This window comes from Symphalangus syndactylus, chromosome 1 (assembly GCF_028878055.3).
Source record: "Symphalangus syndactylus isolate Jambi chromosome 1, NHGRI_mSymSyn1-v2.1_pri, whole genome shotgun sequence".
NCBI classification, from domain to species: domain Eukaryota; kingdom Metazoa; phylum Chordata; class Mammalia; order Primates; family Hylobatidae; genus Symphalangus; species Symphalangus syndactylus.
This window is the reverse complement of record NC_072423.2, coordinates 100,143,618-100,269,162: the sequence shown is the minus strand read 5'-3', so window position 1 is coordinate 100,269,162 and position 125,545 is coordinate 100,143,618. Positions and strand designations below refer to the sequence as shown.

Below are 125,545 nucleotides of genomic sequence, written 5' to 3'. Positions count from 1 at the left end.
ATCCAGCAATCTCACTGCTAGGTAGATGCTCCAAACAAGTGAAGTTAGTATATCAAAGAAATATCTGCACTTCCTCTGTTCATTGAAGCACTAGTCACAACAGCCAAGATAGAGAATTAACCTATGTCCATCAACAGATAAATGGATAAAGAAAATGTGCCATGTATACACAATGAAATACTATGCAGCAAGAAAAAAGAAGGACATCCTGTCATTTGTAACAACATGGATAAGCCTGGAGGACATTAAGTTAGGTGAAATGAGCCAGCCCAGAAAGCCAAATGCTACATGATCTCACTTGCATGCAAAGTCTAAAAAAGTTGAACCCACAGAAGTGGAGTGTAAAATGGTGGTTACCAGGAGCTGCAGAGGTGGTGAGGAGGTGGCTGGGGAAATGCTGGTCAAAGGTTCCAAAATTTCCGTTAGACAGGAGGAGTAACTTCCATGTATAATGTGGTGACTACCGTTAACAACAATATGTTGACAGGGCCTGGTGGCTCACGCCTGTAATCCCAGCATTTGGGGAGGCCGAGGTGGGCGGATCACCTGAGGTCAGGAGTTCAAGACCAGCCTGGCTAACATGGTGAAACCCCGTCTTGACTAAATAGACAAAATTAGCTGGACGTGGTGGCGGGCGCCTGTAATCCCAGCTATTCAGGACACTGAGGCAGGAGAATCGCTTGAACCCGGGAGGCAGAGGCTGCAATGAGCCAAGATCGCACCACTGCACTCCAGCCTGGGTGACAGAGTCAGACTCCCTCTCAAACAAATAAAAAACCCACAAAAACCAACAATATATTATATTCTTGAAAAATGCTGAGAGAGTAGATTTTAAGTCTTCTTATGACAAGAACAACTATGTGAGGTGTGCTTATGTCACTTAGCTTGATTTTGCCATTCCACAATTTATACATATTGTAGAAGATCATGGTGTATGTTGTAATATATTCAACTTTATCTGTCACTTTTTTTTTCTTTTTCTTTCTTTCTTTCTTTTTTTTTGAGACGGAGTTTCACTCTTGTTGCCCAGCTGGAATACAATGGCACGATCTCGGCTCACCACAACCTCCGCCTCCTGGGTTCAAGTGATTCTCCTGAGCCACTGTGCCTGGCCCTGTCACTTTTAAAGAATAAAGTAAAATAAGTAAAAATAGAATTACTGTATGATTCAGAGATTCTACTTTTGGGTATATGTCCACTAGACAGGAGGAGTAACTTCCATGTATAACATGGTGACTACCGTTAACAACAATATATTGACCGGGCGTGGTGGCTCATGCCTGTAATCCCAGCATTTAGGGAGGCGGAGGTGGGCGGATCACCTGAGGTCAGGAGTTCAAGACCAGCCTGGCCAACATGGTGAAACCCTGTCTTGACTAAAAAGACAAAATTAGCCAGGTGTGGTGGCGGGCGAGAAGAGAAAAGGGGGCCCCTCGCTGGCCTCCCCTGCCCCAGCATCTCCAGGGCAAGCACCACCTCTAGCCTTGTTCTCCCCTTAAGATGTCTCGGGGGTCCCTTCCAGCTCTGGTGCCCAGCCAGCACCCCCTGCATCTGTCCCTCCTCCTTTTGGGTATTATATACCCAAAAGACATGAAAACAGGTGCTCAAACAGATATTTATATACCCATGTCCATAGCAGCATTATTTATTTATTTATTATTCATTGTTTTCATTGCTGTTGTTCTTTTTTTAACTTTTATTTTAGGTTCGGGGATACATGTGCAGGTTTGTTATATAGATAAACTCATGTCATGGGGTTTGTTGTACAGGTTATTTTGTCACCCAGTACCCAAGAGTTATTTTTTCTGATCCTCTCTCTCCTCCCACCCTCCACTCTTAAGTAGGCCCCAGTGTATGTTGTTCCCCTCTCTGCGTCCATGTGTTCTCATTATTTAGCTCCCACTTATAAGTGAGAACATGTGATATTTGGTTTTCTGTTCCTACATTAGTTTACTAAGAATAATGGCCTCTACCTCCATCCATGTTCCTACAAAGGACATGATCTCCTTCTTTTTTATGGCTGCATAGTATTCCGTGGTGTTTATGTACCACATTTTCTTTATCTGGTCTACCATTGGTGGGCATTTAGGTTGATTCCATGTCTTTGCTATTGTGAACAGTGAGCAGTATTACTTATTTCCTTATTTTTTATTTTTTGAGGTGAAGTTTTGCTCTGTCACCCAGGCTGGAGTGCAATGGCGCAATCTCGGCTCACTGCAACCTCCGCCCCCTGGGTTCAATTGATTCTCATGCCTCACCCTCCAGAGTAGCTGGGATTACAGGCGCCCAACACCATGCCCGGCTAATTTTTGTATTTTTAGTCGAGACGGGGTTTCACCATGTTGGCCAGGCTGGTCTGAAACTCCTGACCTCAAGGCGATCCTCCTGTCTTGGTCTCTCAAAGTGCCAGGATGACAGGTGTGAGCCACCGCGCCTGGCCGCAGCATTACTTATAATAGCGAAAAGGTAGAAGGAAAAAAAACTGAGTATCCATGAACAGATGAATGGATAAACAAAATGTGGTCTATTCATACAAGAAAATACTAATTCAGCCAAAAAAGGGAAGGAAATTCTGGCACATGTAACAATATGAATATACCTTGAAGACATCTGAAGTCTTGACTCATTGTAGTTTTGATTTGTATTTCCTTACAATTTGTCAAAGACCTAAATATAAGAGCTAAAACTGTAAAGCCACTGACCGGGCTTTGGAATTCGGCGTCCCCCAGGACAGGCCCTCCCCATCCCTTCTCCAGTACCCCTGCCCGCCGGCCTAGCCTAAGACGTTTTCCTTGCTGCCTGGCCACTTCCTAGGGAGGGGAAGAGGTATCTTGACTTTCACCCCCGATCATGCACCCCAAGAGGGTCCAGGCTCCACCAGCCCTGCTCAGTGGAAGAGAAACAGGCGTTCCTCGCTGGCCTCCTCTTCCCCAGGCCCTCCAGGGCAAGCACCACCTCCAGCCTTGTTCTCTCCCCAAGATGTCTTAGGGGTCCCTTCCAGCTCTGGTGCCCAGCCAGCACCCCCTGCGTCTGTCCCTCCTCCTTCCCTCATTCCCACAATATTTTCTGAGCAGAGTAGGGGGCAGGGGCAGGTTGGGGAAAGGCCACAGTTGCTCCTGCACTCTCCTGTCCGGTCTGGGACTTGGAACCGAAGCCCAGGTGGCTTAGCCAGGCATAGCCCCTCAAATGGCGTGGCTCAGGGCAGGGGAGGGCCGGGGACTGAGACCAGGAAGGGGTGTCCTGCTGCACTAGGGTGGGAGGCACAGCTCTGGACACCCCCATGGTCAGCAAATATCACCACATGTCGTTTTCTTTCCAGGGTCCGCATACAAAACTCACCTGGGGAACCCTTCATTGATGGACCCAAAAACCATGTTCAGGGTTTTATTATTTTATTTATTTGTTTTCATAATATTGATTTTATTCTACAGTTGTCTTTAAACCGAAATGACACTATTTTCTTTGTGCCAATACCTGTACTTTCAGGAGAACGAGTGTATAGGCCCCCTTGAGAGAGAGGCCCTCCATGGTATGGTTTCGGTGAGGTTGCTTGGAAAAAACTCATGTCTGGACGATTCTTAAAGCACACCGACCCACCACGCCGCAGCTTTGGGCTCTAAGTGTAGATTATTGTCGTCACTGCCTGCTCCTCACTCTGTGTATTTGGTAGTGCACATATATCCTGGTTTCTCAGGATGTTCCCCAGGTTGCCAGCCTTCTCTGCAGGTGCGTCGGCAGGCGCAGTGGGCTGCGCTTTCCTCTGTGATCTTTCTCCAGGTCTTTCCAGGAACGGAGACGCAGCATCATCATCACAGGTGGTAAGCCCCATATCTTTGCCAGCAATTCCAGCAGAAACATTCAGTGTAGTTAAGTCCTGCCTTGCAGAAATGTCTCTCTTAAGGCATACAGACCACTTTAAGCAGCTCACTCCATAAATTTACACAAGTCTGTCAATGTGAGTAGGAGCTGATTGAGAATGGGCTTCAGTGGACATAGCTCTGTGGTCAAAATCCCAGATGGACAGATTTGGAAAATATGGGGTGGCTTGGCGGAGGGTGGTGGCTCACGTCTGTAATCCCAGCACTTTGGGAGGCCGAGGCTGGCGGATCACTTGCGCTCAGGAGTTCAAGACCAGCCTGGCCAACATGGTGAAACCCTGTCTCTACTAAAAATACAAAAATTAGCTGGGCGTGGTGGTGCGTGCCTATAATCCTAGCTACTGGGGAGGCTGAGGCATGAGAACCACTTGAATCTGAGAGGTGGAGGTTGCAGGGAGCCGAGATTGTGCCACTGCACTCTGGCCTGGGCAACAGAGTGAGACTCTGTCTCAAAAAAAAAAAAAAAAGAAAATATGGTGGCACCTGTTATCACAGCCAGCAATAAGCACCATAAGGTCTCCGGCCAGCCTGTTATGCTGGTTTCTGTCTTGCTTCCAATTAGAGATACAACAGGACACACAGGAAGGGTGTCAAACACACATCTGGAATCAAACGCTCCTGGCGCATGAAATCCATCGCAGTCTGGCATCTGCAGTAAGCCCTGCAGCTGAGATACCAACACGGTTGGCGGCATGGAGGATTTTCTTCTGATGAGCTGGAAGCTCTCACTGTGCCCTCTTCAATACAATCAGTGCCGCCTGGGCTTTCGATTTCAGGCCAGCTGATTTCCCCTGGACCTTGACAGCCTCTATGGCATATTCATTTGATGAATCCTGCCCCAGGAGCTCCAAAGAGTGACATCTGGAGCTCTCCAAATAGTGACAATGGCTACAATGAACCTTGTGGAACATTTGAAATGCTGGTCAGGTGCCCTCCCTTCCACCTCCTGCAAAGTTGCAAACCAAGGCCAGGTGATTACGGTTGTAAAGTGCTCCCTGAACACCTGTGTAGGCATCTCTTTGGGCATCAGCTCAATTATTCCCTTAGGATTATGCTCACCCTGGACACACTGGGGTCTGGACTCTGTTTTTTTCCTCTGGGATAGTTGCTTTCTCTTCCTTGTTGATTTAAAATAGTTCTTAGCAAGAGGCTGGGAGCCATGGCTTACACCTGTAATCCCAGCGCTTTGGGAGGCCAAGGCAGGAGGACCGCTTGAGACCAGGAGGTTATGAGCCTGGGCAACATAGTCAGACTCCTGTCTCTAAAAAACATGAGCTAGACGTGGTGGTGTGTGTCTGTAGTCCCAGCTATTCTGGAGGCTGAGGCAGGAGGATCGCTTGAGCCTGGGAGGTCGAGGCTGCAGTGAGCTTTGATCTGACTACTGCACTCCAGCCTGGGTGGCAGAGTGAGACCTTGTCTCAAAAATAAATTAAAAAATAAACAGTTCTAAGATAGACGGAGAATTCTGGAGGGGATTCCAGTCTTGCCCCTGGCGTGTGAAGGTGCTGGGGTGTAGGGGGAGGGCCTGCCTTGTGGTGAGCTGGAGCTGATGGGAGGCAGACCCCTGGGTAGGCTGCCTCTGGGCAGGACATCTGGGCAGGGCATCTGGCTGAGCACGTTTGCTCCGCATGGGCCTGGGGTGCAGGAGGCAAGATAGGGGTCCCGGGCAGGGTGTCTGCCCCGGCATCAAGATGCAGAAGGCCGTCACCCCCACGGCTTGTCATGTTTGCCCCATGGCGTGTGGCCTCCACATAGGGGCACTGGAGCCAGGCAAGGCCTCCCGCCCCATCCTCCAGGTTGTTCGGGGGGGTCTTGGGAGTCCTGGCTGTCTGAGGCGGACATAGGCTCCTCAGAGGAGCTGGAGGGCAGGACCCCCTGCCTCTCCCTCCACCCCAGCCACAGCCCCTCCTCTCCTGGGGCCTTGGGGGTCGAGATGGGGAGGTTGCAGAGGGAGGTGGTGACCCGAGGCCCCTTGCGTCCCCCTCTCCTGGGCGCTGCCTGGCTGCCCTCCATCACCCTTGTCCTCTGGTTGCTGTGAGAGGTGGGCTGCAGTCTCCCTCTGCTGTCACTTGAGGCCTGTAGTCAGGTGCCCCCACCCCTCCTTCAGGGGCACCCTGGGCAGGCCCACTCACTGGCCTTGGTGTCTGAGTACCAGGGGTGGTGGCCACAGTGGAACCGAAGCAAGGGCAGCAGGTCAGGTGGTCCATCCTGGGGGTCCCCTTCAGTGACTGGCAGCATTGGCCTCAGGGGCTGTACCAATGCCCCCAAGCAGCCTCTGAGGTGCCTGGAGCTCCTGTGGGCAGTGTCACTCTGTGTCCCCCTACTGGCTCATTGGGTGGTGATGGGACCCCAGCCTCCCAGCATTTGCTCCACAGGGCGGGCCGGCTGCCCATGGTTCTGTGAACTCTGCACCCTCCTCCCTCCTGGGCCCCTCCTCCCTCCCGGGCCCCTCCACCCAGCCCCACACGGCTCCACGCTGGCCTTGAGTCTTCCTGGGAAGCCCTCCTCTCGTTTCCAGAAGTCCCGCAAGAAAAGAGCACATATGTGTCTGTTTATTTAAAGGTGTGGAGCACAGACACATCCCCAGATGGGGGAGGAGGGGAGACAAGGACATGGGTACAAAAACTGGAAACAAAACCATCCGCTACAGCTACAGCTCAGATGGCACCGCCACGACATAGTTTAAGGCTCTGTATGTATATATATGTGTAGAGGCTCACACACACGCACACGCACACGCAGAGCGACACTGACACGGGGACTGAGGCCAGACGTGAAGGCTGACTGCAGTTTGCAGCCCACCTAAAATATTGCAATTATGTTTATTAAAAAAGTGTAAAATGGGAAGACTGTGCATCGGTCTGAGTAAAGTGGCGAACTTGAGCCTCCTTGGCCCGGGTGCGGGGCCAGCTAAGCCACACCCCTGCGCCCCCCACACCCCTGCATACACCTGCACCCACAACCACCTCCAGCTGTGTGTGCCCCCACCAGAGCGAGCGTCCAGGTGTGGGGGTGGGGTGGTTCCAGGACCTGCCTCTGTGGGGCTCCCATCCAAACAGCACATGGTGGAATAAAAAACCAAAATGCCCCCCCGACAGAGCAGCCCTAACCTGTCCCTGGCACCCACCAGTGGCCCCACCAGGGTGGCCCCGGCAATGTGGACAGGGTCTCCAGAAGGCAGGCCTATGCATCCGTGTGGGGGGGGACTCCTGGGCCACTCGGGGTTCGCTGGCTGCTCCTCCAAACCTGCCCACTCACTGCTGCTGGGGTGTGACTGTCCAGGGCCCAGGCAGGCCCTCCCACCCTAAATCCATCCATCCCTCATGGCAAGTGGAGGCTGGACAGGGGGTAACACGGCAAGATGGCTAGGAGTGTGTCGCACAGCAGAAGCTGCATTTGGCTTTAGCATTAAGGCCGGCGCTGGGCGGAAGGCCCTGCAGAGAGGCCAGTGCTCCCGAGAGGGGCCCAGCACACCTGGGCCCGCAGCGCCCTTGTGGCCCCGGGTCCCTCCTGCGCCTGGACTCCCCGTCACAGTGGCTGTGCTTGCCGGGCCTCTCTGCCTCCATGGAGCAGGCTTAAAGTGCTGGGTGCCTGGGAGGGAGGGCTCCGGGCTGGCCAGGAGCTCTGCCCCCAGGGCTCCTATTTGAGGATGTGGTTAATGAACAGCTGACATGCCAGGAACACGCAGAGCAGGAACCAGGATCGGGGGCTCTGCAGGAGGCCTGGGGTCGGTGCCTGTGCTGCCCGTGCCGTGGAGCTCAGCATGGCCGAGAGGTGCCTGCAAGGACAGGGGACAGGTCGTGGGGGCTGTGCGAATGCCAGCAATTCCCCTCGCACAGGCCAGGACGGTGCCCTGGGTGCTTGACCAGGTGCTGGACACAGGGCCGAGGTGGAGACGGGATGGCCCTCCAGGGACATCGGAGCGGGTGGGCTGGAAAGCTTGTTAGTGGGAGGGCCCCACAGCACCATGGCTATACTGGGATTCCCTGGGCACATCCAGGGCAGAGGAGGGTCAGGGACCGGGGAGTCAGCCTTTTACATCCTCCCTCCCACGCCTGTGGTTATGGCTGAGTCATGCCTCTGCCACCTTCATATGTTGGAGTCCTAACCCCCTCCACCTCAGATAAGACTGTATTTGGAGATGGGGTCCTTAAAGAGGTATTTATTTAAATTGAGACCATTAGGGTGGGCCCTGGTCCCATAGGACTGGTGTCCTTATATGAAGAGGAGATGAAGACACAACACAGTGAGAAGGTGGCGTCTGCCAGGCAGGAGAGAGGTCTCGGGATAAACCAGCCCTGCGGCACCGAGATCTCGGACTCCACCCTCCGGGACTGTGAGGGGGTAGACACTGCTGTCCGAGCCCCTTGCCGGCAATCCTCTGCTGTGGAGGCCTGGCCCTGAGCTGGAGTACTTTGCCATGGAGGACCTGGCCTCTGACGCGGTATCCAGTTTGCTGCAGAAGCTTCTGGCTGAGTTCTGGCCACCTGCCTGACAGCTGACCTGCTTCTGGGGAGCCAGGCCTCCCTGCTTCTCTGCCCACACAGCCTCACCAGGGAGCACCTTCTGGAAATGCTCACGCAGGGACAATGACAGTTCTCCAAGGCTCTTGAGCCTCACAGAGCCCGGGCCTGTGCCCTGGCTGCATTTCACCCTGGGGTACTGCTATCAAGCCCACTTTACAGAGTGAGCACCCTGGGGTACTGCTATCAATCAAGCCCACTTTACAGAGGGGAGGCTGAGGTGTGACAGCTAAGGTCCCACAGCCAGTGAGACCCTCAGCCTGGTCAGAGCCAGAAGCCTTGGACCCAAGATGGACCCTGTGCTCTGCTCCCCATCGGTGGGATCTGCTGACAGGAAGGGGCCAAGTGGCCCTGGTGGCCTGCACCTGCCAGCTCTCGGCCACTCCCATTTGCTCCTTCCCCAGCCATTCCTGAGAAGCCACTGTACGCAGGTGGGGGGCCACTACAGTGAGCCCAGACTGCCACTTTGCTCTGCACAACTCAGGGTCTCTCCTGGGGCTACCCCAGGCCATGCTGGGCTGGCACCTTCCTCTAGGCTTCAGGACATCTCCGGCTCAGTATCTGCCAGGCATGGCCAACTTGGCTGGTTGATCATCCCGCACCACCTGCCACTCCCACACCCTCTCTCCTGCCCTCAGTGGTTGTCTTCCTTTCATCACCCTGCAGGTCTTGTGGGTTTCAGCTCCAATGACAACCCCGGCCTCGGCCTCCTGGCCTGCCCACCTCCCGCCCTAGCTCTACCAGGTCTCTCGCACTCTCCGACCCAGAGTCCAGATGGACACCCTGAGTGTGGCCCACCTGTGCAGCTCTTGCTGGGCCTCTCGGATGGAGAGGATGGCCTCGTGCAGGGCCTGCAACCGCCGCGCCTCCTTCCTGCACCGAGGGCATGGGCTCTCACTGCCTGGGATGGCCCCGAGGGAGACACAGGAGGGGAAGGGAGAAGTGAGGATGAGCTGGGGCTGGCATGTGGGTCACAGGGTCATATCCAGCTTGGGCCTCCACCCCACCTCGTGGGAAACCTGCAGGGCCAAGCTGGAAACACAGAGATGAGGGAGGGGTGCTGAGGATGTTTCTGGAGGGAACCCCCAGGCTGGACCAGCCACTAACAGGCCTGGGAGGCAGAAGTGGCCAAGGCAAGGCCCATCCATTACAGAGGCAGGGACAAAGTCGGGGAGACACAGCTCCTGGTGACAGGAAAGGAGCAGAGGGCTGGGGCAGGATGCCACTGGACCTGCCCTTCCGGCCACTGGGAAGCCCCTGGCCTGGGCCCACTCCCTTTCTTCCCTGCCCCCACCTTCCCCCCGTCAGCCCTTGGGCTGCCTCCCAGACTCTGAGAGGGCAGAGCCTGCTGAGGGGCCCCTAAGGGCAGCAGAGGAGCTTTTGCTGGGAGGCTGCCCTACATCTGGGCAGGTGCTTCTCTGGCCTCCCCTCCAGCCAGGTCAGCATCTGAGGCGCCCACCTGACAGAGGCCTTGGGGCTGGGCCCAAGGGGGCTCACCAGGGACAAAGTCACCATCCTGCTCCTCATCTGAGAGCTCTGGGCAGGACTCAGGCGTGGATCCGCTGCTCTCCGTGGCCTGGCTGTGGCCGGAGGGCTGGTCGCTGGCCTTGCGAAGTTGCTGGTCTGGGCTAGACCTCTGCAGAGAAACGGAGCTGCTGCAGCTGAAAGCCACCCACGCCCCCTGCCCAGGCCCCAGGGACATGGTGGCATGCTCATGCCAGGACAGTGCTAGAGGCGGCAGCCAGCAGGGAGGGCAGCTGCTGGGCTGTGGAGCTGGCTGGAGGGGTCTGTCTCAGCCCTGGCACGGCCTGGAGTAGCCACGGTCCCTTTCGGCCTGTTTCCTTGTGGGTGAGACAGAGCTGCTGACCCCTCACAGTGAGCAAGGGCCTGCAAGGCGGTGCAGACATGCCTGCCCTGTGCTCACCTCGGGGTTGCATCCAATAAATGCAGAGGTGATGGCATAGGGGGCGGAGGGTGGTTCTGACCCCTGAGCCACGAGGACAGATGAAAGCCGAGGCCACTGTGGGAGCTGGTGGTTCCATAGGAACCCCAGATGGCTAGGGTTCCCCATGTCAAGGGGCATCTCCGGGGGGAACCCCCAGACTCAGCCAGCTGCTCACAACCCCAGGAGTGCAGGCAGGGCTCATCCATTCAGCCCTTACTTGAGCTCACAAGGAACCCAGGACAGGAACCGATGCTCAGGGGTGGGGAAAGAGCAGAACCTGGCTGTGGGACCACCACGTAACAACAGGCCTTCGGGGCCAGAGAGGTGCCAGGGATGCTCCGCACTAGGTGTGGTCAGCGATGGAGCAGGTGGGGTCAGAGCCAGGACAAGTGGGGTCAGAGGTGGGGCAGGTGGGTTTGGCCACAAGGTACTCCATGGGATGGTTTTTGAGGCATGGCGGGGCCCAGGCTGACTGCAGGGGCTGGGAGGTGGGAGGCTGCAGAGGGCACTGGGGGTGGACATCTGCTGGAGATCGGTGGGGAGAGGTTGAGGAGCGGGACTGCGAGGGGCTGGGGCCAAGGGAAGGCGGGAGCTAGCAGTCTGGCTTGAACCCGGGGGGATGGAAACTGTGCTGCAGACAGAGGGGGTGCATTTGTCTGCCTTCCTGAGGCTTCTTCCCTAGTCCCTTGGCAGGCAGAGCATGGGACATGCAGCCAAGGAGATATCGCCGCCCCCCGCTTGCTGGGGAAGTTAGGGCCATCAGGCAAGCATGGCCTCTCATTTGAGTCTGGCCTAGACGGCATCAGCTGGGGAACACGCCCCCATCCTGCCCGCTGCGGGTGAGCACTGGCCGCGCCCTGCAGGGTCTGCACACAGTAGGTGCATGGCTGGTGCGGTGCAGCTCAGCACACCTGGAACGGGGGCGTGTGGGTTTGGCGCCACCTGGTGGCCGCCCAAGGCACGGCACCAAGACACACCCAAGGCAGCTTCCTCGGGTTCCTCCTGGGAGCCTCCCTGCTGTCCTGCTTCCCCTTTCCAGACACAAGATCTGTGCAAGTGCTGGCTCCTCCTCCTCCTACCTGGAAAGGGCCCTGGGCTGCCCTGACCTTCTGTTTTCTGATCAGTGGAACGGGATAATGTGGCTGCTAACTTGGCAGAGGGAGAATTTGGGGGCAGTGGACAGAGACAGTAGACACAGGGTCCCACACACCAAGGTGCCCCTAGAACTGAGCATCCTGCAAATCCCGGTTTCCTGAGTCCCGTGCTGGGCAGAGAAGGAAAGAGGACGAGGGGGCTGGGGGATGAGGGTGTGAGGGCCTAAGCTTGTGTCCCAGGTCCACTGGGAGGAAAGGGCTAAGACTTAACAGAGTGAGGGGAAGGGAGGAGCGAGGTGAGGAGCAAGGGGTGGTGGTGGTGGCCACACGTGCAGCTAAGACCAGCCCTGGGTGGCGCCTGTGGGGTGCTGACCTCGTGCCTGGGCCCTGGGCTGCCCAGGAAGGTGGTCTGGCGGGCCACGGCCTCCTGCTGCAGGGTCCGCAAGATCCCGTCTTGCTCATACTGGGCGATGTCCTTCAGGGGGTCCCAGGGCCTGTGGCTGGAGGGTCCAGAGGGCGTCCATCAGCACAGGCGGTGGCCCTCAGGTGAGGGGGCTGTCCTGGCCCAGCCTTTAGCCCCCCAACTGTGGCCAGAGACCTCCAGGAGAATGACCACTGCTCACACCCCATGGGCAGGGCCTGCAGTAAGCACTGATGGTGGGGGGTGTCACTATCTGACCCTCCCCCACTGACTCCTCCAGGGGACAGGCTGAAGGTGAGGGGGAAGCCAGGAGCCCCTGGGCCCTTCTCAGCCCGTCTGCTAGGCCCAGCCCCACCCTGTGGCCCCCAGGGCTTTGCCGGCACTCACTCCTCGTATCGGTAGTGCCACTCCTGGGTGATGGGGTTCAGGTGGAACAGCTGTGGCTTCCAGGGCATGAGGCTCTCCTGCCGCTCGCGGGCCCGCCGCCGCTGTGCCTCCTCCAGCGCAAACTTCTCCTGTGTGGCCCTGTGCTGGTCGCCCTTGCTGATGGCCCTGGTGACGTGCTGCCAGAGCCTGTGGGCCAGCCACCCACCCTGAGCCAGTGGCCCGGGCAGCCTGACCCCTAGGCAGCTGGGAATCAGGGCCCCTTGGCACCAGAATGAAGGCACAGGGCAACCTCTGCTTGATTGCCTCCAATGATAGGGAGCTCACTACTTTGAAGGGAGCTTTTCTTTTGTCCATGAGATGGGTTTTTCCAACACTGAGCTCCCATCTCCCACCTGCAGGGACCTCCCTGTGCACCCGTTGGTCACCCGCTGGCAGTGATGCAGTGAGAGGACAGGGGAGCCTGCTCCTCTCCAGGCCACACCCCCTCCTTCCATCTGTCCTTTCCAGGACATGTGATCTGCCACCAGGGGTGCACCAGGCCTGCCCTCCCTGCCAGGGACATCCTGGGGCCATGCTCACAGCACTGTAGTCCTGCTGACCTGCCTGCCCAGCCACGTCAGGCTGTGGTCAGCAGGGTCCCTGGGCGCTGACAGGCCTCACCTCTCGGACTCCAGCTCCGTCTGCTCCTCCAGCGGCACTGTGTGCTGTCTCAGCCTCTGCCTGCGGACCTCCCCGCTCGGGGTCCAGAAAAGCTCAGTGCTTCCACTCCCTTCCTCCTTGATAAACACGTCCCTGTCCTGCCCCAGATGGCCAGCGGGGTCAGAGGCTGGCCTGGCGATGACCGCCCGGCCGTGCCTGCCCTGAGGGACGGCCCCTTACCCAGTGGCCACTGAGGCTCGCCAGGACTTCCTCTCCCGACGTGATCTTTCCCGAGATCTGGTTGATGCTGGTGCTACCCCCGAAGAAAGGCTGCAGGGCCACACCCAGAACAGAGCCCAGTGAGCGGGGGCTGGGGCCTTCAGAATCACATCCTCATGGGGGCATGGAACAGTTATTCTCTTGGGGTGCCTGGAAGCCCAGGAGGGACGGACCCAACACTCGCCACCGAGGCCTTCGGGACCCCCACACCTCCGCACAAGGATGCAGTGTCCCTGCCACAGAGACAGGGCCTAGGCTGGCTCTGCTGTGTGGCTGCAGGCAGCAGCCTCTCCTCTCTGGGCCCTGTCTGTGTTCCGGGATGTCAAGAGCTGCTCCCCTCATGTGCACTGCCTTGGGGAACCTTCCTTGGGGCCTGGGGAGAGTGTGAGGGGGATCCCCAAGGCCTCGTTCCTTCCCTGGCCTCTTCTCCCCCAGGCTACAGCCAGCGCTACCTTGAGTTTGAATTCCAGCTCGGCCTGGAAGTTGTTCTTCGCGCACTCGATGGTGACCTTCCCACCCAGCTCCATGGTCATTGTGCCATACAGGATTCCTGAAATGCAGCCAGTGTCAGGGTCCAGGCGGCCCCAGCCCTGCTGAGCCCCAGGCCCTGCTGAGTCCCGACCCGGCAGCACCGATCCCTGGGAGGCCTATGTCAGTCCCTGGGAGGGTGAGAAGGACAGGAGGCGCCGGGAGCAGAACCCCACAGGGAGAGGCTGGTGGGGGTGCGGAGCCCTGGAGGCGTGGAGCCTGGGAGGCACGCCTGGTCCCTCAGCGGCCATCTCCCCAACTAAGGGGGCTCTGTCCTCGCCAGGATCTTTGCTCATGCCAGGTGTCGCCTCCTGTTCCAGGCTCCCGGGAGGCCACCAGCCCTGTGAGACATGCATCGTGCTTCACTTGACTCTGCAGTTCCCGCTCCGGCGTCGGGCTCCTGAGGGCAGCCATCTTCTCGCTCACCGCTGCGTCCCAGGATGGCACCCAGAACACAGCAGACACCAGCATCCATGATGGCATCCCGTATGTTTAAAAAAAAATACATCTTTTTTTGTTTTGTTTTTTCAGTTAATGAAGGAAAGAACAACTCTTCCATGTCTGGCATATGGAGGTGTTAATCTAATTAAAGAAGCACCACCACCACTGCCATCAAAACCCAAACATTTGCACTCTAAAAACCACTTAGAAATGTGTGGCAAAATATGTCTCTTAAAAAAGAAGAAAAGAAACAACAAGCTACTTGTGGCAACAAAGGCTTGAAACATCCCCAAATCCCTCCAGAGGGGGCTGCGTGAGTGCACCCAGGCCCACGAGCACGATGGAAAGCTATGCGGCCTGGAAAGACAAAGGGGCATCTCTGTGCAGCTCTGGGGGGGTCTCCAGGCTCCAGGGAGAGGAAGAAGGCCCAGGAGGCGGAGGTTGCAGTGAGCCGAGATCACACCACTGCACTCTAGCCTGGGCAACAGAGTAAGACTCTGTCTCCAAAAAAAAAAAAAAAAAGAAAGAAAAACAAAGCAGGTCTGACCTCCAGACTGTGATCACTAAATATTATTTCCTAGTGAAAGGAACCTGGAGCTCCCTGGAGAAATGGTCGATTTCAGGTGTAATGTAGGAAATGTCCTAGGTGCACACGTGGTCCCGGCAGAAGGAAGGATGCCAGCAGAGCTACTGGGGTGTGCAGGGGGCCCCAGAGCCAACTATGGCCCCCATTGGCCAAAGATGGGGCAATTTCAGTATCAACAAAGTTAACAACTGAAAGGTTCTGAAATCACCAAATACGTTCCTATCAAATAATACGTGGCAATAACGACCTTCGCCAATCACCTTTGGAAGACAGCAGGGGAAACAAATCATTATTTTGAAAAGATAAAAAACCTGGGATTTATCCTAAAACAAACCAATCCTGTTGGGTAACTGCGTAGTAGACAAGGGGAAGTTTCTCTTTCGAGAAGCCTTCCGGTGATGAAGCGAAAGAGGATGGAATGTCACCATCTAGCAATGCCTGATACATGAACGGATCCAGGCATTGAGAATCAATGTCCGCAAATGTCACAAAGAACAACAGGCCCTGTGCACCCTGCTGTGGAAAGACACAAAACCCCCGATTAAGCGTCGTGTTGAAAAAAAATTGTGCTGAACGTGATCAGGCATCTAGAGATCAAATCAATTGGTGGTTTATAGGAAATCCCCAGGGCAGAGGAATGCAGCCGGGAAAATCCATGCTGGAGGGGACTAGGCGGAAATGACTAATACACTGCAAGGGAAAAACAGGAGGGAGGGACATCAAGGAGACGTAAACACAGGGCAGCCATGCACAGAGCATGGCCTGATGCAAAGAGCTAGCCAAACGGCCAGCTGTCACGTGTGTGGGGGATCAAGACACAGGCACGTGGCAGCTGGGGCTCTGAACCTAGACTGTAGACTTGATGACAACAAAGAGTTTGTTTGTTTGTGTTTGGTCTGATGATATTATTGTGGCTATGGTTAAGAAGGGAAATCCTGGCCGGGCGTGGGGGCTCACACCTGTAATCCCAGCACTTTGGGAGGCCGAGGTAGGCTGATCACTTGAGGTCAGGAGTTTGTGACCAGCCTGGCCAACATGGTGAAACCCTATCTCTACTAAAAATACAAAAATTAGCTAGGTGTGGTGGCGCATGCCTGTAATGCTAGCTACTCGGGAGGCTGAGGCAGGAGAATCGTTTGAACCCAGGAGGCAGAGGTTGCAGTGAGCTGAGATTGCACCATTGCACTCTAGCCTGGGCGACACAGCAAGACTCTGTCAAAAAAAAGAAAGAAAGAAAGAAAGAAGGGAAATCCTTATCTTTAGTGATATAAAATAAAATAAAATACACAAATGACATGACATGATATTTGGGATTTACTTCCAATTAATTCAAGGGAGAGCATGAAGGTGGGTGGCTTGCTATGCTGTGGGTACATGGGGTGTACTGTACTTTTATATATGTTTGAACTTTGCCATAATAAAAAGTTGAAAAAATATATGAAGCATGGATGAGTCAATGAGCATGCAAGAAAATATGGGAATTCCCCCGCAAGAAAAATAAAGACGGAGAAGACGGGAGGAGGAGAGGAAAGAGGGAGCAGATGGGAGGAGGAGAGGAAAGAGGGGGAAGATGGGAGGAGGAGAGGAAAGAGAGGCAAGATGGGAGGAGGAGGAGAGGAAAGAGGGGGAAGATGGGAGGAGAAGAGGAAAGGGGGAAGATGGGAGGAGGAGAGGAAAGAGGGGGAAGATGGGAGAAGGAGAAGAGGAAAGAGGGGGAAGATGGGAGGAGGAGGAGAGGAAAGAGGGGGAAGATGGGAGGAGGAGGAGAGGAAAGAGGGGGAAGATGGGAGGAGGAGGAGAGGAAAGAGGGGGAAGATGGGAGGAGGAGGAGAGGAAAGAGGGGGAAGATGGGAGGAGGAGGAGAGGAAAGAGGGGGAAGATGGGAGGAGGAGAGGAAAGGCGGAGAAGATGGGAGGAGGAGAGGAAAGAGGGAGAAGATGGGAGGAGAAGAGGAAAGAGGGGGGAGACAAGAGAAGGAGAAGAGGAAAGAGGGGGAAGATGGGAGGAGGAGAGGAAAGAGGGCGAAGACGGGAGGAGGAGAGGAAAGAGGGGGAAGATGGGAGGAGGAGAGGAAAGAGGGTGAAGACGGGAGAAGGAGAGGAAAGAGGGAGGAGATGAGAGAAGGAGAAGAGGAAAGAGGGGGAAGATGGGAGGAGGAGGAGAGGAAAGAGGGGGAAGACGGGAGGAGGAGAGGAAAGAGGGGGAAGACGGGAGGAGGAGAGGAAAGAGGGGGAAGATGGGAGAAGGAGAAGAGGAAAGACGGGGAAGATGGGAGGAGGAGGAGAGGAAAGAGGGGGAAGATGGGAGGAGGAGGAGAGGAAAGAGGGGGAAGACGGGAGGAGGAGGAGAGGGAAGAGGGGGAAGATGGGAGGAGGAGGAGAGGAAAGAGGGGGAAGACGGGAGGAGGAGAGGAAAGAGGGGGAAGACGGGAGGAGGAGGAGAGGAAAGAGGGGAAGAGAAAGAGGGGCATTTGTTGATCTGAGGTCTTGGTTTCTGAGGTTCCCGTGGGAAGTGGCAGACATGTCCTTGGGTCAGAGTAACCAGGAGAGATTTTTTCTGAGACATTTTCACTAAGCAGGCACTCTCACGTGGCTACACCCTCAACAAAAGGAATAGTCGCAGAAAGGCCGTTCATCCCAGAGGGTGAGTCAAGGAATCATTTGTATTGGGCCTGCGCTCCAGGGGTTAAAAAGAAACCCCATAACTCTCCATGAATGTGTAGGGTGAGTTTGGGATTCAAATCTATACTTCCTCTGTGTCCCAGAAACAACCTACTAAGAAAATGTGAGAGCCAACAAAACAATTTCCACCAACAAAACGAAAACAAGCAAACAAAAAACCAGCAAATTAGAATCCCAAGGTTTTACTAAATACAGCCATTCTTTGAAAAATTATTGAGCACCTTCAAGGGCAACACTATGGACAGTGAGGACACAGCAGCAAACAAAATAGAATATGAGGATGACCAGATAGAGATGATAAAACAACTATGTTTATTATAATGCTCAAAGGTTTATAAGAAAGGATTGCAAACATGACCAAGGAACAACGTACGAGTATAAAAAGAACAGGCAAGGCTGAGTGCAGTGGCTCACACCTGTAATCCCAGCACTCTGGGAGGCCGAGGCAGGCGGATCACCTGAGGTCAGGAGTTTGAGACCAACCTGGCCAACATGGTGAAACCCTGTCTCTACTAAAAATACAAAAATTTAGCAGGGCGTGGTGGCGAGCACCTGTAGTCCCAGCTACTCAGGAGGCTGAGGCAGAAGAATTGCTTGAACCCAGGTGGTAGAGGTTGCAGTGAGCTGAGATCATGCCATTGCACTCCAGCCTGGGCAACAAGAGTGAAACTCCAACTTCATCTCAAAACAAAAACAAAAACAAACAAACAAAAAAACCAGGCAGGTTTGAAATGAAACCAAGCAGAACTCCTTGGGAAACAATATATCAAAATGGAAAACTCAGTGGATGAGTTATAAATCAAGTTAATTAGAGTTAAAGATACATCTAAATAAATTATCTAGAATGCAAAGAGATAGGAGATATGATGGAAACATTAAGAGAGACAAAGCAAAGGAGGAGATGGTTTAAATTCCGTGTCAGGAATAATGGAGAAATCAGGAGTGAGGCACTTTAAAAAAACAATGGCTAAAAATTTCCAGACTTCATCAAAGCCACGAAACCTCAGGTTCAAAGAGTTCAAACAAACAAAAACCCTCAATCAGCAAAAATTAAAAAGAAATCCAGAGCTATCAAGCCATAAAAAGACATGAAGGATTTTTTTTTTTTTTTGGAGATGGAGTTTCGCTCTTGTTGCCCAGGCTGGAGTGCAATGACATGATCTTAGCTCACTGCATCCTTCACCTCCCGGGTTCAAGCAATTCTCCTGCCTCAGCCTCCCGAGTAGCTGGGATTACAGGCATGCACCACCACGCCTGGCTAATTTTGTATATTTATTAGAGACAGGTTTTCTCCATGTTGGTCAGGCTGGTCTTAGACTCCCGACCTCAGGTGATCCATTCGCCTTGACCTCCCAAAGTGCTGGGATTACAGATGTGAGCCACTGAGCCCAGCAAGGATTTTTTTTTTTTTTTTTTTGAGATGGGGCCTCACGCCAGCCCAGGCTGGCATGTACTGGTGCCATGATGGCTCCCCAAAGCCTCTGCCTCCTGAGCTCAGGTTATTCTCCCACTTCAACCTCCTAAGGCTGGGACCACAGGTGCACCACCATGCCTGGCTAATTTTTTGGTACTTTTCATAGAGAGAGGGTTTCGCCCTGTTGCCCAGGCTGGTCTTGAACTCTTGGGCTCAAGTGATCCCCCCACCTCTACCTCCCAAAGTGCAGGGATTTCTAGGCATGAGCCACCATGCCTAGTGGAGGAATCTCTAAGTGCATATTGCTAAGTGAAATACGGCAATCTGAAAAGGCTCCACACCATATGATTCCAACTACATGACATTCTGGAAAAAGCCAGGGCCTGGGGGGACTGAGAAATATGTGGCTCCATCTATTCATTTCTAATCATAAGAGATTTTTAGGGTGGTGCAACTATTCTGTGAGATATGGTAATGGCAGATACATTCCCTTCTGTATTTATCAAAACACACAGAATGAGCAACACAGGAGTGAAAGAGAAGGTGAACTGTGTACTCAGTAACAATGTATCAGTATTGGCTCATCGATGATACCAAATGTAGCGCCTCAGTGTGAGATGTTAATAACAGGGGAAACTTGTGTGTAGGGGACACACAGGAACTCTCTGTACTTCCTGCTCAATTTTTCTGTAAACACAACACTACTGTAAAAAAGAAAGTCTATTAATGAAAAAATAAAAAAGAAATCCAAACTTTGAAACACTATAGCAAGACTACAGGGCACCAAGGCAAGGAAAATATCTTCAAAGCAGCTACAGGGAAAAGCAGATTATGTAACAAATACTCTGACAGCTGATCATCCCCAACAGCAATGGAAGCCACAAGGCAAGCAAAATGCACATATTCAAAGGGCAGTAAAACAGCATCTGCATGGAATTACCCACCTTCAAAAGTCATAGGCGAGGCTGGGCGAGGTGGCTCATGCCTGTAATCCCAGCACTTTGGGAGGCCGAGGTGGGCGGATCACCTGAGGTCGGGAGTTCGAGACCAGCCTGACCAACATGGTGAAACCCTGTCTCTATTAAAAATACAAAATTAGCCAGGCGTGGTGGCGCATGCCTGTAATCCCAGCTACTTGGAGCCGAGATCGCACCATTGCACTCCAGCCTGGGCAACAAGAGTGAAACCGCATCTCAAAAAAAAAAAAAAAAAAATCATGGGCAAATGAAGGCAAAGTAAATATACCTTCAAGCAAATAACCAAAGGGTTTTAGCACCTAGCTGCTCTCATAGAGCCTGGCTCTGCCCTCGGGGTGGGTGGCTGAGCCTCTCACCTTTGCAGTGGGCGTAGGGCATGGTAAGGGTGTAATTCTCAGCTCGGTTCAGGAAGGTGAGCGTGGCTTTGCCGTCCAGCAGCGCCGACAGCGAGTTCCCTGCAGAGACAAGAGGCAGCAGGACCACTGAGTGTAGACAGCCCCTTCACACCTGAGGCCACCCCTAAGTCACAGGGTCTGAGCTCCTTCCAACAGCTGAGCACGCTCCTGGCACTTCCAGTGGTGTGACTATGCGTGAGTCACCTAACCTCTCTGGGCCTCAGATTCTGTAAAATCCCTGTCCAGTGTGCACAGGACATCTGTGCTGAGAAGTTATTTCACCTTTGACTTGTTAGCGGTTTATTGCAGTCACAAAACTGAAGATTCGCAGGGTGGAGGCTGCAAACTTTTTCAAACTCGACTGAGCCCTGCCCAGATTTTAAACATCCCTGTGGAGGCGGTGCGCCCCGCTCAGGGCCACGAGTCACAGACACTGCTGGTAAGGAGAGGACAGAGGTGGAAAAGGTGGGCTGAACCTGAGGGTCGCACCTGGGACCCCTTCCCAGACTTCCACACACCCAGCAGAGAGCCGAGCGCACAGAGGCAACAGGCGCACACCTGCTCATGGATGAAACTGATGAAAAAGGTACAACGGATGGGACGAAATGCAAACGGACACTTTCTGAGCACCCAAGTCTGCCAGGCCCCAGAGCAGTGCAGTCCAATGGGGCTGTCTGTGAAGACCAGAGCTTCCCTCCTGCCTGTCCCACTCCGGGGCCAACACTGAGCCTGTGTGATGTGGCAACAGAAGGACTGCAGTTTCAGTTTCATTTTTTTCTTTTTTTTTTTTTCTTTGAGACAGAGTCTCACCCTGTCACCCAGGCTGGAGTACAGTGGTACCACCTTGGCTCACTGCAACCTCCACCTCCCAGGTTCAAGCGATTCCCCTGCCTCAGCCTCCTGAGTAGCTGGGATTACAGGCACATGCCACCATGCCCGGCTAATTTTTGTATTTTGAGTAGAGACGGGGTTTCACCATGTTGGCCAGGCTGGTCTCAAACTCCTGACCTCAGGTGATCCACCCACCTCGGCCTCCCAAAGTGCTGGGATTACAGGCGTGAGCCACTGTGCCCAACCTTAAGTTTCATTTCATTTTAGCCAATTCAAATAGTCATGCAGTGTTCTGGGGCTGCTCAGCCCCAGTCCACACCTTTCCATGTAGGTGCCCTCTCTCAGTCCTCACAGCGTCCCTACAAAGGTGCCCACTCTCAGCTCAAGGGAGCTGCCTGCCAGCTTTGCTTGATGGCCGGGTCTGAGCACTTGATCACCACATGGTCTCTGACTGGGAGGGGTTGGGAGGGACAGGCACATGGCCCCCACCGAGATCTTGGTCCACTGGCTCCTGGAACCCCCTGCCACCATCGCATTTCCCTGAGGCCCCAGGGAGCGCCCGGGGTGACCCCCTCACCATAGAACCTGGACTTGGCTGTGATGCTGCCACTGATGCAGAAGCCGTCCTTTCTGTTGCTGACGTGGAAGGCAGACACGGGCGGGTGGTGGGACACCTGTGTGCGGGGAGGCGGCTCTGTAAACAGCCCCGGAAACAGGTAATCCCAGGAAGCGAGAGCCCAGCTTCCCCCAAAAAAACCCCTCCCTGTCCCTGACGCCACATCCCCTCCCCCGGTCCCAGGATTCGGGTAGGGGCCTTCCTGGCTCGCGCTTACAACGCCCAGGGCAGGTAGGCCTCAGCTGTGGGGCTTGGGAGCCCTGAGTTGCCCCAGAAGTCCCCCTTGGGAGATGGGACACACTGTCCTCTCCCTAGGGAGACACTGTCTGCTGTCACAGTCATGGTGGTGTCTGCACACTCTGCAAGAATCCCTGTTGGCAGCGGCTGGGTCCACAGCCCTTCTGGTGCGCAGGATGTGGGGCCCCCTGGAAGCAGGCCCTCGGGGTCACGCTTGCCCTGCCTGCTGCTAGGGCCCCGGCCCCACAGAGCCCCGGCCCCACAGAGCCCCGCACCCAGGCCGGGTGCAGCAGAGGTGCTCTTGCCTGCTCTGCTATGTAGAACGTGCGGCTGTCAGTCTGGGGGTGGAACCAGCAGCAGCGGAAGGTCTCCCCCAGGAGGGGGTTGTACGGCTTCTTGATTCCCTGCAGACAACAGAGACTTGTGTGAGGAACCAGGTGGGTAAGGGGCCCGCTGTGCAGAGCAGGTGAGGGATGTGGACTGAGGGGCAGTGTGGGTGGGCTACCCACTGCCTGCTGGCCTGGTTTGCTGCTAGCATCTGGGAACAACACCTCTCTTCTGCTTTGTGGGGACTATGCTTTGCCTGTGGTTTACATTCTTGGGGGACAGCCTCAGGAGAATCCTGTCCACTTCTTAGCTCGGAGAGGGGACACGAGACCCTGACCTTGTCACACTCTCCTTGGACCTTCGGTGTAACCTGCACACAGCCCGCTGAAAGCCACGGAAGGCACTGGGCAGTCAGGAGTCCTGCCTCCACCCTAAACCTGCTGTGCGACTCGGGCCATCCTTTCTCCTCTCTGAGCCTCAGTTTCCCCATCTGCACAATGAAGAAGTGGAACCAGGGTCGTGGTTTTCAAACTTGCTTCCCATGGAACCCCAGGGCTCTGTGGTGGGGTCAGGGGAGCTGCGGGCCTTCTCCCTCACTACAACCAGAGCAGCCCTGCTGTCACTGGAGTCCTGGGTTTGGGGTTCTAAAAGGGGGTTCCATGGCTAAAAATTTATGAAAACCATAGATCCCAAAGGTACCTTGAGGTTTAAGGTTTAAAGACCCTTTCTTTTGGCACCATCTGTAACACAGCCTGAGGCTGTTTACTTGGAGGGTGGGGAAGGGGTCCAGCTTGGGGCCTTGAGGGATGAGAACACCCTTGGGGGCCTGGCCTGAGCCATCCAGGGCCCCAACTGTGGGACGTGGGGCCCTGTCCCCCATCACCAAGGACCTGGGCTCTCTGTGGGGGTGACCAGGATCCTTCTAAGCCATGTGGGGTAGGGGGTGGCCCGGGGACTTGGAAAAGTGCCAAGGGACAAGGGCTGAGCGGACAGACTCCTGGGCCGCAGCCCCACCTTCCCTGGCTGGCAGGGGCTCACCTTGGGCTTCTTGTAGAAGCCAGACAGGTACCACCGCAGCACCAGCTTCATGCGGCTGTAGGCATCCTCCTCCACCGCAGCCCTGCCATGGGGTGGGAGAACGCTGACCCCAGCTCCGGGGGCCGTGGGCCACTCTCCCTTTCCCTGACCCCTCCCTCCTACCATCCCAACCCCTACCCACTCAGCTGGAAACAGGCCGCTTGGCCCAAGTGCTCTGGTCACCCCCAAGCAGGATAATTTTCTCCAGGGAAGTGGGTTCTTCTAATCAGAAAGTGCCAGGGCCGCTCCCATGCTGGGGCAGAGAGGACATTGCTGACCTGGGCTGCCAGGGTTTCCCTGTCTCCAGGAAGCCTCCCTGCCCATACTCTTGTTCCCACCTGCTCCCTCTGCCTGGCTCCTGAGCCTGCAGCCCCCTTCCTGCCTCTGTTGCGCCCTTCCAGTCTTTGCAGCCCCCTTCCAGCCTGTGCACCCCCTTCCAGGCTCTGCTGCCCCCCTTCCAGCCTCTGCAGCCCCTTTCCAGCCTCTGCAGCCCCCTTCCAGCCTCTGCAGCCCCCTTCCAGCCTCTGCAGCCCCCTCTGCAGCCCCCTTTCAGCCTCTGCAGCCCCTTCCTGCCTCTGCAGCCCTCTTCCAGCGTCTGCAACCCTCTTCCAGCTCTGCAGCCCCCTTCCAGCTGTGCAGCCCCCTTCCAGCCTGCACAGCCCACTTCCAGCCTGCACAGCCCACTTCCAGCCTGCACAGTCCACTTCCAGCCTCTGCAGCCCCTTTTCAGCCTGCACAGCCCCTTTCCTGCCTCTGTAGCCCTCTTCCTGCCTCTGCAGCCCCCTTCCTGCCTCTGCAGCCCATCCCATCCAGTTTGAGAGTGCAGGGCTCAGGGTGCATGGCAAGTGCTTGGGACTAACCCCCCTCTCACCACGATGGCTGGCTCCTCCCAGGCCCATCTTGGAGACAGGACCCCCTGGGAGGCTACAGCTGCAGGAACAGTGGGCTGAGATCAGCCAGGGGATTCTCTGGAAGCCCCCACAGGGCAGGCAGGGGCTGAGGGGGCTGCAGGGTCTCATGCAGATGCAGGACGAGGTGTGGGGTGCCCCTCCTGGCATGGCGCACACCTGGATAGCAGGTCTGCGTGGTAGTAGTAGTCAGAAAGCTTGTTCAGGAAGGAGCGCGGCTCCAGTACGAACGTGGGTAGCACCACGCGGGACAGGTCCATGCCTGGCCGTAGCTGCTTCAGCAGGGTCCACATCAGACTCTTATTCTCCTCTGATACTGTCTCCACCTGGGACGCCTCGCCCAGCTGCGGCAGACAGGCTACAGTCAGGCCCTGCCCGGAAGAGCCAGGAGGAAGGGGTGGCGGGACAGTGGCAGCTCTGGCTGGAGGAGGCTGTACCTGCCACCCCTTCGGGTGTAAGCCCCTGGCCTGGCCCCCGTGGCCTCATGAGGCCGACTCAGCCCCATCGGATGTGAACTCTTCCCAGTGCATCTCCACCCCACCCCTGGAGCACCAGCAGCCCAGGTCCAGGCCCGCTCCTGTCTCTGCTCCTGGCCCAGGGACCCCATGCCCTGCCCTCCTCAAAGCCCAGGGTGCAGCCTCCCAACACCTGCTGTTGAAACCGGTCTGTGCATCGTGGGACCCTGGGCCGAGGGAACAGAGAGACTGCAGCCCACCCTGTCTTCACAGCTGCCTGGGGAGGCAGGGATTTGGCCTGCTCTTCCATTTTTTAAAAAAGATTATTGTAACATTTCTTTTTCTGTTTTTGAACCACTTTATTGGGGTATGATTGTTATACAGAAGGCTTCAGATATTGAATGTGGACAACTGGGTGAGTTTGGAGGTGAGCCTGCGCCCGCGAAACCGACACGGGCACGTGAACTCACCCCTCACTTCCGAAGCCTGTGTGCCCCTCATGAAGGCCCCCTCATTTCCTCCTTTTCTGAGACATCTAACCCTCACCACAGCTCCCGAATACATTACTTGGGGTGGTGGGGCTCCCCTTACTCACTCCAGACTTGCACCTCACTGCAGCCCCAGGGTACGGGGACCCTGGTCCTCCGCCTCCACAGAGGGGACAAGTGACTTGCCCAAGGTCACACAGCTGCTATGTGGCAGAGGTGAGATCCGAACTCAGGGCTCTCTGCATTTTTAGCCCGAAGGCAGCTGCCCCAGGGAGGGGGCAAGATGGAGCGTGGCCTGTGAGTCCTGCGTCAGGATCTCATCCCCGCTGCTGGGACTCCTCAGGCAAACGGCTTCGCCTCTCTGTGCACGCATGGCCACGGACAGATCCTCGTGGCACTGGCCCAGTGGATAGTGTGCGTGGGCACCCAGGAGCCATGTCTGACCCCATGAGGGGTCACAGGGAGCCTAGTGCTGTAGCTTTGATTTCCAAGCCAGCTTTGGGGCTTGTAATCATGGGTAGCTTCGGCTGTCAGGAATCCTCCTGCTCTGTCCATGTGCTCCTGTCCCGTCCTCCTTAACCCTCTCCACCAGGCTTCTGCCCTCTTCTCTACTGAGACTGTCTTGCTGTAGGTCCCCACCACCCCTCACTGGTCCAGCAGCCATCCCCGCTTCTCATCCTGCCCCACCTCTCGGCCCAGCTGGCTCTGAGACACCTGGGCTCCTGGCTCCTCCCACCTCCCTGCCCCACCTCTGTGAAGCCTTATCTGTGCTCGGCCTCTGAAGGTTGGGTGCCCGGGCCCCTTGGCTGCCCGCTCCATGCCCTCTGCCTGGACCCCCAGGATCGCACCCGCAGCAGCCCGCCCTGCCTGGCTCACAGCAGCGTCGCTCATCACCATCTGGCTGAGATCTGCCCAATCCACCTTCCAAAATACCCTGAGTCTGCCCACTTCTCCCTTCTCCATCACAGCTGGGTCCAGGGTGTCCTCAGCTTTCTCCTAACAATGGGTCTTCCCTACGGGTGGCCCAGTGTCCACCCCCCGTCCCTCGCCTGTCCTGAGGCCCTTGCCTAACCCGCCAGTGGCTTCCCCAATACTCTCAGCCCGAGGCCCCCGGGGCCCTCGGTCCACTCCCCACAGGCCCATCCTAACCTTCCCATCCCCGCACGGAAGCCTGAGCTCTGTGGGAATAGCAGCCCACAGGGAGGCCATGGTGTTCCACTGAACACAAGGATGTCACAGACCACGGAGGAGCCCACTCTTTCCCCGTGCAGAGCAAGATGAACACGATGCTGTCCAAACAACAGCAAGGACCGAATTCCCCTTTCCTGCTGAAACCAGGACTACCCCTTGCCCTCAGTGACAGCCACGGCCTTGCTCTTGTCTCGCCTCCTGGATGAGAATGACAAGATCCCAGATCACAGAGCCCCCCGTTCCTGACAGCCCCCACTCCAGAGCGCAGCCCCCACCCCAGAGCCCGGCTTCCTCAGCCTGCACCTGTCACCCAGCGGAAGCTTAGATCCTGTGATTCCTTCTGGACTCCCCTTCCTGAGGTGCCCCACGGTGCCCAGGGCCACGTGAGTTCTCTCCAGCTGCGGGGAGTCAGCTGCCCTGGCTGTTCATCTGCAGGCATGCTCTGGGGACACTGCTGCCCGCCGCCTGCTGCCTCCCTTGAGCTCATGTGCTGGTGGTCCCTCTTCTTGGAATACCATCCTCCCTCCCGTCACTCACATCTTCAGAAAGAGCCCATGGCCCAGCTTGCCTCCCTCACCCGCTCCCCCACCTCCTCTTGTGTTTGTGGGTTTATCATCTGTGTTTCCTGCTGCCCATACACTGGGGGCCCAGAGCCCAGGTCTGTCTCATTCATGGCTCTCCCAGGGCCCCAGGGGAGCACCAGGTGTGCAGGTGCCTATGAGCATGGGACTCAGGTCCTGCACGCCCTACTCTGCGCTCCTCCAGGAGGTGGGGCCGCTCACCAGATGGGGTCAAGGGCCCCTCCTGAGTCTCCTGTTCTCCCATCAGTGCATTCCAGCCCAAGGAGGGAGTTGCCTGTTTGCAGCGAACCCCTGCCCCACCCCCGCATCTGCACCCCAGCCAACCCTCTTTGGAAGAGGGGAGGAGCCTGTTTACCTAAAAGACAGCTCCTGGACTCACTGCCAAGTGATGGGGACAAAAGCCACCTCCTGGGCCCTGCGTGCTCCCCCCAGGATGAGGCATGGCTACCCCTGCTTCCAGAACGAGGGGCCGAGGCCGGGGAGACACATGGGGCTCCTGGCTGGGGGGCTCTCACCTCCCCCAGCTCCTCCTGGACCTGCTCCACGTAGGTGGTCCCTCTCCGCGCCGGGGCCCCAGGGGTCTCTGACTGGTCGCTGCCACTCTCTGTCTTCCGGCTATGGTCCTGGGTCTCGGTATCTGACTCCTCAGGGTTTTCTCTCTCCGACTTGTCTGAGAATGCGTCGTTCTCCAGGGAAGACCCGTTCAGTCTGGAAGGTGGATGGTGCCAGTGGGTCCCTGTCACAGGTGAGACCCCAGCACACCCCTCCGGGCCGCCCACCCCTCTCTGCGCAGCACTTCACATACGTTCCTGCCTGTCGTCACCTCCACAACCCACATTTGACACGATCAGCCCTGTTTTATAGAGGAAGAAACTGAGGCTCCCAGGGCACACTGCAGCGAACAAGTCCCTGCCTGCACCCTGCAGCCCACCAGAGCAGAGGCTGGGGCCGTCCTCTTCCCTCTTCCTTGACTACAAGGAGACCCCGTGAATCAGCAACACCCCCTGTGCCCTCGCCCCACTCACGGGAACAGGTCTTGGTCTGCGTGGCTGGTGGCTGAGGCTGGCAGCCCACAGAGTGATGAGGGTGATGCGTCTGGCGAGGTCCCTGGCTCCCCGTCTCGGCCTGGCTTGCAGCTGCCCAGTCTCAGCAGGCTAGAGCAGCGCAGGGCCAGCTCCAGGGCGTCCAGCCAGCAGCGACCTACAGGGCACACGGGGGTGAGCAGGCCCCACCCCCACCTCTCTATATCCCCCATCCCTCAAGGAGCCACCAGGAGGCTCCCCCTCACTCTGACTCTTCAGGGACCCACCCTGGCCCTGCCCCAGCAGGGACATGCCCTCCCTTCCTGCCCCCACATCCAGCTGCAGATTGTGTGGGGGCAGACATCGGGAACCCCTGAGGATTGAGGACTTCCCGAGCAGGCAGACCCAGCCTGGGGACAGGTGTGCCAGGGGAGGCAGCCCTACAGAGGCGCCTGAGGATGCTCACAGCAAGTCCCCACGCACCTCCACCACCCACATTGCTGACGAGGGGCCGGCGTAAGTGACTCTTCCAGGTCACAAGCCCAGAACACTCGGAACCAGCCTCCCACCCTGACAGCCACCCACAGGTTTCTGCAGGTGGAGTCAGGCAGGAGGGTCCTCCCTCACTGGGAAGCACTGGTCAGGGTGCCAGGGGCTCTTGCCGGCCTGGAGTCCAGGGAGGAGGGTGGGGAAGGCTGAGGAGGGGCTTGCACACCAGGGAGGAGCCCTGCCTGAGGCTGCCCAGAGGCTCTGTGGGCAGTGGTGGAACAGGGGCCAGTCAACAGCTGGGCGCCTCTAAGCCCCACTCTGGGCCCTGTGCCCTGCTGCCTTTCTAAGCAGGGTGACAGCACCACCCAAGGGTCCTCCTGTGGGGTATGTGTCCACCTGAGTGACACCAATGTCCTGGTGTGATCTTTAACAGCGGCCCCCACACTCAGAAGAGCATCTTGTGGTGGCCTGTGACAGGTCACGCTATTAATAAGTGTTTTTTTTTGTTTTGTTTTGTTTTGTTTTGAGATGGGGTTTTGCTCTTGTTGCCCAGATTAGAGCACAATGGCGCGATCTCAGCTCACCACAACCTCTGCCTCCCAGGTTCAAGCAATTCTCCTGCCTCAGCCTCCTGAGTAGCTGGGATTACAGGCATGCACCACCACACCCAGCTAATTCTGTATTTTTAGTAGAGACAGGGTTTCCTCATGTTAGTCAGGCTGGTCTCAAACTCCCGACCTCAGGTGATCTGCCTGCCTCGGCCTCCCAAAGTGCTGGGATTACAGGCGTGAGCCACCACACCGGGTCAATAAGTGTGTTTTTTGTTTTTGTTTTTTTGTTGTTTTGAGATGGAGTCTCGCTCTGTCACCCAGTCTGGAGTGCAGTGGGGTGATCTCAGCTCGCTGCAACCTCTGGCTCCAGGGTTCAAGTGATTCTCCTGCCTCAGCCTCCCAAGTAGCTGGGATTACAGGTGCCTGCCTGTAATTTTTTTGTATTTTTAGTAGAGATGGGGTTTCACCATGTTGGCCAGGTTGGTCTCAACCTCTGGGCCTCAAGTGATCTGCCTCGGCCTCCCAAAGTGCTGGGATTACAAGTGTGAGCCACTATGCCTGGGCTATTAATAAGTGTTATTCAAAGAAAGGCTCCTGGGGTCACGCCAGGTGGGCGGATGGGGCTGAAGAGCATTGAAAGCGGTTCTGTGCCTCTCTGAGCCTCTGCCTTTTGGGGCTCCTGGAGACAGTGAGTTTCTCTCCCTCGCTTTGAGATTCATGAAATCCTGCTCTTCGTGGAGCATCCCAGGGTCCAGTGTAGGGAGGGGCCTGCCTAGACAGGGGCTCCTGGGTCTCCAGAGCTGCCCTTCTCGTTGGGTTGGGGGGATATCTGGGATCCTGCTGGTTCCATCGCAGGCTTGGTTGGTGCCAGAGCAGCCAAGCCTGGGCTGAACACCAGGGTTGGGGGAGGGATGGCAGTGGCTGGTGGTGGGGAGCTGGAGGGGTCACAACTGCCGAGTTGGCCCCAGGGCCTGAACACGTGTGCTTTGTAGCTACCACAAAGGACTAGACATCCTGAGTATTACGCATCCTTTGAAGCTCATTCCGAGACCTCCTCCTCCTCTTCCTGGAAGCCCGCCCTGATACCCACAGGGGATGCAGACACCCCTCCTCCCAAATGGTGGCCCCCACCCTATCAGGGGCTCAGCTCACGCCTCAGCCCAACCTGCCTTATCTGATGGTTGGTTATCCACCTCACCCGGGAGCACAGAGGCTGTGGGCCGCCCTGTCCATCCCAGGGCCTGCAAGGGACCTGGCACAGAGTGGGGGACTCAGGATGGTCCAGGAGGGAGCATGGATGTGGCATCTGACCACCAGGGGTGATGTGGCACCAATACTCCAACCTGAGAGGCACCAGAGCCCTGTGGTCAAGGCCAGGCTGCTTTAGGTCTGCACCACCGGTGGGATGGGAGCCCCTCACCCCACTGCTCTGGGAGGCATCACCCTGGGGTTAGAGGAGGTGGAGCAACCGCATTTACCCAGAGCAGCCACTGGAGGGCGCTGTGGGGGCAGGGCCCCAACCTCAGGTTAGAGGGAGGAACGGCCAAGAGGGAATCCCTCCAGGTGCAGGATCGTCACAGTCACAGCTGCCTGAGCGGCCACTCGGGGAACAGCAACAGCGTGCAATGCATTTGGGAGTCAGGGAAATTCGCATTCATGTCCAGGCTCTAGCACTTTCTTGCTGGCAGTTTGCCTGTGCCTCAGTTTCCCGATCTGTCTAATGTGGATGATAACAGTAGAACCTGTTGGTTCAATGGTGCCTGGTGTGAAAGGAAAATCGTGGGCCCCTCAAATCACTAAGCTAAAGGGAAAAATGCAAGCTGGAAACTGCTTAGGGCCAACTTGCCTCCCATTCTATTCGAACTCACCCCTCCGCTCACTGAGATAAGTGCATATCTGATTGTCTCCTTTGGAGAAGCTCATCAGAAACTCAAAGGAATGCAACCATTTGTCTCTTATCTACCTATGACCTGGAAGCCCCTACCCGCCTGAAGTTGTCCTGCCTTTCCAGACCAAACCAATGTTCGTCTTACATATGTTGGTTAATGTCTCATGTCTCCCTAAAACCAAACTGTGCTCTGATCACCTTGGACGTGTCGTCAGGACCTCCTGAGGCTGTGTCATGGGTGGGCATCCTCAACCTTGGCAAAATAAACTTTCTAAATTGAGACCTGTCTCAGATTTTCGGGGTTCACATTTCGGTAACCACTGAGGGATTCTCAGTGGAGATGCCCCTGACTTTTCACAAGTCTCCTGTTGGTGCTTGGTACCAGCTTGAGCTAACTCTATGGCTCAAACCACTAAGACAATTTGCTGAGGCCTGAAAGCACCTCCCCACCGCGCTGCCGCACCACCACCCCCATCCCGCCCCGCCGCAGAGAATCCCTGATCTCTCAAAATTTGGTCAGATCTAAAGTTTATTTTGCTTTACAACTTCTCTTTTTGGAGTTTTACTTGCTTCCGATACAAGGAAGACAAGTTTTCCCTGCTTCCATGACGATGGAAGGCAGGTAACTCCTTTATGGAGTTTGAGCTCGCTTCCAGCAGGAAAGATGAATTTTTTTTTTTTTTTCCCTGCTCCTAGGATGGTGGAGAGCAGTTTTCAGCCTGAGACCCATCCCTAGGGAAGTAACTGAATTGTGGTTTGTCTTGGCAAAAGTTAAGATTAACAACCAGCTGGTCTTAATTTCTCCTTACCATTAGAATGCTCAGTGATCACGTAAGTTGTGCGATTGTTTGTTTCGCTTAACTGTTTTTTTTTTGTATTTTTTTTTTTTTTTTTAGTAGAGACGGGGTTTCACCGTGGTCTTGATCTCCTGACCTCGTGATCCGCCTGCCTCGGCCTCCCAAAGTGCTGGGATTACAAGCGTGAGCCACCGCGCCCGGCCTTAACTGTTTTTTTGTTGTCGATTGTTTCTGTTTTTGTTGTTTTGGTCTTTTTCCCATTGACCTCTATCTGGCTTGATCAAATCCGAAGGAAGTTCCAAATTATGGGGAACAAGTCCTCTGAAGTGGCTAAATTCCCCTCCCCACCCCCCCACACAATGGTGGCGTGATGGGGGGAGAAAAACGGCCAGCAAAAGGAAAAAAAAAAAGGAAAGATTTTGATCTTGACTACTAAGGGGCTTTATTGACATAACAAGGCCACATTTTCACTAGCCAGGCCAAACTGAAAGAGTAATGACTGTACTTCTGTGTCCTCGTTGAAATTTCTCCTAGTTGAAATATGGAATGAGATTTAAAAAGATTTTTTCAAAGAAGCTCAATGGTTAAAAGTCAGCTTAATGAAAAGCTAACATCCAAGCTGTGTGTGTGTGTGCATATGTGTGTGTGTGTGCATATGTGTGTGTTTGTATTTAAGAGACCTTCATGTTTCTGTTTTTGTTTTTCTCCTAGGACCTTGTCTTTTTTTGAGCAGAAGGGTTTTTTCTTCTCAGTTGACTGAATTCTGTTTCTTGATTTACTTCTGCAGTCTCTCTTTTCTCTTGCACCCTCTGCCGCATGGGGGACCTAAAATAGTTTATAGTAGCCTGGGGTTCCTTAAAGAAAATGGAGAAGGTGCCAGACTCACTTTGGGGGAGAAACTTGTTTTCTCTTATGAAACCCCAAGAATGTAAACAGACAAGTTTGTCTCAGCTCTTAAACTGCTTACTTTTGTGTTGTGTAACCTGTTTTGTGTTTTTTTTTTTTTTGACTAGTTATTGCAACAGAGGTTACTCTTGGGCTTTTAAGGAAGAGTGTGGTTTAGACACTTAGAAATGTCTTTGTTTGAAAAAAATTTTTAAGTGCACTATAAAAGCATCATGTGGTCTAACCTCATAATAATTCTCCCTTTTTGGAGATCCAAGATTCAGTGTGGGCTCTTCCCAGAGCTCAGAGATCCAGTTAAATGACAGGTAGTCCCAACTAAATAAAATTGGTCTCCTTATGCAATCCTATGATAGATTTCTATAATTTTGTTTGATTTGGCATCCATCTTTACTCTGCCTTTAGCACACCACCAGACTTTTTCTCTCTGTATATTATGATGCAAATTTTGCTATTTGATTTTCACCTGAGTCGTTTCTCTTAATAAGCAAATTTAAGGCTATTTAGCTGCCAATTTCCTAGGATTGTGAAACAGGTTATCAAGAATCTGAAAGTCTAAGATAGGAAAAAAAGTTTTTATAAACCTATGAGATGTACTTCTATTGGTATGCCTAATATGTCTATGTATTTATGTGTTGTGTACACAATGTTTCACTACTGAAAATATATAAAAGGGCTCTAATTGATTGGCTTAAGAAAATAAATGCACTTGAATCAAATACTTGATGGGGAAAAAAGACAAGTCAAATGCTTTTTCAAGTTTATGTAACTGAAGTAAAATCTTTAATAAATAAGCTAGCTTTAAAATTATTGATAAAGTAATATTAGAAATGTCTTAAGAATTGCCAGCATATATTTTTGTTTGCATTTATTAATCAAGCAATTTCATACTTATCCCTGCCAAATACCATAAGGTGACAAAATTTGGCATAGGAGTTACAAAACTATAAACCTAGCCCAAGACAGAATGATCTTTGCTTGTGTAATCTTTAATAATGCCTGTAATCTCAGCATTTTGGGAGGCTGAGGTGGGTGGATCATGAAGTCAGGAGTTCAAGACCAGTCTGGCCAACATAGTGAAACCGCGTCTCTACTAAAAATACAAAAATTAGCCAGGTGTGGTGGCAAGTGTCTGTAAACCCAGCTACTTGTGAGGCTGAGGCAGGAGAATCGCTTGACCTGGGAGGCAGAGGTGACAGTGAGCCAAGATTGTGCCACTGCCCTCCAGCCTGGGAGACTAGAGCAAGACTCTGTCTCAAAAAAAAAAATTTATATTGGTTTAATAAAAATAGCTACATCTTAAATTTAGTAAGATTACCATAACTTCTAATCTGGTGGCTTTAGGTAGTCAGTCTAGTCCACAGGCAGTAAGGCTTATTTTGAGAAAGACTGTTATAGTCTTTGTTTCAGGTAAACTATAAACTAAGTTCCTCCCAAAGTTAGTTTGACCTATGCCCAGGAATGAACAAGGATAGCTTGGAGGTTAGAAGCAAGATGGAATCAGTTAGGTCAAATCTCTTTCACTGTCTCAGTTATAATTTTGCAATGGCGTTTCCATAATTTCAATAATGACAATTGCAGTTTTTATAAATAATCTAGGTAAATGATTAAAATAATTAGGTAAATGTAATAGGACAAATACTTGTAGACAAACTCATCATAATTTAGAATTTAAAGTTAGATTAAATAAGATGTTTCACTATTTGGATATTTTCCAATAAAAATATATTTGTAGGAAAATATATTTTCTAAAGAAAAGCATGTCCTTTTAAAAAAAGGTGAACAATTTTTGCCTAATTCAAAGCTTATTTAAAGGTCATGTATAAAACAAGGTAAAAGGAACCAGGAAATAAAAGAGTAAAAGAGATGTAAAGAAAGTTATAAAGAAGTTTTTTTTGGTGAGGGGTAAGAAAGCTTAAAGAGAAATAATTTCATATGAGAAAGAATCTTGTATGGTAAATTTAGTCCTAGAGTAAAATGACTGGTTGTTTAAGAAAGAGGGATGTTCAGGACAAACCAGAAAGTCCAAGCATGTCATGAATGGTCTACGGAAGTCACAATAAGAGGATCTATTAAAAAAAACAAAACCTTTTATATGATCAAGTTGTCTATGACTAAAGGGAAATTATCATGGTCTTTATAGAGATTGAGTTTGATGTAAAATAACAGTTATAGACTAAAGAATTGGTTAGAACAATGACATTTTATTTTTCTCTCTCTCTTTTTTTTTTTTTTAGACAGAGTCTCGATCTGTTGCCCAGGCTGGAGTGCAGTGGCGTGATCTTGGCTCACCGCAAGCTCCGCCTCCTGGGTTCACACCATTCTCCTGCCCCAGCCTCCCAAGTAGCTGGGAATACAGGTGCCCACCACTGCACCCGGCTAATTTTTTTTTGTATTTTTAGTAGAGACAGGGTTTCACTGTGTTAGCCAGGATGGTCTTGATCTCCTGACCTCGTGATCCTCCCGCCTTGGCCTCCCAAAGTGCTGGGATTACAGGTGTGAGCCACCGCGCTTGGCCAACATTTTCTTAAGGGGTTGATTTACTCTTAACCAATTATAAGAGATTTTAATTTTTTAATTTTAACCCAAAGTTCAATTTCATTGCATCTTGCCAGTTTCAGTTTTCTCTTCCCTTTAAAAGGAAAATATAGTAACACTTCCCTTCAACTCATTTTCAGCTCATATAAGTTTTGTTTTCCTCCTTAGGTTCTGTTTCTTTTTGTGTGTGTGGCCTGATGCTAACAATGTTTTCTTAAAGAAAATGTTTTCTTCTAACATAATATTCTATACACTGCAGAAGGTATTTTCTTTTGCCTTTTGGTAAGTGGTCTAACAGATTTTATGTTTTATCGAAATAATTCCTATGCCATTATTATGAAGTTTGATTTGCTTAGCAAAAACTGATATTAAAATTTTTTTTAATCAAGGTTATTACATCCTTATATCTTCTTGTATGTGCTTTTAAAGTCCTTGCGACATTGAGTTACAGGGATTTGACTCATGGGTCTAAAAAGAACACCAAGTGCTGCTAAATTTTAAACTTTGACAGCAATTAAAGCTTCATCTTCAGACCCAGTAGAAGATGGCAATCAAAATAAACCACATTCCTGAGACACAGAAATTAAATCTGTTCAACTCCTCAAGGCCCAGAGACTATCCCAGAAGAGACAGACATGTGAGATTGTAAGGGCTGACTTTGAGAGAGAAAGTAAGTTCAGTTTCTCTATAAATTAATCATTAATGTCAAAGGCACACTGATGCAAGACTAGCATATGGGCTCCTGTGTCAGATTAACAAGGTTTTCTTGAAACAGTAACTGACTCCTTAATAAAGGTTATAAAGGCTTATGGAAGTTATATCTTATGATCAAGATGAAAATTTTTTAGATTGTAATTTTGGAAACAATTTAATTGGCTTCATGATGTTATTAGGGCTTATTGTTTGGAAAACTAAGTCTCCTGTCTCAAAGAATGAAGGTTTTTGCCTTTTTTTTAATCCTTGAGTTTCACTTTGTTCAAATGAATGAGTTATTTTACAATGACTTGTAATATCAAGTGTTTTAAACCTTTATTATTTGACAAACTTTCCAAAATCAAATCATAAATTATGTCTTTTTCTAACCTAATCCTTTAAGATATTATTAATAGGTTCCCTAAAGTCCAAAAATGACATATTTGGCTTATTTGGTATAAAAATTATACAGGAAGCAGTGTCAAATATAAAATGGTGTTTGGTTTTCTTTGGGCTGTATTTGTATAAATATGTTATTGGTATGTGTTGCAAAATTATGGGAAACTCCTGTAATTCTGATATGACCTAATGTACATTATCAGTAATAATTATAATTGTTGTTAAATTATTTTGTGCCGCAGAGGTAACAAATTTCCTTGCCAATTGTGTCTTTGACTATGGCTGCCCTAAAACTTTTTGTCATCCACAGACAATTGTTGTCTTGTTTTGGTCCTCTTTAGAAGGTTGTTTTATAATCAGCTATGAAACTCTAACAAGTGGTCTTGAATGCTGGTTTCTGATAACTTTAGAGACTGTGACATCAGAATAGAGGAAAAACTTTCAGGGCTCATGGAGAGCTGAAATGTTTGATAAATATCAAGCAGAACAGGAATTAACTGCATGGACTAAACTAATAGAAGTGTGAAGTAATCACCAGGTGTGGTGGCTCATGCCTGTAATCCCAGCACTTTGGGAGGCTGAGGTGGGCGGATCACTTGAGGTCAGTAGTTCAAGACCAGCCTGGCCAACATGGTGAAACCCCATCTCTACTAAAAGTACAAAAATTAGTTGGGCATGGTGGCGGATGCCTGTAATCCCAGCTACTCGGGAGGCTGAGGCAGGAGAATTGCTTGAACCTGGGAGGTGGAGGTTGCAGTGAGCCAAGATGGCACCACTGCACTCCAGCCTCGGCAACAGAGTGAGACTCCATCACAAAAAAAAAAAAAAAAAAAAAAAAAAAAGAAGTGTGAAGTAATCTTTTTGACTTTTTGCTTAAAACATGGCGGATCCTTTGTGTTTTTCAGAGTCAAGAAAACTTTAAGCTATTTACAGCTTTTAACAATTGAGTAAAGTATACTCCTATGAACAAAATTTGGAGCATATTTGTTTCTCTCTACCTAATTTTCACAGAAGTTGAAAACTATCTGTGAGTATTCATAACTTATGACAATACAGTTATTTGCATAAGTGCAGTAAGAATCTGTTTTCATTTGTAACAGGACACAATTGGAGAAATTGGTTATTTTACCAAGGCTTTGCCTGGAATGATGTGCTTTCCTTTAAGGACTCAAGCTTGACTTATGGAGCCAATGAAAGCCCCTTGGAAAAACTGGCCTCATACCTCATCTACACAGTCCCTGTACAGGGTTCCTGACCTGTGGTAAGTAAAGAATGTCACTTTCTGACAGTTCCAGGAGCTCCAAATTTATCTTGGAACCTCAAGAACATAATAATTCACCCAACTTATAGGCATTTAATGGTACAAATCCATGACTGGGCTCAGCTTTGAAAAAGTCTTATCTGAGATTCCTTCTATGGAACAAAGTTCCATCAAAGACAATTTAAAAGCCTATGTAAAAAATAATTACTCTTGCTGCACTGTATACAAATAATTAGTCCAAGTATAATAAAGCAAACCAGTCCTACCATGATTCATCCTTAGTTAAAATGGGAAACTGGAGGGAAAAAATTATGTTTCAAAAACTATAGTACAGCTGTTGTTAGATTCTAGTCTTCCCTAATGTTTTTCAATTTTTGTTATTTTCTACACTTTGGATGAAATTCTAATTTTTGTTGGCTACAAGTCTTCAAAATGATGTTTTCAATTTTTTTCCTTCATTTTTTCCCATTTTTCCTAATTTGGAGTCACTGAAGACTAAGCTGTGCTTTCTTAAAGCCCTGCAAACTGAAGCTCGACAACTTAAACTTCAGAAGAAAATAACAGCAACCTACTTACATACATAAGCCACTTTCATACCTGCCTACTGATGTATGGACTTCAGAGTAATGTGGCCTATACCAATTTCCCAGGCTTGTTCTTTTGTTTGTTGTTGTTTTTCTCCCTTCCTCCCACTATTTTCTCTTCATAGGACATGAGACTTCACAACCTTCTAAAAATGAGCTTTCCTAATAGCTTGGGACCTACCTGTGTAGGAATAAACCATCCTAGCCATGAGAGATCAGGTGGAACCTGAGACCAGAGACTCATTTTCTTCTAAAATGCTTTCTCCAAAAGATTTTTAAAAAGGGGAGAAATGTGAAAGGAAAATATCTTGGGCTCCCAAAATCACGAAGCTAAACAGAAAAGTCAAGCTGGGCACTGCTAAGGGCCAACCTGCCCCCCCATTCTATTCAAAGTCACCCTCTGCTCACTCAGATAAATGCATATCTGATTGCCTCCTTTGGAGAGGCTCAGCAGAAACTCAAAGGAATGCAACCATTTGTCTCTGATCTACCTATGGCCTGGAAGCCCCCTCCCAGCTCTTCAATTGTCTCGCCTTTCCAGACCGAACCAATGTTCATCTTGCATGTGTTGATTGATGTCTCGTGTCTCCCTAAAATGTATAAAACCAAACTGTGCTCTGACCACCTTGGGCACATGTCATCAGAACCTCCTGAGGCTGTGACACAGACGCAGCCTCAACCTTGGCAAAATAAACTATTTTCTTTTTTTTTTTTTGAGATGGAGTCTCCCTCTGTCGCCCAGGCTGGAGTGCAGTGGTGTGATCTTGGCTCACTGCAACCTCTGCCTCCTGGGTTCAAGCGAGTCTCCTGCCTCAGCCTCCCGAATAGTTGGGATCACGGGCACCTACTACCATGCCCAGCTAATTTTGTATTTTTAGTAGAGACAGGGTTTCACCATGTTGATCAGGCTGGTCAGACTACTGACCTCAGGTGATCCACCTGCCTCAGCCTCCCAAAGTGCTGGGATTACAGGTATGAGCCACTGCACCCAGCCTGGCAAAATAAACTTTCTAAATTAACTGAGACCTGCCTCAGATGTTTGTGGTTCACACTGGCATGTGGTTGGAGCTCAGTAATTGTTATATGGGTGCTTTTATAAGGTCACTGGGTTCTCATAACCTTAGGGTGACGGTGGTTTTTTTTTTTTTAAGATGGACTTTTGCTCCTGTCACCCAGGCTGGAGTGCAATGGCATGATCTTGGATCGCTGCAACTTCTGCCTCCCGGGTTCAAGCAATCCTCCCATCTCAGTCTCCCGAGTAGCTGGGATTACAGGCACCTGCCACCACGCCTGGCTAATTTTTGTATTTTTTAGCAGAGTCGGGGTTTCACCATGTTGGCCAGGCTGGTCCTGAACTCCTGACCTCAAGTAATCTCTCCGCCTTGGCTTCCCAAAGTGCTGGGATTACAGGTGTGAGCCACCACGCCTGGCCTTTGACAGGTGGTATTTTAATGTCACATTTTACTCATGGGGAAACTGAGGCTAGGCATGGCTAGTGAGTGCAGGCCTGACTCCAAGCCGGGCTCATCCTGGCCAGACTTCAGGCTGTCCCCAGGCAGTAGAAGGGACTGAACTGGGGCCACCTGTACCTGGGCTACAACCTCAAAAGGGGGCCCACTTCAGGTGGGGGCACTGGGGAGATGTGCAAGCTGGCAGGGACTCACCATCTGACTCGGAGGCGGCCCTGAAGATCAGGTAGCTGCTGGGCAGGGGCTGTGTGATGGAGCCCACGCTCTCACCTTTGGGGCCCTGGAGAGAGAGAGATCTGGGTGTCACCCAAGGCAACACCCAGGGCCAACTGCACAGACACGTCAGGCAGAACCATGCGGACCCACACCCAGGACCACCTGGACACCCCCAGGGCCACAGGGCCACCAGGTGGGGCCAGACACCTGGCCAGGTAGACACTTGGCTGCGGAGAGGCGGGTAGGTGGGGGAGCTCTGTCCCCTTTCTTAGCCAGCAGCTCTGCCCTCAGCTTTCCAGCTCTGAGCCTCCCGACTTGGGGTGTCCAGAATCAGCAAAACCACATCCAGGATGCCCAGTGATGTTCGAATCCCAGAGAAACCATGAGTAGCTTTTTGGTGTAAATATTTCCCATGCACGACTGGGGTCATACTTGTATGAAAGAAACCTGAAAGAACCCTGATGTTTCTCTGAAATCCAAATGTAACCAGGTGTTCAGGGTTTATCTGGTTTCCCACCTGTTAGACCTGATATGGCAGCCCTGGGTTAGGAGGGGTGAGGGCTGGGCGCTGTTCCTCAGCCACCCCTGGGGAGCAGCCACTGTTGTCCCTCCTGGACAGCAGCTGGGTGAGGGGCTGGGGTGACCTTGGTGCCACCCTGCCACCTCCTTGCAGCCTGCTGTGTGCTTCATGTGGAGGACTAGTGACCATATCTGATCCCCTGGCCGCATGTGGGGCTCAGAGAAGGTGAGAGACCTGCCCAAGACCCCATTCAGCTGGCTGGCTCCACCCTCCACCAGGGCCCCAGGAATGAGCCCCTTGGCCCTATGGGGCCTCTGTCTTCAACCTTGCCCCTCTGCAGCACCTTCACGGCCCAGACGGACTGATCCAGTGGGTGGAAGAGCTTGAAGCAGAAGCCGTCCTTCTTGGAGGGCCGCTCGATGAGCTCGCAGCAGTGTAGCAGCACCGTGCCCACCCACTGGCCCACCTTGGGCGTCTTGTAGATGAGCAGCACCCCTGGCTTCAGCACGCACCACAGCTTGGTCCAGCTCTTCAGGGTGCCGCGGATCTGCAGGGAGGGTGCTGGCGTCAATGCCCGCCCTCCGGGGCCACCACCCCTGGGGCATCTTGATGGCTTGGCAGGGAGCCAGGCACAGACCAGGGTGGGCTGCCGAGGGGCCTTCTCTTCCCTCACTCCCCCACAACAGTTCGGAACTCACCCCTTCCTCGCCCCCACTCCCTGGGGTGGTGTCCTGTGTCCGTCGTGTGCCTGAGCAGGGGCCAAGCCGCAGCAAGCGGTGCCCCAGGACTCAGAGTGGAACTCAGGGCAGCGTCCTTGTTCAGTTTTTAAAAGGAGCCCATGTGTTATGGTGGATGCAAAGAAATACATGGCAGCAGGGACAGATTTACTTGTGAGGGTCACATGGGTCAAGTTCAAGGTCAAGGGCCTCAGAGAGGAACCAGCAATGAGTGGTGTGACTATTGTAACTGGCAGCTTTGTAAATTCTTTTTTTTTTTTTTGAGACAGAGTCTCTGTTGCCCAGGCTGGAGGTGCAGTGGCTCGATCTTGGCTCACTGCAACCTCCGCCTCCCAGGTTCAAGCGATTCTCATGCCTCAGCCGCCTGAGTAGCTGGAATTACAGGCGCCCGCCACCATGCCCAGCTAATTTTTGTATTTTTAGTAGAGACAGAGTTTGGCCATTTTGGACAGGCTGGTCTCAAACTCCTGACCTCAGGTGATCCACCCACCTAGGCCTCCCAAAGTGTTGGGATTACAGGCATGAGCCACTGCGCCCAGTCCAGCAGCTCTGTAAATTCTGAAAGTAGTTGTCACTTCTTTTCTCATCCTAAATACTCACTTTTGCACCTAACTTTTGATTCATAATTTTGGTATGTGGGTAGAAGGAGCCCACACGGGCCAGGGCTCTGCAGACACCAGGGCTGGGCACACTTATCTGGTATGAGTTGCCCAGCAGCCTTGGAGTTGGGCAGTTTTACCTCCACTGTGCACAAGGGGAAACGGAGGCTCAGAGGCGAGTGAATGGCCACGGTCTCCATGAGGCCTGAACACAGGACACCTGGCCCTGATGTGGGGTCCTCTCCCGGAAGCCGCAGCGATGCCTCCCTCCCCAGCGCCCTCCGCCCACTGACCAGGCCCCACCTTATTTGGAAATGAGGTCTCTGCAGACATAATCAGGTGAAGATGGGGCTACACTGGAGTAAGGTGGCCCTAATTCCTTCCACCAGTGTCCTTATAAAAAGGGGGAGAGACAGGTGGATAAGGAAAGACCTCATGAGGACACAGCAGAGGCTGCAGTGATACGGCTGGATGCAGGGAAGTGAATTTCCGTCGTTTCAGGCCACCTGGTTTGTGGCCCTTTGTTATGGCAGCAGCACGCTGACCCGTGTCCTGGGTGGCCAGAGGCCGGGCATCACCTACCTTCAGGCTGTCGGCCATGATGACCACGCTGGGGTCTGTCAGAGCGCTGAGCAGCTGCCGTGTGGCGCGCTTCTTCTCCTGCCGGTAGTTCTCCTTCTGCGCCTGGGCCCGGGGCACCCGCGGTGGGTCATGGCAGAAGGTGCTGAGCTGCCCCAGCTCCTCCCATCGTCCAGCCCAGGGGTGGGTCCAGGGGCAGGGGCAGGAGAGGAAGTAGGGGGCATGGAAGCGACCAGGTGCGGTTTGTCCCCCTCCTTTTGACAGGCGGGGAGGGTGACCTCCCTGGCTCAGGTGGTCGTTGGTCTGACAATGACACGGCTGCACCCTCCCCAAGCCCGGGCTCACCTTGAGAGTCTCCTTCTTGGTCACCCTGGCGGTGGGGGACACACATTCCTTGTCTGACCCGTTGCACAGCCTGTACTCTGCCTACAAGAGAGAGGTGGGTATGGGGGACAGGGCACAGGGGCCGGCCCAGGGCTAGGAGCCCAGGTTGGCCTGATGCCAAGGATATGAGGGGCAGAGGTCAGAGAAGGGCGCTCCACTCGTTTCCCACCTGGCACCCTCCATCCCCCCCACCAGCACTTCCAGGGCTGCCATGGGGAGATGGAAGAAAAAGGATGGCTGACGAGAGCCCCTCCACTGGGCACACGCCAGTGACAGGAGGGGACCCATCCTCCCCCCGGGCATATGCTGGGATGGGGCAGGGCGGTCGGGAAGGAGGGAAATGTGAGGACATCAGGGTTCAGGGCTGACTTCTCACGGGTCTGACTGAGCCCTGAGGGACAGCCCTCTTTGAGGGGACACTGGGAGGCCGCTGAGGAAGGCAGTCAGGGTGCCAGAGGGTGGAGTTCGCAGAAAAGGAGCTCGATGGCGGCCACAAGATGGTGGCAACAAGCACTCAGCCTGGGTCTCTGGGGACCAGCCCTGCATCCACCCAAAAGAACAGCTTCCCTGCCTTGTCTTCCCCACATGGTACCCAGCATGGCTGCTCCTTGGCCATTGCATGTGCCCAGCTCTGGGCAGGGCCAATGTACTGGTGGGGGGTGTGCAGTGGGGGTACCCACCCCATCCCCTGGGAGCCGTGGGCAGAGGTCACTGTCCAGGCCTGAACCTGAGCCCAGCACGTGGCTGACTGCACGGGCCCAGGGCGGCAGTCCCAGTATCTTGGAGGCAGAAGGGGGCCACGGTTTTTCTACAGATGGGGAACCTGAGGCAGGGTAGGGGGCGAGTTGGGACACAGAACCAGGTCTAAAGCCTGCAGGCTGGGGACAGCAAGCTATGACCCGAATCCTGCCTGCTGCCTCCTTCCGCGTGGTCTGCAAGCTAAGAACAGCTTCCACAGTTTTAATCAGTTGAAAAAAAATCACAAGAATAATTTGTGAGATGTGAAAATTATATGAAATTCAAATGAGGAGTCCATAAATAAGGTTTTCTTGGCACACGGCCAGGCGATCCGGCAGGCGTTGTCTGTAGCTGTTCTCGCGCTTGGATAGCTGCGCTGAGTACCTGGAACGGAGCCTGCGCCACGGCGGGGCCTAAATGCCGTCTGGCCTTTTCCAGAGAAAGCGTGCCCGCCCTGCCCTGCTCTGGCTGGGCGTGTGTGGGTGCTTTCTAGCGGAGCCTCCAGGGCGAGGAAATCCTCCCTCAGGTCTCCTCCTGGCTAGAAGCCCTGGGCGCTGGGGACTGCCCCCACCCCAATCATGATGGTGCTAAGTACAGAGCTAAAGCTTTGTCTGCTGGGGCACCAGGTCCTGTTCGGGTGCTGCCTGTATTCATCCCCATCATTCTCCAGCCATGCATGAGGTGGGGCCGGTTATTGTCCCTATTTTATTTCTGTGCCTGGGAAATCAAGGCACAGAGAGGTGAAGAGCTAGTAAGGGGCAGGGCATGGAACCGTTCCACCGACTGGAGGTCCTGACAGCACTGGGCACCAGGCGTGGCCTTAGGCACTGAGGTTAGAAAGTAAAGATGCCAGTGTCCTGCTCTTTCAGGGAGAGACAGACCAGCCACCAGCACGCAGAGGCAGGAGGAGCCAGGGGTCAGGTGAGTGCTGCGGTTCTGCAGTTCTGTGCATGGATGTAAGCACATTAGATCCCACAGCTCAGATTATCGTTGTTATTATCAGCATTGTGCAGAGGAAGAGCCTATGCACAGAGAGGTTCAGAAACCTGCCCAAGGTCACACAGCTAATAAGGAGCCGAGCTGGGACTGAACCCAGGCAGTGTCGCTCCAGTGTGGTACTTTCTTAGCCAAGTAAGAGCATTTAGGATCACAAGGAGAAAAGGGCACAAGACGGGGTGCCTGGGGGGCTCTGACTTGGAAGCAGTCTTTGGGCTGATGATAAGTGATAAAGAGGAGGCAGATCTGAGTGGCGAGGCATGTGCCGGACCCTGGCCAGTTGACAGGCCTCCAGGGACCCAGGCTGGCAGAGGTGTCCTAAGTTGCCCTCTTGGGAGTCCCCTGAGCCAGGGTCTTGTTCACAATACCCTTAGTTATCTTGGCACATGCTGTTCCCAGCCTGGAATGCTTTTCCCTGTGGCTGGGTAGCCCCTGCTCCTTTCTTTCTCAGGCTCCCTGAGCTGCTTCCCCAGAAGCAGGACAGCTCATGTCCCTGCTGGCACAGGTCCTAGTGACACACACCACCCTTGGCCCACCCAGGACTTTTGCAATACAGCCACAGAGCCGTTTCTGTGGTGAACTGATGATTGTCTATGGCTCCCACCAGGGGAGGGTTCTATCCTACTGCCCATTCACACCGGCAGCTGGGGGCTTAGCAAGCATCTCGGATGGATGGATGGATGGACGCATGAACCCTCTGCCCAGCTTCCCACTAGATGCAGCTGAATGGAGCTGTGCGTATTTGAGGCAACAGGGGAAGAGAGAGGCAAGACTGGGGAGCATGGGATGGAGCACTTGCAACCCCTGCTCTCCAACTGGGCAGGACCCTTGGGTCTGGTCACTGCAGCCCCTGCAGCCCCAGCACTGCAGAGAGTGCCTGCCCACTCCTCCCTCCTGCAGGCCAGGTGGGTACCCCGTCCAGGCACGCCAGGTCCTCTGCTCACTCCTCAGTGCTACTGTGCATCAGCGCACAGTGCCACAAGGAGGCACCTGAGAGATGAGAAGTGCTGCTCAGAACTGTGAACTTCAGGCTGACCAGAACTTTGCAACCTATGAAAATTCCTTAAAAATATAATTTAGAACAACCTACGGAATGGGAGGAAGTAGTCGCAAATCATGTATCGGATAAGGACCTAGTATCCAAAATGCATAAAGAACTCTTGCAGCTCAGCAACAAAAAGGCAAACAACCCATTCCAAAAATGGACAAATAACTGGAATAGACATTTCTCCGAACAGGACATACAAATGGCCAACAGGTACATGAAGATGTTCAGTGTTATCAGTCATTAGAGATGCAAACCGAAGCCGCAGTGAGATGCTACTTCATACCCACAAGGATAGCTATAAAAATAATGCAAAAAAGAACAAATCACGCCTGCAATCCCAGCACTTTGGGAGGCCGAGGCGGGTGGATCATGAGGTCAGGAGATCGAGACCATCCTGGCTAACACGGTGAAATCCCGTTTCTACTAAAAAATACAGAAAATTAGCCGGGTGTGGTGGTGGGCACCTGTAGTCCCAGCTACTCGGGAGGCTGAGACAGGAGAATGGCATGAACTCAGGAGGCAGAGCTGGCAGTGAGCCGAGATCGTGCCACCACACTCCAGCCTGGGTGACAGAGGGAGACTCCGTTTCAAAAAAAAAAAAGAAAAAAGAAAACAACAAATCAGAAAATAGCAAGCGTTGGTGAGGATGTGAGGAACTGGAGCCCTTGTGCACTGTGGGTGGCCATGTAAGATGGTGCAGCTGCTGGGAAAGGAGTTTGGCAGTTCCTCCAAAAGTTAAACAGAGAATTTTGAGAGTTCTGTGTTATCCTGGAATTACCATGTGACCTAGCAATTCCAATTACTCTAGGTTTATACCCGAGAGAACTGAAAACTGATACTCAAATACACGTGCACACATGTTCACAGAAGCATTTTTCATGACAGCTATATGGTGAAAACAGCCCAAATATCCACCAGCAGCCCTCCCGGAGCAGCACAGTCTAGGATTGGGAGCTGTTTCCCCAGAACAGGCTGGAACGGCAGGCTCAGCTGGACACCCTGCTGTCCTTTCCCCCAGCCATTTCCTGCTGTCCCCAGAGCCAGGCTCTGGCTCATGGATACTCCTATACCCAGGCTCTTACCGGTGGCACCTTCGTGGCAGAGCTGGGGGTCGGGGGCCCTTCATCCCTGGGCAGCGATGGGCCGTTGGGCTCCATGTCCTTCCCTGCAAGAGAGCAGTGGGAGTGAAGACCCAGGCATGGTGGGCGGGGCCGGGCTTCTCAGGCCGGCTGCCTGGTGTGAGGCAGGCGAGGGGTGGGTGCGGGTGGCCTGGGAGGGGCAGGAAGTCAGCCGGAGGTGGTGGCAGGAACAGGACACTGCCTGAGGGGTGTAATAAATGCCAGCAAGCGTCACTGTGGGAGGAGTGTGCCTGGAGATCTGGCAGGGCCTCCAGGACCCACAGGGAGGAAGCTGGGACAGGAGCTGGTAGGAACCGGCATCCTGGGCCTGCTGTGGTGTGCAATTTGGGGTCTGTTAAAGCCAGAGTCCCCAGTTTTCAGACAAAGAATGTGACATCCAGTCTCAAAGACACACAGCAGGTTTGGGGCCCCTGGACTGTGCATCCCTCTGGCTGGATGCTGCCGGTCCCTGCGTGCTGGGCTCGTGCCGGGAGGTGGTCAGTCCTGTCCGCCATCCCACCCTGGCAGGCTGGGTAAGGAGGGAGAGGCGAGGGAGGGAGACCTGAGGTGTCTGCGTTTGCTCCTGGGGGAAATGACCTCTCCTTCCCCGGCTCTGTTTGCTTTGGTGCCAGTTTCCCAAGGTACGATTTCTGGACAGGAGGAAGGAGGGGATGGCTGCAGGGGAGGCCTGAGGCCTGCCCAGCAGGGCCAGTCCCGCTGCTTCCTGTGGCTGGTGGGCGAGGGTTGAATGCCTCGGTCCCTGGCACTGAGACTCGGAGGGGCTGGGGGCTGGAGTGAGCACCATCCTGCCAAGGCCACAGGCAACACGCCAGCAGCAGGCTGGGTGAGTGGACAGACGCCACAGACCAGCTGTAAGGCCTGGGGTCTACAGCCGTCCTTCCTTGACAGCCCTGGGCAGGGACTGGATGGGGATGAAGAACGGAAAAGCCAGGACAGTGACCTGTGGAAATGGTTCTGTCCAAAGGTCCTGGGCCGTGGCCACTCACAGTCACAGAACATCGCTGCCCCTGGCTGGCGGTGGCTGCTCCCCCACCCGTGAGCCTCTATTTCCCCATCTGCAGAGTGCTGCGCCCCTGATCCGGAGTGCTGATGGGAGGCCAGCACGAGCGCTCTTTCCTCTGGCGCTTTCTCATGTGGTTCTAGGGGCTTGGCCTGTGGCCGCCAGCAAACTACTTCCCATGTGGATGCTGCCTCCTGGCCGGGAGGACTCAAAGGCTGGGGCCCTCGGACCACTCAAAGGGATAGGGAGCAGGTGCCCTGGGCAGGGGGAGGTCAGCACTGGTCCTTCTCCTCGCAGCCTGTCCACACCCACCCCACTCCCCTGCCTGGGACCTGCCGCCTCTGTTCCTCAGAAGAGGCCCTTCCCAGCCTGTGTTCTGCACCGCCTGGGCCAGTTGCTCGGCGGTCCGAGTCCCTCTGAAACTCCCTCTGAAGCTGAGACCTGGCCCTTCCCCTCCCCACCCCTGACTCTGCAAGTGCTTCTAAGGCTCCGGCCAGGGTGAACGTGACAGCAGATAATAAAAGGTGTGGGATTTACCTTGCCGGGTGTCAAGTGCCCCTGCCTGCCATAGGACCTTCAGCAAGGCCACCTCTACACTGGGACTCTGTTTTTCCATCTATTGGATGGGACTTTGGCTGTGACCATCCACAGGCCCCTCGAGCCTAGGTGGTGGGTTCGCCCAATGCTCTCCCATTTCCCCCAGTGCAGGACAGATGATCATGGCCAGGCAGGGCTGGGGCTCCCACTTCCTCAGCCCCAAAGCAGGCAGTGGGAGGACGGGGTGCAGAGCTGGGGAAAGGCCTCCCAGGCAGGTGCCCGCCCCTACCTCCTACTCTCAGGGGAACAGGGGAGGAAGGGCTGGGTTTTCTGGGGGACAGCAGTCACAGCTCAGCTTTGGCTGAGGCAGGGGTTGTGAAGAGTTAGGTGCCAGGGAGGATCCTGGAGCGTGGCAGCATTGGCGGGCAGAGGTTCTGAGTCTGTGTGCTGGGTGCTTTATCCACAATTGCATGAAGGCAGGCCTAGTCCCAACTGTTCCCTCCCAGAGCCCAGGACTCATGTGTAGCTGGGAATAGGTACCAATATTGTCCCATTTTACAGATCAGTCCACTGAGGCCTAGAAAGGTCAAGTAGCTGGCCTGGGGTTATCCTGCCAGGACTGGGGCTCAGGCCACCTGTCCCTGGAGCCTGTTTTGGGATGACTGCACTACATAACTCCCATAGCCTGGGCTGTGGGAGCCCCCTCCTCAACCAGATGGACTTCACCTGGCCCCGCAGGTCAAGCCAAGAAGCTGTATTACCTGGTGCTCTACCAAGCTACAAACCGTTTGATCATGAAACCCGCACAGCCCCCAGCATGGAAGCTGTGGACCTCAAGGGGCACGGAGGGGTAGGGCTGCCTGGGGTCACCCCACCGGGCCCAAGCTGAGGGCCAGGTTGCCCTGCCCATGGCTGGCACTTACCTGGGCTGAATGGGTAGAGCTCATTGTCTCCGCCGAGGAGCAGGTTCCGGGTGAGCTTCCGGGGGTCGACTTTCTGAGGGGTGGAGGAAGGCGGACACAGGGAGAAGCGGCGCCGAAGGAAGGCCTCCTCCTTCATGCTGTGGGCGCTCGGGGTCTTCTGGAAGGAAGGAAGGAGGGGCAGCAGGAGGTCATCGCCCAGGAAGGGGCTTCAGAGCCACGTGGTGGGGTGCCCCTGGCTGAGAAATCCCCCTCTCAGGGGACTTCTGAGGCAGGGTGGGGAGGGCCTGGGCCCTGGGAGCCTGGTGGTGGGTGGTCGGCCAGGACAGCCCAGCTCAGGCGAATGGCTTTGGCCGGTGCCAGCCCTTTCCACGCCTGGCAGGAGGGCTGGACAGAGCCCTGGTCAGAAAGGCTCGTCACCACCCTCGGAAGACGTCCTTCTCAGAACCCCCGCCCCAGGTTCTGTGAGACTCTGGCCGCAGCCAAGCAGACCCACTTGGAGACACAGATTTTCCCTGCCGCATTTCCCTCCCATGTGACGGCACTCTGTGGTGGGGAGGGGTCTAGAGCTTCCATGGAGAAGACACACAGGGGTGAGGCCAGGTGGCCCCTGAGCACCAGGGAGTGGCTGGCACGGTGTTGGGCAGTCCGGGAGCCTGGCCTGCCATCCACCTAAGGGTCCCAGGAGCACCTCTGGTTAAGCCCACCTGAAGCTTGGGTGCCCCAATGGTTTCAGTTGTACCCACATGCACCCCAGCAAGAGAGGGAGCTCTGGGCGCTCATAGCCAGGCATACCTGCGTCCACGCCCAGCCCAAGACGTTGCATTCCCAGTGGGAGCTTCCTTCCTGCTTCACAAAAGAGGGAGGCCCCACAGCCAGGCCCTGACACCCACCTGCCTCGCTCTCCCAGCCCCGCCCACTGGCAGACCTGCCTTTCCCCTGTGGGTTCAGAAGCGGGTTCCTTGTCTCCTCCCCTGGAAGGAGAGAGGACAACAGGCGGTCCCCTCTGTCTGGCTCCCCACCAGCCCTACCCCTAGTAGTGCTGGGCCAAGCAGAGGATAACTGATTGCAGTCACGCCTTTGCAGGCACTTGAAGTTGACGGCGCCAAATCCACAGGGGTCTCAGCCCATTTTACAGATGAGAAAATCATGGCTCAGGGAATGGAAGGCCTCACCCTGTAATCGTGACCTGACAGGGGTTGGCAGAGCATCCCCTCCAGCTTCTAATCTTGTGTCCACTTCCCAAGGGCGAGCTCCTTAAAAACTACTGGTCAATTTACCTCCTTTCCCAATTTTCTGGGGCTGCTTCCTGCTGCCTCTGGACAGGCCAGTGGCATCCTGCCAAGCCCGGGACAAAGTCCTCGATTTCTCCCATGGCCCTGGGCTTTGCTGCGGGGGGCCTCGGACACACAGAGCCTTTCCTGCCGTGGCTTCAGGAGTGGGCTGGGTGGCCCAGGGTGTCTGTGCTCTTGGGGGCTTCTGTCCACCACCCCAGAGCCCCCTCTGTGCCCCCGGTCCCGAAGTCAGAGTGCAGAGGGGCTCCAAGGCTGCACCCAGGCTGGGCCAGCCCCTCCCTCACCCGGCGCCTGGCTCGGCTCATGACCTCGGCCATCTTACACACAGGGAAACTGGCTTCAGAGAGGCTGGCGTTTTGGCCCAGGTCACAGAGCTAACAATCAGCAATGCCCGTCTTTGAGCCAGGTGGAACTGATCCTAAAACCCAGCCGCTGAGTGTCTGCCCACTCAGTGTCTCAGCTCGGCTCAGCCAACCTGCCGCAGGGAAGCGGGTGGGCGGGAGGTCCTGGCCCTACTTGTCAATCACAACAAACAAGTCCTACTTGCCCAGGTGCAGCTCAGGCTGGGAACCAGCAGCTGAGCGGAGGCCGGGCTTACTCACTCAGCCAGCTGAGATTTTCCAAGCACCCAGGCTGGGCTGGGCACCGGGCAGCCAATGTAAGTGAGCAGCGATCCTGCTCTCAGGACCCACAGAGAGCCCTGGGATGTCCCGGGAAGTGTGGTGACAGTGATGCCCAGGTAGGTCTCCCTCACTCGGAACCTCCTGGGGCAGGGAGAGGGGCTCACAACCTAGCCTCAGCTGCCCTGTCTGGCTGTTTGTTCCAGTTCCACCTGGGCCAAGGTGCAGAGGGCATAGGGATCTTGGTACCTTTCTGCTCAGACACCCCACATGCCTTCTCCCAGCACCAATGACAGCCAGTGGGACTTTTTAGTCTGTGACCGCCACCATCCACTCATCTATACACCACACTCTTCTGCTCCCTTGTATCCCTCCATCTATACATACTTACGTCATCCCTTCCAGACATCCATCCATCCATCCATCCACCCACCCACCAATTCATCCATCCATCCACCTACCATCCTCCCATCTATCCATCCATCCATCCATCCACCCACCCACCAATTCATCCATCCATCCATCTACCATCCTCCCATCTATCCATCCATCCATCCATCCATCCACCCACCCATTCATTCATCCATCCATCCATCTACCATCCTCCCATCTATCCATCCATCCATCCATCCATCCACCCACCCATTCATTCATCCATCCATCCATCCATCCATCCATCCATCCATCCATTCATCCATCCATCCACCCACCCATTCATTTATCCATCAATCCATCTATCCATCCATCTATCCATTCATCCATCCATCCATCCATCCATCCATTCATCTACCATCCTCCCATCTATCCATCCATCCATCCATCCATCCATCCATCCATCCATCCATCCATCCACACACTCATCCATCCATCCTCCCATCCATCTATCCATCCACCCTCCCATCCATCTATCCATCCACCCATCCTCCCAGGCATCCATCCATCCATCCACCCACCCACCCACCCATTCATCTATCCATCCATCCACCCACTCATCCATCCATCCTCCTATCCATCCATCCATCCTCTCAGGCATCCATCCCTCCATCCACCATCTTCCCATCGATCCATCCATTCATCCATCGATCCATCCATCCATCCATCCACCCACTCACCCATTCATTCATCCATCCACCCACCAAACCATCTATCCATCCTCCCATCCATCCATCCATCCATCCATCCATCCATCCATCCACCCACCCATCCACCCATCCACCCACCCTCCCTCCCTTTCAGGCATCCATCCATCCTCCTGTCCATCCATCCATCCATCCACCCACCCACCCACCTGCCACCCCTCTATCCCTCCAGGAAGCTTTCCAGCCAGTCAGCTGACCAGCCTGATTCCACCTTCCTTCCCATTCACCTCACACTCAGACACATCTGAGGTGGTATTCAAATAATGTCTGAAACACTGATACGGAACAGACACTCACCAATCCAAATGCAATACAGGTGTGTACCAGGGACTATCACTCTGTGTGCCAACAACCCCAGACCAGTGTCCAGTGCCCCGGGCCCTGCAGACCACCTCTGACCTGCTCAGACAGAGTAGGCAGCAGCTCTCATCACAAGGCATCCTGGTCTGTGGAGCCCTTCTGGAGCCCCCCATCCCGTGGACTTCCTGATGCCCTCCAGCTGAGAGGTGCCTGCAGAGTGCCCCCATATGGTCACCTGGTGGGGAGGTGTTTGTTCATTTTAAAGGCTACGTCTCCCCAGTGGCTCCATATGGCATTTAGAACAAAGCCAGTCTCATCTCATCCCTGTTCCCCAAGCCCTCCCCACCACCCCATTCCCCAGCCCACTCTGTCGCCCACTCTGCTCCAGCCACACTGGCCCCTTTATGTTCCCATTCCTGCTGAATGCACCCGCCCACCATCTCCACATGGCCGAGTCCTCCTCAAATTCCACTCTCAGCTTCAATGTGACTTCCTGGAGGCTTGGCCACTCTGGGAGTCTATTCGGATTCTCCACGTAGCACTGGGAGTCCTTGGAGGGCTCCATGTTGCACTTCTTTGTTCTTTGCACACTCTCTTCTCCCACCAGATGCAGCACAGGTGAGGGGTGGCGGGGTCTGATCGTGGCTCTGTCCCAGCAGCCAAGGCAGGGACATGCGGCAGGTGCTTCCCATGTGTTTGGATTCACACAGGCTGCCTGTCATGTGTTGCACGGCTCGGGGGTGGAGACCCTGGGTGGTTGTGCAGCAGGTACTCCCCAGTGGAGGTGCGTGGGGTGCCTGCCTGCCTCTCCACTGTTCCTGAGGTCTCCAGGTCAGGGCAGGGTCCTCAGAGAGGTGAGCAGGGTTAGTTTCGGGCTGGTTTCCACTGGAACCCTAGTGAGGTTCCCAACCCCCGGCCATCTGCCACACCAGGCGTTGCCTAAGAAATAACGGAGAGTTGGCATCTGCAGGGTGTGAGCTGCTGAGGAATGAGGCCCTCTTGGTGCTAGCAGGACTTTCATCCACTGCAGTGGAAGCTGAAGGCTGGGAGCGCCAGGGAGCACAGCCCGTGATGGGAACCCCCCATGAGGGGAGGGAGAGAGGGAAAGAAGGATGGGTGGACAAGGAAACAGACACGCTGGCTGAGGCAGCAGTGACCTGGGATCCCACTCAAGCTGGGAAATGCAAAAGGCCTGTAATTGCCACTGGCCTGCACTGCTGTGGGGAAGCCCCAGGGCAGGCTCCAGCCACCAAGGACTCCAGGTGGACCCTCTAGGCCCAGCCCTCAGGATTCTGCCTGCCTGAGGCCACCCAAGGTTGATGTGGCGGTCGCTCTCAGCGGCCTCCATGCCCTGGGGGGCTGGCCTGTCCCTGACACCAGCAGCACCTTCACCCCCAGAGCCCCCAGTGACTCCCTACCCATCTGTACACAGCTGGGCCTCAGCCTGCAGTTGCCAAACCCTTTCTGCCACTGTGCATGGTGCTGTGTCCACCTCCAGCTTTGGTCTCACCCTGCCCCCACAGTTCTAAAGTCCAAGTGCAGGAGGGGACGCTGTGGGGCCTGGGAGGAAGGAGCCCCAGAGTGCCCCTCCCACGGTGAGACTGTCCCTGGGGCCAAAGAGGAAGTGTGGGCAATTCCAGTCTGAAAGGTCACGTTTCTGCCTAGTGGGGCCCCAGTCCCAAGACCCGAAGGTCCCCTAAGGAGGCTCACTCTGGAGGCCAGGGAACAGGGAGTGACTGGGGAAGAAGGCAGGGCTTGGGGGGTCACTAGATGTATGTGGTCCGCAGTGCCCAGCTCTGGCCAAGCCTCAGAGGAGGGAAGGGTGCAGACCTGGAGCTCAGAAACAGGCAGACGACAGGTGGGCCCGGAAGCCACCACCTGACCCCAAGTCCAAATCAGCCACAACCCTCTTCTGCAGCTTCCATTCCTGGGGGGGCCTAAGGAAATGTCCTGTTCCAATGTCACATCAGGTGCTGGGTCGCCTCGTGGGCCTCCTGCTGTCACCAGACAGGACAGGAAGGGCCTCCTGCTCTCCTCCAGGGGCCCTGTGTTTGCCACTGTAGCCGTCTGCTGGCCACCCAGCAGGCACAACTTCCAGCGTGGGGGGTCGCCTGTGCCCCCAGGAACCAATTCTCCAAGTGCCCCTTGCCTGGGGGAGTGCCAGGTTTTGTTCAGCTGTTGGGCAGACCTAGTGACCAGGGTGGAGGCCACTCTTCCTAGTCCAGAGTGAGCCAGGCCCAATCCCCAGCCTGTGAAGGCTCAAGGTGAGCAGGGCTGGCCCCCCAGCCCCTCCTCCTGCTGGTCCCTGGCCCATCCCAGGTGGGTGCCCTGCCCAGCTCTTCTCAGTCATGACCTTGTGCCTCTTTGGGCCTTTTGGAAAGGAGGGAGGGGGGCACCAAAAGGGAACACTTTGGACTTGAGTTGGGGTGGAGACCCGCTGTCCACCAAAAGAACGGGCTCTGAGTGGAGCCTCCTCTGCCATGTGGCGGGATAAGCCAGGGAGCCCACAGGGGCTGGGCTTCAGCTGCGTGAGTGGGTCTCCTCAGAGGTCTGCTGGGACTTGGGCGTGGGGTGGGGGTGATCCTGTGACCCAGAGAGGGGCTAAGGCTGAGGGTGGGGAAGGGGCAAGTGTGGGTGCCGGGTGCAGGCCCGTGGGCAGGGCCAACCACCAGCCTGGGAGAGCTGACAATCCCGCTCGTGGTCCCTAGGCTGGAGAGAGCACGTGGGAGAAGCTCGGCCCATGGAAGGCCCCCCTTTCTCTGCACCCCAGCCCCCGTGCTGGGCTTTTGCTTCTGCCTGGCCCTCTGCAGGGGGCTCCTCCTTCTTCCTTGGAGACCCAGCCCCTTTGTCCAGGAATCTTTCCCCTGCTGTTAGTCCTCAGGAGCAGCTGACTGCCCCTGTCTGTCTCTTTGGACCTGAAGTGCACCCTGGCGGTGCTTCGCTTTGGCCCGGGTGGGTTCCCCTGAATTGAGCTGTGCTGGGCTGGGCAGTGCTGGGTGGGGCTGTGCTTCCGCTAAGGGGACACTGGCCCAGCTGACTTCCTTGACTACTCAAGCACCTCTGGACCCAGTTGGGCGTGGCACACACAGGGGCCAACTCTGCATCTCTAGCATGAATTCGCTCATGGCTGGAAGGGGGCTTGAGAGACGCTGGAGCTGCTAAGGGCCAGGGAACTTTCTGGAGGGCCAGAGAGTAAGTGGGACAGAGAGCCAGAATTGTGGCAGCCAGGCAGAGGCCACTCCTGAGGCCCTCCTCTGGGCAAGGAGGTGGATGCCCAGGCAGGCAGGGATGAGTGCCCCTTCCACGTCCTCTCCTGAGACCCCAGCACCCTCCCCCAGGCTGGCCCCAGACTCCCACCCCTGCCTGTGCCCAAGGCTGCAGAATGCCCAGGCCAGATGGACATGTGGGGCTCTCAGGGACTGCAGGTGGCCGTGATGGTGTCGTGCAGCTGCTGCACTCCTGAGACCACAGCTAAGACACTGCCCCGTGGTGGCAGTGCCTGGGGGCCGCCCTGCCTGCGGCAGGGTCCCACCCACACCTAGAGCCACTGCTTGACCCCCCTTCCTGTTAATCACAGGCACCTCCTGGTCCCCTCCTCATGGCTCCCACTTCCTCCTGCCCTGCTGAGTTTCCTGGGCCATCTAGGAGTTGCGGAGGGGACAGAGGCGAGGGGACAGAGGCAAGGGCACAGGAAAGGAGTGAGCTCTGCCTCTGGGCTGACCACCCCTCCCCAGCCCCCACTGTGTAGGCTGGAGCAGGCTCTTCCTTCCATTTCTCATGTGGGGCATGAAAGACCGCTTCCACCACTGGGGGACAAGAGGTCCCATGTGGTGCCAGCCCAGAGCAGATGGGGAGGGACAGGTCAGGTTCTGCCTCTGCCTAGCCAGCCCTGTGTCCCCAAGGATGCTTGCCTCTGGACACCTGGGGAGGGGCCGTGCTCTCTGACCCCATGCCAAGGCCAGCTGTTTGGCAGCATGGGGCCCAGGCCCCTCGGGGGCCCCACCCAGAGCCAGTGCACATGGCCCCCCTGCCTCCCCCAGCTGCCTTCCCAGCAGTTATCCGGCCTCCAAAGTGCTCCTCACCCCCTGCCTCCCAGACGCTCGCCTTCGGGCTGGGATAAAGGGATTCTTGTAAAGAAAGGTCACTGGCGCCTCATCCGGCTGCACAGAGCCATCAGCTGGGGCCACATTTAGCTCAACCTCGGCCAAGGGCAGACACTGCCTCCGCTCTGGGAAAGGCTGAAGCTCTGAGAAGGAATCCAACTGAGTCTTGGACTCACTACGCATCCTCTGTGTGCCCAATTCCTCCTCTGTCCTCCTGCAGAGGCCCGGGGACCACAGAGCTGGGGAAAAGGGCCCAGCCCTGCCTCCAATGGCTGTGTGGCCTCAGCTGGCCACCTTCATCTCTCAGGCCCTGTTTGTAAATCAGGACTTGCTCTGAGCCAGGGAGATGATGTCCCAGACCCACAGGAGGCCCTGGGGAAGGCGCCTGCAGAGGTGACTGTGAGCTCAGACCCAGCCCCCTCCACGCCTATGTGGCTTCCTCACCCACAGCCCAGAGTGACAGGGCTGGGCCGAGCTGCATGGGGGCAGAGAGGAGGCTCTGGCCACTGGGGTGCTCCATCAATTGGCAGGGGCCAGAAAAGCAGGAACTCTGCAGCCAGCCTTCAGCAGTAACATCCGGCATAGATACTTCTGCCTAAACCGGATAGATTCTCGTTCAAGACTGCAGGGGGGGAAATGCTCTGAAATCACAAAGATAAAGGAACATAAGCCCACATGCTTGGCTCTTCGCACATGGGATGGAGAGGTCAGTGGGTCCCAAGGAAGGACAGCAGCCATCAGTTAAAGGACAGCAGCCATCATGTCAACACCATACGTTTGCATTTCAGAAACTTGCTAAGGTCCCAATGCAAGTGACCATGAAGATCCTGCTGTGAGGAAACCACGCAGGCCTCCTGAGTCACCCCAGGGAGACCACCACAGCAACAGATGCACTCCCTGAGAGCAGACAGCAGCACAAGGGACCAGGCTGCTGTGTCTGGGTGGACTGAATGCCTAGTGCTAATGTGGGCAGCTGGACCACTCCTGCAGGAGCAGCAGCCTCTTCAGAGAGCCGTGGTATGCACTTCAGCTGTGGCAGCTGGGCCCTGGGGGGCTTGGGACATGGGCTTTCCCAGGACACCTGCTGCACTGATGGACTTTAAAGCCCCCAGGCCCTCCTGGACGTTCTGTCCCATCTGATATGATTCTCAGAACACTCGCAAGGTGCGGGGAGCAGGGGTTATCATCACATTTTAAAGATGCAGTGGGCCAGGTGTGGTGGCTCAAGCCTGTAATCCCAACACTTTGGGATGCTGAGGCGGGTGGATTGCTTGAACCTAGAAGATCGAGATCAGCATGGGCAACATAGTGAGACCCTGTCTCTACAAAAATAAAAACAATTAGCCAGTTGTAGTGGCACATGCCTGTGGTCCCAGCTACTTGGGAGGCTGAGGTGGGAGGATTGCTTGAGCCTGGGAGGTCGAGGCTGCTATGAGCCATGGTCATGCCACTGCACTCAGCCTGGGTGACAAAGTGAGACCCCCATCACACACACACACACGATGCAGAAACCGGGACCCCAAGAGGGGAAACGGCCCATCTAAGGTCTTGTGGTCCAGGCTGCGCCTGGGATCCCCTCAAAGGAGCACAGTTCAAGTCCCAAATCCCCTTTGGAGATAGCTGTGGAGGTGAGGGGGAGGGCAGGCCTCCCTCTGGGGAGACATCTCTCAGAGGCAGCCGTGGAGTGGCTGAACCTCAAGAGGGGCACAGGAAGTGGCCTGCACCGCTGAGGACGCAGTGTCGAACCATGCCTGCATGTTCTCTGGGCTGCCTCAGCCAAGTCCTCTGCCTGTGGGCCCGGCCAGGCCAGCCCGTCCCCGGCCCTGTCCACCTGTCCTCCTGATCGACACCAGGCCCAGTGAAGGCTCAGAGCAGCTACCGGGTCAGCTGGCCTTGGTACCCCGACCCCACACCCCTGTAGCCGATCACTCCACCAGCCCTAAGAAGCCCTGGCATGGGGGCTGGGCTGGGCGTGGTCCCTGAGGCAGGCCTGGCCCCACCACATCCCAACTAGACGCCGCCCACCTGTCCCAACTGAAAGGAGACTGATTTTCAGATGCTAGCTGCAGCCAGGTGGCAGCAGGGGTCAGCCGGGGAGGGGCAAGGGGCTGGGGGCCGTCACTTAGAGGCAGCGCAGCTGGAGGCAGGGGCCTGCTGGGATTGTGGACACAATCTCAAATGCGCCACGCTGAGCCTCAGCATTCACACTGGAAATAGGACATGAACCTGGGCCCCCAAGGGAGCCTGGACACCCAATTCCAGAAAAGACGCTCACCTGCAGTTCTGTGGGGCTGGCCTCTGTCCTGAATGCCCTCAGGCACACCTGGGGCCTCTTCTGGGTGGTGCCAGTGCCCCCTTGCCTGGCCCTCCCGGTGAGGCTCCTGGGCTCCGTGTGCCACCCCCAGTGGACTGCCCTGCAGGCCGCTGCCTACCCAGGTGGGGGGACCAAAGGAGAAGCAGCTGGGCTGTGGCCACCTAGGCACACGCGGCTGAGAAGCTGAGCACATGGCTGTGTCTCCTCATCTGGCCCAGCCTGCTCATCCTCCTAATTCCAGGGCAGCCTGGAGCCAGGCGTGTGGGCAAAAACTCCAACAGGAAGACCAGAGCAAAACAAAGAGGACGCAGCTGCTGTGGGCTAAGACTGAGGTCTCTCTCCGCCCTCCAGGGGCACCTGAGCTCCAAGGTCAGGGACTGGGTGACGGGGCGTCGCTGACACTGAGTGGGGAGCCTGGGGTGCGAGCAGGCCCACACTCTCCCCCAAAACCCTCCAGCCTCAGTCTCCCCCACTGCCCACCCACACGCCACCTCCATGGGGACCTTCCACAGCTGTTCCTGTTCAGGGGACCCTGGGGTGACCATGAGGCAGCGGGCCTAAGAGCCAGGGAGGTGGAAGCTTCCAGCCCTGGAGGAGCACGTGGCCACCGGCCAGCTGAGTGAGTGGAGACCAGGAGGCCGTGCAGGAGGGGCGGCCCCAGGGGCTGGGGTCATGGCCAAGCCTGCTGGGGTCTGCCGGGGGCATCAGCTCTGAAGGTTCCGGCTGTGCTATTGCCAGTATTCTGTGGGGCCACGAGAAACCTGCCGGGATGATGGGGAAGGAGGAGCCACCAGGCTAGGGCAGAGGTAGAGACAGACCTCAGTGATGGAGTTGAGCCCATTCTGGGAAAGGCAGGGAGGAGTGGCCTCCGGTGAGTGAGCAGGTGGCTTTAATCACCAGCCCAGGCACCCAGCTCTGCCCGCAGGTGTTTGGGGGCAGGATGGGGGTGGCAGCCCTTCCCCTGGCCTCTGGACAAGCCCCCGCCCCAGGGAGGCCTTGCTGCCTTGCTCGATGGGGAGGAGTCACTTCCAGAGGCCTCCTGAGGGCACATCCAGCCTCCCCTCCTCTCTCTCTGTCCCTTGGCTCCCCTCTCTGGGCTCCTGGACCCTGGGTCCAAGTGCTGCTTCCCCCCGGCCTCTCTTCCTTCAGGCAGCCAGCCTTCCCTGCTGGAGTCCCCGAGGCCCAGCCATGCGTCCTGAAGGAGCACAAGCTCCTAGGGTGCGTTCACTTGCAGAGGCTGAAGGTGGTGGTGGGGTGGGGCGCTCATGGCCTGGCCTGTGGTTGGCCAAGGACACCGACAGGAGCTCTTCCCTGCAGCTCCCAGCAGGCCTGCAGAGGTGCCCCCCGTGCTCTGAGGAGCCAGCCTCACAAGATCATTCATCGCAAGCTCTGGGCCCACCGCTCAGCTGTGCAGCCTGGGAGGGGGGTCTGCAGCGGTCTGCCAAGCAGCACCTCTGCCAAGGAGCTCCCTCTGCAGAGGAGAACCTGGCCAAGGTCCCCCAAATTGCAGCCACCATCTCAGGCTGTATTAACAGAGGTTGAGTCCTCAGAAGGAGGGAGGGGATAATTGCAGTGGAGTCTCCCTGGCCAGGCTGCTGAGTTCAGCTCTGGAAGGGGCAGCCCACAGCAATGCTCTCTGCGAAGGGCCAGCGTGGTGCCACCCAGGAGTGACACACACAGCCAAGCTCTCCCCTGTATCCCTCAGGTGCTGGATAGGCAGGGTAGGGCTCACAGCCGAGCCAGGACACCCTTCCCAGGGCCAAGGCAGCCCAGGAAAAGCCAGCACAGCATGTCCTCCTGAGAGGCCTGTGAGGACACTCAGGGGTCCCAGTCTGAGGGGGAACACAAGGCCCTGACCTGGTAGCCCACTTTCAACACTCCGTGAGCATGCAGGGCCTCCCCCAGCAGAGAGGGGCACCGAGGGAAGCCAGGACCCCAGGCAGTGCCCTCTGCCCACCCAGGTACATGGTACTCTGCCAGTGGACACGCATCGTTGTCCCGGCTCCCCTCTGCCCCCCAGCTCACATTACCCAGGACTGGCTGTAGGAGCCTTGTTTCCAAGACCAGAGAGGTCATAAGATCACCTGCTGCCCACACGTCCCATCCTAGACCTCCTTGGGGTATGTGGGTACCTGGGGCGGCTCCTCATGTCCAGGAGCTGAGGCTGCCCCTGGGTGTACCAAGGTGAGGTGTCTACCCCACCCCCACCCGCCCACGCAGGGCTGTAGCTGGTGCTCTGTCAGTCCATGGGTGTGACAACCCAGGGGGCCCCGGGGCCAGGTGGCCACCTCAGAGCCACTCCTTCCCCGATGCCATCTGTCAAGGGTCAGGGGTCACACAGTGCAGAGAAGAAGACACAAAGCCTGGCAGGTAGGACCCTGGGGGCACCAACTTGGGTGGGGGTCAGCCAATGCCTTGTATGGAGAGGCCCACAAAACAGGAATAAAAACCACCTAACAACACAAACAACAACGTCAAACCATAAAGCCTCATCCCAGGCGGTTTCGAGCGCTTTGATGCTGTTAGCCACCCAGGCTTCCCCCTGCCCAGCAGACAGTATCGTCATCATGTGTGACGCAGGGAGGGCACGGGAGATGCCACCGAGTCGTGATTGCTCCCGGACAATGCACAGCGTCCCTTGACCAAGCGCCTCCTGCTCACCTGGGAATGGACCCCCGGGTCCAGCATCCTCCCTGTGACTCTGCACAGTGGGAAGGACGTGGACTCTAGAAACCCCTCCTGCCCCAGCAGGCAGGTCCAGCCCCATGGCCTCCTTGGTTCCCCTAAGAATAGAGCTTCCAGAAGGGCCCCCAATCTGTCTCACACAAGAAATGGGGGGTCTCAAACGGAAGGACCCCCAATCTGTCTTCCGCTGTGGTGGAGAGCTTGCCAAGGTGTTCAGGAAATGGGATTAATGGGGTCCATTACGGCCCAAGTTGCGCAGAGAGGACAGGGAGGGGCTGGATTTTGCTGACCTCCAAGGGAAACTCTTCTATGAACGGAAAGCTCGTGCCTCATTCAACACGTTGCCAAGTGGCGATTCCCATGCATCCCAGTGCTTTGCTGAGGTGCCTACGCCACCCTTGCATGTGCGTCCTCCCCTGGGCACAGGATGCTAAACGGGGTGACAGTAGGAACACCCACCCCCCACCTGCCTCCCACCCAGTGCAGGGACTGGGAGGACTCTACACCCTGGAAGGAAAAAAGACCGCAAGAGTGCAAATGAGCCATTTTCCCACTTTCTCTCCATGTTACAGTTGCAGTTTCATTTCTTGTCTTTCTTTTTCTTTCTTTCTTTTTTTTTTTTTTTTTGAGATGGAGTCTCACTCTGTTGCCCAGACTGGAATGCAATGGCACGATCTTGGCTCACTGCAACCTCCCAGGTTCAAGCGATTATCCTGCCTCAGCCTCCCACGCCACTGGGACTATAGGCGCCTGCCACCATGACCGGCTAAAATTTTTTTGTATTTTTTCAGTAGAGACACGGTTTCACTATGTTGGCCAGGCCGGTCTTGAACTCCTGACCTCAAGTGATCTGGCTGCCTCGGCCTCCCAAAGTGCTGGGATTACCGGCGTGAGCCATCGTGACTGGCGGACAGCTGGTTTCTGAGGCCAAGAGAAGAAGCTGACTTGCCCAGGGCCACACAGCAGGTTGGTGCAGGAGGTGCCGGGCCTTGGTGCCACCCCAAAGTCCATGGGGCTGCCCACAGCTGGGGGAGTGCAATGCCCAGATGGTCCAAGAGAACACTTTCTGGGCTGCTGGTCTGTACAACTGGGAAGCCCCTGCCTCTCCACCACAACCCCTCCACGCCCTGCTGCCACAAGGGCCCAGGATCCCTCCCCACTCGCCAATCCCTGTCCCAGGAGGTCACATTTCACCCGGATGTTTAGCTCCCCTCCCGTTTTACAAATGAGGAAACTGAGACACAGGAAAATGAAATGAATGACTCCATCCTACAGGCCTGAGAGTCACCGTCTTGCGGGCGGAGAGCTGGGTGGTGTGTTTATAAACAGGACCGCTGGTTTCATGTCTCTGCCTCTCCACATAGACCCACTCAGGTGGAGACCTGTCCCTCTGTCTCCGTGTACGCGGGGCCTGGCAGGAAGTCGTGTGCAGGGGTGGAGGCTGGAAGACCAGCAGGTCTCCCTTCGCCTAGGGATCCCCGAGCCCCATGCAGCCTTGCGGGTGGAAGGGCAGTGACTGCCCATCCCCTGCACACACAGAAACAGCGAGGCCGGAGGAAAAAAGACAAAACCAGTCACCCAGGATGGCGGACGGCACGCGGGGTGGGGGTGTGTGAGCAGAGACGCTTGGGACCCCGCATCTGGGTCTGGACGGTCTTGGTGCCTGCAGAGCAGGGCAGAGGAGGCAGGTGCAGAGCAGGGCAGAGGAGGCAGGTGCAGGGCGGGGCGGAGGAGGCAGGTGCAGAGCGGGGCGGAGGAGGCAGGTGCAGAGCGGGGCGGAGGAGGCAGGTGCAGAGCGGGGCGGAGGAGGCAGGTGCAGAGCGGAGCGGAGGAGGCAGGTGCAGAGCGGGGCGGAGGAGGCAGGTGCAGAGCGGGGCGGAGGAGGCAGGTGCAGAGCGGGGCGGAGGAGGCAGGTGCACAGTGGGGCGGAGGAGGCAGGTACAGTCCAGTGCATGGACCAGTGACCGGCTCCAGGGGTCCATGGGAGGCTGCACTGTGGGCGAAAACGCACGGACGCAACACACCCAAGAGAAGCAACAACACGCCCCCAGGTGGTCCGCGCATACACGCTCCCAGCAGCACGGCTCAGGGCCATCAGAAAGCGGACACAGACAGACGTCCACACGGCAGGGATGAACGGATAAACATGGGTCGCATCTGCGCGACGGACAGAAGAACATTCGGCCTTCAAGAGGCAGGAAGCACAGCACTCACACATGCGATGACACGGATGAGCCGCAGATATGTGCCAAGTGAAAGAAGCCAGATACCAAAGGCCACATATTGTCCGCTTCCACGCCCACACAGTGTCCAGGACAGGCAGGCCCAGACACGGAACACAGACTGGTGCTTGCCAGGGCCCGGCCCGGTTCTGTCCCAGTTTCCTGGGGCTATTTGGAGAAAGAGCACGGGCTTTGGAGTCCACTATGACTGGAGGGTGACCAGATGATTCAGGAGTCCTGGGCCCTTGGTTTGCTTTACTGCAGCCCAGGGGGTCCTCCTAGCTCCTGGCTGTGGTCAGAGCTGAGCAGGGCCCGAGGAAGGCACCCGGGCTGCAGTGCACAGCAGATGCTGTGGTATCGGCAGCTCTTGGGATCATCCTGTGTGGTGGGAGCTCTGGGGTGGACGCTGGGTTTGGGTAGCAGGACCGAGGGTCGATGGCCTCAAGTCACACTGAGTCAGGCCTGGCAGGGGCCGGCTGCTCCAACACCCACTGAGCCCAGCAAGCCTCGACGGCTCCTCCCATCCTCAGGGGGTCCCACAGCCCTGAGACCAAACACGGGTTTATTGTTTGTGAGGTGGTTCAAGCACGCTGCATCAGGACAGAAATACACAAAAAACCCAACGCGGGTGGAAGTGACAGGCAAGTGGGGACAGAAAGTGCCCCTCCTCTGCAGCTCACACTCTGGGGGATACAATGAAACCGCTGGCAACGAGAGCCCCAGGGAAGTGGGGTGCCATGGTGCCAAGGAGCAGTGTGAGGTGCCCTCGACATGGTAAAGACCCCGTAATGGGGAGCTGGAGTGTGCAGAAACGCTGGCGGTGGCGGACTATGGGTGACCGATGCTGTTTCTTTAAAAAGCAAAGTGGAATTTCTATAACTCTTCACATTCCCATCAATGCATTGATCATGATCACAGCCAGCAGTGAACCCGCCAGGCTCCGTGGCCGGGACCAGCTGACCTCTGCAAGGGAGTGCGGGCTGGGCCTGGCCTGACCCCGTTCCACCGACACTGAGACAGCAGACGCCGGCCCCAAATTCCACCACCTGCGACTGGCCGAGCAGCCACACATGCGGGTGGTCTGACTTTGGGGACACCTGATCTTATGCTGCCTCTTGGGGATCATTTTTATAATGGGAAAAACACGTCCCCCTTACAAATCCTGCAAGTCCGGGGTCTGCTGGAGCCAACCCCCAGTCCCCCATGGCATCCCCACGCTCAGGCAGCCACCCTAGTGGGAGGCCAGGCCTGGGGCCAGGCTGCAGCTCGTTCCCCAGGACCTGCGAGAACCACCTCCCTGGCACCCGGATCCTCCAGGATGGTCTCATACCAAGATCTTCAGTAACATCTGCAGAGACCTGGATTCCAAGCAAGGCCACATCCACAAGTACCTGGGGTTAGGACCTGGACACGTTTTTGGGGGACACTGTTCACCCCATTACAGGCAGCTTCTGTAGCATCTAGCCCAGCGGAGGCCTTTGGGGGCAGCCTGGCTCTTTGCAACTCCCCACGGAAGGGGCACCGCGCTCCCCTCAGCCACAGGAGCCCATCCCTCCCCGCTCTGCCTGGCCCTCACGCTCTCTGCATGCACCTGTGCTGGCCCCGTGCCTACCTGGATTAGGCGAAGCCCATCAACTCGCCCCACTGCCTCCCATCGCCTGTGGCAGAGCCACCTTTTCAACCCTGTCAGCCCCTTGAGGAACCTCCCCCAGGGCTCCAGCCTCCAGATGAAGCCTTGGGCCCTGCCCCTCCCTCCACCACCAGCTGTGCCACCTCAGCAGGGCCCGCAATTCTGTCACACTGGCAGCCCCTGCAACCAGTCCCACAGGCCAGGCCACTTCACGAGCCCCATTCCCCTGGTCACATCCCCTCCTCCCGGGCCAGCACTGTCTCCCACTGCCCCACAGCCTCCACTGAACCTTCTGGAAGCCATCCCTGCCCAGTGAGTTGGCACTCACTTGCCTGCTGTCCTGGCCATGATGTTCTTGGGGTAGGGGTTTGGCCTCTTGAGGGCTGGGAACATCGGACCCGGCTGCAGTCCCAGCGCCGGCTGAGACCCACACACAAGAGCAGGGGTCTGCGCTGGGGGCTGCTTCCTGGAGGACATTCACAGACTCGCACCCTCAGACCCCAGACCAGCAGGGCCAACGTGGCATTTATAGCCCCTGCGCAGTTTACAGACAAGAAGAGGGAGGTCCTGGTGGGAAGTGGGGCCTGGTCAACCAAGACCGGACCAGAACCCTGGCCTGTCGACCTCAGTGGTTGGCAATGGGCACCTGGTAGCCCATCCTGTGTTCACTTAACTTTGTTACCTGGAGGAAAGTCACAACTCCCAGACACTCCTAGATGACTCTGGGTGGGCTGAGGGTTACAGGGACACTGGTACACGCTCCCGGGGTCACAATCGGCAAACGTGCTCTGAACACCACCCTTAGCTGCCGTTACACCTGCGGATGGGAGGATTCACCTGGGGGCCCCTCCGCCCTGCTGTGAGCAAGCCAGACCCAGTGGCCTTGCCCCCAGGAGCCCATGAAAGCTTCGTGTCGTTTCTATTCCAGGCCCTTCCATCTCACCAGATGCTAGGGGTATAAAGAGAAACATAAGCCAGGGTCCCGCAGCCCCGTCGGAGCTCTCAGACCAGGGCGGGCAGACCAGCAAGACGGACACATTGCCTTATGAGCCGCACCCCGCCGCACACCCATCTCTGGGGAAGACTGTTCTTTCCTGCGGGAAACCCCCCGGGGGGCCTGTGGGACTCTTTGAGGAGCCAGAGCTCACTCCGGGGGAGGTGAGGGCAGACGAGGAGGGGAACTCACGGGAAGGTAGGAGAGGGGTCTCGTTTGTGGATTCCTCTACAGGATTTCTGACCTCTGAGAGTGAGGGACAGAGAGAATGCAGGTGGAGATTCTGGCCTGAGGAGAGGCTGGGTGGGACGTGGTGACCAGAAGCCCCCTGCCTGTGGGCACAGCTGTTGGACTCTGTCACGGCATGGCTGGGACGAGGCACCCGCTGTCTTTCTGGCACCTGGTTTCCATCGCACCCGGTTTTGGGCACTTCATCGCTTGCCTTCTGCAGAGCTGCTAGGCCGCTGGGCACACAGCCGCGCCTGAGTGCCTGGGGAGAGGCCAGCTCCAGGCTGCGGGCTTCTCTCTGGGGAGGGGGACAATCCTGGGGCCCCTCTGGGGTTTGGGAGATGACGGAGTTGGCCTTTGTACAGCCTGTTCTGAAATGGCCTGGCACAGGGCAGCACAGACTGCAGGGTCCCCAGCAGCCAGGAGCCCCTTCGCCGTGGCTGGAGCTGGCGTTTCTATTTATGATTCGCCTCTCATGCCCCTTCCCAGCACACCCAGCTCTGGTCTTCACGAGGGGCTGGGATTTTAGAGGTGGCTCAGCTGAGGGCACAGGGGTCTTGGCAGCTGTCACAACCCTCCTGAGCTAAATGCACAGCCCACACCTTGTTAGCTCTGGGCGGGCTGAGGCCCCAGCTCTGTCCTGGGATCCTTCCCAGTCACCCTCATGTCCTGGGCTTCACTTTTCCCCAAGGCAGAATCACAGCCGTGTGACTCACCCCATCTCAAGGGGACGGGCGGCTGGGAGGGCTGCAAGGCCTCTGTGAGGCCTGAGTGCTGGACTTGGGACTCCTGCTCCAGAGTCAGGGGCTAGGGCTGGGCCGGGCCCACCCAGGAGGACGCTGGCAGAGGCCCTGGGAGGAGGGGGAGCGGGCGCCAGCTCGAGGACTGGACATGTCTGACACTCTGTGTCCCACAGGGCTTGCCACGGGCCTGGGCACAGCTCCTGCCTCTGCTGGCCAACCTGGCTTGACCTCAAGCTGCCTGGGCCGGGACAGCCACAGCAGAGGCCAGCCCACGGTGACAAGGCCTGCTTCCAGCCTCTCCCTCGTGCCCCAGGCTGTGGGTCAGCCCAGTCAGCCCTGCTATGGGCACACAGCCCGATGCAGGCCCAGCTGGGACGGCAGCGACGCAGGTAGAGCTGCACTGACCTCTCCGGAGGGTCATTTGTGAACTCGAATCGAGGCGCCAAGTGCTCATGTGTCCTTTAAGCCAGGGGTGGACTTCCAGAAATTTACCCTTGGGACTAAAACCCCCTGTAATCAATATTTGCCGGAAGAGAGGCGGAGGGCTGGCAGTGGCATTTATGGGAGTGAGCATGTCCAGGGACACGTGGGTGCATCAGGGCAGGGAAGGCCGGGCGTGGCCCTAGACAGGGCACAGGGACATGCAAGGCGCTGGGGAGGAATAGGACCAGCCTCGGCGAGTGGGAGTTGATGCCCATGACCCGGGCCCTTCCGTCTCGTCTGGGTCTCCACCACCAGGAGCCTGTTCTTGCAACTCAATGCCCGCCATGGCCCTGGCCTCACCGAGCTGCCCTCGGTTCCCAGGACCTCTGGAGCCACTAGCTGGGCTCCTGCCTGGTCACTCTCCTGTTCTTCATCCTCCCCATGCCCCCGGCACCCAGCATTTGGCACACTCGCTGCAGAGGCTCCCATTCCATGGTGCAGACAGCTCTCCCTGCACTCCCAGTGGCCGAGCATGGAGTAGGTGCCAATGAATGCCTCCTGGGTGAGTCTGACCACGATGTGTATACAGTACAGCCGGGACTCCCCGGGGAGCAGGTTGGAAACTGCACCTGCTGACTTTCTTAAGTGTCTTTTGGGAAGGTGGGCTGGACCCCACCACATACTCCTTAAGGTCGTGAGGGGCATCAGGGTGGGACCTTCCAGAACCTTCCCCACTCCCTCTATTATCCAACGCTGACATGTGGGCCCCCACCCCTGACCTGGGGAGGCAAGGGCCGAGGAGTCAGGGAGGGTGGAGAGGAAGTGCCCCTCCCATGACACGCACTTTGCCCCCCACACCTTCCTGCTGGCAGCCCTGAAGGCGGGTAACAAGATGGAAGAACAGAGGTCACAGAAGAGAGAGGAACGGAGGTGAGCACCGAGTCTCTTTCCAGCGGCTGTCCAGGTGGAGGAGACAGGGCGCTGTCTGGGACCGGCTTCCATGACAGCGGGGCGGGGGCACTGTCCTCTGCGCTTTTGTACAACTTTGACATTTTCTATCATACGAAGCCAAATAGGAGAGGCTACAGATTTCTCTTGAAGGCCCAAACTGAAGGGAAATCCACTACCCAGATGGAGTTTTAAGAGGAGAATTTTGGAAGATCCTCAAAGCAGGAGAGGAAATTGGTGTGATAGCAGCGTCACATCCCCCAGAGGGAGGCTAAGGGTTTTTAAGAAGGCAAAGGTGACAACCAGCTAGATAAGAGGCTCAAACAGGTGAAAAATCAACTAATCGGCACAAGATAAAAGAGGTTATTAAGATAAGGGGATTAAGACTCAGGATGAGCTGGAGAATTAGCAGAGAAGGAGCTGAGTAGCCTCTGCTGTGGGTTGGCAGGGGCTGGCCAGGTCTCCTCCGTGGGCTGTAGCCTCCAGAGAGCATGGACCCCCACAGGCTCAGAACCTGCCCCAGCCCTGACCTCCCCACTGGGCCCACCACAGAGCCGCCTTTATATATCAGCTGCCAAAGCCACCTCCCGGCCACTCCAGCCCTGCGTATTAGCAGTAGCCCTTTCCAGAGGCTTCCAGCCTTATCAGAATGACTCTCCCACTGTCCAGGGCATACCAGATTTGAAACAGTCCCCCAGAGCGTCCACACCACCACTCTGGAAGCCCCCAAGGCCGGAATGTAGCAGAAGCCCAAGTCAGGCCCCCCAGAGCTGTCTCCTGTTCCCACAGGCGTGGGCTGGGGGGCAGTCGCCCTTTGGGAGACCTCCCAGCACCGCTACCTTATCTGGTGGCCAGGAAAGGGGCATGATCTTGCAGTGTACTGGGATGTGGTGAGGGAGGCAGTGGGTGCTGTGAATGTGGCTGACCCTCTTGCCAGCATGCTCCCTGTCCCCATCAACATCACCAGAGTGCTTGCCGCTCCATGAGCTTCCCCTGCCCATGTGTGCCTGTGGCAGGAGTGCTGCCTGCGCAGGCCATGGGGACAGTTTATGCATCAGGCAGCAGCAGCAGGTGCCCGCTGCAGCATTGCCCAGGCTCCTTTGATCTGATTTGGTCCTCACAGTCGTCCTGAGATGCAGGTCCTATCAGGACGTGTGGTTTCCAGCACACAGCGGTGCTCCCCGAGGCCCCTGGGCCCTGTCCCTTCTTCCTCTTTGATCATCAAACGACCCCACCCTCACTGACCAGTCAACGGGTGGTCACTGCCCTGGCAGGCACCATGTAGCCCGGGGCACCAGGGCCAGCTGTGGCTGCTGGTGAGTGTTCCCTGTGTGCCAGGTGCTGACACGCAGGAGTGTGATGGTGGCCTTGCATTCCTCTTTCATCCTGACTGCTCACCACCCCCTTCCCAGGCACACACACACAGATGCATGGACACACACAACCACATGCACGGCACACACACATACACATGTACACAGATGCATGCATGCACACACATGTATAAGCAGACAGATAGATATGCATGCACACACAGAGACACACACGTACACACACACAGCAAATCAGGATGCTGAAGCCAACCAGTGGCTGTTTCCCATCAGCATGGCCGCCACCTCCCAAGAGGGCACTGTTGCCCTCCTGCCCCAGGCAGGAGGCTCCAGGCTAAGGACTTCGTGCCTGAGGCTGAGCCAGTACAAAAAGGCAAGTCGCCCTCGGGAACCAGGGTCCCAAGTCCCCGGGGGGAGCAGACGGTGCTTTTCTCTCCCTCACTTTTTAAAGACAGCTTTTTTAAAAAAAATGTTTTTTGGTTCCCAGGTAAACATGTCTGATGCAACCACAGTCCTGTCCCGGGTTGTCTTCCGGGCACCTCCTTAGGGAGGAGCCCAGCAGCCCCCAGGTGGGCATGTCCCGCCCGTCCAAGCTGGGCTGCCATGTCAGCAGTGTGCAGGAACCATCTCAGGGGCAAGACAGGGGTCAGGAGGCCAGGGGATCAAGATGTCCCGCCCCACAGACACAGAGGCCAGCGGCCTGTGGTGTCATGAGAGCTCACTGGACAAACATGCCTCCACAGGGGAGCAGAACTCTTCTCTTCCCTGGGGTGGGGTCTCCCCAGTGGCCACACCCAACTTTCATTCCCAGCGGACAGCCTGGGTGCCCCAGGCAGCTCCTGGTTTCTTGGAAGGCCTCACTATTCTCATCTGTGAAATACAGCAACCCCCTGCTCCCTAGAACTAAACACGACTGTGATCACGCACGCCTGCATCTGTGATGTCATCCCCATGCCCCAGAATGCCACCCCTGGTCTTTCTACAGGTTCTGATTCTAGTCCATTTTCCCGGGAGTCACGGCAGGCTGCCCGCTGTGGCCACCCTCTCCCGATGGTGGAAGGATGACTTGTGTCTTCATGAAAGGTGTGTCCAAGTCCTAACCTCAGTACCTGTGACCCTGACTTGGAAACAGGGTCACTGCATGGGGTCCTCATCCAATGCCTGGGGTCCACCTGTGAAAAGACAGGGGAGGAGACGCAGACAGAGGAGAACATGCCATGAAGACAGAGGCAGAGATAGGAGCGATGCAGCCACGAGCCAAGGAACACCTGGAGCCCCTGGGAGCTGGAAGAGGCAGGAAGGATCCTCCCCCAGAGCCTTCGGAGGGAGTGCAGCCTTGCCGGCACTGGGATTTCAGACTTCTGGGCTCCATCACTGTGAATGAATCTGTGTTATTCTAAGCTACCTAGTTTGTGGTCATTTGTTATGGCAGCCCCAGAGCACTCACGCCCTGGGTACAGGGCTGGGAGCAGGGAAGGGCCTGGCCAAAGGTGTGAATGCTTCTTCCTCAGCCCCTCTGCCACCGGCATGAAGAAACTGCAGAAACGTCCCCGCTCCACACAGCAGGCGACCAGATGGACCCAGCACCAGCCTGACCTGGCCGCTTCCTGCCAGCACAGCTGTCTTCCCCAATCCCCATGTGCTGGGGGTGCATCCAAACCGACCCCTGCCCTTTTCCCCATGAGAAACCAAGGGGTTGAAGATGAAGCCTCATGTACCTTTATTTCCCCCACGGCACAAAAACAGTTCTTATACCCCTCTGGGATCCCCGCAGAACACACTGTCCTGGCGTTAATCCAAAAAGAAAACGGGTGACTCCTCGGAGAATGGTCCGTGACTCGGCAGATGCCAGTCTGCCCCATGGGAGGGGGTCTCCAGGCAACACAGCCATACTGTGCTGGGAACCTGGATGGGCCCCATCACTGGGGTCACCTTCTCCTGCCTCCCTAGGGCGGGCTTTGTAGCCCCGACAGCTGCCTGTTCCTCTGGCTGCTCCTGGAGAGGGGCCCATTCTCAAATCCCCTGGAATTGGCCACTGAAGGCCCCCCTCTGCCTCTCCAGCCAGCTCAGAAGTGTGCATGTCACTGATGCTTCTGGTGACACCAGCAGTACAGGCAGCCTTCACCATTAGGTCACAGTGAGAAAGCGAGGCCTTCTGCATTCTCTTCCCAGCCTCCTGATTACATCAAGGGACAAGAGTATGGGTCTTTATGGTGGCTCTGCCCCTGCTCATCTCTCTATTTAACGGAGGCAGAGTGGCCCTGGGCGCAAAGCTCACAGCAAACAATGTGAGTCCATGTGGCCAGAGCACACAAAAGCTAACGTGTAGTCAGTGGTTCGTGTTCATTGTGCATGTTTTGATAGTTACCTGCAATTTATCACAGGTGATGTTGATTTTTTAACTGCAGCAATGATTAACACATCTTCTAGGTATAAATGTACTTCAAAAAGAAGTGAGTTGATTTATTAAAGATCTAGGTCTTAAATAACAGTATAGGTGACATTGGATTGCCAAGGTGGTCTGCGCACACTGAAAGCTGTTCTAAAAATGCCAGAAGCTGCTCAAAATGTGGGGCCTCTTCCTGACCGAGAGGCTCCTGTGTTCCCTTCTCCTGCGGGCAGGGACCAAGCCTTGGTTTTCACCAGGTCCCCTTCCAGGGGGATCCCACGTGGAACAGCAGCGGGGGCCTGCAGGATTATCAGGAGTAGCCTGCAGGGTGCGACGGGCTCGGGCTCAGGTGAGGCGCGCAGCGCCCCTAAGCCTGGTTCTATCCTGAAAGGGCACCTAAACGTGAACAGAGCCGGTGCCTGCAAAACCTCCAGGAAGAGCTGGGTGCGAGTGGGCGTTTGATACACGCTGCTGGCTGTCAATACCGTGTGATCCACACTGGATGCTAAGCGAGAAACAGAAGAATGAAGAACACAGAAAAGTAAAGAGCCCTCTAAACAGCCCAATCAAGCATCATGGAATACCGCGTGCCAGGTCTCATTCATGCCTCTCTGGCACTTCCCGGGTCCTGCCGCATCCGTCCGCTCCTGGTTTGCTCGCTTTTCTCACAATCTTACTCATCTGGTTTCCTAGACAGCAGTGGGTGAGAATGAGCATTGACAGCCCTTCCAGCAAGGAGAAGAGGAGGAGTCTGGGGCCATTGAGAACAGGGAGAAACAGCCCACAGAGTGCAACATCCCCCAGGCGACAGGGGGTCCCGGCTACGAGGTGAGCTGCTTCCAATCCCAGTCCTGTCATGTAGCGGTGGGTGACTCTGGGCAGGTTTCCTCACCTCTCCGAGCCCCAGTGTCCCCATCTGTAAAATGGGGACAATAATAGAACTTACAGCATAGGGTTGTTTCAAGGGTTAAAGGAGATAAGTCATTCCAAAAGCCTCCATAAAATACATGTTAGTCATTATCAAAATTTGCTGTTATAATCACACAAGTCAGTAGGAAGAGAGTTCCAGTGTTTCTCATGCAGACCTCAAGGTTGCATGTAATGCATTTTGGGATATCCATGGAACAGGGCAAATGTGTTTAAACATCTGAGCCTCCATAGGATAAGCTGCTTTTGTGTGGGAAAGCCCCCTCTAGCCTGAAGATGTGGCTCCCTGAGGTCACAAATTCCTGGGGCTATTCCTGCTCTGGCAAACTGCGGGGGCTGATGACGCCAGCACTGTCGCTAGGGCTGAGGCCCAGGAATAATGAATGGCCACAGCCAGGAACAGGCGCCCACCATAGACAAACAGCATGTTCCTTGCACATTCAAAGCAGACACAGTTTAAAAATAATGAACAGGGCGGGAGGACAGTTATTTGCCTGCAGTCATTCGTTAAACTTCAATTTAAAAGCTGACCACAGGCTCAAGCTGCCGGGAAGCAAAGCCCCAAGTTGGCACGACTCCCGAGTGGCCCACCAGACCTGGCTGCGGGTGATGGGTGGGTGTCCACTACGGCTGCCCAGGAGAAGTCTTTCGTTTTCATTTTCTTTTTTGCTACATTTGGAGTTCTTGTTAGAGCCCTGGATAGCAGAGGCTCCATATAAGTGCAGCCCAGATAAGGTGGCTGCAGCTGGGAGCCCCGGGGTTACCGGCTCCCCAACAGCACTGTCAGCACCGAACACACAGCAGGGAGCCCCAGGGCAGGCCCGCAGCCCCCAAGGAAGGTCTGTGCCCGAGAAACACACAGCATTCAAACCGCTGCTGGTGTGTGGCCCCTTATCCACTTTCCCTGGAAGGAAAGGCCCTGTGTGGTGTCCAGAGGGCCGCTGTAGGAGGTGTTTGCTAGACTGGGCCAGAGGGCAAAAGTGAGGGAGCAGCTGACACACTCCAGCCCGCAGATCCTGGCCCAGGATGCTGGGACCTGGAGAGCACGGCCCTGCGTGCAACACCTGCCAGGTAGCAGGATGTGTTGTAGAGGGCTTGCTGACCCCAAACACGCCGAGTCATCCGCTGGTGGGACAGAGCGGCTGAAGTGTGGCCCAGGAGGAGTGAGCCCGGAAGCGTGAGCGTGCACCTGCTGACGCTTTGTTCACCAAGCGGGGGTCTGTACAGCTCGCCCAGGTTCCAGCTGATGAGCTGAGGCTCTTGGGAGGGCATAAAACAGTCAAGATTCAAGCAGGTGAAATCTGAGAACATTGCACACACTCATGGGTGCGGAAGGCTCTGATCACATCAAAATCTTACTCCCAGCAAATGCTGGGTCCTCACAGGGAATAAAAACAGAACCCACTGACGAGACGCCCGGCAGTGCGGGGGCCCCAGGGTTAGTCTTGCCGCTCCACTACCCATGGTTATGGGCTATATTGTGTCCCCACAATCCACGTGTTGATGTCTCAGCCCGTAGGACATGAGAAAGTGGCTGTACTTGGAGATGGGGTCTTTAAAGAGCCCCCTATATACCTAATGTAAATGACGAGTTAATGGGTGCAGCACACCAACATGGCACATGTATACATATGTAACAAACCTGCACGTTGTGCACATGTACCCTAAAACTTCAAGTATAATAATAATAATAATAATAAAAAGAGCCCATTAAATTAAAACAGGTCATTAGGGTGGGCCCTAGTCCAATCTCACTGGTGTCCTTATAAAAAGAGGAGATGAGGACACAGGCACACAGAGGGATGACCCTGCAAGGACACAGGGAGAAGGTGGTTGTCTGCATGACAAGGAGCGAGGCCTCAGGAGAAACCAGCTTTGCAAGGCCTTGATCTTGGACTCTAGCCTCTAGAACTGAGAGAGAATCAATGTCTGGGCTGCTTAGTGGTGGAAACCCCAGCAAACTCACACACCCGCCCAGGAGGGCCTTCCTGGGACAGATGGGCTACAGCTCCAGCTTCCTTGGGAAAAGGGGATTTCTCCCTGGCCACATCCGGAGGTGCTACAGGGCCCCTCTCCCAGGAATAATGCCCAGCACAGCCTGGCAGACTTGGGCTCAAATCCTGCCTGGACCACTTCCCAGCTGGTGACCTGGGGTGATCCCAAGCACCGAGAGGGGATGGGTGCCCCAGCTTTGCCACTCACTCACCCCAGCTCTGCCACTCACTCACCCCAGCTCTGCCACTCACCCCAGGTCTGCCACTCACTCACCCCAGCTCTGCCACTCACCCCAGCTTTGCCACTCATGTCTGACGCGGCCAGATGTCCAGGGCAGCAGCCACTATGCTGACAGTTCACTTCCATTTAGCCCAGCTTTGTGGAGATACCGCGGGTCTGGGGCTTGGCTGGTATTCCCAAGCCCCGTCTCCCTGTCTTTGGCGAGGCCACACACGTGTGGTTTCAGCAAGTGGGTGCTGTGCTAGAACGGGCTGTGAGCAGACCTGCAGAACCTCGGCTGGACCCTGCCCTTCCCGGGCCCTCAGTCTCAGGCTCAAGCCTGTGTTTCTGGTTTTAATTAACAAAATGTGTTGGTCACTGAGAGGCCCCTGGGGGGCCCTGGCAAACATCTTTGTATGGTGTGTCCCCTGGGGGCCAGGATTCCTCCCACAGCCCTGTGCTGAGGCAGAGTAAGGGTGGGGGTAGGGATGATTCCCTCTGGGACAAGGGGGAAGGGAAGGGAAGTCAGCACTGAGCACAGGAGGGACCAGGCCACATCTCGCTGGGCTGCTGACCCCACCCCGGGTCAGTCCGCCGGGGGAGTGCCCTTGGCTGTGCCCAAGGAAACCAGAACGCAGACCTTGCTCCAGGGACGGAATGGAACTACCAGAATGTCCTTCCGAAGGATGGAAATCCGTGTGATTTATGTACATAAAGCAAGGAAAATGTACAAGGAATACAGAACCACACAGAGAAGAAGAGGTTGCAGAGGGCGGTCAACTACTGTTTTTGCGACTTCTCTGCGACTCTAAAATGATCAGAAAGAAGGATGTGAGCAGAACGTCAGTGGTCACGTGACATCTGTCTGCGTGTGTTTACGGATCCATCCATATATAGTAAAGCCCAAAACCCGCCTGGGAGTGTGAGCCTGGAAACCCAGGATGGCAGCTCTGGGGAAAGAAGCAAGCTCTGGGGCCCTCCCTACACGTAACTTGTAGCTGTTGAAAGACGCCTGAAGCAAATACAGCCAGGTATCAGGACCTTGACAACGCTGGGGTTGGTTCTGTTATTCTGTATGGTTCCTGTGTTTAGACCTTTCACAATCATTCATTATGCATGAACGTTTTCATTAATGATATAGGCGCGATAGGAGGTGGCCCCTCCCTGCTCTGAGAGCCCGTGCCACTTCCACACAGGCCAAGGGCCAGCACCCGCGGTGAGCTGGCTCATGCTCCCACCAACCACTTCCCGAGGCACCTCCAGGAGGCTGGCCCTGCAATGGCCCATTTCACAGATGAGGAAACCTGGGGCTTTAGGACTTGCCTGTGGCCCCACAGGGTAGGGATTCCCACCTGCTTTGCCAACCGCTAAGCCCATGTTCTAAGCACTGCGCCCCTGTCCACGAGGTCAGACGGGTTACTCCTCGGGGCCCCCAAGGGCAGCAAGCTCCCAGCTTGCACAGGTCAGAACGTGAAGGACGCCTTTACAGGGCGGTGCTTACAGCCCAGGGCGCCTCTGTGCAAAACACCCAGGCCAAACACATGGGAGCAGACTCACGGCCCCCGAGGGAGGAAAGCAAGCGGCACTTCCCGAGAACATGGGAAAAAGTGGGCCTTGCGGGGCCCAGATCTAAGGGAGTCAGGGCCAGCAGCAGAGAGACCCTGACCCGTAAAAAGATGGGAAGGGGCAGGTAAGGAATGAGGCTGGACTTATGAGAGGTCACCCTGATGAGACAGGGTTCCAGGAGAAGGTGATGTCACCAGGAGACCTGGGGAGGCCAAGAGGGGGCCTGGGCACCAAGCTAGCTAGCCTAGATGTCTGGTGTCCCGCTGGTATTGAGGCAGCACCCCGATGGAGGCAGGCTTTGCAGGCCTGGGAAAGGCCTGTGCCAAGACAGAGAGGGGCAGGAGGGCCCCAGTCAGCTTGGCTCCATGACTGGGGTGGCTCCACAGGCCAGCCCTGTGCTCAGCGGGTGGGTGCCACAAGGCCACTTCCTGCCACCCACATCACTTTAGAGTGTGAGCACCCAACAGCCCATGGAGCAGAGACGAAGGCGGCCCCACCCCCGGCTGGCTGGGGACTGAGTAACTCGTTTTCCTCTGCTCACAACAATCAGATGAGGGAGAAACTGGCCCAGCCTGCTGGGCTTGCAGCAACCGGAAGGTTCTTCTGGCCGTTGGTGGGCACCTGCCAGCAGGGAGGGTCTGGGCAGGAAAGAGCCACATAGCTGTACTTGGTGCAGGGACGAGGGTGGGGATTCCTGATGGCCTCGACCACGGCAGCTGTGTGTGTTCAGCAGCACACTGGGGCCAAGCACCCTTGGGTGCCAGTCACCAACAGAGAGCACCTTTGTCCCCCTCTCTCTGGGAGCCTTCGTGGGAGCCTGGTTGCCGGGCTGGGGAGGATGACCCACTGTGGCACTGTAATGGGACAAACAACCAGGCCCTGTCCCGAAGCGGCCTCAGCCTCAGGTTTCCAGACGGGGCCCACATCCTGACATTTCTAGGTGTTCTTCATGCTCCAAACTCTCCCAACCTCCTGTGGCCAAGCGCCCTGCCCCGGCCTGCCCTTTGGGGACAGCTGTGCCGTTCCGAGGCAGAATCTAGGTCTTGGAGCAAGAGAGATCTCTGCTCTCCTGCAGGAGCTGGGCCCAAATTGGAAACCCAGCATGGGCGCTGGAGTGGGCGAGGGTTCCCTTCAAAGCTGGCTGCTCTTTTCCTCTGCCCCAAGGAGATCAGAGGGTGCCATGTGGGAGCACGCATTCCTACAAAGTACAAATGGCTCTTCGTGCCCACACTGGCACCTGCTTTTCCGATCTGCAGAGCGCTCTTCCTGTCCTGGCCCCAGGATGTGCAAGACAGCAGGGTGGAGCCTTGTGGGAAAGTGGGGCGTCCTCAGCAGCATCAGGCCAGTCCACCGCCCCAGGACCAGCCACGGGGACACCCCACGTGCAGAAGCTAGACTCATGGAGCATCAGTGACACATGAGACCTCTTCTGGGCTGCACACTGGTGCATGGTCAGTGACACATGAGACCTCTTCTGGGCTGCACACACTGGTGCAGGAGAGAGGGAGGGAGGAAGGACGAGAAAGATTTCCAATCACTCAGTCTCAAACCTTTGAAAATTAGTGGACGCTTCTCTCTGCATAAAACCTGGGGTGCATCCTCAAGATATAAAACAGCTCAAGGAGCAGGAGCAGATGGACCGAAGCCCTTGGAGAAGCCGGGGCCTCGGGAGTGAAGAGGGAGCTCTGGATGTCCAAGTTTCCTTCTTGGTTCCTGCCAGGGTGTTGCCCGTGTGCAGGAGCCTTAGCCCCACAGGTGTGGGGGTTGAGGGCAAATGTCAGGGATGGGGGTGCCTTAAAGATGGAGAAACTGCAGCCCAGCGAGGAGCAGCACCACGACCCTGCCATTATTGGGGCCCCATTTCCTCCGTCTCAGAGGGGAGCCTGTCAGATGCTGTGAGCCCTCAGGCCAGCCACCCTCTGAACACAAGGGACAGCAGGGTGAGGGCACAGGCGAGAGTGTGCACGTACCCTGAGGCCACTGAGAATGAAACATGAGGGTCTGTTTTTGCCCAGGAGACAGGTATGTTCTTGAGGTGGGCGCGGGGAAGAGGTAGAACTCTCAGGTGTCCCTGGGGCTGGGGGATCTCACTACCTCTGTAGCTCGTCTTTGAGCATTAATGCTAAGTCCCAGCACCCCATCCACAGCACCCCAGCCTCAGGGTAACGAGGCCTGGTACCTAACCCACAAAGTGCTCGCTGGTAGGGAGTGTGCAGGCCAGAGACTAAGGCATTCCAATTCTCCCTGGCTCTGCGCCAGGCCACTAACTGGATCCGCTGCACTCAGGGACACCATGTACTATGGTCCCTGCTCTACAGGTGAGGACAGCAGCCTCAAAGAGCCCAGGCCAACTGCTTCCCATGGACTTGCTGCCTCTTCACAGGTCAGGAGTCCCCTGAGACAGCTCAGGGCAGCCTGGGACCAATGCCAAATTCAGGAGCAGAGAAGGGCTAGAGAGGTGGAGGGTCTGCAGCAGGGACAGGGTCCACCTGGGGAGGGCCAGGGCCACGGCTGGGTGGGGTGGCCCAGGACTATCTGAGCCAGGGAGATGGTGGCTGGAGGGTGGAAACCTTTGACTGGCAGCCCATAGGGGTGGGGTAGGGGGTCATGCCAGTCACCCACACAATGGCTGATGCTCACCCAGCACTTGTGTACAAAGACCATCTCGGGACTTCTCACGGGCCGGCCATGAGCCTCACTTTACAGGAGGCAAATAAACTCTGCTGACCCTGGCACCTGGGGTGAAGAATTCCGGCTGCGTCTTCCTCAGCTAGGCCTTCTGATCAGATCCGAGGTGGTGCCTGCCACTATCACCACCATCAATCTCTTAGGCCCAGCCCCCTCCCTGCCCTGGCCCCGCCAGCCCTCCAGAACAGGGTCACATGCCCCACCCTGGTGCCTGCTGGCTCTGGCTTGAATTTTGCTAAATTTGGGTGACTTCCTAAGGCAGCGGGGCGGCGGGGGGGGGCGGTGAGGTTCATCTTGTAAGGAGGGCATCTAGTCTTCCTGCCCCACGGGCCAGCGTCGGGGCTCCTCTCCCTCTGGCCAATGTGGGGAGCCTCTCTAAAGTGCTCCCCTCCCGCCCAGGACCAGGAGCTGCCTCAAAGCAGCACAGTCCAGCAAGCAGGACGCCTGGACCCTTTAAGAGACCCGACTGCTGCGCCGCCGCATTCACCGCAATAGGCGGCCACGGGCGGGACGCACTGCTGCCAGAGTCCCGGCCCTTTAAGCGACCCACACTCCCCTCGTCGCATTCACCCTAATAGGCGGGCATACAAATGCCGTTGCCTGAAGCCGCAGCCCAGCGAATGGGACCCACAGCGGCGCGCCCTTTAGTTGACTCTTGTGTCTTATTCACGCAATAGCTGGTCATGAGAAATCCCGCTGGCTGCCAGGAAAGGGGCGCGGAGATGCGGATGCCCCCCACAACACCACGCCTTCCTCTGCTGACCATCCCCAAAGGCCGCTTTAAATGACAACCCGCCGCCCCCACCCCCACACCGAGCGCCGTATTCACCCCAATAGCACATCAATCCCTCCGCAGCGCCGGGCTACTGAGCGCTCCCTCCCCTGGCCGAGGAAGGAAGGCCCTTCCCCGCGAGGAAGCAGCTGAGAATGGGCCAGCGAGAGAAGGGACAAAGGCACGGGCGACAGAGCGCCCTCTGTGCTGTCCCTGAGTGCCTGGAGGCCCGTTGCCTCCTTGCTCAGAAGCACAGGGCACTTCCCAAGGGGCCATCCATGACCAGCAGTCAGAGGCATGCTGTCTCCAAGCTGGGGTGGTGCTTCTGTTCTGCCAGGTACGGCAGGGCTTACTGCAGGTTTGCAAACTCCCCTGGCCTTGGGTGAAGGGAAGGCGACCCCAGGCTGGTCACAACGGGCAGCCTGACCAGCTGCCTGCCGAGGTGGAGTATCCCTCAAATCTCCTCCCGATTTTCCACTTAAACTCCCTAAGAATGTACATATTTAGAGGGCATACTGTTCAGTTGTTGAGGCTCAACTTTCCCATTCATCCTTGTCTTTGTGTCAGCAGGGTCAGAGGAGATCCATGGGCCAGTTAAGTCCATCTGCATTCACCAAACACAATATTAGGCATCCCGAGGAGGTGAGACATCCTAAGGGCTGCATTCCTAAATCAGAGATGATAGGACCCTGGGAAGAGTCACACACTCTCGTCCTTCCCATCCTAGAGCGTGGAGGAAATGAGCTGGTCACGTCCCACACCAGCTGATGCTGGTGAAACCAGGACATGGTGGATGGGACTTGCTAGATGGGGGCAGCCATAATCTACTGACCTCCCTGGGATGAGACAGTATGATGGCTTTCCACATGTGCCTCACTTAACCGTAGAGCACCTACTGTGTGCCAGCCCCTGGGAAGAGAGCCCGGAGCAGACTTGCAGGCAACCGTGCACAGGGACAGACGCCGTGCACCAGCGGCACCCACCAGGGACAGACGCCACGCACCAGTGGCACCCACCATGAACCTGGCTTGGCCCAATCGCTTTCTCCATAGGAAGCCATTCAATTAAACAAATGTGATCATTTCAGTATAAATAAAGAGAAAGCAAAACACAGAGCTGAGAGCTGCTTTGGAATGGGTATCGGGTCAGGAACAGAGCCTCTCTCAGAGAGGCAGCATCCGAGCTGGGACCTGAATTAGATGGAGCCCACCAAGTGCAGATCCAAGGAGGGGCCGAAAGTAGAGGCACAGCCAGTGCAAAGACTCTGGAGTAAGAAGCCAGGGCTGAGGCCAGACCCCTGTGAGAAAGGAGGGGAGAGGGAGGGGAGGGGAGTGGGAGAGGAGAACAGGGGAAGGCAGGAGGAGTGGAGGGGCGTCTAGGGCCTGTGGGGTCTGGAAAGAGATCAGGACTTACTGAGACCCATGGCAAATCTCAAAGGGCTCTAAATGGGCAAATTACATGAAGTGGTTTATCTTTTTAAACACCATGCTGGCTGCTGACTGGAGAAGGGCTAGGAAGGCCACGAAAGGGGACCCTACTAGGTAGCTGATGTGGAGCTCCAGGCAAGAGCTGGTAGGGCCAGGAGGGGAGTGGAGGCCAGCCCTGGAGGGATCAGCCGAATGTGAGGTGGGCTGGGAGGCCGAGCAAAGCATTTGCTCTCAGCCTGGGTGGCTCTGAGATTTGCAACAAAGGCCCTTTAGGAATTCTGGATCCCTCTAAGCCAGCCAACAAGGCTCATGTCCCACCCCCTCCCCATCTCCCACCTCGAGCCCTGGTCCTGAGGACACAGCTGGTGCCCACTCCGCTTAGTGTAGACGTCAGCACAAGGCAACCTCACACCCTTGTGGACACGATCCCAGAGGCCCTGGCTCAGAACAACTGTGATGCTAAGAGAACAACGCAGTCCTTAGTCCAAGTCCTTTGTACTCGACCGCCAACTCTACCACTCTCTGGAGCAGCTTCACTATCTGCCCATACATCTCCACAGGAAAGGTTACCCAGCCATGGCCAAGACCCAGCCACCAAGGCCCCAAAACCCTTAAAAATCTTGACCAGCCCAACAGCCCCATCCTCAGGCTGTCAGTTGCCTCCTCAAGCTGCAGGCTCGGTAAGTCATCAAGCAAAGCTGGCATCGAGAACAATATTCTTTTCCTTTGTGCCGGTCATAAGCAGCATGAGGACATCCGGGGCAGCATGCCTGTCCCTGTCAGGAGGCCAGTGGCCCTCACTTGCACCACCCAACATCTACTCCCCAGCACACCGGTGCACTCCCTGGGCTCCCCTGCCAACCCTGCAAGCAGTGGGCACTTCTACCCACCTGGCCCTTGTACTCCACAAGGGGAGCTGCACCTAACGGCTCCCTCCCCGACAGCTCCCTTCCTATCAAAATGACCGGGATCCTTTTGGCATTGTGCACCCCTGGGCCTCGGCCCCTCTACAACCCCCTGTCCAGGAGGTCAGAGCTTCCAGCTCCCCAGGCCTCTCCGGGAGAACTCCGAGCTGGGTCCACAACATTTCTCAGCTGCGGTCACAGACTCAGATTCACCTGTCCCTTGAATAATAAATGGGAATGGGGGTGGGATGCATCTTCTGTCATCTTGGGTAAGTTCTCCACTTGCAGGCTGTGCCTGTATGTGTGCAGACGTGTGCAGGCTTAACCACAGAATCGGCAGAGAGCACCAGTCCCCAAAACACAGCTGTCAGAGACACACACAGCCCTTCCACCCGCCGGCTTGTCACAGTGTTTCTCCCTCCCCCAAGCGTTACATGTCAGATTACTATCAGCACTCAGAGCGAGGCCAGGATTTCAGGAGAGAAACTGATACCAGGCATTCTCAGCATAGTAAATACAATCCTGGGTGGGGGCGGGGCGGGGGGTCTTGCATTCGTATTCTGTTAAGAGCTGAAAGCAGTCCTTTGAAGAACATGGCCTATTCATGGCCCAATCTGGACCCAGAAAGGAGCCTCCACTGGACATGCAGGATGGCTGCCTGGGGTTTGACATCTGCAGGGTAGCCTCTCTGAGACCAGGCCCAGGACTGCAGGTCAGAGGCTCCTCATCCCGCCCATCTGCTGTGTCACCTTTCCTAAACACAGCCTGGTAAGACAGACACACGCGGTGCCTGCCTCCTGGCACCCCAGGCCAGCCCCACATGCATGCAGGCAGACAATAGGATCTGCAGTTCTGGAGCTTGAGACCTGAAGGGAGCAGCCAGGCACATGATGCCACCCCAGGTTGCCCCAAACCTGCCCAATGCCTGCAAAGCCCCCACTCACCTGGCAGGTTCAAGGAACAGCAAGGCCCTGTGTACCAAGGAGGTGGGATAAAAACGTGCAGAGGGGCCTTACTCTTGGGGGTGGGGAGCAGGGTTTCTGTTCAGTCTGGGATCTGGATCAGCCCTGGTGCAGGCAGACCCAAGAGCATCTACCTAGGATCCCAAAGGCTGGCCCACTTCTCCAGGCTTTGGGAGGCTGTATCAGGTGGGGTGGGACCCTTACAGAAGTCTGCCTGTAAAAGGCACCTTGAAGAGACTGGGGCAGACACACAGAGGGGAGCAAGTTACGAAATGGCAAGAGAGGAAATCCACTCAGCCGCTGTGGCAGGGCAGACCCGCTCAGCCCAAGGATGAGGGAGGGGCAATGGGCTCAGCCAGGGATGAGGGAGGGGCAGGTAAGCCCACCCTGTGACCCCTCCATACCCCCAGGAGTCACCCCAAACCCTAACTCCAGTTGGCTTCTGACAGGAGGCAGCCCAGCGGTCTGGGTGGGGGCTGGGGGCGGTGCCTGGGAAGCCCAGGACGGGCCTGTTCCTCGGGGGGCTGCAGACTCCAGCCTCCTTCCTGCCTGCCCCACCCTCCCGCGCCCCCCTCCCCGGGAGGAATCTTCAAGTGCACAAGACCCTCTTGAGGACTCAGGCACCTCAACAATCCCTGAGGCTCCATATCTTCAGGGGGTCAGTGTCCCAGAGATGGGGGCTGTGGGCAAGCGTCCTTCCCTAGCCTGTAATCCAGGCAGCCTCCTGACTCTGCGGACTCAGACACAGCAGTCCTCCCAAGCCCGCAGCTGGGACGCCAGACTCAGATCCCAGACCCCATGCAGACCCATCAAGACCTGGCTCCTTGGAGCCCGCGTCGGCCGAGCTGGGGACACAGACCAACGACTGGCCAGGGTCTGTGGTGGTCAGACCCAGCCACCCTCCCTGGCGGTCCTGGCTCCTTTAAGCCCCACCAAGTGGGGAGCCGAGCTGGGCGCGCCGCTTCCCACTCACGGGCCCCACCCGCCCCAACCCACCAGGCGCCGACCCACCCTGGCCCGGGGCGCCCCCAGGCTCCTCCGCTCCCCCGCGCGCGACCGGCTCCGGCGTGGCTCCGCGCACTAGCTACTGCCAGGGTCCGCGGTGCTGCGGCGCGGGCTCCTGGATCCCTTCGGTCGGCCCCCCGCGGCCCTCGGTTCGCTCCGGCCCTGCCCGGCGGGGCCCTCCGGATCCTTCCCAGCCCGCCATCCCCCCGCCGTCCCCCGCCGCCCCTCGGGCCGCCGTTCTCCTACCTCCTACCGTGCCGCGAACTCGGTGCTCCGGGCCGGCCGGGCGCGCGGGGGCTCCGCTGGCGGCGCGGGCCTGGCTGCAGGAAATGCCAGCAGCTGGTCCCCCCGCGCGAGGCGGAGCGAGGGCGCGGCGGAGGGAAGAGGCCCAGGGAGCCCGGAGGCGGGAGGAGGAGGCGCGGCGGCCGCAAAACCCGGGCCGAATCGCGGCGCGGAGCGGGCGCCCAGGGGGCCCCCCACCGGCTGCCGCTTCTCCTCGCCCCCCAACCCCCCGCGCGCACTCCGGGGCTCACACTCACCCGGGCGGCCAGAGGTCGGGACACTCAGCTGAAAATGGCCAGGAGGCTTGGCGAGGTGGGCAGTGGTGAGTGGGGTCAGCTTCGTGGGGTTCTCCAACTTGGTGCAGGCCCCCAGCCCACCCTAGCCAGGGTGCGAGGCGCCTCCTCTCCCTTCCTGAACCCAAGAAACTGTCGCCGTTTCTCCCCGTCTCAGGAGCCATCAGAACACAAGAGGAGCCCCAGACATCTGAGCCCATTGTCCCTGCCCCTTATGTGCTAAGAAGGACCCTCAGTCACACTCTGTTTCTAACTGTACGTCTTTCTCAGGACCCTTTTGACAAGAACCTACCCTCATGTGCATTTCTTCCTGTGTTTTCTCCTCACCTTCTTCTACCCCCCAGAGACCTTTTTAGACCCCTCAGTTCTCTCGTATATAAAAGACATTCTAATTCCCCTAAACAGCATCCCCATGGGAGCTGAGAAGTCCTCTCCTGGCCCCTGGCTCCCTGCCTGTAGACCCTAAATTGGGTGTGAGCCCAGGGTTGGCCCCAGGGCGTTTGCAGCCGTAGTGTCCAAGCCTGAGGTGCACTGCAGGTCCTTCCTATGGTATGTCCCCAAATGACCAGAAAAACTGGGAGCTGGGCTCTGGCATCCCCAGATGTAGGTAGACCCCAAGAGGGCGTGGAGCCTTTTCCACGCAGAACCTTAAAAGGGACAACTGACCCTCTGCAGAGAGCCCCGGCCTCCTCCGCAGGCAGAACTGCCACTGACACGTGTGTTTCCACAGTTTAACGCTGCACGTGCATTTGGGAGGCCGTAAGCCTGGCTATCATGGGCGTCTGCAAGACCTCCCAGCAGGGCTGTGGAGGGCGAGCGGCCCAGGAAGGTTCCTTCCAGCACCTGAAGGGGGAGCGGCACAGCATGCAGGTGCTCTGCCCACAACAAACCAGACCCCTTCCTGTCTCAGCCCTGGCCTTGCCCACCCCGTTAGACAAGTTGGTGGGTATCCTCCTGGGGATAGCAGCACCAGCTGCTTGTGTGCTGATCACAGGAACCCACGGCTTACGGAGGCGAGTGGGCTGCTCGGACTTGCGCTAAGCTTACCCCCAGGGCTAGCATTGCCATTCCATAGTCACCTTGTGAGGCCTTGGGATGCAGAACTGCTCAGTCAAGATGCTCAGGGCCATGGTGGGACCCTGCTCCGCGTGGCCTGTGGCAGGCGGCCTCTGCCTCTCCAGGAGAGGGTCTGTGCAGCTGGGATCCACAGACACCTGCTGGGTCTGCTCTTTGAAGACCCTGCCCAAAGCTGAGGTGCTGCTGCCTGGTAAATTGCTGGTTGCTGGAGCCAATCCAAAGGGAATTAGGGAAGAAAACAAAGCCCCTATCCCTAGGGCGGAGGTCTCCGGGGCCGAAGTAGGGAAGGTTGCCAGTTGCTTGATGCTGGCTGTCCGGGGCCTGGGTTTCATGAAATGACACTGCTGAGGGCAGAGGTCAAAAGCCGAAGAGGCACCTGACAGAGTGGGGGAAGGGGCCATAGATGACAGCAGGGTGGGGCTGGGGTGGGGCAGGTTGAGGGTTGAGCCTCTCACTGGGTAGTGTCTGACAGCCAGATGGCCACGCAAGAAATGAAGAACACGCCACCTGCCAGGCTCAGCGACAGGTGTCAGTTGTCTGCCCCACTTCCCAGCAGGCTCTGCATTTTTCCAGAAAGCCCCATTTCCAGCCTCTTGCCTGGTTTTGGAGAGGCAGTGAGCCGACGAGGTTGCCCCCAACAAGAGGTAGGTCCGAATCCTGCTGCTGCCAGAAAGAAGCTCTGTCACCAGGCAGTGGCTTGTTCCTCCTGGGACCCCGCTTCCTCTCCTGTCAGATGGACACGGCATCTGCGCCTGGTGGCCAACGCAGGAAATGAGGGCGTGAGAGGCCTCAGAGATGGGCAGAGCCAGGTGCCAATGGCACCAGCTTTAGGGGGGCACGCCCAGTAGGCCCCACCATCCAGGAGCCCTTGAGCAAGTTTGTGCAACTGGCCGTGCCTCAGTTTCCTCATCTGTAAATGGCGATGACCAGAGCAGTTTCTGCTGCATGAGCTGCCGTAAGTCCCCAGTGGGCCAACAGAATTTGCAAGCGCTGGCTGTTGATGGGCACTGGGGACCATGAGTGGACTATGGGAAGGAACGGCTTGCAGCGCCCAGCTGGTTAGTTTGGAATTTATGGTAATTCAGAAAAATATGTCTGTGATAAGTAAGAATTTAAAAAATGCTTTGCAAGCACAGTGCAATTTAAAATCAGGGCAGTTCCAATCCAAATCTCCAGAATGGCAGTTCTCTGCTAGGGGCGGTTTTGCCTCCAGTTTCCAGGTGGCATTTGGCACTGCCTGGAGATAGTTCTGGTCATCGTCATTAGAGGTTGCTACTGGTGTCTAGTGGGTAGAGGCCAAAGATGCTGCTAAACACGTTGTCATGCACGGGACAGCCTCCACCACAAAGAGTGACCCGGCCCCAAATGCTGGTCATGCTGAGGTCAAGAATCCCTGCCCCAGAAGTGAATACATGTCCACCTGCTGGCATCACACCTTGGTTTTGGGTGGTTGGTCTAAGCCCCCAAAGCCTCCTGCTGATGGAGCCCTTACCCTGTCCCAGATTCTTTGCATCTCATCTACTCCTCCTGACACTGACTGAGGAGTGAATAAGATGGCTGTGGGCACCTTTCTCGTGTCAGACCCTTTTCTGAGAGCTTTAGACACTTGGTGCATTTAATCTGCCTCACAACCTTATGAGCTAGTTCTGTCGTGATTGGCTCCATTTTACAGATGGGGAAGCTGAGGCATGGCAGGCGAGGCAGTCACCAACCTCTCTGGCCCCCGAACTGTGCTCTGATCCGCTGTGCTCTGCCACCTGGTTCATGATGAAGACCCACCGGCTCAGAGGAAACCCCCCCGCAAAATCCCCTGCCCCTTCTGCTACATCTGGCTGCCTCCCTGGGAAGGGCTGGGGTGGCCAGGACATGTGGGAACAGGGCTGGGCCCAATCCAGAGGAGGTGCCACCAACTGGGGAAGCCTTGCTCAGGGCTTCAGCCACTACAGGAGCCAGCGGGCTGGGTGTGGCCCCCTAGGGAGAGAACTTAAGCAGGTGTCGGCCGGCAAACTGTCATCCGTTATCTCCTTTAGTCCTTTTCAGCCTGCTTTTTTTTTTTTTTTTTTGAGACGGAGTCTCACTCTGTCGCTCAGGCTGGAGTGCAGTGGTGCAATCTCGGCTCACTGCAACCTCCGCCCTCCGAGTTCAAGCGAGTCTCCTGCCTCAGCCCCCTGAGTAGCTGAGATTACAGGCGCCTGCCACCACACCCGGCTAATTTTTGTATTTTTTGTAGAGATGGGGTTTCACCATCTTGGCCAGGCTGGTCTTGAACTCCTGACCTTGTGATCCACCTGCCTCGGCCTCCCAAAGTGCTGGGATTACAGGCATGAGCCACCACGCCCGGCCCTTTTCAGTCTTCTAAGGCAGCAATAACCACTTCAGATGAGGAAACCGAGGCCCCAGTAGTAAGGGGTGCACCTGGACTTTGGTGGGTCTCCGGCTCCTAGTGGGACACCTGCCTGGTTTCCCTGGGCTGCAGTGGGGAGACCCAGGGGTGAGCCTGGGCCCTGCTGCCCTCCCTGCTGCCCTGAGGGCACATCCACCGCCAGGTGTGGTCTCCTGTGGGAGCCCATTCTGTTTTCTTCCCTGTGCAGCGGGAGGAGATTACATCTCCCGTAGGCGGTGGGGCGTCAGTGAAATTCAAAGCGTCCAGATAGTCTCCATGGCACAAAGCTCATCATAAAAACATCGCAGCAGGTATGGACCATTTGCCTTGCGCCTGGCACTATGTCCTCAACTTCACATGACCGGATTGCATCTCCCCGCACTGCTGGCAAGCCTGTGGTTATCAGTATCCCCACCTTACAGACGCTGAAGTGGAAAGTCAAGGAGGTGAAGCCACCAGCTCCAGTCTGGCCACTGGGGAGCGTCCCAGGCAGGACTGGAAGCTAAGCTAGCGTTCAGGTTACAGGAGGCAGGCTCTCCCCGCTGTTCCCTCCTTCAGGGCTGGACATGTCTGCTACTTTGGGCCACCAGCCATGGGAGGGAGCCAAGTCCTTTCCTCTCCTGGATCCCACAGGGGTGCAGGGGCTGGGGGCCTGAGGAGGAGCAGGGACGTACTGGATCCCCACATGCGTTCCTCCCCCTCTTACTAGGGAGACTGTGGTGGTGTCTCCTGGGCTGAGTCACGAAGCCAGGTGTGGGGAGCGGGGCGGAGCAGTGGCTGTTTTCTGTTCTTTTGTTTTTTTCCTGGGGCAGCCTGCAGGACTCCCTTCCCAGTTCTGGGCCGCACTGCCCACAACGTGTCCTGAGCAGGCCTGCTGCCTGAAGGCTCACTCCGGCTCTCTGGCTCTGTCCTCCTGTCTCTCTCTGACTCTCTTACTCTGTGTCTCTGTCTGTCTCTCTCTCTCTCTGATGCACACGTGTGCATGCACACACACACATGCACACCCACACACACCCCTGTCTTCCAGAAAGCCACATCTAAACTCATGATTCAGGCATTGTAATATGATCGTAATAAAAATGGAGTTTCCCACCTCTCTTGGTGACAGTATTTGGACTCCTGCCTGAAAGGACAAGAAGGTGCTATTTATAGGGTCAAAACCTCCGTAGGACTCAGTGGGAGGCTGAGGTGGCTCCGGGGGGCTGTGGGTGCTGCTCAACGGCATTGGATATGTGGGATAAGCTCGTGCTCAGACATCCCCACGAGTGTGGAGCCAGTTCTCAGAGGTGATTCCCAGGGTGGCGGGCTCTGCCTGTGGCCCTGCTATGGGCAGCCAGCCCTATGCCATCCTCCATCACACCTGGCCAGGAGGAGGAGCAGGGCCTCGTGGGCACAGCAGTGAGGTTGGGATACACCCCAGAAATCTCACGGAGTAAAGAGAGAAGTGCCCAGAGGTCCCCAAAGCTAGCCGGTGCCCAGGCTGAGTGGAGGCAGCTGCTCCGGGGAAGCTGCTGGCTGTGGGCGCTGGCTTGGGCTCCAGCCAGGCCTCTTCTCAGGAGTCAGGGGCACGCCCAGCTCAGGACCTGGGTTTAGGAGCCCCTTGCCTGTCACCCTTGGCCATGGGCTGCATCTGCCACACTCGTGGGCATCTGCCTGCCCCACAGTGGTGCTGGAGGCAGGGAGGGAGGCTGGGAGGGGGCAGTTCACAGGGGCCCAGGCTCCTGCTTAGGGCTTGGGGGGAAGCTTCTGCCCCCACTCTGAGGAAGGAGGCAGGGATTCTCCCTGCCCAAGAAGCAGGCACAGCATGTCGGGCAGCTGTGGGTGTGGAGAGAGCCCCGGGCAAGGCCGCAGAGACCTGGGGGTAGGGTCTCCTCGGTGCTGGTACCCGAAGGAGCAGATCAAGGGGCACCTGGAACAGACACATCTCAAAGGGAGGCACATCGTGTCTGAGTTCTCATCCAGGAAGCCCGGTGTGTCCACTTGGGAGGCTGCAGACCCCGCAGGTGGAGGGGCAGCCTCCCGGAGCCTGCTCACTCAGGCGATGCTCCCTGGCAGTGACTCCTGAGATCAGAGCTGGGTCTTGAACCTCCACGTTGGCTTGGGGCTGAGGACCTGCTGCAGGAAAGCAGGGCCCTTCTGGGACGCAGACGAGGAGGAGAGGGCTGAAGCAAAGCTGAGGCCTGCCCTCTGCATCCTGGGTGCATGTGCCCCTCAGGAAGAACCAACAGCACCTGCCGTAAGCCAGAAGTACACAGGGTCACCTCATCCAGATCTGGCTCCAAGTTAAGGAGACATTGAGCCTTCCTAGTAAGTCACTGACAGCCCATGAGGGTGACCCCATCCCTGACCTCAGACTGCTGGTGCTCGAAGACACGCAGTGACCCTGGAGGATGTGAGGACCGCATGAAACCCCGGTGTTTCTCCTCAACCAACAGACCAACTGTAAACAGGTGTGCTCGTTTCCCGGAACCGCCAGAACAAAAAGCTACCACACGCCGGGAGGCTTGAAACAACAGGAATTGGTTCCCCCACCGTTCTGGGGGCTGGAAGCCTGAAATCAAGGTGTCAGCAGCTGGGTTCCTTCTGGAGGCTCCGGGGGAGGGTCCTTCCCTGCTTCTCCCCAGTTTCTGCTGGCCAGCAATCCTTGGCACTCCTTGGCTTGGAGATGAGTCCCTCCAATCTCTGCCTCCATCCTCAGCCACGGCGTTCTTCCCTTTCTGTGTCTGTGTCTCAAATCTCCATCTCCTTTATCTTATAAGGGCACCAGTCATAGGATTTAGGGCCCACTGGGGTAATCCAGGATGATTTCATCTGAAAATCTTGCATTTGATTAGATCTGCAAAGACCCTATTTCCAAATAGTGTACATTCACAGGTACTGGGAGTTTGGCCTTGCACAAGGTACCCTTGACAGTGTTGTGTTGATTTTCCGGTTGAATGCCATTGGTTTTGGTGAGCCGGTTGAACTTCTTTCCTGTCCTAAATGCTTGTGTTCTGGGTCTCTGTTGAGTGCACAGCCTTGGGGCCGGAAGCCTCGATGGAGCAAATCCTGGCTCTGTGCCTCAAGCTGGAGGCCGTTCCTGGCCCCTACTAATGGAGAGGGTTGAATGGGGCGGTCAGCACCTCCCAGGAGCAGTGGAGGGTCTACGCTTTTGCTAGAAGTTGCCCTTTCGGCTTGGGATTTCCAGCCAGGAAGAACTGGATACCCCGAGGGGCAGGATTTTGGCAAATTTACATTGGGGTGGAAGGCTGGCTTCCCTCCAGGGATCTTCAAACTGCCCATGGGAGGATCATGGGGAATCTGGCACATCTGTCTTCCACCTGTTGGGGAGGGCCTGGGGCTGCTTCCTGGTGACACAGTGAGTGGGTGCAAAAAGGAAACAACTGTCCCAAGGCAGGATCTGACCAAGGGAATCTGCAGGCTTAGTGGCCAGCCTGTGATGCCCAGGAGAGATGCCACCTTTTCCTCTCGGGGTACAGAAACCCAAGACTGCAGAATGGCATGGCCAGGTCTGTGGAGTGGGAGGAGCATCCCAGATGCTGCAGACCCTGCTTGTACTCACAGGGCCACCACTGAGAAGTCACTTTCTTATGGAACTGGTGTTGGTTGGCAGGTGTAACTTGCGCACTGAGAGGCAGATGGAAAGGCCCTAAAGATGACCAAGATCTGGAGGGAGGGTCACCCAGGACTCAGGACAAGTCAGTATTGGGGCATGCATAACCTGGGGCTCTCCTATCACCCCTGCAGGAACAATGAGACAGCCCAAAGCTGGAGATGGCTACTCTTTTTTTTTTTTTTTTGGAGACAGAGTCTCTCTCTGTCACCCAGGCTGGAGTGCAGTGGAGTGATCTTGGCTCACTGCAACCTCCGCCTCCTGAGTTCAAGTGATTCTCCTGCCTCAGCCTCCCAAGTAGCTGGGACTACAGGCACCTGCCACCACGTCTGGCTAATTTTTGTATTTTTAGTAGAGACAGAGTTTCACCATATTGGCCAGGCTGGTCTGGAACTCCTGACCTCAGGTGATCTGCCCGCCTCAGCCTCCCAAAGTGCTGGGATTACAGGCATGAGCCACCACGCCCGGCTGATGGCTACTCATTTAAGAGGAGCTAGAGCAGTGATTCTGAGTGTGTGCCTGGAGTCTCCCAAGTGGACAGACTCAGCCTCTGGGGGTCCTTGGGACCCTTTCAGGAGTCCAAGAGGTCGAAGTTATTTTCATTGTAATACTAGGATGCTATTTGCCCTTTCCACCCTTTTTCTCTTACAACTTACAGTGGGGTTTTCTGGAATCTGCCTATGTGTGATATTGCAATGGAGAGAATACAGAAGCAGATGCAAGGACTCAGCTAGCATCTGTTAAGCCAGGCATTAAGGAGACTCACAAAAATGTACAACAATGCTGCTCTTTTCACAAAATATTTTTGTTTTGTAGAATATGGTTGGTTCTCATAAATAATGGTTATTTACATTAACAATGTAATGGATTTATAATACTTTTTAAATGAATAATTAAATGCAGATTTTAAAACATTTAGTGAATACTGATAGACATAACCTACAGAAACAAATGTTCTTTGTGGTTCTCAGTAATTTTTTAAGACTATAAAGGACCCTAAGACCAAAAGGCTTGCAAACCATGGATGTAGAGGATGCTGGAAGGCAGAGTAGGGATTCCAGTATGGTGTGCTGAAGAGGGGTTAGGCTTTGGGGTCAGAACTGGCTGTGAATCTAGTCTTTGCCATCCTCACCTATTCCTCTACTGCCATTGTCACCTCAACCACCACCATCATTATCACCACCACCACCATTACCATCATCAACCATCATAGCTTTCATCATCATAATCACCATCACCACCACCACCATCATCATCATCATCATCACTATCCTCACCATCACCGTCATCACCACCACCATCATCATTACCACCATCATCAACCATCATTGCTTTCATCACCATCACCATCATGATCACCATCACCACCTTCATCATCATCACCATCATCACTATCACCATCATAATCACCATCACCATTATCATCATCAACCATCATTGCTTTCATCATCATCATAATCACCATCACCACCACCACCATCATCATCATCACTATCCTCACCATCACTATCATCACCACCACCACCATCATCATCACCATCAACCATCATTGCTTTCATCACCATCATAAGCACCATCACCACCTTCATCATCATCATTATCACCACCATCACCATCATCACCACCACCATCATCATCAACCATCATTGTTCTTATCACCATCACCATCATAATCACCATCATCATCATCATCACTATCATCACCATCATCATCATAATCATCTCTATCATCACCATCATCACGTCCTTCATCAGCATTACCATCACCATCACCAGCATTACCACAATGCCACCACCATTTCCATCATTGCCACCACCATTATCATGACTATTCTCACGATTACTGCCTCCCTTTGGCTGAGCATGGGCTGTGTGCCAGACACTGTGTCAGGTCTTTATAAGTCATTTTCTCTAATCACCATAGAACTCTACCAGGCAGGTAGTATTGTCCATTTTTACAGGCGAGGAGACTGAAGTTTATAAAAGTTAAATTGCTTGGTGGAGCAGGCTCTGAATACCAATCTGTTTGTCTCTGTTCTCTCCAATCCTGGGAAGTTACTCAAGCTTGGTTTGACTCTATTTGTTACTTGCTAGATGGGAATATTGCTAACTCTAATAGTTTGCTATTACTGAATATCTACTAAGGACCAGGCACTGGCTATGTGCATGTCAACATTATCCTAATCCTCTTGATCATGTAAAACAGGCATTAAAATTACACCCTTCTTGGGGTGGGAGAGTCCCATGTGAAAAACATCATCCCCCAGGCCTGGCACACTGTGGCATTGGGTGAATGCTCACCCCTGTTGTCACAGCAGCCCCAGCTGTAAGACTTGCATGGGGGAGGTGGCCAGGCCTGTGGAAGACAGCAGAGGGGGGTGTGGCAGGGTGGAGTGCAGGCTAGTGACAGTGAGGCCTCCTCCCACCTCTCAGCTCTGCTCTGTTCCTTGGGCTGGGGATGCCTGCAGCAGGCCCATGATACTCCCTCTCCCTAATCACATATATTTGGAGTACCTATTGGGTGCTAGATAGTGTCTAGGCATGGGGACATGGCTGTGAAGGGGACAAACAGGAGTCCTGCCTGCATGTTGCTCACAAACTTTTGTGAGAAACACAGAAAATGAGTGCAGGAACACAGCCCCAATGATGCTATGAAGGAAAGCCCATCTGGGGCAGGAGGTAGGAGGAGGCATGGAGTGTTGAGTGGGCTTGGAGAGGGGGCCAGGGAGGACTTTTTCTGGGGAGAGGACATTTAGGCAGAAACCCTCATGAAGCAAGGGAGTGGGTGAGCCACAGCACCTCGGGGTTCAGTGTGTCCCAGGCAGAGGAAACAACAGGCACCCAGGCACCAGGAAGCCATGAGCTTGGTGTGTTCACATAATGGCCAGTGGCCAGTGTGGCCAGGGGGAGGGAGAAGGGCAGGAAGTAGGTCAGGGAGGCTGCAGGGGCCATCACACCTGGCTTCCTGTGCCCCATGTGGAGTTTTATTTTATTTTGATTGTGATGGAAGCCATTTAGGGGGTTCTGAGGAGGGAGTGTGATGGTCTTTATTTTTGCTGTACAGGCAGAATGGAGACAGGAAGTCTTGTCAACAGAATCAGTGTTGTTTAGGGTTGTTTTGGGGTGCTTGAATGGGAGGTCAAGAGAAGTGGACGTATTCAGGTACATTTTGAAGTAACCAAAGCTGACCCAAGCTTGTGACCTTAGGGATGGAGAGAGCAGGTTTCCAGTCAAAGGCAATGAAGGCAGCAGGGCCTGGGAGAGCAGTTAGGGTTCTGGCTGGCTCTGCCACTAGCTAGTGGTTTTAATCGCTTGATGCCTCAGTTTCCCCCTTGTGCCTAGATGGTAATATGCCTCCCAGCTCTAAAGGGAGTACTGAGACTCCAGTGAGGTAACAGATGGGAATCACACTTTCTATTTTGAAAAACATCTCCTTTTGCAATGTGGTCAGACACAAGTTTCTTGAGGTGAGAATCTACATTCTTCTCCCCAGTGGGTCTCCCTTGTACCTTGTTCAGGGTAGGTGCTGCAAAAGTGAATGTGGAACTATAGACCATGAATCCTCATGAGCACAGATGCAAAAATCTTCAATGAACTATTTGCAAATCAAATTCAGCAATATATTAAAAAGATAATATATCATGAACAAGTGAGATTTATCACAGGAATGCAAGGCTGGTTCAACATTTGGAAATCAAGCAATGTATTTACCATAGCAACAGACCTAAAAAGAAAAACCATATAATCATCTTGATAGTTGCAGGAAAAACATCTGACAAAATTTAATCCATCCAAAATTTATCCATCCATGATAACGGCTATTGGAAAATTAGTATTAGACAATAACTTCCTCTTCCTAATAAAAGGCATCTATGAAAAACCTACAGCTAACATCGTACTTAGTTGTGAAACATGAAATGCTTTCCCCCTTAAACTGGAAACAAAGCAAGATGTCTACTCTCACCATTTCTATTCAACAGAATACTGGAAGTCCTAGATAGTTCAATAGGGCAAGAAATGGACATAAACGATATACAGCTTGGGAAGGAAGACATAAAATGGTCTTTGTTTGCAAACAACATAATTATCTATGTAAAACATCCTAAAGAACAAATGAAAAAGCTACTAGAACTAGTATGTGAGTTGAAAAAGGTCTTAGGATACAAGGTCAATGTACAAAGATCAATTGGAGGCCAATTTCTATGTACTAGCATGGAGCTATAGAGCTATATAACATGCATGAGTTGGCACGCTCAATATTTTTAAGATGTTCATTTGCCTCTTGCACTGATTAATAGGTTCAATGCAATCCCAATCAAAATTCCAGCAGGAATTTTTGGGTAGAAACTGACAAGTTTATTCTAAAATGTATATGGAAAGACAAGTAACTAGAACAGACAGAATAATTTTGAAAAAAAGGTTGGAAGACTTATATGCTAATTGATTTCAATAGTTACCATGGAATGACAGTAATCAAGACAGTGCAGTGTTGGTATTGGTAAAAGAACCCACACATAGATTAATGGATCAGAGCAGAGAGTCCAAAAATGTATGGTCCGTGGAATTTTTACAAAGATACAAAAGGCAATGGAGAAAGGATAGTCTTTTGAACAAATGTTAACAATTGGTGACCTTATGCAAACAAACAAACCAGTAAATAAATAAACCTTGACATATACCTTGTGCCCTAAAAATTATCTCAAAATGGATCATAGACCTGAATGTAAAACCTAAAACTAAAACTTCTAGAAAAATACATAGGAGAAAATCTTTGTGACCTTGGATTAGGGAATGGACTCTTAGAACACCAAAAGTCATATAACACCATAATCCATACCAGAATAAAATGATAAATTAGACTCCATGAAAATTAAAAACTTCTCTTCTTTGAAAGACACCGTTAGGAGAATGAAAAGACAAGGCACACACTGGGAGAAAAATCTTTGCAAAATGTGTATCTGATATCCAGGATACAGGGAGGACTCTCAAAACTCAATAAAAAATTTTAAAATGGGCCAGAGATTTGGACAATCACTTCTCCAAAGAAGATATTCATGTGGCAAATAAGCACATAAAATGACACTTGACACCATTAGTCATTGGAAAATTGCAGCTGAAACCACAATGAGAGACCATTACGCACCCACTAGAATGGCTGGAGTATAATAAGTGCCACGTATTGGTGAGGATGTGGAGCCTCAAAGACTGCTGGTGAGAATTCAAGATGGTACGGCCACTGTGGGAGACAGTTTGGCAGTTTTTGGTAAAGGAGAGCACACACTGCCCATGGACCTAGCCATTCTGCTCCTGGGCATTTTAAGTTAAATGATAATATATATCCATAAAAAATGCATGTAAATGTCTATGGTGGCTTAATTCATAAGTGCCCAAGACTGAAACAAGCCAAACACCTTTCAATGTGAGTGGATAAACAAAATGTGGTACATCCATTCAATGAAAAACTATTTAGCAATCAGAGGAACCAACTACCCATAACAGCATGGATGAATCTGAAACACATCCTGCTAAATGAAAGAAGCCAGACAAATGTCTGCATACCGTAGGTCTCATAAGACATTCTAGAAGAGGCAAAAATGTAGGGATAGAAAACAGATCAGTTGTTTTACCAGGAGCTGGAGGTGGTAGGGGGAGGTGGGTTGACCACAAAGAAGCACCCACACAGTCTTAAGTGTTGGAAATGTTCTGCCTCTTGATTGTGGTGGCAGTTACACAACTGGATGCATTTGTTGAAACTGACACAGCTATACATGAAGGAGAGTGAATTTTACAGAATATAATTGGGTTTGGGCCACTACCCCTAAAGTCACAATCCCAAACACTGTAACTCCGAATGTTGGAATCCTGAAAGGTCAAAATTCCCAAAATATAATTCAGGAGAAAATAATTAAAAAAATATTTTAAATACATATGTTTACATTTGTTTGGTTGGTGTTTGTTTTTTGAGGCAGAGTCTCACTCTGTCACCCAGGCTGGAGTGCAGTGGCACAATCTTGGCTCACCACAACCTCTGCCTCGTGGGTTCAAGCGATTTTCGTGCCTCAGCCTCCCGAATAGCTGAGATTACAGCTGTGAACCACCACACCTGGCTAATTTTTGTATTTTTAGTAGTGACAGGGTTTCATCGTGTTGGCCAGGCTGGGCTCGAGCTCCTGACCTCAAGTGATCCACCCACCCAAAGTGCTGAGATTACAGGTGTGAGCCACCACTTCCGGCCTATATTTACATTTTAAAAGGGAATTTATTTGAGAAACATAAAAACACGACAGAACTTTCATAGGCCACTTTGCACAATAAAATAGGGAATAGTAACATGCATATTTTTGCAAATATAAACCCTCAGATGTACTAATAACAACAGTTGAAGCAGACAAACCATATTCATAAAGAAATATGTCAAAGGCCAGGATTGGTGACTCACGCCTGTAATTCTAGCACTTTGGGCGGCCAAGGTGGGCAGATCACCCAAGGTCAGGAGTTCGAGACCAGACTGGCCAACATGGTGAAATCCCTTCTCTACTAAAAATACAAAAAAAATTAGCCGGGTATGTTGGCATGCACCAGTAGTCCCAGCTACTTGGGAGGCTGAGGTGGGAGAATCACTTGAGCCGGGAAGGCAGAGGTTGCAGTGAGCTGAGATTGTGCCACTGCACTCCAGCCTGGGTGACAGAGTGAGACCTTGTTTCTTAAAAAGAAAGGTATGTCAAAAAGGGAAATGTATAAATGCATAGCACTATGGTTGGTAATTATGTACAGCTTCACACCTGCAGCCATCTGAAATACTATGAGAGTCACCCTAAGTCTTTTGATGGAATCAGTTAGAAGCTGAGAAGGGTCAACACTGTATAGGCAGTTGCCCAAAATGTTGAGATCTTTGGAAATTTTATCTTTCACAAGTGCAGATATTTAAAAGATGACATCTCTTCATTTAGTGAGGAAGTCTGAATGTTTTTACGCATATGCACAATGCTTACACACAAAGTCAATAGTGCAATAATGCACTTTCATGGAGCCAAATTTACAAAAAATGCATAAAATAAAGTAGAAGGTTCTAACAGTCTGTATTAGTTCTTTTTCACTGCTGATAAAAACATACCTGAGACTGGGAAGAAAAAGAGGTTTAATTGGACTTACAGTTCCACATGGCTGGGGAGGCCACAGAATCATGGTGGGAGGCAAAAGGCACTTCTTACATGGCAGCGGCAAGAGAAAAAATGAGGAGGAAGCAAAAGTGGAAACCCCTGATAAACCATCAGATCCTGTGAGACTTATTCACTATCATGAGAATAGCACTGGAAAGACCCGCCCTCATGATTCAATTACCTCCCCCTGAGAACCTCCCACAACACGTGGGAATTCTGGGAGATACAATTCAAGGTGAGATTTGGGTGGGGACACAGCCAAACCATATCACACCTTAACATAATTTATGCCTCCAGTGTTGGAAATGATACGAAGATGAAATACAGCATGGCAAATTGGCACTACGTGTGAAGGGGTGGAAATTGTACATGATTGAATAATTTGGTGGAAGAGACTTCCTAAATTTTTCACCTGCATTTTCACTTCTTCTGTGATCTTTGAAACACTTGTTGCACTTGGAGAGTGGTTGTGGTCTACAAATTGTGTCTTTGCTGTCCATTTGCAAGTCTGGTTATTGGTCAGCAGTAGGAGTTAAGTGATTTCTGCTTTCACAGCCTTAATAATAATTAGCTTTAAATCTTTTATCTTCCACCATTAAGTAGCCTTGTACACTTAACTTATCACAGCCTTTTTGCAAGGGATTACTTTCACAGCTTTGTTCCATTATGTTGTGAGAAACACAGTAAGAAGGAAAATTTGACTTCCCCAATACCAGATCTATATTAGGCTTTTCTGGTGAGACAGAACTGATAAGATATGTATACAGATATAAGAGCAGGTATTTCCCTGGGGAATGGGCTCACGTGATTATGGTGGCTGGGAAGTCCCATGACAGGCAAGCTGGAGATCCCACAATGCCAGGGGCAAGGCTCAGTCCAAGTCCAAAGGCCTCAGAACTAGGGACGCCAGTGGTCCAGTGGTCTCTTAACTCTGAGTCCACAAAAGCCTCAGGACCCAAAGGGGCTGCTGATATATGTCCTGGGGTCAAAAGGCTGGCAACCCTGGATTTCTCATGTCCCAGGCAGCAGCAGAAGAGTCTGTCCCAGCTCTCAGAGAAAGACTGATTTGCTTTCTGTTTCTGTATTTATTCTTTCTAGGCCCTGGTTGATTGGATGGTGCCTGCCAACACCGAGGGCTGATCTTCCCAAGTCCACTCAGACTCACGCATGAGTGAGTGAAGTATTATCAACTCTGAAATAAGGATGATAACTAATAACAAGTTGGAAATGCATTTGTATGATGCCAGCACAAAAGGTTTGTCAGGGCAGATGTTCATTCCTGCTATTCTCAAGTTTTGTGATTAAGCAAGTGCATTTAGATGCTGCTTAGCTGAGAATGTTTCCATCTCCTCTGGAAACACCCTCACAGGTACAACTAAACTGCTGTTTTACCAGGTTTCTGGGTACCTCTTAGCCCAGTTGACACCTGAAATTAGGTCCACGGGTCTACCTCTTGTCACTTGGCACCCACACACATCTCTTTAGATCATACTTAACTTCCAAATAAAGACATAACAAGGTCGTAGTTCTGCCCAACACGGTGCAATTGTCCTGTGTACGGACAGACAGGCACCAATCCCTTCCCCAGGACTCAGCTTTCAGGATTTCGGCATTCAGGATTTTAATCAGACATGAGGGATTTTAGATTTAGGGATTTCAGCATTGTGGATTATGCAGTTCAGGATTGTGTCTTTGAGGATTATGATTGACACCGAATACAACTATACCTCAAAAAAGGCATAGGAATGGAATGCTGAAAAAAGGATCCAGGCCCCCTCAAAAAAGGCATATGAATGGAATGGTGAAAAAAGGATCCAGGCCCGAGCGCAGCCCATGCTCAAATCCTGTCTAATGCACAAACCACATTTGCTTCCTTTCAAATCATTGCTTATTACTTACATGTGGAAAAAAAAAAAAGCAGCAGGCATCGAAAACACTCAAGAGGTGGCTGTTTCCAGAGACACTTCTGGTCCTGGCATGCTGGGGTATGGTCACCAGGGCTGTGCTGGGGGCCCCAAGCTCTCTGAAGGTGTGCTTTCTGGGTCACGAGGTGGGGGCCCCACAGATATTGGTCATCTGTGGAGGGTAGCAGAACAGCCCCAGGGCCAGCTCAGAACCAAGGAGCCATCCATGCTGGCAGGGGAGGACTGCCGAGAGCCTCTACAGGCTGGGCCAGGGGCTGGATGGGTGCAGCCACTTCAAAATCCCTGAAAGCAAATGTGGAACCTTGAGTGAGTGTCCGGTTGGGAAATGACCACAGCCTTGTCCTGAGCTGTGTGAGGGTGGGTCTGTCACCACAGGACTGAGGGGCACCTCTGTGTGCTCCTTGCCAGGGGAGCTTGGCAGCAAGTGTGGGGTGGCCCTCCTAGACAGCAGCAGCTCTGGCTTGGGGTCTGGCCCATTCCCAGACACAAGTGCATGCAGACAAAGGCCACGGGTCAGGTCCTGCCCAGTCATTGGTCTCCTGAGCTGTTGGGTGCTGGGTGTGTCCTGTGATAGGACAGCAGCAGAGCTCAGCTGCTCCACCTCGTACTCCGGCCAAAGACGAAGGGGTACACAGTGGCCCTGCAGCGCTGTGGAGCAGTGCTGGAAGCCTTGGCTGCGGTGGGGCAGGGGACAGTCACCCTCTGTTTTAGTCCTTTCTGTGTTGCTATTATAGAATACCTTAGGCTGGATAATTTATAGAGAAAAGAGGTTGGCTCATGGTTCTGGTGGCTGGAATGATCAAGATTGGGCAACTGTGTCTGGTGCGGGCCTCAGCAGCTTCCACTCATGGGGCAAAATGGAAAGGGGCAGGCATGGGCAAGGAGACCACATGGCGAGAGAAAGCGAGAGTGCCAGACTCCCTCTATTTTTTTTTTTTTTTACTTTTAAATTATTATTTTTAGAAATATGGTCTCACTCTGTTGCCCAGGTGGGAGTACAGTGGCACTATCATAGCTCACTGCAGCTTGACTTCCTGGGCTGAAGTGGTCCTCCTGCCTCAGCCTCCTCAGTCACTGGGATCACAGGTGTGGCCACCATACCTGGCTAATTTTTAAAAAGTGTGTTGTTTTTTTTTTTTGAGATGGGGTCTTGCTATGTTGCTTACACTGGTCTGGAACTCCTGGCCTCAAGTGATCCTCCCGCCTTAGCCTCCTGAAATCCTGGGATTACAACTAGACTCTTTAACAACCTACTCTCCAGGGAATGAATAATTTCCTGAAGAACTCACTCTCTCCCTTGGGAGGGGTTAATCCATTCATGAGGGATCTGCCCCCATGACCCAAACGCTTTCCACTAGGCCCTTCTCCTATCACTGCCACAGTGGGGACCCAATTTCAAGATGAGTTTTGGTGGAGACAGACCACATCCAAACCACCCTCTCTGACTCTCTCCTGGTGCCAAGCTCTCTGGCCAGGGAGTAAAGGGGTCCTCACTCTTGCATTTTCTGAGGGTGGAGACAAGCGTAGGCTGGCAAGAGCAGTTTAGCGAGGACAGAGTGAGGGAACGGGTAATTATTTCCTACCTTGGAAACTCTGTCCCACCCCAGCTGCACCACGCCCGGGCCAGGCCAGGCCTGCAGCTTCTGGTCCTTGCCTTGACCTCCTCAGGATGGGAGGTGGACTCCAGAGAAGGCCTTGCCAGTGCCCATCCCCCTCCTTCTTCCTTCCTAGTGGACACCACGTCCTCTCCAAAGTCCACACCCTCTGTGGGACAGAATTGTATCTCCACCTCCCAACAACTCACCATGGTTCTCTTCATTTCTATCCAAGGACCTATTTTGTGGAAAATCTTAGCCCATTCAGAACGTGTAAGCATTTGGGATTACTTTTCCAATTCTGGGCTCTTGCAACCCAAACAAGGTCAAGAACGGCTCCATCCAGTAGAACTTTCTGAAGCGATGACAGTGTCCCGCAAGCTGCCTGGCTCGCTGTAAGAGGAACCAGCTGCACACAGCTCTTTAGCTCTTAAAATGGGGCTGGTGCCACCAAGGAACTGAGTTTTAATTAATGTTGTCAGTTTAAGTAGCCCTGTGTGGCCAGTGGCTACACTATGGACAGTGCAGATCTAGACTCTTCAAAGTGGTTTATCTGGCCAGGTATGGTGGCTCAGGCCTGTTATCCCAGCACTTTGGGAGTCTGAGGTGAGTGAATTGCTTGAGGCCGGGAGTTTGAGACCAGCCTGGTCAACATGGTGAAACACTGTCTCTACTAAAAATACAAAAATTAGCTGGGCAAGTTGGCGCATGCTTGTAATATTAGGTACTCAGGAGGCTGAGGCATGAGAATTGCTTGAACCAGGGAGGCAGAGGTTGCAGTGAGCCAAAAGCCAAGATTGCACCACTGCACTCCAGCTGGTGGCTCACACCTGTAGTCCCTACAACTAGAGAACAAACTGGGCAACATAGTGAGACCTCATCTGTACAATAAAATAAAAAAAAAATTAGCTGGATGTACTGGTGCATGCCTCTAGTCCCAGCTACTTTGGAGGCAGAGACAGGAGGATTGCTTGAGTCCGGGAATGTGAGGCTGCAGTAAGCTATGATTGCACCAGTGCACTCCAGCCTGGGTGACAGAGGGAGACCTATTTCTTAGATTTAAGATAAAGTGGTTGATCTGCTTTTTTTTGAGTGACTTAAACAACAAGTATTTGTGTTTCACAATTCTGGAGGCTGGAAAGTCCAAGATTAAGGTGTGTACTCGTCTATTCTCACATTGTTATAAAGAACTACCTGAGACTGGGTAATTTATAAAGAAAAGAGGTTTGACTCACCGTTCCATAGGCTGTACAGGAAGCATGGCTGGGAGGCCTCAGGAAACTTACAATCGTGGTGGAAGGCGAAGGGGAAGGAGGCATGTCTTACATGGCTGGAGCAGGAGGCAGAGAGGCCAGGGGGAGGAGCTACACACTTAAACAACCAGGTCTCATGAGTACTCATCACTGTCACAAGAACAGCAAGGGGGAAGTCCACCCCCACAATCCAATCACCTCCCCCCAGCCTCCTCCTCCTCCAACACTGGGGATTACAGTTCCACATGAGATTTGGGCGGGGCCACAAATCCAAACCATGTCAAGATGCAAGCAGGTTTGGTGTCTGATGAGAGCGTGGTTGCTGGTCTGCAGATGGTCACCATTTTGCTGTATCCTCACCTGGCAGAGGCAGAGAGAAAGCTGGCTGTCTGGTGTCCCTTCTCATAAAAACACTTATGAGGGAGGACCCCTCCCTCACAGCTTCACCTAGATCTAATTCACTCCCATAGGCCTCACTTCCAAATATCACACGTTCCGGGGGAGGGTTCCAACCTACGAATGTTGCAGGGACACACACATTCTACCCATAGCAGTAATGATGCTGTATCAATTTGGGAGCTGATAGTAAACTAGCCCAAAGTGATTCTCCAGGCTCTCTCTTCCCCTACTATAGTGACAGAGAAGGCCTCATGGTCTAAATAACATGGCTAGAAGTTTGTTGGTAGAGCCTTCCTCAACATGGCCTCTGAGTGACTAGCAGAGTCTTCCAAAAACCTCAATAGACATGCAGTGTGAGTTAGAAATAAACTTTTGGGTTCAATCACTGAGATTTGGGGATAGTCGTTCTCTTTTCCTTTCTTTCATTTTTTTTTAATACTTCCAACTGTATTGTGAAAGAGAGGGTTCTTATTTTTTGGGAAACACATTCTGATTTTATTTTATTTTAGTTTTATTTTACTTTAAGATCTGGGATACATGTGCTGAACATGCAGGTTTGTTACATGTGTATACAGTGCCATGGTGGTTTGCTGCACCTAACAACCCATCGTCTAGGCTTGAAGCCCCTGCATGCATCAGGTATTTGTCCTAATGCTCTCCCTGCCCCCTTTCCCTTTTCCCCCAACCCCCTTTCCTTGTCTTTTTAAAACAAGTTTCCATTTTTCTTTTAGATTTAGGGAGAACATGTGCAGGTTTGTTACAAGGGAATATTGTGTGGTGCTGAGGTTTTGGTCTTCTACTGATCCTGTCACTCGGGTAGTGAACATAGCACCCAACAGGAACTTTTTCAGCCCTTGCCCCCTCCCACCCTCCCTCCTTTTGGAGTCACCAGTGTCTGTTGTTCCCATCTTTATGTCCATGTGAACCCAAGATTCAGCTCCCATGGATAAGTAAGAACATGTGATATTTGGCTTTCTGTTTCCGTATGAGTTTGCTTAGGATAATGGCTTCCAGCTGCATCCATGTTGCTGCAACAGATATGATTCCATTTTTGTGGCTGCATAGTATTCCATGGTGTACGTGTACCACATTTTCTTTGCATCCACCCTGATGGGCACCTGGGTTGCTTCCACGTCTTTGCTCTCGTGAACAGCTGCTGTGACGGGTATGCAGGTGCAGGTGTTTTTGGTAGGATGTTTATTTTTCTTTGGATATGTACCCAGTGATGAGTGGGATTGCTGGGTTGAATGGTGTTCTGTTTTAAGTTCTTAGAGAAATCTCCAAACTGCTTTCCACAGTGGCTGAACGAACTTACACTCCCACCAATAGTGCATAACATAAGCTTTCCCTTTTCTCTGCAGCCTTGCCAGCATCTGTCGTTTTTTTTGACTTTTTAATAATAGTTTATCTGCTTTTCTGCTGAGATCTCTCTCCTTTTGGACATTCATGGGTGATTAGCAGGTGGAAAGGGTCTAGGGTAAAAAGAAATTGCCCATTAAGATGTTGAGACAACCCTAACTGATCTACAGATTCAATGCAATCCCTATCAAAATCCAAATGATTTTTTTTTTTTTTTGCAGAAATACAAAAGCCTATCCTAGAATTTGTATGGAATCTCATGGAACCTAAATAGCCAAAGCAATCTTGAAAAAGGACAAAGCTGGAGGACTCACATGCCCTGATTTCAAAAGCTTTTGCAAAGCTACAGTAATCAAGACACTGGCACTGGCATAAAGACGGACACCGAGACCAACCACATAGAATAGGAGCCCAGACAGAAACCCTTGAATATGCAGGCAAATGATTTTTAATAATAAGGGTGCCAAGACCATTCAATGTAGAAAGAACAGTCTTTTCAAGAACGGTGCTGGAAAAACTGAAAATCCACATGGAAAAGCACAGGCTGGACCCTTATCCTACACCGCATACAAAAATTAACTCAAAATGGATCCGAGTCCTAAACATAAGAGCTGAAAACATAAAACTTCTAGAAGAAAACATAGGGGAAAGGCTTCGTGACACTGGATTTGGCAATGATTTCCTGGATATGACACCAAGGCACAGGCAACAAAAGAAAAAACAGACAAATTGGACATCATCAGACTTAAAAACTTTTGTGTATCAAAAGTCACTATCGAGAGTGAAAAGACAACCCGCAGAATGGAGAAAATGTCTGCAAATCACATATCTGAGAAGGGATTAATGTGAGAAGATGTCAAGAACTCCTACAATTCAGCCACCACCCAACAGAAACCAAACAACAGATTCAAAAGCTGGCAAAGGACCAGAATAGAGATTTCTCCAAAGATGATGAACAAATGGACAACCAACATGAAAAGATGCTGGACGTGGAGAATCATTAGGAAAATGCAAATCAAAGCCCCACTGAGAGGCCACCTCTCCCTGTCAGGATGGCTGCGCTTAAAGCACAGCACCTCACTGCGTGCTCTCGGCACCTCACTGCAGCTCAGGGAGTCCCCCATGGGCGTCTCCAGGGCGCAGGAATGCATTTAACTGTTGTTGCCACATCTTGACGCTCATGTATCCATCCATGCATTAGTGCATGTGCTCATCATTCCATGTACATGGGAGGAGACCCAGCTTGGGCCCCAAGGTGCTCTTAGCCCGGGGCAACTGGGGAGGAAAAAATCTCTCACAAGGCTGGGCGCAGTGGCTCATGCCTGCAATCCCAGCAACTTGGGAGGCCAAAATGGGTGGATCACTTGAGGTCAGGAGTTGGAAATCAGCCTGGCCAACATGGTGAAAACCCGTCTCTACTAAAAATACAAAAATTAGCCAGGCGTGGTGGTGGGCGCCTGTAATCCCAGCTACTCAGGAGGCTGAGGCAAGAGAATCGCTTGAACCGGGGAGGCGGAGGTTGCAGTGAGCTGAGACAGAGCCACTGCACTCCTGCCTGGGCCACAGAGGGAGACTCCACCTCAAAAAAAAAAAAAAATCTCTCACAAAAGCTCATAACAGAGTGAGGGTGTGAATGCGTGGGAGGGGTCTGGCAGGGTGCTGGCTGGTTTGTGTGTTGCTGAGAAGGAATGTGGAAAGGCATCTGAGGAGGTGGCATTTGGGCCGAGTGTGGTCACCCAAAGCAATTTGCCTCTGTGCTTGGCTCTCAGCCCTAGGAGGAGAAGTCTGGCAGAGGTGGTCCTTGGCAAGGTCCTTCAGGCAGCTGCAGGGGACCCTGAGCCTGGTTAGCCAATCACATGCCTCCCAGCTGCTGGACCTGACAGGTAGAGAAGGCTGCCACAGTGTCCCTCGAAGGGCTGCGGCCTTCTTTGTGTGTGTTTATTTATTTCAGTCAGGGTGTCACTCTCACCCAGGCTGGAGTCCAGTGGCATGATCACGGCTCACTGCAGCCTTAACCTCCTGGGCTTAGGCAATCCTCCCACCTCAGCCTCCCAGGTAGTTGAAATGATTTACAGGCATGTGTCACCACACCCAGGGAATTTTTTGTATTTTTCTTTTTTGTAGAGATGGGGTTTCACCATGTTGCCCAGGAGGGCCTCAACTCCTGGGCTCAAGTGATCTGCTCCCCCCACAGCACCGCGTCGGCCTCCCAAAGTGCTAGGATGACAGGTAGGAGCCACCGTGCCAGCCTCCTTTGTCATCTCTGGTCTTATTGCTAGTTTTTCTCGGCAGGTGGTAAGTGACTTGCTGTGTTGTCACTGCACAAGTGCTGGCCAGGCAGGGCCATTTGTCTTGGTGGGCGTGGGGAGGGCTTTGAAACTCCATTTAAATGCTAACGAACTCTGGCCCAGGGCGGCGGTTGGGGGTGGGGGCAGTGGAGGTGGGGGGTGGCTGCACAGCTTAGAAATCGCCGCGAACTCAGTCCTGAGACCCAGCACACAAGCAGCCCAGCGCTTTTCTTTCTCAGGATCCTCCCTTTCCACCAGCGGAGGAGGAGACAGATGCCTTCCAGCTGCTGGCTGGTCCCCGGACCCCACTGCCACTGAGAACTGACGAGTGGTCAAGTGCACGTGAGTGAGGTGGCCTGGGAGGCAGGAAGAATAGCCCTACTGCAGCTGTCATGTGGTCTTCAGCACAGCCCATGCCATTGCTTCCTTATGGATGAGGATGTGCAGCTCAGAGAGGCGCACTGAAGTGCCTGAGGTCTACGGCCCCAAATGGCAGATGAGGGGCTCAATTCCAGGCTTGTCTGTGGGGTGCCCTCCCTGGGCACAGGAGCTGCCAACCCTGTGTGAATGTGAGCCTCATAAAGGAGACCGGTGAGAAGCCTGAGCGCTGGTGGCTGTGAGCTCCTAAACTGTAAATACAAATAATGTACAAAGGGGAGTCTCATTACATTGTGATTGGGGCGTGGGGTGCAGATGTGTGTGCACATCTGCATCCTTCCAACTATAAGATTCGGTTAGGAAAGTATATAGGGGGAGTGTTTTAGTCCATTGTGTGCTGCTCTAACAGAATATCTGAGACTGGGTAATTTATAGACAGAAATGTATTTTCTTGCAGTTCTGGAGGCTGGGATGTCCAAGATGAAGGCTCCAGCAGGTTTGCTGTCTTGTGAGGGCCCCCATCTTTGCTTCCAAAATGGTGCCTTGTTGCTGTGACCTCTGCGGTGCAGGAGTGCTGTGTCCTCACAGGGTGGAAGGGAGGGGAGGGCAGAAGGGGGCCAAACCCTTTGCAGCGGCATTAACCTATTCATGGGGCAGAGTCCAGGAGCTAAACACCTCTCAAGAGGCCCTGACTCCCAGCACTGTCGCACTGGGGATTATGCTTCCAACACATGAGCTTTGGGGCCACATTCAGTCCACAGCAGGAAGTTTCTCCTTTGAAGATTTTTTTATTAGTGACAACAAACTTGGCTGAAAATGGTTTCATACATTTTAAAGCCGTCAGATTAGGATATTTGTAAGATGCCGCTGACCTAGAAGTAAATGGTAGCATTAAGTAGGGGGAAAATTGTAGCAAAATGAGACTTTCTGAGTAGATGATGATTTCATAAAATCACAGGCAAATCCCACAGAAGATTAGCTCCCCTGCCACATCAGTGGCCACCAACTGTGGCTGTAGTGGTGAAAAGATAGCGAGAGGGCGGGGCTGGATGAATGGGCAGGTTTGGGGCCTCCTCCCCTGTTTTAAGCAGAATAGCTCCACATTCACAGTAGTGTTGCTTTGGTGAGTTTTCACATGACGGCCAAGGCCAATTCCTGCCCTAGGGAAAGCGTGAAGAGGCCTGGGCTCTATTAAAATATAAAATATTTGTACTCAGGCTGGGCGCAGTGGCTCATGCCTGTAATCCCAGCACTTTGGGAGGCTGAGGTGGGCGGATCACAAGGTCAGGAGATTGAGACCATCCTGGCTAACACGGTGAAACCCCGTCTCTACTAAAAATACAAAAAATTAGCCAGGCGTGGTGGCGTGCGCCTGTAGTCCCAGCTACTCGGGAGGCTGAGGCAGGATAATTGCTTGAACCTGGGAGGCAGAGGTTGCAGTGAGCCAAGATCGCACCACTGCACTCCAGCCTGGGTGACAGAGACTCCGTCTCAAAAAAAAAAAAATAAAGAAAATTACACTTAGTGGTGGGGTGGTGCCTTTGGTCAGCAGCCCTCAGGAAATACTTGTGAGCAGGCAGAGGGATTGATCTGCTGCAAGATATGCTCTAACGGGGGTTCTGGTGACAAGGATACAAGGGCCCACAGCACAGCGCCAGTGAAGGCAGACTCCAGGGTCCCAGTGGAGACTCCCCAGTGTCTGGAGGGGACCAGGGAATTAACATTTTCAACAAAGAGTCACTTGAGTCTTAGCTTATTCAACCAAAAAACCATAGTGATATGGTCTGGATCTGTGTCCCCACCCAAATCTCATGTAGAATTGTAATCCCCAATGCTGGAGGTGAGGCCTGGTGGGAGGTGATTGGATCATGGGGGCAGATTCCCCACTTTGGTGCTGTTCCTGTTATAGTGAGTTCTTCCCAGATCCCGTTGTTAAAAAGTGTGCAGCACTGCTCGCCCCCCCACCTTTCTTCTTCTCCAGCCATGTGCAGCGCGGGCTGCCCCTTTGCCTTCTGCCATGAATGTAAGTTTCCTGAGGCCTCCCCAGAAGCTGAGCAGATGCCAGCAGCATGCTTCCTGTACAGCCTGCAGAACCTTGAGCCAATTCAACCTCTTCTCTTTATAAATTACCCAGTCTCAGGCATTTCTTTATAGCAATGCAAGAAGGGCCTATAATATATGTAGCTCCAGAGGGCAGCCCAGCCGAGAGTGGGAGTTTCTGGAAGGGTCCTCAGCAGGAGTGGCTCTGACAGGGGAGGGGAACAGGCCTCATAAATGGGGGCAGCTACTTGGGAATCGGTGGCTCCTACGATGAAGCCGAGGGATGTGGATGTGGGAGCTACACACGAGGATGTGATGGCTCGAAAGCCAAGAATATTCAGGGAGAAAGCATAAAGCAGTGGACAGGCACCACCGCCAGCCGGGTGTGCTTCTGGCAGCCTCCATAGAAACCCATCTGCCCCTTCTCTACTGCTTGTAAGCCTACTGCTCCTTCAGCTCTGGGCTCTAGCCTCACCTCCTCCTGGAAGCCCTCCCAGATCTCCTCCTAGTTCAGCTCACCTCCCTGAAACCTCGGGGTGGGAACTGGGGGTGACTGTGGCCATAAGCCCTGGGAGATAGACCCCAGTCTGGGTTTGTCTGCCAGGGTCTGAAGAATGTGGGGTTGCTTAGCAGGACTCCGTGCCCAGCTGATGCCAGAGGACTTGGGGGAGTGACGTGGTCAGAAGGGACTCTGATGTCCTTGTTCTTGGGACTTGTTATCCTCCTTTTCTCCCAGCTGGGGTGCTTTTGCTTGGTGGAGCATCCACGTGCAATGTGTAAACAGGAACGCATTCACTGCAGGTGGGGCTGGCTCCGGTAATCATCCATACACGTAAGGAGCATGCGGGTGGAGACTTGTGAGTTTCAGGTGGCAGCGTCCTTTCCTGAGAGCACGTCCCTTCTCCACCCAACCTCTGCCTCCTCTGGTCTCTTCTCTCCCCCAGGAACCTGGCTCAGGCCTGTGGCTCGGCAGCCAGAGCTGAAGCAAGTGGGTGTGGGCAGATCTGCCCTGGCAGAGAAGAGGGCAGGGTGAGCCTCGGTGGAGTGACCCAACTGCTCCCCAGACAGCCTCTCCTGGGGCCACTGCTGCCCCCTCCTCCCTCCAAGCCAGGCCATTCAGGCTCTGGTGCTTCTGTGAGCACCACCTCCTTTCCATAGAGCCCCTCGAATCAAGCAGCCCCCTTCCATGTACAACACCAGCTGCAGGCTCCCAGGAGGCACCCACAGAGGGTCTCCCTCCCAGCTCTGGGATTCCTACTTTATTGGTGGTGGCACTTGCGGGGTCCAGGCCTCAGGGGTTCTTCCAGCTCCCCAATGGTGTGGAAGTGTAGTCAGGGTGAAAACCTGGAAGGAATGGGTTCCCTTGGGGTTGCCAGAAACCCCCAAACTGGACAGGGAGGCCATGGACAACTCAGCTCATTTTCTGAGTCAGGGCTCAGCAGGCCCCAGGGAACTTAGCCACCGACACTCAGAGGGGACAGGGGTCAAAGGGAAGATCCCTCCAACTTCTGAAGGGCTGTGCGATATAAGGAGCAGGAGTGAGGGGTGGCTCAGCCCCTCCAGGGCCACAGTCGGCTGGAATTGGCCACCGTCCTTTCTCAGAAGCAGAAAGTCCAGGGGATGTGGGCACACCGGCTCCCCAGCCCCCGACGCATGCATAGACGCCTCTCTACGGTGTGAATAAGTCACTTGGCACAAAATGCTGCGAGTGTGTACCCACTGGGACTTCAGCTCCAGGCATGAGGGGGCATTTGAGGGCAGAGGCAGCGTAAGGGGACCCGCCTGTGTCTGCCACCCCAGGAAGTCACTGCCCTGGAATCTCAGGGAGTCCCCCTTCCCCTTGCTTTAATGATTTTCAGCCTGGAGCTCTATGCAGGAACCTAGATGGGACCCGCATCCCAGAGAGGAGGAAGTGGCTGGAGGGTGTGTTTGGGGTGAGATGGGAGGCCTGGTCTGAGGGGCCAATGGTGGTCTGGGAGCACAGCCCCCACTTCTCCCTTCTCCAGGGACACGTCCCCCAACACTGCATGGGCAGAGGGGCTTGGCTGAGCCAACCAGAAGGGAGGGCACCTCCAGGCCTGTGGCCACCTCCACCTTTGCCCACTTGGTCTCTTTGCTCTTTCCAGCTCTTTCTGGCATTTTCTGGTGTTTTCTGGCCAGAGTAGAACTGTAGAGGTCCTTGATGAATGAGATCCTTCCTGGAACCCTCATCCCCTGCCTCCACCTTCCTGACCAGAGGGAGGTGCAGCAGGAAGGGGACCCTCCCACTGGGGCAGCTCCATCCCAGCCCTGGGTCCAGGGCCTCTGGGGAGGGATGTGGCCTCCCTGCATCACCTCCCCTGCCCTCCCCTTCCCCCCTTCCCTCTTTCCACGTTGGCCCCAGGACCAGGCCCCTTCTGAGACAGGGATGTGGGGGATGCTGAGGACAGAGGGTGTCTTAAGAACTGGGAAATTGTCTCTGCAGGCCTGCTGCGCACCCCTGGTCCCAGGATGGAGGTGGGGGAGAATGGATGTTCCTTCTCCTCTGGGACCAGCTCTGCTCCTGCTGCCTCTTAGGCTATCTTGCAGGGTGCACCACTACATAGAGACCCCCTCGAAATCCAGGAAGATGCCCACTGCTCTGCCTGGTCCTCTGCTGTGAACTACTCAGGCAGCATTCCCTAATTCACAATGGGGTGTCAGTGATTGCTACTCGCTTATCTTGAGTCTTTGAGAGGCTTTTACATTCTTACTGCGAAATAAAATCTTCATCCCCTTGACCCAAAAGGAGTGCGTGGTGATTGTCTCCTCCCTGAAGAACAGCTGCTAAAGGCTGGGAAGGAGAAGGATAGAGACCCCCCATCGGGTGTCTCTCCAAAACCTCAGCCTAGCAGACAGCGCAACAGGCCGTTTAAACTTCCTGGGCCTCAGCCTTCCCATCTGTAAAGTGGAGATCTTCATAGCACCTTCTCGGCAAGGTTTTGTAGGACTGAATGTGAGAGGGCCCAAAAACATCAGGGCCCCGTGCCCAGCATGCAGCTGGCACTCCATTAATGCTCCACTAATCCCAGTGTGGGGACCAGTGAGTACCAGCGCTGGGAAGGGTCCAGGCCCACGAGGTCACTCATTATGGACAGGGTGGGCTTCTGGCTCCAGTCTTATGCAGCTCACGTCCAGCTTCTCCCGCCTCCTCTTCCCAGCAATGGCCTTGGCCAAATCCTTCCACACTGACCCCTGCCGGGAAGAGACGAAGCTGCACTGGGAAAAACGGGGAAGTGGGAAAAACTCACGGCACCTAGACTGAGACAAGAGCAGGCTGGAAGGTCGGCAGGCTCCCTGGCACCACCAAGGCCTAAGCCTGGCCGGCCGGCTGGGAGACTTCTCCCACCGCCCCAGCCTTCCGGGACTGTTGTAAGCTGCCAAAAGTCTCCTTGTCACCGTGCAGGTCTGGGTGTGGCAGAGGAGCCGCCTCGTGTAGCACCTGTGGCTCAGCTCATCTGCAAGAAGCAGTCTGCCCAGGACACTTCTGCCTTGGGCCCTGGACCTGCCCCAGGACCCTGATTGAGCGGGGAGCAGAGGAGGCAGTTTGCAGGTCTTTGCTGCAGACCTCGGTTCCTCCCTAGCAAGTGGGATGGGCTTGGGGCCCCACCTAGGTGGCCCTGGGGCCAACCCTGGGCAATCAGAGGCAGCCTGGTGCTTGAAGACCTCCTTCCAATGGCAGTTCCCCTGCCTGTGGCCTCTGGATAGGGCCCCATGGGCTGTCCCTGAGGCTAGGAACCAATTCTGCCTCATAGTCTCAGTAGGAACTGGCCTTGCCCACACCTTGACCTCAGACTTCTGGGGCTGTGAGACAGTAAACTCCTGTTGCCTGGATCATCCAGGCTATGGACTTGGTCAGGACCACCCCAGGTCACTAGTGCACAGCCCAGTTATATGGACTGATTGAAGGTGGAGGCACCAAGGCTGTGATGAGGGTCTCAGGACTTGTGAGCCGGGACAGGCAGAGAGAGAGCAGGCGGGCGTGGGTCACTGACGTAACTCTGGCTTTTGCCCACAGGGTCTGTCACTGAGCCAAACGAAAGTCCGCACAAGAGAAAGTGGGAGGGGATCTCGCATGCAGGAGAGAAAAGGGCCGGGCCAAGGGATCTGGCTCTGGCTCTGCGGCTCTGTGTGGGGACCCACTCTCCTCCTCTCTGGAGGGGCCCAAGCCCTTCCTACCACCTCTGTGGTGAAGGCACAGCAGCCAGGTGGGTGAGCTGGCATGTGAGCAGCTGGACAGGCCCGTCTGTGCCAGGAGGCCTGCACGACCTTCCTTCTCCTTCACAGCCCTGACAAGGACAGCTCAGATGAGGCCTGTGATGACTGTAGGCTGCAGGGTGCCAGTGACAGGGCGGGTCCCTGGGCCTGGGCGGGGGGAGGGTGCCAAGCCCTGCAGAGCTGTGGCTCCCACTGTCCCTGGGTGTGGGGGACTGTCAGAGCTCAGGCCCAGGACAGGCTGACCAGTGTGGTCCTGGTCTTGTAGGATGGCTTTCCTCTGCCTGGGTGGGGTCCTGGAAGCCCCATCTGCTCTCCAGGTGGGCTAGTGGGCAGCAGCCTCGTGGTCGCTCAGTGCCCAGGTGTGACTATGAGGCTGCCTGGGACCAGGCACCGTGTGCCCTGGGAACCCTACCCAGTGGTGAGCAAAGCAGAGACTGTCCCACCTGCTGGGGCTGCCACAGGCAGCTCAGGTGCAAGGCTAAGCCGGCCTGGAGACCGCGCTCAGCTGCCCCTCCCTGCTGGTTCCCGACAGCAGCAGCAGCTTTGTTCACCGCCTCGAGTGGCACAGGGAGGCTCCAACCCAGCCAATCCCTGGATGGCAGGGCAGGGGCCCCACAGGCCTGGAGATGGAGCTGAGAAGATGCTGGAGCTTGGGAGGCCCAAGGAGGGGTAGGGGAGGTGTCAGGACATGAGCTGGGGGCTATGGGCTCCTGGAGTGAGCAGGGGTCTGGGGAGATGGGCACTCATGTGACAAGGATGAACTACAGGCCAGCCAAGGACAGTCGTCCTGAAATGCAGGCTCCTGACGCAGCCGCCAGCCAAGATGAAATGTTTGCCAGCTGGAAATGAAGGCCCAGGAGGGCCCCGGTTGTGTCCCAAGTTCCAGGGTCACCCTGGGCTGGTGCCGTGCAGGCACGAATGGCTGGCAGGGTCTGGGTGTCCTTATCCCAGCCCCAGCCTCACCCTGGGGGGTGTGAGCAGGAGGCAGGTGGGCAAGGTGGGTGCAGTCTTGTCTGACCTACGGAGTGTGTGTCAGGGGGCCATGAGGCAGCCAGGTTCTGGCCGGAGGTGCTGCAGTGTCTTGGGGGAGGAGCCCCCAGGGCTGAGGGAAGGGGCATGAGTTTGAGTATTCCACTGGGTTGTCCCAGCTCAGGGATCCCTGTGGGGCCTGTGGGGGCCCCTTGGGCAGGAGCCCAGGCTGGATATGTGGTTTGGGGCTGCTCAGCTCTCTTCTAAATCCTCCCCCATAAGCCCTGCTCCTCCCTGGTCGGCACCAGCCCAGTTGCACTCCTCGAAGTCCCCCCATAGTCACCACCTTCCTCTGGCTCCTGCCAGCTCCCAGACCCACCTCTGCCCATCAGCATGGGGTTCCAATCAGGAGAAGATTCTGGACTTGACCTCAGCAGCCAGTGGCTTCAACTAAAGGCAATTCCAGCTCTGCAGGTCCCTTGCAAGAGAGACCCACTGAGGCAGGGCAGCATCTGGGGATGCCTTGGGGAAGCTGGCAGGGGGTACCCAGGGAGGCCTGCCTGCCCTCCGCCTTCTCCCTCAGGGGCACCAGGCTGTCTTGCATCCCCTGCAGCTTGCCCTTCCCTTCCTTGGCCACAGGAGAAGTGCTAGAGGGCCCGGCATCCGCTCAGCCCCACTGTTACGCCTTTCCTCACCTTCTCCTCTCCTGCCAGGTGGGAACCCCAGGCAAAGGAGATGCTGAAGAACTGTGCCCAGTGGTTCAGCCTCCTGGGACCAGCAGACAGCATCCCCTGGGAGGATGTGGGCCCAGCCCAGGGGTTCTCTGGGGAGATGGGGAGGTGAGCAGAACTAGTGTCCCATTTCTGTATGGGCTGGGAAGCTTCTTGGGGGAGGTCCAGGTGCTGCCTCTGCCAGCCTCTGGGGTGTCCTGCCATCGTGGCTGGGTCCCCTGACTCCTAGCTCCTGGGGTTTGAGCTCAGGCCCGGGACTGACCACTGCAGAGTCCAGTGGATCCCATCCCCTGGGGGCAGCTGCTCCTGGGGGCAGAGCCTGGAGCAGACACGCCCTCAACAGATGCCCCTGATCCCTACATTTATGGAGCATGTTGCTGTGGGCCACGGCCCCAGAGCCCAGGAACTTTTCACTACCTGGCCTCCAGTACCTTGGGCCTACACGAATTTCGGTAACTATCAAAATATCAGAGACATAAAGCTGTGGCTCCCAGTGATGAGTAGCAAATGCAACATCAAAATTAATTCTCTAGCAACAGCAGCCACCCACACAAAGCGTCAGATTATGTGCCAGGCACCACACACAAGGCAGCTCATTTAATTCTCAGGGAGACAGTGAAGTGAGATTGTTAGTATCATTTCCCACTTCACAGATGGGAAAACTGAGGCAGAGAAAGACCACAGGCGCTTGCCCAGGGACACACGGCTGGGAAGTACTGGGGCTGGGATTTGAACTCAGATTCTGTGAGCACAACCTTTACCCTGCTGTGCCTCACTGTGAGGCTCTGTTCGGTCAATTAGCAGAGTCTAGCTTGGCTCTTATGTCCCCTATAGATGTATTTGTCATTTGAGGGCTGCGTCCAGGGCTGATGACAGGTGGCAGGGCTCAGCACAGCGCCCCAGGGCTCCAGCTCAGACTCCTGATCGCCCTAGCCTCCATCTCCCCCTGAGCAGTCCCCACACCTCAGTTCTCACCCCAGAGCCAGCGTGGGTCTGCCCTGGGAACAGAGTTCCAGCCCTGAGGGTTTGCCAAGGGTCCTAAGCTGCAGTTCAGGGGCATCTGGCCCACTCAGGTCACTGGGAGTCTGCAATGGTTTGACAGGTCTTGAGAAGCACTGGTACCTGGGACCCCAGAAAACCTGCTGCTCAGAGGACACTAGCTGCAGGGTACAGGGTACAGGGTGAAGGCTCTGGAGAGCCTTCGAGTGGATAGCAGAGGGCACCGGCTGCAGAATCACAGGACCACAGACTGCAGCTCCGTGGAGAGGCAGAGAGGCTGGGCCCTGCGCAAGGAGGCGGCTCAGCTGGGCTCAGCTGCTCCATCCCCAATTCCTCAGTTGTCTCCAGAATGGAGCTGGCAGTGACGGGCACTGGATTTCAGGGCTGTTTGCTATCCAGGTGGGGAATACAGCAAGATTAGCCCAGAGCTGAAAGCCCAGGAACAGATTTCTCTGCCCTGGGGGCTAGAGAGGGTGACGGGTCAGAGAACAATGGGAAAGAAAGCAGCAGGGGTGCTGAGTGGAACAGGGCTGCCTGGCATGACCAAGGTCCCTGAGCAGGGTCATGGGAGTCCTGCTCGGCCCCTTCTGCTCCTCACCTCCTGCCTTCCCCACACCTTGGGAGCCCCCAGGATGCAGCCTGAGGACCTTCTAGAACCTACATTGTCCACATCGTCCCCTGGCTTGAAACCCTCCTGCCTCTGCTATTCTTAGGACCATCTCTAAGCTCACCAGCCTTGAGTCCGATGCTCTCCATGATCTGGGCAATGCTGGCCCCTCTGGCCTAGTCCCCATCATCCCAGGCACACACCCTCCTTGGTGCCCAGCAAAGCTCCCTCAGAACAGAATGAAGAGGGGAAGGAGCGTCCACACCACCATGCTTTGAATGTGGAGCCCCTTGGCGTGGAATAGCTTCCTGATACTCTGAGTCCCTGGGGCAGTTCCAACTCCCTGGAGAGTCTGGGTGAGCCTTATCTCCTGCAGGAAGCCTCCTTGACTCTCCACCACCTCCTCCAGGAAGCCCCCCTGATTCTCCATCACCTCCTCCAGGAAGCCCCCCTGACTCTCCACCACCTCCTTCAGGAAGCCCCGACTCTCCGCCACCTCCTCCAGGAAGCCCCCACCCCCGACTCTCCACCACCTCATTCAGGAAGCCCCCCTGACTCTTCACCACCTCCTCCAGGAAGCCCCCTGACTCTCTACCACCTCCTGCAGGAAGCCCCCCTGGCTCTCTACCACCTCCTCCAGGAAGCCCCCCCTGACTCTCCAGGCAGATTTGTGCCTCCTTGAGGGTAGGGCAGGGCTGAGCTTTTCTAATCGGTTGGAGCCACCAAGTCACAGAGGAGCAACGTCAGGCAAGGAACGTGGCAGAGGCAGGACCGAGGCTCAGCACAGCCCGGGCCCCCTGCAGGGAGGGGCTCTGGGGGTCTCCTAAGCTGAGGTGGTCAGAGGAGTGAGATTTGACTGAGCCCCTTGCTACCTGGCCCTCATAGATGGGGCTCAGCCCTGCTGGGAAGGGAGGAATGAGCCAGTGGCCTGTTTGGAAGGCCCTTGGGGCACCAGGGGCGGACACATGGAGGCTGTGAGGTCCTTGCCTCTTCTGAGGCCTCTCTGGCCTTGCGGGGCTGGGAATCTTAGTTCTGGGGCAGGACCTGCCTCTAGGATCAACCTCCACCCAGAACAAAACCCCATCAGCTCCCATGCTGGGGAGATGAAGACCCCCACAGCCCCTGGCTCCTCTTCCTTTCCCCTTCCCCCACTGCCACCTTCCAACCTCAGGACACCTCTGCTGCCATGCGGGCTTCTAGAAAGTTCTGAAGGAGAGTCCGGGGCAGGCTCGGGGCTGCAGCAGGGGCTCGCTGGTGTGGGAGAGAGGAACGCTGGCTGGAGGAGAGCTGCAGAGCGAAGGCGTGGAGGAGCCTCCTGGTGGAGCAGAGGATGGCAGGGGGTTGCTGCCGCTCTGCGTTCTCCACCATAGACTCCCAGAGCCTGAGAAACTGGGGGTCCTGGTGACAACCTCATCCAATTCGCTCAGTTCAACCATTTTCTCATGGTGGCAGCTGGGTCCTGGGTCTCGTGTCCCAGCCCTGGATCACATCATGTGAACCGACCAGTAGTCCCAGCCACGACGCACAGCTGCCTAGTGGTCCTGGTTAACTTTATGTCACTAACTTGAAAAGTGCCATACTCGGAGCCGTAGGTACCACCTCTTCCTCTCCTCACAGCCTCCTGAGGGTTCTACGACGGGGCCTGTTCTCCCTCTCTACAGAAGAGACCGAGGCCAGACAGGCTCGATGCCCCAACTGAGCCTGCACTGCTAGGACTCACACCCAGGTCCTGGGCCCCCATAGTGTGTCCTCTGCCTTGAAGCAAGTTGGTTAGAGAAGCACATCCCTGGCAGTGGACTGCCTGGCACAGGCACCAGCTGTTCTGCTGGGACCCTGTGAGGGCTCCTCTAGGGAGGCCACCTGCTGACCACGCTCCTGTAAGTGGTGGACCACGGTGGTCTCCATCAGGCATTGGGACCCCCCACTGGCTCTTGGGACTTGCAGCTGAGCAGATGCAACATGGCACGTGAGAGCAGAGTGGCTTCTAAGTGGTGGCAGGAAACCCAGTGGATTCAACCTGTAGGGCATGATGTGCAACTGTGGGCAGACAGCGTGCAGCAGTTGCCATCGGCCTCCCTCTCGGCCTTTGGCCATCATGAGGCCAAGGCTCTGACCTCTTCCAGCACCCTCAGCATGAGGCCCCGAGAAGGCACCATCACACCCAGGGTCCTGTTTGTCATAACTACCTGGATTGCTCAAATTCCCATTTGACACAGGAAGACGTGGCATCTCTGGAAATCGAGGCTGAGCTGGCAGGAGGGAGCTGGGATTCCCACCTGCACCTGCCCCTTCCCTGGGGATTTGCTGGTGGGACCTACAGGGACAGGTGGGGGGCTTGGTCCAGCATTGCCGCTCCTCATGCGCCCCTCAGGAAAATGTCTAGAGCCATGGGGAGCTGACCATCCTTTCTTAGGAGCCTTTAGGCCAAAGGACAAAAAGGTGACACTGCCCTACCCCCGCGACGCCAGGGACCCTGGACCTCAGGCCGAGGGTCAGCATCCCCATGATCTCAGGCCTGAGGCTGGCTTCCCTTGAGGGGTGTCGGCCTGGCAGTGTGTCCCAGACAGCTCAGCTATCTCCAAAGGCCCTGGGAAGCTGGGCTCTGCTGACCCCACACTCTGCTCTCAGGACCCCCTGTCTGTTCCCAAGGGTCCGGCCAAGTCCCCTGCCAGCTCCGGGTGTGTAGGAGACCCCTCCCTCACCACCCTGGTGTCTCAGCATAAACTCCATTCTGCCAATGCAATATTAAGTCAAATTGAGAAATATCCCCTTTCAAGTCTGTTTCTTTAAAAAAAAAATTGTGAGCAAAAGAAGTCAAAAGTCAAAGGCACAGATGGTGAACAGATGCTTCAGAAGTGACCTTGCAAGTCCTAATCTCTCATGTCCCACATCTTGCCTGGTGGGCGTCCTGCCCCTGGAAGGAGGTTGGGCAGTCCCCTGGCCACCACAGCGGGCAGCGCTGCCCTGGAGGAGGGAGCAGGGCACCGGGATGTGGGTGCAATGCAGCATCCCAGACCTGGGGGCACCTCGCGATGCTGCCCTGGAGCCTGCTGCCTGCCCTGCCTACCCGAGATGCTCTGACCAGGCTGAACACTGTTGGGGGTCAGGGGGTGAGCGAGGTGTCCAGACAGAGCTAATGCCCCCCTGGCCAAGGTGCCAGCCCCAGGGAACTTTGAATAAGTCAGCAGAAAACTGGCTGGGGCAGGGTTGGGGGGCCCTGCACTCCCCGGCAGAAGCTGCTCCCAGCCCCCTCCCCACCACACGATTCCAGACCCTTGAATGCTTCCTCCACAGCGTCCCCTCCGACACCACGGGCAGTGTGGCCCCTGGAGAAAGGAAGCCCCTTCCACAGATGGCGCGAGGCTCCCAGGCGGTGGGCTGGGGGCTGCCCGGAGGCGGCACTCACCGTGCAGCAGGGCATGGGGGCGAGGCTGGGGTCCCTCCTCCGGCCGGTCCTGTGCCTGCTCTGCTCTGCTGCCTGTCTGGGTGCCAGAGGCACGACCACTCCCCTCCCAGGCCGACGGGCTGCTCCAAACGGAGTATCCAAGACTCCCCTGGCACGGCCAGGCTGGGGGTGGGAGTGGGGGTCACTGCAGGCGACAGTGGCTCTCAGGGCGTGCCCAGGAGACGCGCATCCCAGCTGCACCTACAACTGCCCGTGCGTGCGCTCGCCTGGGGCTGCCAGCTGTCCTTCCCGCTGGACCTGCTGCTGCAGCCGCCTTCTGGGCGCTAGGCGGACCTGGCTGCAGCCGCTGCAGTCCAGGAGCTGTGCACGCTGCTGTTACCTAACACCTCGGGACGGCTCCGTCTCCGTGGCGGGCTTGCTTAGGGATTGCAGTAGGAAGCAAATGCTGCATGGAGAAACACCAGGAAGACCCCCCTGACAGGGCACGGCACTGCAGGACCACCCATGGCCTCTCACCTCAAGAAGAGGTGCGGTAGAGCACAGAGCCGGTGGGCGACAGCCTGGGGTCACACAGCGAGTTACCTGCCTCCCCAATTCAGGCTTTCTGTATTCTGGAATTATTCCCCATCGCTTGGGCACTCGGCTCCCTCCCTGCCCAGCCCCCCTTCTGCCCCCCACACAGTCCCCATGTTCACCTTTCCCCAGGGAATGCCTGTAGCTTCTAGGAAGTGTCTTTTGGGAGGCAAGAGCACTGAGCCCGGGCCCAGGGAGCTGCAGGCACCCAGGAACCCAACACACAGGTGATCCTGGAGGCTGCAGGCACCCAGGCACCCAACATACAGGTGATCCTGGAGGCTGCCCATGGGAAGGGGTGCGGGAGGGCAGGTGGACAGGCCATCTCAGAGCCCTCTCCCTTGCACCTGGAATGTGTCAGCTGAGCCATCCCTGGCCTCTGCTGTGGGGATCTCTGCCTCCCGTGTGCCAGTGTGGGGCAGGGCCAGCCTCTCCTTAGCACAGCTAGATCCCCTGCTGGCCCAGATGCTGGGTGACCACCTCAGCGTGCTGTGGGAAGTGGCCACAGCCGCAGGAGCCAGGGCTGCAGGGGGTTCCGAGAGGGGTGCCTAGCCCGGCCCCCACCCCCTCTGCCAGGCACCATCCTACGAACATTGTGTGAACACGGTGTTCAGACCACTCCCGTGCCCATCAGGGAGGGAGCAAAAGGCCTTGGAAGCCATGGCCTGGGTTTTGCTACCGGCTGGCAGGGTCACTCAGCTGCCCTGTGCTGACCTCGTGAGGATCAGGGGAGGTGATTTCTGTAAGGAAGTGTAGCCCAGTTCATGGCGTGTAGTCAGGCTCAGCAAGCACACGGTGACACGGTGACATGCTTTCTCTCATTTGGTCTCACCAGAACACTGTCTGCCATCCACCCGGTTCCCCATTTGACAGATGTGGACACCAAGTCTCTGTGTGGCTCATTGACTGGTCCCAGGTCCCTGAGGGAGGGTGGCTTGGGGGATGGCAAGCTTCACACCCCATGAGCACCTGAGCTGGGGCAGCTAAGGCAGAAGGAGGCTGCTCGGTGGGGCTGGCTGTGGGGAGGAGGCTGCTCTGTGCGGCTGGCTGTGGGGAGGAGGCTGCTCTGTGGGGCTGGCTGTGGGGAGGAGGCTGCTCTGTGGGGCTGGCTGTGGGGAGGAGGCTGCTCTGTGGGGCTGGATGTGGTGAGGAGGCTGCTCTGTGGGGCTGGATGTGGGGAGGAGGCTGTTCTGTGGGGCTGGCTGTGAGGAGGAGGATGGAGTGCAGGTGAGGGGCTTGTACATGTCATCATCTGTCCTTTCCATTTTTATCTTGTCCATCTTGGGGAATCCTGGCATTCTAGGACATTCTGCACTCACTGGCCAGGGCCAGGGGCTCCCCACATCAGCCACTGAGAGTGCCTACGTCCCTGCACAGCCTCTCCCCCGTCTGGCCCCAGCAGAGAAACCTGACAGGACAGACGTCCTGTTCACTAATAGGAGCCAGAGGGGCCAGCTGGAACCTTCCAGATGCCACCAACTTTACCAAGCGGAGTGTGGGTCATCGCCAGCGTCCTGCCCACTGATAAGGAAACAAGGTGGTCGGGGGCACCTTCCAGTGGTAACGAGGGGCAGGGAATGCAGTCTGGGTAGGTCTGAGGGACAGGGGCTTATACCACCGCACACAGCACAGCTGCCCCATCCTGTGCCTTTTCATACCCACGGCAACCACGCGAACTCCGTGGCAGGTCCTAGGGCCGGGAGCTGCTTGCAGTGTGGCTTTCTCTAGGGCTTGCTGGCCCTGAGCGCCAGAGTTGGAAGTTCTTGCAATGGACTTTGGCCACAGTGTCCTCCGTGATTCGATGGACACAGAGGATGCATTTAGTTTATGGAGGAAGAGAGAAAAACTGCCAGTCTCAAGAACAGGGGATAACAGGGAGATTCACTGTGATTTTGGTTTCCTTTTATTCAGCTGAGCAGACATTTTATTCTCTCTGTGGGAGAGAATGAAACCAGCCTTAGAGAGCCGGAGGGTTTGTGAGTGGCCCTTAGTCAGGCTGCGTGTGGCTTGGGAAGTTTTCACTTTCCAGGGAATTCATGAGTCTGAGCCAAGAGCGAATATTTGGCTATTCTTCAGGCACCTTGTCCCCTCCTGTTCTCCCCTCCCCTCCTTTCTCCTTGGCTTCCACACTCCTCCCTTCCTTCCTTTTTGCCCCCTCCCTTTCTCTGTGATTCTCTTCTCTTCTCCCTCCCCCTTCCTTCCCCATCCCCCCTCCCCCGCTTCCCTTTTCATTTCCCTGGCTCCATACCCTGCTTCCTCTCACCTCCGTCTCATCCCCTCCCTTCTCCCTCCCCCACTTCTGTTGCTCAGTGGCTGAACCCCGGGCAGGCCTGCACCCAGTCCTGAGAGCCTCAAGGTAGAAACATGGCCCCTGACTCCAGGTGTACCTGAGCTTGGAAACAAGTGAATACACCTGCCAGCGAGGCTGCTCTCAGGGCAGGATGTAAAGACTGATGGTGTCAAAGCAGGGGAATTTGGAGACCTGCCCAGTAGAGGAGGTTGCTCTGGTGTAAGGGGCATGTGCTGAGGTGCATGGAGGGTGGGGTAGGGCTGGCTGTGGGCTGAGGCGTGGAGTGTGGAGGAGGTATGGGTGGCTTGTCTTCTCCCTCATCCCTTCTTCCTTGGCAGAGAGTTGGGAATACTTTGAGGAGGATGTGGGGAAGGAGAAGTGACAATGATGATGATGGTTATGGTGATGGTGGTGATAACGGTGATGGTGATGGTGATGATGATGATGATGGTGGCAGTGATGGTGATGATGATAATCGTGGTGATGGTGATAATGTTGATGATAATGGTGATGATGGTGTTGGTGTTGATGGTGGTGATGGTGATAATGATGATAATGATGATGGTGACGGTGATGATGGTGATGGTGATGATGGTGATGATGATGATGGTGGTGATGGTGGTGATGGTGATGGTGATGATGGTGATGATGGTGATGACGGTGGTGATGGTGATGATGATAATGGTGGTGATGGTGATGATGATGGTGATGATGGTGATGGTGATGATGATGGTGGTGGTGATGATGATGGTGATGGTGATGATGGTGATGTTGAGGATGGTGATGGTGAGGATGGTGATGTTGAAGATAAGATGATAAGAGAAATGGGTGCTATGTCAAGCACCTGGTGTGAGGTGGCATCACTGGCATTGGGCTTTCCTGGAGGCCTAGTTGGTCCCCCACTACCTCTCAGCACAGCAGCTGGGGTGACATTTTGAAAACCTGCTCTTCCC

General features: G+C 55.1%; 1 protein-coding gene across 2 annotated transcripts; it reads right to left on the bottom strand.

Moving 5' to 3' along the window:
* Positions 1–6,408: 6,408 nt before the first annotated feature.
* On the bottom strand, positions 6,409–85,117 carry OSBPL5 (oxysterol binding protein like 5). 2 transcript variants are annotated; one of them, XM_055271577.2, is made up of 22 exons: positions 84,983–85,117; positions 48,910–49,066; positions 46,393–46,475; positions 42,490–42,570; positions 42,148–42,249; positions 40,573–40,776; positions 39,689–39,773; positions 27,925–28,099; positions 27,415–27,607; positions 24,344–24,528; positions 23,238–23,319; positions 22,178–22,276; positions 21,597–21,693; positions 20,150–20,248; positions 13,619–13,716; positions 13,128–13,217; positions 12,909–13,045; positions 12,249–12,434; positions 11,814–11,940; positions 9,899–10,037; positions 9,200–9,302; positions 6,409–7,656 (listed from the first exon to the last, which is right to left on the bottom strand). In XM_055271577.2, the coding sequence occupies exons 2-22, from the start codon at positions 49,043–49,045 to the stop codon at positions 7,518–7,520; spliced, it is 2,640 nt and encodes an 879-aa protein (XP_055127552.1). In that variant the 5' UTR covers positions 49,046–49,066; positions 84,983–85,117; the 3' UTR covers positions 6,409–7,517. The 2 variants fall into 2 exon arrangements, with proteins under 2 accessions (XP_055127552.1, XP_055127568.1); XM_055271593.2 differs by lacking the exon at positions 40,573–40,776 and having other exon boundaries at positions 84,983–85,116.
* Positions 85,118–125,545: the final 40,428 nt, after the last annotated feature.

Bases quoted from the DNA above. Each gene is read 5' to 3' on its own strand.
- OSBPL5 (XM_055271577.2), bottom strand. From the start codon at position 49,045: ATGAAGGAGGAGGCCTTCCTTCGGCGCCGCTTCTCCCTGTGTCCGCCT. The intron at 13,717-20,149 runs GTGAGAGGCTCA...GCTGCATTTCAG, and splicing joins GCCCTACGCCCACTGCAAAG to GAATCCTGTATGGCACAATG. The intron at 13,218-13,618 runs GTAGCGCTGGCT...GTGGCCCTGCAG, and splicing joins AGCTGGAATTCAAACTCAAG to CCTTTCTTCGGGGGTAGCAC.